The sequence below is a fragment of the Metopolophium dirhodum genome, chromosome 7 (genome assembly GCF_019925205.1).
Source record: "Metopolophium dirhodum isolate CAU chromosome 7, ASM1992520v1, whole genome shotgun sequence".
In the NCBI taxonomy this organism is placed as follows: Eukaryota; Metazoa; Arthropoda; class Insecta; order Hemiptera; family Aphididae; genus Metopolophium; species Metopolophium dirhodum.
Genome location: NC_083566.1, coordinates 36692341 through 36836519, shown reverse-complemented (window position 1 = coordinate 36836519; position 144179 = coordinate 36692341). Strand labels below are relative to the sequence as shown.

At 30.1% G+C, this 144179-nt stretch overlaps 5 protein-coding genes and 1 long non-coding RNA gene across 6 annotated transcripts; 3 read left to right on the top strand and 3 right to left on the bottom strand.

The window, feature by feature from the left end:
• The first annotated feature begins 31929 nt into the window (after nt 1-31929).
• Nucleotides 31930-35325, top strand: LOC132948809 (E3 ubiquitin-protein ligase RING2-like). The gene is made up of 4 exons (XM_061019459.1): nt 31930-32466; nt 32589-32809; nt 32899-33488; nt 34717-35325. Exons 2-4 carry the CDS (start codon nt 32613-32615, stop codon nt 34926-34928), a joined length of 999 nt encoding a protein of 332 aa, XP_060875442.1. The 5' UTR covers nt 31930-32466; nt 32589-32612; the 3' UTR covers nt 34929-35325.
• Nucleotides 35326-43736: 8411 nt separating this feature from the next.
• Nucleotides 43737-66660, bottom strand: LOC132948694 (UDP-glycosyltransferase UGT5-like). The gene is made up of 6 exons (XM_061019299.1): nt 66494-66660; nt 64829-65072; nt 59648-60240; nt 48644-48866; nt 48077-48296; nt 43737-44169 (listed from the first exon to the last, which is right to left on the bottom strand). Exons 1-6 carry the CDS (start codon nt 66530-66532, stop codon nt 43863-43865), a joined length of 1626 nt encoding a protein of 541 aa, XP_060875282.1. The 5' UTR covers nt 66533-66660; the 3' UTR covers nt 43737-43862.
• Nucleotides 66661-80480: 13820 nt separating this feature from the next.
• Nucleotides 80481-82791, bottom strand: LOC132948998 (cleavage stimulation factor subunit 1-like). Its single transcript, XM_061019734.1, has 9 exons — nt 82515-82791; nt 82242-82441; nt 82023-82177; nt 81441-81668; nt 81215-81375; nt 81009-81159; nt 80850-80943; nt 80660-80791; nt 80481-80596 (listed from the first exon to the last, which is right to left on the bottom strand). The coding sequence occupies exons 1-9, from the start codon at nt 82586-82588 to the stop codon at nt 80481-80483; spliced, it is 1311 nt and encodes a 436-aa protein (XP_060875717.1). The 5' UTR covers nt 82589-82791.
• A 1071-nt stretch (nt 82792-83862) lies between these two features.
• Nucleotides 83863-98076, top strand: LOC132949189 (zinc finger protein 436-like). Its single transcript, XM_061019956.1, has 7 exons — nt 83863-83966; nt 91368-91739; nt 91830-92029; nt 92891-93538; nt 95372-95507; nt 95617-95958; nt 97783-98076. The coding sequence occupies exons 2-7, from the start codon at nt 91476-91478 to the stop codon at nt 98074-98076; spliced, it is 1884 nt and encodes a 627-aa protein (XP_060875939.1). The 5' UTR covers nt 83863-83966; nt 91368-91475.
• A 4656-nt stretch (nt 98077-102732) lies between these two features.
• LOC132949394 (uncharacterized) lies at nt 102733-108935 on the bottom strand. The gene is made up of 3 exons (XR_009665103.1): nt 108643-108935; nt 102906-103020; nt 102733-102832 (listed from the first exon to the last, which is right to left on the bottom strand). It is a non-coding gene; the product is annotated as an uncharacterized LOC132949394 (long non-coding RNA).
• A 19576-nt stretch (nt 108936-128511) lies between these two features.
• LOC132949188 (E3 SUMO-protein ligase PIAS1-like) lies at nt 128512-129676 on the top strand. Its single transcript, XM_061019955.1, has 2 exons — nt 128512-128755; nt 128826-129676. The coding sequence occupies exons 1-2, from the start codon at nt 128512-128514 to the stop codon at nt 129674-129676; spliced, it is 1095 nt and encodes a 364-aa protein (XP_060875938.1).
• Nucleotides 129677-144179: the final 14503 nt, after the last annotated feature.

Here is a 144179-nt window from a genome sequence, read left to right as displayed (position 1 = left end):
TAGCGACGACGAACAAGACCGGCGGCGGCCGCGTCTCCGGCACTGGAATACGTTAGCGAATTATTATTATATTTTTACATAATTTGGTATTCTTTACATTTTTAGACAATGCATTGAGATTTATTTTTGCTTTTTATAGGCATATTTTTTTTTTAAGTCTATTTTTGCATATTTCATTGTACATAACGTTTTTAAAAATTACATTAAGTCCTTATACAGTTATACCATTTGATTATTTGAAAGTCTCCACGCACTGCCGTTGTGGCGGCGGATCGATTGAGTTTTAGAGTGTATACACACGTAGTCAGTACGACTTAGGAATCGTCCGTAACTTTTTTAACGACGTTTTTTTTTTTTAGACGCTATTTATTTTATTTATATTTTAATGTTTATTACTTAAGCCGCTAAAAAAAATTTAGTACATATTTTAAGGTTTTTAATTGCATTAATGCTTGCATATTTTTTCTTTTTAGGGCCTTTATTCCTCTGCCCTAATAATTATTATTTATTATTAAATAGCATTACGAGACGTGTACCTGTATTATATTTTCCAACGCAAAATACGAAATTAAGTATATTAGAACGCAAGTTTAAAACTACATGATATATTCGTATTACTATGTTTATTATAAATATTATTAACACTGTGTTTTTCAGCTATATATACTTTAATCCATTAAATTCTGTACTCAAGAAAACTTGACACGATCGTCAAGCAGTCAACGGTAGATTAAACACTGTGATTGTACGTATCAGAGCCACATACGATATACCTAAGTGAAAGAAAGACTATGTCAGCGCACTAAAGCACTAGGTACCTATTTTTTTTCTCTCTCTGGCCCACGTGGAGCATAGTGAATTAGCGTTCAGTGGATCTAGTGTTTTGTTGTTAACTTTTTTATATAAAAGAGTGAATAGTTAATTTATAAGTCCTATTGTCAAACTTAAATAGTTAGGATAATGTCTGGATCATAGGCTTTTATTTATATTTTAATTTGTGCGGTGAGCTATGATCATTTAAAATTATAATATTTTACATGGTTGTAATTTTTATAATTAACTAGATAACAAATGTATACGTAGGTCAGATATAGAAAACAAATAGTGCGGTCTGACATGCACTCTCTGATGATGATAAAAAAAAACTTGCTGAGTTGCGGTGGTAACATATTTTATGTAGATGTATGTCAGCTGATCGTAAATAATTTACTACATGACAATCAACCACAATATTTTTACTGAACGACGATTGGTCGCAAACACCAAGTGATCGTAAAATTATTGATCGTAAATTGCCGATCATATCTTATCTTATCTGAATTAGTCACTATCTGTCGTTGTTTGAATGATTAACAACTTACCAATAAATTACCATATAATAAAAAAAAATGCGATCAACTGTCATACGTTAAGTTATTTACAACAAAGTGGTGGGAGACCACTTTAAGTTTATGATAATATGTAGTAAATGTTGGGAATAAACTAGGTGACATCTACCGATCAACAAATACATTATAATAAATTATAATATTCATTAATTTATGTACTATACGCGGCATTGAATTTAGTTGAAAAAAATATATTCAATGTCCATATAGATGGGATATGTTATTACCTTCAATATTATTGTATCCTGTACCTATAGAAAAATAAAGTATTTTTTTTTTTAAATTTGGATATTGCCGAATTTGGATCCCTTGTCAAAATTGCTTTATTGATGATATACACAAGTCTTGAATTTCAACACTCTCATAGGGAATAATAGGTAAATTTGTATACATTTAAAATCAAAGAGTTTTATTTTAACCAAATTTCTGACAAAAAAAGGTCTTTCTGTTATATTCGGACCATAAAATAACTATAAGATTGCCTATTCGTATCAATAATATTATGCCAACTAGGCCTACATGCATTATATATTACACTATTCGATGCCTACATGGCTACTCGACACTCCACAGGGGGATAACTTAATAAAAAAAAACGCGCCACTATGGCAATATCTGATGTGACATTAAGTTTGACACAATGATTGGATTGACTTAATTGTAATTTAATGTGAGCTGAAGTAGTGAGGAAACTAGCAATGTCTTAAATAATATATTATAATAATATCACACCATTACGTCATATAATGCCGATTACAGAATCAAATGTTTATGATTTTTACTAGAAAACGAACACACACTTCTGAAATCAGAATACTGAATTGCATCACTTGATAATAACTGTATTACCTAAGACAGGTATATTCGTCGTGTATGATTTATGAAATATAGCAATAATTGCGATTTACGAATTCACATAGGATATTGTATTTAACGTGATATTCCATGTATAAAAGTATATCCGACCTGGAGTCCAGAGATGCGTGAATATAATAATACATAGAATTTTAAAGACTACTGGTTATAATACTTATAATATTATATATAATTTTGTTCTAATACTTGGGAAATATTACCATATTACCTATATAATTGTTTCTTAACACACTACCTACATATTTTCCTCTACCTGATGCATTTTAATCAAAAATAATGTCATGTCGAACTGTCAAAATATAAACAACTTTTTTCAGGGTTGAAATATATGTCGGAATGCTAAACCACTGTGCCTACACCCGAGTAGGCTGTTCAATTCCTGCTCGAATATTAATGCCCTAACATAAAAAATGCAGTTACACATTCATCTGTTTGATTTCATTTGTTATTTCAAAAGCTTAACGAGTCAAGCAGTAAGTCCATTGCAATCCGATTAGTTAATAGCAACAATGTGAATTTATGAAAATAATCGCACAAAAACAACAACATTATTAATCCGAGCTCAGCGCGTAGTCGCTCTCGCCCAATCTATCCGGATTGTCGTTTGAACATTTCCGACATCCTATCGCCGAATTTGGCCGATACAAGCAGTACGAATATAATATAATATAAGTATAATATTATATTATATAGGTACTCGTGTATAATAATATTTTGTCTCTGCAACAATCGGTGATCCGGAAGTAAACCACCCTTTCCCCCTCCAACCATCATCACCAGCATACGAACGTGGGTGGGGTGGGTGCGTTTGCGTGTGCGAGAGTGTGTGTGTACACCCGCTGCTCTTATTAAATTCCCCGTTACATTTTTGCGTTTACGGTCTTAGATTAAAAATCGTTTTCAGATGTTATGAAATTTCGCTCTCATATACCTACCTACCTCCACCACCGTCCCACCAGGCTACGGTATTGTTGTCTGCTGAATTCTATTCGTTTAATCGAAATTCCTTTCTTATTCCGGCTCCACGCGCACGCGGTATAATTATTATTAATAACGAAACTATTATTTCCGGATTTTGCGTCAGAATTTTACGGTCATACTGCGTACAGACTATAATAGGTGTGTAGTCGTATTCCTCTCTAGAGCTACAGTGGTGTACCTATCTGTTTATGACTTTAAATACACTATTGATTTAACATTTGACATACTATTGTGTAATAATTAAACACATCTAAATGATTACAGCACATGCATAATGTAGTATTATTATTGTATCAAATTATTAACAAAGGTTTTATTTTAATTTTTTTTAAAGAAAACGTGAAAGAGTTATTACGATGAACAATTGAATTATATTTTCGCACAGGGACGAGGGTATAATTTTAAAGCGCAGTAGCCAGTTACACGAGCATAAAATCGGTCTGTGGATATGACTATACTTGTATGATTTAATTATAATGTTATATACGTAGTTGGATGGTCGTAAACGTTATAGTTATTATTCCATCATCTGGCGAGAGTATAAAATAATATGTGCGTACCTATTGTACAAACAGTATAATATTATTGTAATAACGCAAACGCGGGTCTCGCGTGGTATTATAGGTAAATTTACGTCGTATTATTAAAAAACCTAGTTAGGAATTATAATAATAAAATATGCGTGAAGTATACAATAAGCACAGGTAATAAAATACAATCCACGGCCGTGGTTTTTTTTTTTATTATTCGAATAGCGGTAAAAATAAAATTAAAAAAATTAAAAATCCGATATACATGCGGCACGCGCACGCTGTTGGTGCTTAATATTAAAATATTATAGTACCTATTATTATTATTATTATTAAGAGTTTGCAGCGTTTGGTGTTGGGGTATAATATAATATAATATTACGGTATTGGTGTGAGGGCGTTTAACGCGTTTAAAGTATTTTATAAAGTCGCCGACTACTTTACATTATAGCCGCGTGCGGGCAACGCGATAAGGTCGTCCGGCTCTATATTATATATGTATATGTATATGTGTGTGCACGCACACTTAATAACAGTATAATATGTACTAACCTATACACACGCCGCGTTTGAATACGCGACCGAATGACACGATTTAAAAACGAGACACGACGATAATGATAAACCGAACGACGGAGAATATATTATATTATTGTGTTATTTTGCGAAATAAAACGCGTTTTTATACACACCTTTCCCGCGAGCTGGGGGGTTTTTCCGCCCCGAGAACATTATTGCATTTCTACCCTTCTTGTTCAAAGCCACCACCGTCTATACCCCGTACATCCGAAGCATGCAAATGCGGCCCTAGCTGCGATCGCCATCATCCCCACCCACCACCCTATAGCGCAACTTGCATCTAAATATAATATATACACCGTGTTTATATTACCCGATTTTCCAACTCTCGGCACGACCGCACGTAAAAACCTGCCTTCCTCGTCGAATATAACACTGTTTTTTTTTTTTTCGTTTCTTATTGGATTGTTTTAATATAATGACAACAATAACACAGAGGTGGTTTGACATTTTTCAGTTGGCGGTTCAACAATAGTTAATACCACCCACCCACCTACCAAAAACTAAAAAGTCATATTAGGTACAAGAACCTACCTAATTTTATAATTTTTTTGACAATTATTTATTTATTTTAAAACATGCTTAATAATTGTGATTATATGATAAAATTAAGTAGGTACCCAATTATAAATAACCAAGTGAACGAGTTGACATTACAAACCTAGATATAAAACAAAATTAGTTTTATCTATAGCGTGCTGTAACATCGGCGCAACTAGGGTCAATTTTTTGCTAGAATTTTATCAGTACCACCGACCCCCAACAGTTAGAGACAACTAATATACCGGCTTGCTACTAACAATACACAAATAAATTCATATAAGACTACGCAAAATGGGGGGACTTCGGACATGTGGGGTGATTCCGGACTACACAAAGTTTTTTTAGTTATCTTATAATTTTAGAATACACGTCCAATAAAAGTTTAAAACTAATACCCCACGTTAATTTAAAAATAAAACAGTTTTATTTATTTTAAAACTATTTAATTATTTTTTTTTTAATATTTAGACATATATTTTAAGGGATCTATACTTAGTGTGGAAAACATTTCATTTTGAGTTGGATCTGTTATGCTTTTTTCTATTATACCATAATATTGCGGTTTAATAAAAATGTTGAGTACTTACATTAATTATTATAATAGCCAACTCCGCTCGAGTAAAATTTGTCTATTTTTTTATCGTTTTCTGTTTGTCTTCAGTGGAAATATATGATAAATACAAACCTTTATAAACACAATTACAATTTACAATGATTACTTTCATCAAATAATTATCACAGCTAACAAGCAAACTAGATCCCTTAATTTAATTAACGTGTTGTACTATATTATGAACTGCCTTGATAAATAATATTATAATATAATTGCCACCTACCTATATCGATTTGAAAATCAAAATTACATCGAATTGCAATTGCAATTATTTTCCAATGTTCTTAAATTCTAAAGTTAGACATTTATGTTTTTTAGAACTAAAATTACCTCTCCACGTCAACATGATTTGATAGGTGCGTACTTAAAATTAACAATATTGTATTAAAATACCTCGTAAACATGCTTCTAAATATAGAAATAAACGAAATAATTGTGTAAAAAAAGTTTTGTAGATTTCACTATTTAATCTAAATCATGTATTCATGACACAATGTGCAGGTATCATCCCGTTGCGCTGAAATCGGAATAATGTTAAGAACATTCGTAGGTTTCATTCATAAAAATTATTTTTAAAGTATATAATATGATTTAATTTAAACTATTTGCTACTTACTAGCTGGCTACAAGATAATTATATACTAGCCACAATATAACACTACTACCTTAGTAACTATAAATTATTTAATGTAGGAGACAAACAATTGTTCGAAAACCGTCATTAAGTGTTTAGCTCTTGTCCTGTTCATAGTTTTCTGTTCGCCGTTCGTTTATCACGTCGTATAATATACTGCTGCAGATATGGACGCCACAGTAGGAACTGAACAATCCAAAAAGTTGTATGCCAATAACGAGGAACGATCCATAGTTGACGTCCTAGATTTGGCAGCGAACCTCAAGATCGTGGCCGCGGTCGGGTCACCGCTACTGCAGCACCACGGACACGCTGCAGAGAACAGTTGTAGTACCCGGTCTTTGCCGGAATTGAGTATTAACTCATCCGTATACCTGCAGGACGCGCTTGTGACCAGACCATCGTCGGAGGCACCTTTTCGCGTGACCTCCAGTACGGACGCACTCGGGGAAACCATAGTTGACGTCCTAGATTTGGCAGCGAACCTCGAGATCGTGGCCGCGGTCGGGTCACCGCTACTGCAGCACCACGGACACGCTGCAGAGAACAGTTGTAGTACCCGGTGTTCGCCGGAATTGAGTATTAACTCACCCGTATACCTCAGGACGTGCAGCTTGTGATTGGACCACCGTCGGAGGCGCCTTTTCGCGTGACATCCAATACGACCTCGTTGATTGACGCGCTGGATCTAGCCGTGGATCGCAGGGTCACGGCGGCTGTCCTGAAGGTATACGGGTGAGTTAATACTCAATTCCGGCGAAGACCGGGTACTACGACTGTTCTCTGCAGCGTGTCCGCGGTGCTGCAGTAGCGGTGACCCGACCGCGGCCACGATCTTGAGGTTTACTGCCAAATCTAGGACGTCAACTATTGGCCCGTTGGTGTACGCCGTTTTCCGCTGCACGCGTACTTCGTGTACCGTGCCACCAAAATTACCATAGTTATCTTGTTTTTGTAAATCAGCGTGTTTTATAATGTACCTCGGGGACAGTAGTGTAAACACCTCGTGTTCCTGTCCCGGCTGCAATCAGTGTTTCGATTTATTAGTGAAATCTCCGTTGTCAATACGCATTCGCGCGTATGCAATGTCAACTTGTCCCAATTGTACTTGTACAAAATTTGTATTAGATTTATTATATTTACGGACTCTGGTACGATAGCGCCGTGTAAAACGAAATGTGCAGTTCAACTATCCTACGAGTCGACCAATTATTTATGTTTATTCGACCGGACGGCGGGCGCTAGGTTTATATTATTATTACAATTCATTGGAAATTATGTATTATTATATGAGTCTGAAATAAAAAGTATTATTATATTATGAGACCGCTGTCTAAAAATTATGTATCATTATTTGAGACTTTTGTCTAAAAAAGTAAAAACTATGTATCATTGTATGAGACTGTTGTAAATATATATTTATCCATGTATTTATTATTGTTTTGTATATGATAACACGCTCAACGTTAAGTATTCACTGAATTTTGTGTAACTAGGTATATTATACTATTATAAAACGGTATTACCATTAATTTTTTATGATTTTTTTTTTTATTATTTAAGAAGATTTTTATTATTTGATTAACACTAAATTATACACAAAGAGTATTGAAGGAAATAATAAAAATTATCTACACCTTTAAGCTAAGCAATCTTCAATATTTTGATTACTAAACTCAATAATTCAAATAAAAAAAGTAAAATATCACAAGTTTTAGAGTTAAATAATGGACATTGAAAATTAAAATTCGTTTTAGAAAAAGACGAATTTTTCAAATTAAAAAAAACCTCACATTCGTCTACAATACACTTATACACAAAAGCAAATTGATCGAGCTTTGACACATCAGTTGTTGAATTCAGTGTAACTGACTACATTTCAGCCAATTTTACAATAGACTGCAGTAGTTCGGTAATAACGATATTATTATAATACAATTCAAGTATACAATTGATTGTGATTTTCTAATAAAAAAATAATGTCGCATATTGTCTCATACATTATGTGACTATATGTTTGTCATAAAGCTGTTTATAACTTCATAAGTTGATTGTTGTTAATGTATGCGATTGTATATTTGTATCTATTTGTTGCTAATAAATAATAATGAATTGGCCATTTTTATATTATCTATAACGGTTATGCCGGACACTGATTACCAAGACCAAGTAACCTACCTATTAAAATGACACCCACCAAACTTTTTGGTGGTTCAATGGATCACAAAATGCATGATCAAGCCCCCTCTGCAATAACATATCCACCCAACTACACTGAGCTACGCGATACCTGCAGCCGCAGGATAATCCCCATTGGCGTCTTAGATCCATGTAATAGTTATCGAACTACAGTAAAAAAAAAAATGCATATTTACCTCTGACGACAAAATCTTATGTATATAATCCAATATAAGCTACCATATATATCACCACAAGCTTAGCTTGAAGGTAATTTTTATTATTTCTTTAAATACTTATTGTAATTATATTGTGTTCATCAAATAATAAAAAAATCTTTCAATTCAAAAAATAAATAAATATAATCAGACTTAAAACTAAAGAAATGTTCCAATTGAATAAACAATATAGGTAAGTAATTTTAGTGCAATTTTGTGAGGTTATTCAATAGTCAAAATATTTGAAGTTGGCCTCACAAAGGAACTTTTACGTGTTTCCCGAATTATGTTACATTTAATAATTATAATATTTGAGAGAATATATCTGGTGTACGGTGTACCTAACTACAGTTGATAATTTATTGTATACTAGTATAGCTTTTAAATTATTTATATTTAAATGGTATTGCAGATGCAATATAATTATATACGGGGTGTAACAGGAAGACATGACAAAAAAATGCTGTTTAAATGTATGACAAAAATTGTGAACATTTTATGATTAAGAAATAGTTTAAGAAATATACTCATGTCAGAAAATTCCAAAAAATAATATTTTGAAAAAAGTTATTACATTCTAAATTAATTTACTCAAAAAAAAATATTGATATTTTAAAAATTCTAAAAAATAAACTACATGATTTAGATAAATGTTTTTACCAACAAAATCTGTCTTATAATCAGATTTACAAATTGGCTAATTCGAATTTTTTCGAAAAAATTTAAGTACAATTTTTTCTTATATTATACGTAGTGTAGCCTTTAAAAAAAATTAAAAATATTGATTAGAATAAAAGTTATTTCATCTGTCAGGTCTGTCTGTTACACCCTATGCTACGCCCTTTTTAACCCTATACGAGGATTATTGTAATACTTTAAATAGTACCTAGTAAGAAAACCATATTTTATAAAGTTATTTAAGTTGAATGCAATAAATATTAAACAATATTTGAACAAATGCAGAAAATGCGTTAAATTACCAACAATAACATAAACAAGGTTCTTGAATTGAAAAAAAATCAGTTTTTTATTTCCTATATACCTAAAAATATTGTGTGAAGAGAAAGCAATGCACCGAGTCTAGAGCATACAGCACGAAATTAATTTCACATTCTAATCCAAACCCTATAGTATAATATATTTAAAATATAATATATAGTATAATATATTTATTTATAGTATAATTGTTACCCATACTATATCTGTCTATACTCCATATACGCATTATTGACCGGGCTAAACACAACATCGTGAACATAATAGGCACCTATCTCAAAAATCTTCACTTGTACCTAAAACGATGTTATCAGGCACGTCTGATTTAATTTTAATTTTAAACCGTGTCGAGTTCCATGACGATAATAATATAATAATTATATTTATTATAATATTCAATAACATTTTGTACGGAGCCATGCACCTCTAGCCCGGACCAAGGTCTGCTGTGTCGCGGCGGTCCGCAATATTATATACATCGTTATATTGTTTCTCGACCGTTTGTCGTGCGTAAATGATTTATCGTCGAATCTCGAACGAAAAATCGTTTTGCCAAAGACTACCGGCAATTGTTTATATCGACACGCGCACAAATGTATTATTATGTTGTTGTAATAATTAATAATGTGCGGCGGCGGTGACGCGACGGTCTTTTGATTGGCGTTCGGAAAACAAAAGCAAAATGATTTACGATCGATCGGTTTTTCTCTGTCTCTGTCACTCTCACTCACCCACACGCTCGCACGCACACACATGCCTGCACACGTGTGTTGTGGAAATCGCTTTTATTCCGGAAAAAATAGCGCTCGATTTAAAATATAATAGTAATAATGGCCAGGAATAATAATTATACGTATCAATATATTATTATTATCGTACCATGGCTGCCCTTTATTTTTTGCGTTCAATTCTAAAACGGTTTTTCGACCGAAAAAATTACTAATATTATTGTTATGTCTGGCGGCCACTGAATATTGGATTACAATAATTTATTTATAATGCACGCTGTCTATACGCAAAACACAACTCCCTTTTTTTTTGTCGTACGTCGTGAACGAAATTGATAAGATATTTTTAATATTATAATGAGTTAACTTGGTTTGAACATAGTATTATAATATAATATGATACTATAATGATTTATATTTTATAGTAAGAATAGCTAATTCGAAATGTGTAAACTCGACGAGATATCGCGGCTTATTGTTATCACTCAATTTGAAGATTTTAAACAGTTGAATTTCACAGTGTGTATTAATATGAATATCAATTTATATCTTACTATTGATAATTATAAATAATTTGATGACAGATTAATGTCAACTGTAGATTATGTATATTATACTCCCTGTATCCCTAATAATATAATATGTGTGTAGTATACACCAATAATGGTCAATGCACTGTGTACGTATCTCAGTTACACATTTTCTAGATTTGTCGAAAATATACGAAAATGTAAAATTAACTGTATGAGGAGGAAGCTTTTAATAATTTAAAATTATAATTTGCAAAATAATTCAGAAACGCAATTTTCGAATTAATTGCCAAATAATTCAATTATCTTTAATATGTTATTGAATTATGGTACCTATTGGCTAAATTAAAGATTTTTCAGAATTGTTGAGCCTTACGAAACGTACATTCTTATACTTCATAAAATGTTTGATTTATTTGAATCCCCGTGGTATGAAAAGCATATAAATCATACTTTTCATATGATATGATATCACACAAAATAGTAAAATATACAGATCTGGGTGGAGGGATTGCCTCGTCGCTCCCTCAAATATGCCCTGCGAGTTATCAAATGTAAGGCAGATAATTATAATATAGGGAGGCATATATTATATTATAATATGTATAATCTCAGCGACTATCTTGCTCGCGGATAATGTTGATTACCTTCTACAAATATCATAACACTTATTATACTAATTATACATTTTATGAGGTCTAGCTGATAAATATATACAACCCACTCTATGACTGTATGTTATGTTATACACGGTAAAAATAATAAATTGCCATTAGTCAAACAAACAATTAATATAATGGGGGACGAGGTGGCCGAGCGGTCTAACGCGACGGATTCGGCACAGCCGGTCCGAGTTCGATTCTCGACCACCGGGTGGCATTTTTCTCCGTGCAAGTCACGGTGTCCGGAGAACAAGTGCCGCCATCCCCCACCCGGGCATGGCAGATACCTACGGGTGCCCAATCAAAAATTCTGCCAAACCCAACACACACGTGTTCCTCCCCCTACCGACTTAATAACCTACGGTAAAACTAAAAATAGCTAATGGCCTCAGCTGCCGCGGGCTCAAGATCAATTTAAAAAAAAAAAAAAAACTAATATAATATAATATATTATGTAGTTAATAGGTTATATATATAACGATAGGATTTGTAACGATCATTCACAACAACAAAAAAAATCGTAAAATACAGACAACCTGATATTATTATAACCTACGCAGCACAGGATATACGTTGTACGTACACAATCGTTACCCCAGTTTATTCATTTGACAATTGCACTGTCTAGTGTCTTCTATAACCCGATAATATAATAATATGGTAAGTATATAAAATAATACCAATATCTATAGTCTTATTATGACCACGCGCATACGCCTGTTCGTGTGGTGTCCTATTTGCGAAAACTTGACTGCGCCGGATTCCAGAGTAACCTTTTCGTGCGATTCGAAGTTGGAACTTTTATAAGTTTGTGCTGTATAACGTTCAGACATCATACGAAAACCTATCGACGGGTCTACCACACGTCTGCGCGTCGTTTTAGATTCCTAGCGGCGGTGCGACGGGGGAGCTATTGTTTTTTACGACGGCGTGTGTGCATCATCTTTACGAGTTTCACGCAGCGCCTCTTCCGCTGCTGTTTGACGAAATCGCACTATATTTATACCGTGAGCCGAATTTCCCCATGTAATTTATCTGCAGACTGTAGATTCCCCATGATTGTGTTAAACTACAAACAAAACGCGTGTACCTCTGCCTAAATAATATTTATTAACTATTTTTAGTAGATTTTTTTAATTTAAATTGTCGCACCAATTACCAAATAACATAATATTATTATATAAAAAATCTGTATTAGGTATTCGATCTGTTTAACTAAACCATAAAAATATAATTGCATCAAAGTATCATACGCTTAACAATCAATGGTTTATAGTTTTACGGGCTATTATAGTGTAAAGTATACTGTCCTAATGAATATATTATTAAAATTTTAACTATTATGTAAGAAATGCTTAAGATATTCAACGGACGCGTTAGCTGAATCAAAGGTCATCTATATCCTACTAAAATCTCACCTGCACACGTTCGTGTACTTGTTTCTTTGCACTAGTTAAACGTATAATAATAATATGTAGAGAGGTAATTTTTCCGTGGAGCAGTTTTCCATCGAATCATGAATAACACCGAAGGAATATTATAAGATTCAGCACCAATTATTGATTGAACGCGATGAACCGTAATTATTTATAATATAATACAATATATTAATATTATTTAATAATAATTGACAAATTTGTTGACACCCATCCTGACTTTTTATTAGTTTTTTATTCGTCTTATAGATGTACGAAGACCAAAATCACATTTGTGATTGTGTTGAGCATGTGTTGTGGTGTCTGCGTGTTGAATATAAAGAACTGGACAAGTTGTGCATTTTTTTGTATTTTCAACGAGTCTACCTATACAAACATATTATATTATTTTTTCTAAAATTTAAAAATAAAAGTTATTCCGTGAGAAGCCTATAAGCGTGAATGATTTGAGTAAACGGTCACGTATTCAATAAAGTCCCTTTTATGCTTTTAAAAATTCGGTATATTTCAATTCCATTAGGAATACATACTACGACGTGACGCATATAATATTATAAACCGACGACGACGTGCACAATAGCTGACGTAAGCATTTCATTCGCATTCATTTCGTAATATCTTGAAAACAATTTTCAAGATATTACCTATCGCCCACACTTATTTAATATAGGTAGCCAGGTTTATAATATTTAGTAAAGTAAACTGTGTATCATAGGTATAATGGTACATTTTATCGAGTTTTTGATAAAAATAAACACACATAACGAACTTATAAACTTTATATTATTATGTACAGTGCATTATATTTTAATGAAAAAAAAAAAGTAATAATTAAATATATTTAAGGGAGTTTGTGAGCAGCTTGTTTAGGCCATTTTCTAAAGACGTGTGTAATGAGTAACAGGTAATTTTATTAGTGTGTGTAATGTATGTAGAACGAGAAAGTAACTAATACGCAACAACTCACCCAGACGACTATTATTCTTCCCCGGGTAATAGTTTTTACTTATTGTTATTCAACTAAGTAATGTGATGAATAGATCTGTCATGATTTCCATTGTAAAACATCTACTCGAGATCGACATTGTCACTTTTTATTTTTTGTAATTTTGCATTATTTTTAGGTACCTACTTAAAATTTCTTATATTTTAAAAATCAAATTTTAATGATAAAGTTATTAAGTGGAAAAAAAATTCAATTTGATTTTCAAAAATTATATCCGTCCGGTTGACAAAAAAAAAAAAAATCATATTAATTGTACTCCGGTCAAAAGAAAAAAAACAGTTGTTTCCTATGTAATATTATATACTATGATCAAACTCATATAAATCAATAATACACAACCGTTACGCTTTACTTTGAATACATAAAATACAAATCTGAGTTTTTTGTAACGGACAATAATATTACATTATATTGATAATATTCGCGTTATGTAATTTCGCGTCGTCTTCGATACACCGATATACAAAGTCGTAAAAGTCGTTAAAAGAAAAAAAGAAAAAAGTAGTTCCACAAAGTCGTACAACATGTATTCATACACATCCTGAGAGTTTCGTAATGATTGCTTGATTTTTGTTTTAAACTGACAAGTTAACTGGATGAGACTGGAGAGTGCACGCAGAACCCAGAAACTTCTGAAACGTTCCTTTTGCCGAAGCAACTATAAAAGAAAAAAAAATGGGTAAAACATTTTTTTAAATTCAAATGCACATTTATTTGTTGGTTATTTGATTGAAATTTAATAATAATAACCAAAACCAAACTTTAATAAATATTTAATAACCGACGCCGGTTCGACCCCGTCCACGTTCGACATTTTTCTTCGGGCAGTCACGGTGTCCGGAGAGAGGCCGCCATCCCCACCAGGGCATGGCAGATACCTACGGGTGCCCGCTAGAAAATTCTACCAAACACAAAAAACGAGTTCCTCCAACCGTTCCCCACCGTACCAAAAAAAAAACCTACAGTACCTCCCACAGCTAATATCCTCGGTTGCCACTTGTCGGGCACCAATGAAAAAAAAATATATATATATATTTCTATAGTATAAACTTTCCAAAAAAATGTTAGGCTACAAATCTCCCGAAGACGTTCAGTTTTCGAATCTCATTATTTCTAGTTTTTCATATTTGTCTATGATTCTTTTGTCATGATGGAAAATATAGATAAAAATATCAACAATATTAAGTATACCTAATTTTTTTTCTGTTAATCTTTTGTTTTGTTGAATAAACAATTTTTTCAAAATCATTATTATTTTATTTCCTCTAAAACTATTAGGTTTATGGTGTACCCCTGTTTTCAGTGTCATTATGGTTCCTACATTTTCATTAGGTACCTACACCAATCATATAATATTCTCTAACAATTGACAGTTTTTGAGATATAACTGAGACACGCACAAAACACGTAAATACTATACATATTTTGCTTATTGAATTATATATTAAAAACTAATATGTATAATTGTGCCAAACCATTATGTCCAATCATGTTTCAATCTAATCCATTTAGTCCCTTATATTAGTTATTTTAGTCTAATGTATTTGGTATAAAATACTTATTTATCCAATACTTTTTAGTCCAATTTTAATTGTCTAATATTAGGTACCTACCTATTATCATACTAGAGTCTAGAAAGTGTTAAAATATATATTATATCTAGCAAAATTTCTTTTGAATAATTTTTAATATTAGGTATAATCTTACAATATAGTATAGTACATAACAGGTATAGTAATGCATATAGTATTTTAATCTATAACACTCTCTATTGTATTGTCTCAACGAGGTGTAAAAATGTTGTTCAATGAAATATATACAATTCTTGATTCTGTTTTAATTAATATAATTTTTCTAATTATATCAACACGTCACATGCAGTATTGGCGTTAACACTATACATATATGGCTTCAATAACTATTATGTCTGGAAACGGCAAACTTATACTATTATAATCAACGGAATTTGATATAAGATTCATTTATTGGAAAATAATCATACAAGGCAAAATTAAAGATGCAAAAACCTATCCATGAGTTAATAAGTAATATTGTGTTGATTTTAGAATTGTTTTTTAACAAACAAATCTACTTACACTCTCTAGACGATAAAGCCCAAAAAACTAAAGATTTAGACATAAGAGGCAGCACCTAACTTGGCTAAATATTGTCACAAGTCTGAGGTCGTAGACCCCTGGTTTCAAAATGTTACTTTTGGCTTCGGAGGCATAGGTTGCGAATTGTTCAATGATGGTTGTTAAAAGTTTCAAAACGGTTTCTAAATATTGGTAGTTGGCACATAATTGGAGTCTTATATATTCCGTATGTCAAAGTCGGGTGGAATAAACTTGAACCTAAGACATAACTATACGAGCGTTGAACTCCACATGTCTCATTACTCATTAAGATCAGACAGCATCATCGTATATTTAGTATTTACATCCTATTATTATGAATTTATGACTAATATATTATGGACACTAAAGTTCACTTCCCGTGCTAGCATAAAACCAATTAAAGAGCTTAAAATAAAAAACAAATGTCAATGATTTTTTCTCATATATAAATTATCTAATATATATACTGTATAGTGTATATACTATATACCAACACTGAATTGTCCGTGATTGGGCGAATAGCGTCTGTTTATAGTTACATGTTAGTTATAAATGAAAACGATGTCGAAAAGACATTTGAGTTATTGCAAAATGAATCATTGGACCTTATTGCTTCACGCGTCTGTTAAAATAGAAAAAATCGTGTTCACGAACAATATATAATTTGACGTGCAAATGAAAATTAATTACATCGACCGCCGCCAAGTGTATTTAATAACAAATACAACTGTGAAGGAGATAAACTCGTAAACTATAACATAATATATAAGAAATACCTATATAAGACAATAGTATAGGTGTCTATATAGTCATAGGTTAAATAACATTTTGTTCTTATCAATTTCAGTATATTTCACATATTATAAAGAATCAAAAAGAAAAATTTTGTTTCATTGATTGGCTAATGAATTTATAAATTTGCACACTTAGAAAAAATCGCTATTTTTATAACGAATAATGTCTCTCACTGGAGTAATTAGAAAAACAGAAAAAAATATCTAAAGATGAATGCATCGCTATACAGAGTAATATACAACCAACAGTAATAATGTGCTCAAAATAATTAGTCCAAATTAATTATTATAAGTGCTATCAGAATTTTTTCCCTTGATCGAGGCTTTTAAAAATCCAATTATCTATCATTCTCGGAAGCAAGCAACTTTAGTAAGCCGTTTATTTTAAGGACATAATTACAAGTGGACATATATTTTATTAATGAACATTCTTGTTTCTGAAATGTATATACTTGGAAACCATTTTATATTTTGACAATCTATCAGCAAAGAACATTTTAACCTGAGTATTTGTGACGTTGTTTCACCGTTCTATTTTCACAAAAAAAAATAATTAGTAAAAAGATTTGATATAAATAATTTATTAAATGTAAATGTTTACGATGATAAAATCAACAAATATCTATATTCAAATAGGAATGTTGTAGTATTTTCTTCCACTAGATCAACCATCAATTTGTCAGACCCGAATTTGTCGAAAACTGAAAAGACGTTTTAACATACGTCTATACAGAAAACGTCCGATGTGCTCAACCTTTACACATTTTCCATACGTTTTATGTTCTGAAATATCTTAGGTAGGTACACTCCTTACACCCGGCTCTGTCCACGTTTGACGGTCAATATTCTCTACCATCGCCGAAGGGCGTGCTTATTAATTTCACGTGCACTACGAGTACAAGCATTAGTCACGAGTAGGGTTGGGCGACGGGAGTGCCCCGGAGACAGGGTAAATATTTGCTCCGAACATCAATACCGTCTCGAAATATTAGACCCTATACCGATATAACTATTTATATATTATATTCGGATTTATGTCACTGACTCCACCACCATTTTACACATTCATATTATTATTTACCGCAGTACTGGCGACATTGCTGCGTAACCAGACGACCTCTGATGTGTTTGCATATAATCGCAAACACATTTCTACACCAATCAATTGTGCGTAAGTTTATACTGTATGTCTGTGTGGTGCATTCAGAAGATCACTCTTTACTTAAGCTTATATGATTCAAACATGTAATGTCTTCAATCTAAAACTACTACTTTATCTGAACGCTTCATATAATACTTCATTATGTTATATTCTTTTGACATTTTTTTTTCTACAATTTCTAATAGTCGTTCTCAACGATGTAGTAAATAACTAATATTTTGTAGAGCTACAAACTACAGTTGCACAACCGTTTTTAAGTTTAGACAATTTAATAAGTAGAGCGTAATACAAATTTTATCTTCCGGTCAAAAAAAAAATAAAACAATCTTTCCAATTTCGAATAGTCAATATAATTGATGTGTGTTCAGCGTTTTATATAATACGACTTTAATATTAACTAATGCTTCGTGTTGTGTACAATATAAAGAAGTTTTCGGTGTCATCGAAATACGATTATCCACACCCGGAGTGAAAAGCGTTCAGTTATACAATTATATTATGTGCAGTATTATATATAAACTCGAATTATTTCCTATATTATTATATACTACTTATAAATTGTAGATTGCCGCTTCAATTATATGCTTCTTGGTTGAAAAAAGAAAGTTTTACCCAGAAAATCGAGTTCTAAATCCAAACCACATTGCGCATGCACCAAAAAACTTTCCATTTTTTTACCCCCAGACATTAAGACGTATTGATGTCAAAACTAAATTAACTACAATATAGGTTTATTATGGCAAATAATGAAAATATTCCTTTTTCAAAGTTAAATGTATCAAAGATGTATTTATTGGTTACAAAATAATGTTTTGGTATATTTTTTCTGCGAACACTTTTTCTAGTAGTATAATACAGTTCTACTGGTTCTAGTAGTAGTAAGACCGAATGGTTCCAAAAATGTATTGTAACACCTTTGCAGATTGGACGTAATAATATTACCTAGAAGACTACTCTTTAATTTTACACTTTTCAATTTTCTCTGTATACATTTCCCTTGAATGTAGGAAATTGGAAATCCTACCGAAAATGACTGAAAAATGTTTGAGACAGTTATTTAAAAAATTTTTTTTACATATTGACTACGATATTTATAAGAACACAAAGAAAATCACTTCTTTTTTTAAATTTTGAACAAAATATATTCATTTTTGTTGAAACTATATGTACCTATAAATTGATGTTAGATTATTTCTGGTGTTTATTTTTTAGGTCTTTGAAACAGATGACTGAACAACTGAAACAAATAACAATAATATACCTACCCTATCACTGCGAGAGCAGACGCTGTTCTTCGGTCTGCAAATGACGCACCACCGAATAATATTTATAAATAATACTGTCATCTGAAAAATCGGTTTGTGAGTAGCTATATTACACAATATTACGTACTCGAAAAATCACTATTCCCTTATCCAAGATAAAAAAATAATGATATTCGCTAAATAATGTACCTAATCGTTTTTGTGTGACACATTTGTCATGACAACTTCACGAACACGCCTAGAACCGTACGAAACTTAACGAGACATTATTTTTACTTGTTTGCATAACTGTTGACGAGAATTTGGGTGCGAGCAGTCTCGATACGAATTTACACTATAATATGCTTATAATCGTATGGTAATATATTATAATATAGGTATATGTATATTTATCAAATGAGACTTGAGTAATTAATTGGTGAATAATTACTATTTTGGATTATGAACGAAATGGAGGGTAATATTCAAATACCTAAATACTGAATTATTTCTTCAGATCTCTTTCTAACGATTACGTCATCTTTTTGTTTATATAATTGTTTGGTTATGTACAGCCGCAAGTACTTTTCGGTCAACTCATTTAACTACCACTTACCGCTTAATAACATGTAAGTATTAACTAATCTATACTATAAGAATCTTGGTGCACTCAGTACGCACGTGGACCTATCTTCCCCTACACAATTAAATCTGTTTCATTTCAACTAAAAATCTACGTGCAAACTCTTGCAGCGTGTTGCCAATGTTAAAATCCGTTTATTGCCATGGTTTTTATTTAGTCTTAAGTATTGTTATGCATTTTTAACACTTTTCTTAAGTTTGGTTTCACGTCTGTCTGTGATCAAATCTTGCGCGCTCGATTTGAGGCACTTTTTGAAGATGAAAAATTCTGAAAATTGGTATAGACCTTGGTCTTGGATGACAATACAATAATCCGTTGTCATTTTGGGACATGGACCAAAAAAAAAAAAAAGGATTGTCCCCACGACGTCGCCGTAATATCTCTCGCAGATATTGAACTTTCTCTCTTCCCCAAAAAAAAACCGCAACCTCTTACGAAGCTTAACATATTTCTTAAACGTTTAATAAAAATATTTACTTTCAACTAAAAAGTAGAAAATAAAAAATAAAAAAAAAAATTTTAAAAACACACTTTTCCATAAAAACATTTAAAAAAAAATTTTAAAAATTGCACTAAAAAGACAAAAATAATTCTCTGTACTTAAAAATAATGAAAAATTTATTGATGAAAAATTTAAAAGTGTGTGGTGCATCATACAAAACATTAAAAGCCGAGCTAAGTCTCACATACACTTCTTTGTTCAATCCTGTTTATAAGATAGTGACTGGCAGTATATGTCAAGTATAAGAGCAAAATAATGAAAAATTTACTGATGAAAAATTTAAAAGCCAAGGAAAGTCTCACATACACTTCTTTGTTCAATCATGTTTATAAGATAGTGACTGGGAATATATGTCAAGTGTATGAGCACCACACACTTTTAAATTTTTCATCAATAAATTTTTCATTATTTTTAAGTACAGAGAATTATTTTTGTCTTTTTAGTGCAATTTTTAAAATTTTTTTTTAAATGTTTTTATGGAAAAGTGTGTTTTTAAAATTTTTTTTTTTTAAAAATGTATTCGTTTATCGCAAACATGTAGCACAACAACAATAAATAAATGAAAGAAAAATCAAAATTATTATTTAGAGACGGTATATTATATTATATAATACGACTGGGAACCTACTAGTACTTAATAAAAATCTTTAGTATATTTTTTTTAATGTTGCGAAAACTACTGGCAATGTAAGTTAGTTCAGTGTATGCTACGAACATAACTCTTTCTTTTTGTTCATTCCGGATTTTTCACCACCCATTGGGTACATATTTTTATGAATATCTTAAGTATAATATTATATATAATATTTATAATGCATTTCAATGAAAAAATTGTAGAACACGGCGTTATATATAGGCAATTTTAGTACACCATTGTCATGGGTCCATAATATTTTTCCGGAACCAATCTGACCACTATAAGTCTTATAATTTAAATTATAATAGGTATAATATTCTTAAATTATAATAAAAATCTCATTATCCATATACTTACAAAGATTGGTTATTGCTCAGAATCATTAACATTTTCGTATGCAATAATTTACTATTGGCTCACATTCTTAAGCTACGAAATTCTCTATGACCAATATCACATGTGATGGATATGTCTATATCCCTATACACCAGTTATGTAAAATAATATGTTACCACGTATTCATCTCACATGAAATGCAGTATCTACTGGGGTCACCATATGAGGTTAGACTACTAAAAAAGTTATTCGTGTGTGCTGCAACATATTCAGAAAAATAAGCGTCTCGTTAAAAAAGGTTAAAAGAGAAATTATACCAGAGCGATTTTAAGATTTCGAAGAATTAGTAGCAATGTATTCATACAAATGAGAATAATCAATTCGTTGTAAATGTGACCATAGGATTTTGTTTTATTAAAATTATGCCACAGATGTCATATTTCTACATTATATAATGATATTGCATTTTTTGGTCAAGACAATAAATTGAACAATACGATAAGTGAATGTTATTGAATCTTGAGAAAAAACCTCAGAAGACATGAATATTTTATTATCTTAAACTATTGAAAATATTGTATTCTTTGAAACATAGAAGTATTTAAGATTGGTTTTACATGATTAAATTAATTAAACTTATTATCATATTAACTTATACTTTATAGTAAATAAATCATTGTATGATATTACATCATCGGTTTTGAATTAATTACAAAATTACTTGTTTGTTGTAGTACTTGTAGTTCTTATACAGTTATACTTATCATGAGTAACCTAAATATATTATACTTAATAATAGTTAATAATAATATTTAAAATATAAAGTATTCACACAGACAATTATATACCAATTCCCGGTAAAAATTATAATAATGTATTACAAAAAGAGTTTGATGTTTGTATCAACGGTCTATATAATAAGTATACAAACAATTAACAAAATTTATAAAATTTATTTATTTATCAACAAAAACAGAACATCTCACAACTTATGGAGGGGCGGTCGCCCCTTCCCAACCTCTCAGGGACGCCCCTGATTTAGCACTTGGTATAAATCGTATATGGTTCAACTATACTCTCTAGACTTTCCTGATATACTCAAAGAACAATTTGAAATTTTCACAAAATCAGTCAAGTAGTTTTTGAGTATATAAGCTACAAACATGCAATATTCAAGTTTCATATTTGTGTAAGATATAATTGAAGTAATTACTTTATCCAAGGCCATACACGCGATGATTTGATGTATGCTTTGAGTTTTGACTTACAAAAATTAATTTAATTTACTGCATTACATAATATATAGTAAAATAAATTGCTATGATAGCAGTAATAATATAAAATAGGTAGGTTAGGCTATAGAGGCTGACAGACCGTCTTCGCTCAGTCATTTTTTGCAGGTAATGATTTATCATTGAATTCAAATTTAACACATCCATTAAAATTACCTACTCGACACCTACTGTACGGCAGAGTGGCCACAACTAGACCAACTAGATCCAAATTTCTACAGGGAATCACTCCCAACGTTGAGAATTAAAGCATTTTTATTGCTCCAAAAAGTGATGACACACTGTAAAAATACACACATTATTGTAAAATAATTACATTCATCGCTCAGCCCAGAACAGAATCTAAAATTACCTAAAAATGGATAATGGTTATGACGTTTAAGTATTTGTGTATAATAATCGGATGATAATATAAATTCGAATGATTTAAAAAATATATTTTTCTTGGAATATATAAAGTTAAATACTGCAAACCAATGGGTGACGCCATCTCGTGATAGTTTCTAGGCTATATTAACGTGCATAACCACGATGATAGAGGTCGGTGCGGACGATCTTAATAACGAGGAACGTGCTCAGATTAAAAAGTAAAAACCACTTTCCACAAACACGTAGGTATTTTGAATTGTTGACAATAATTAATATTAATTTTATGAATGTCTAATAATTATGTAAAAAAACTAAAAACTAAAATCAAACGCATTCTGTGCTCTGTAGGAAAATGGTCTTCACCCTTCAAGATCACAAAACCATGTTTTTTAGTTAAATTTCAATTCATACGTAATAATGAAATTTAATACAAAAAAATATCAAAAAAAGTTTTAAACGAGATTACTTTTTATGTTGCTAAAGATTAAAAATGCTAAATATATGTCTAGGCACATAAAATATCGTCCTTAAATTAGTTTTTGATCCCCGACGAATACCTAGTTGACAGTTGTTAAATTCAAATTCTGAGTTCTATGATTAACGTACAACGTACAGTTCATTATCAATTTTAAATATAAATTATAAGCACTTACAATATTTGAATTCAGAAAATAATCATACCTACTTAGTTTGATTTCGAATCCTGTTTTCCACCGGCTTCATTTTGCTACCGTCACATCATCATATAGGTGAACCTATATTTGCATGCAAATAATGATTTAATTTTGTTTGGTGACTTGAGTTCAGTCCATAAACAAACCATAATTAATTTAATTGTGAACGACACCCGTAAAAACCGTTTCGGTTACAATAGGTAAGCCCTATAAATACCATCGATTGTCATGACTTATTACATAGGTATTATATTAGGTATCAATGGTACATATACGGGATTGCCATTAATCGGTGTACCTACAATTTTATTGTAAAAACATATAAAAAAATACAGAATATAAATCTTTATCTTTGCAGGTAATATCTTAAGTCCAGTAAACCCACCATTAGAGTTTCACAAAATAACAAGATAATACTAATCAATAGTTCCTATATGTTATAGAGATGTATTATAGGTAATGCTCGGGAGTCCTTATTTCGAGATGATGACATTTCGTTTCGGTAATTTTTGTCTAACGAAGTATTTTCTTTCTGCTATAGTAAATAAATACAAAGTTTAAATTGTAAGCAATAAATAATAAATATAATAGGTAATAATAACAACATCAAAAACTATTGAAATCGGGCGTTTCTTTCAAGGTTGACGTAAAACAATAAAATGCAATATAATAATAATGTAATAATATTATGGATTGGACGTACAATATTCAGAGTTCTTGTAACACGAGGGCCACTAAATAACATTGATTCTTTAATTTTGTCTATTATTCATACAGTGATTGAAAAATTAAAAACACAATTTCATCCTCTTCCCTGAGGAATAAAAAAATAAAAAGGTTTACATGGAGGCGCAAACTGGTTGGCCATCTTCATAGAAGATCAACAAAAATAATTTATTAATTCATATTTAATCCAATGGGAAATTTCCTCTTTGCTGGAAAAAATCTTTCATTCCTCCAGTACATAAATCATGTGATGAACAATCGAATGTAAAAAATTATACGCCGATTTCTAAACTGTCAATTTGGCCAAAAAGTTTTGAAATCTAATTTATGGTGTGATAATATAAACGTTTCTCAACACGGTTTTATACATACATAAACATTCGATTCAAACAAAATTATTATTATATCATAATTATCTTGTAAAAGCTCTTGATCGAGGTTTTCAAGTGAACGCCATTTACACAAATTTTCAAAAGGCGTTTGATAAGGCGAATCATAAATTACTATATTATAAATTAAAAAATCCTGGTATCGATGGAAACTTTTTAAAATGGTTATTTTCTTAACTTTCTGATCGTACTCAAGCAGTTAAAATTTTGTTTCATATTTCTGACGAATATCCTGTCTTATCAGGTGTTCCTCAAGGTAGTAATTTAGGTTCTTTATTATTTTTAATATTTATTAATAATCTTCCACTAGTCCTTGATAGTTATATAAAAATTTAAAATTATATTATTTGCGGATGATGTGACGATTTTCTGTATAGTTAACTCTTTAAATGATTCTAAATCTCTGCAGTTAAATCTTAATAAATTTGATTTATGGTGTAAATTAAATTTATTACCGTTAAATATTGATAAATGTAATATTATATCATCTACACATAACAAAAATCCAATTTTTTTAACTATATATTGAACTTAGTCTCTTACTAGAATACATTTAATCAAAGATCTTAGTATATGATTGGAAAGTGATTTTTCTTTTAAACAAATCATGAAATGGTGATTAATAAATCGTTTAAGATGTTAGGCTTTATTTATAAAAATACCAAAGATTTTAGAAATTCGTTTTGTTTAAAAACCTTATATACATCTTTAGTTAGATCCAATTTTTTATGGCTCCGTAATTTTGTCCTGTAAGTACTTAACATACATAAATTATTTAGATAATGTTCAATATACATTTTTTAAATTAATTTCATATATGTAAAATATTCCATTATTTAGGGACTCTCTCCATCTAACTCAAGATTATATTGGGCATATTCCCCTTTCACTTAGACGCAAATTAACTTATATAATGTTTGTTTTGATCTGAAATTGTTTTTCGAATTCCGTATCAAATTACACGTAATTCAGATTTATTTTTAGTTCTTGATTATAAAACTAATAGTTGTACCTACTACCTACCAATTATTATCTATCTCTAGCATTAATTTTAGCTAATACAATTTGTATAAATTTGAACATATTTATTCTTTCTCGTAATAATTTTAAAACGAAATCAATGCTATTACTAAAAGATATTCACTAATCAGAAAAAATGTTTATATTTTCAAAAAGACAGATGCCCATTAATACATAACATAAATAAATAAATAAAAGAATAAATATTTTGGTCAAAAATTAATTTTGTTTTGCCATAGGTAATAAAGTTGTGTTTAATTGTTTAGAAAAAACAAGATATTGTTTTTTTTTTCGTGTTGAGAACTACCTATACTTGTATTTTTCTTTATTTTAACAGAATAATGTTTCAAACTGAACATGATCGTGTTAGTTATGAGTGTTAAACAATTAACAAACTGCCTACCACAGTTTTTGCAACCCACTTCAACGATTTGTCATAGTATTTGTCACATAATTATAATTTCTAAGCAAATATAATTTAATTATTCATTCATATAAAGTTTATAGTTTATACTATAAAAACATTAAAAAATTAGTTTTAATTTGTTAATATTATTAAAATTTTTCAAACGTGAAAAACTCTGAAACACTTTAATAGTTCTTAAATTAAAGTTATATACTATAGGTACCTACTAAATTTCTGAATAAAAAATATATAATCAACTATTATGAGTGTAGGTACGATCAATATTAAATTCGTTAAACCAGCATTTTTTGATATGCGGTTTAGGTACTTAGTATAAAGTATAAACTACAATAAAAAGCAATTTAAATACGACAGTGATGTTTTATATCTTGCGATTTTCAATAATTTTATAACGCAAACCGCTATTGGGTGAACAATATAATATATATAATTTGATTTAAATTATACTTAAAAATTCAAAATAATAATTAGCTCCAACTTTTTCGATTTTCATTAAATTTTAATATTTTTTTTAAACTGTTTAAAAAAATACAATCAACAAAATGGCTAACTTGGAAATTTAAAAAACTTATTTTTCTAAAATAATTTTTTAATAATTTTTGAATTTAAAAAAAAAAATCGAATCATAGCATAAGATTTCACATCAGAATTTTCATACTTATTACTGTAAAAAAAACGGCATTTAAATGTATTGATTTTCCATGGAGATATTAAGGGTGATATGGGACTTTTGGGATAGGTATACTGTATTACATAAAGCATTATTTTTATTTTAGATTCTGAGCGAAGCGATGAATGTATTGATTTTACAATGATGTGTGTTTTTTTTTATTTTTATTTTTTTATTTTTATTTTTGTGTCAGTCATTACCATTTAGGACAGTAAAAGTGCTTGGATTTTCTTCAACAGTAACTTTTCTGATAGGTAAGTGAATCTAGTTGGTACTTTGGGGGGTCAAAAATAAAAATTTCCCAGTAGTTTTCTCTTTTTGTCTTTTGAGCTGTTTACGGACATTGTCAGTTTTCAATTTTTTTAGTTTTTTTTTCTATAAATATCAATAAAATTTTATCTGTTGAGTAAAAAAATAAGACTAATGAAAATCTCATTTTGAGCATTTTACTAAAGATCACGCAAAGTTTGATATATTACTGCACTCACTCAAACTTATCATTGGCATAATGGTATCCTTATATTATATTTCATAACATTTTACTTTGGTGTACCAAAATCAATACCTAACATCTACTTATACACAATCCAAAACTTCTAAATTACAACAAAAATAAAAATTGTATCATGTAATGACTTCAAAATGTTCAAATTATGTAAATTGTTACAAAATGAATATATTTAGCCGGATTATTTTGAGATAAAATAATTTGTATTATTTATTTTAGATTTTGAGCGAAGCGATGAATGTATTAATTTTACAATGATGTGTGTTTTTTTTTATTTTTTTTTTTATTTTTCTGTCTTCACCTTTTAGGACAGTAAAAGTGCTTGGATTTTCTTCAACAGTAACTTTTCTGATAAGAAAGTTAATCTAGTTGGTATTTTTTGGGGTCAAAAGTAAAAATTTCTCAGTAGTTTTCAAAAGCGACGTGAAAAACAAAAGAAAAATTAAGGAAAAAACGGAAATTTTTACGCAAAATCTGTTTTCGAGAAAATCGATTTTGGTTTTTGGTGTAACTCTAAAACAAATGACCGTAGGGACTTAAATTTTGACTGAATGTTTATAATTGCATTTCCTATACACCATAACATTTTTTAAATATTTTGACCTATTTTGAGCTGTTTACGGACATTGTCAATTTTCATTTTTTTAGTTTTTTTTTCTATAAATATCAATAAAATTTTACCTGTTGAGTAAAAAAGCTTGAAAATTTAATAGAAGGCTCCTAGGTTATTGTTTCAAAGGCAGATGAAAAAAATTAAAAATCCTTAGTCACAGTTTTTCTTTATAAGCATTTAAAGTTCAAATTTTGACAAAATACGGAAATATCACAAAAATTAGCAAATTATTTTGAGTTGAGAATTCATAAAAATTTTTCTTTTTAAATCTAAGATTTGAAAATGTAATATAAGATTACTCATAAGTTTGTCTACCTTTATCAAAAAAAAAAGTCTACAATAAACTTAAATTAAATTTTTATGAGCGTCTGAAATTTATATTTTTACAACATTTGATATTCACTCGATTTCTCATGTAACAATTTTCTTATTTTATTGTAATTTAAACGAACTTAAGAAAAGTGTTAAAAAAAGAATGGCTGTAGATACTTGAAAATTTCACTGAATGTTTGTATTAGAATTTTCTATACACGATAAAATTTTCCAAATAATTTGACTCTTTTTGAGCGGTTTACGGACATTGTCAGTTTTCAATTTTTTTAGTTTTTTTTTTCCATAAATATCAATAAAATTTAATTTGTTGGGTAGCATAGCGTAAAAATTTAATATAAGGCTCCTGATATATCGTTCTATTAGCAATTGAAAAATATTAATAATACATTGGCACAATTTTTTTTTATAAGCATTTAAAGTTCAAATTTTGACAAAATTTATCAAATTTATAATTTAATAATTATTTTGTAGTTAAAAATTTATAAAATGTTCAACTCTTATAGCTAAGGATTAAAAATTTAAAACAAGATTCCACCTAAATAAGTAAATATTATATAAATTACTTTATTCACAATAATATCATCAAATATACTTGGTAATATCATAGGCTGACTGACTGTTTTCGCTCAGAATCGTTTTTCTTATACAATGATATTATATCATTGAATTCAAATTGTACACCATCCATTATAGTGACCCACTTGTAACCCACTGTACAGCAGAGCGACACCCACTTACCCACCTTTTTTAACACTGAAAATAATAAATTTAAAATTTGATTTAAATTTATTTGGATTTATTCAAAATAGCCAGTTTTTGAATCTGATTATAAAAACCATTTTGATACTAAAAACATTTATCTAAGTAAAGTAGTTTATTTATTAGAATTTTTAAAATATCAATATTTTTTTGATTAAATGAATTTTGAACGTAATAACTTTTTTCAAAATATTTTTTTTGGAAATCTGCTGACATGAGTATATTTCTCAAATTATTTACTAATCATATAATTTTAACAATTTTTGTCATGCGTTTAAGTAGCATAATTTTTTTTTCGTCATGTCTTTCTGTTACACCTTCTATACGACCTGATCAAAGTTATACAAAAGTCCAAAAGTGTCTATCATCTCCATTACCTATGATAATTCCCACTAAACTTATTTCCCCTGGATAAATCATTAGTATCATCAAAAAACTAATAATCGGTAAAACATCAGGATATGATCTCATTACCAACAAAGTTTTAAAAATACACCTCTAAGAAAGAAATACTATTATTATCATTTATTTTCATTTATATGCTGTGATATTATCATATTTTCCTTCTTTTAAATTTCTGTCATATATTTACCTAAAGTAGGTAAGCCCAAAACCTGGTTACTTCATATAGAGTATAGACCCATAATATTTTTGCCTATCATAGACAAACTTTTCGAAAAATGTCTCCTCAAAAATTCAGGCGTATCCTAACCGAGCACAGGTTCTTATAACTGATATGCAATTTGGGTTTCGATAAAAACATTCGACCATACAAATCCATTGTTAAACCGTTATGATTGCTTCTGCGATCGAAAATAAAAATAATACTGCATTGGTATATTTCAAACATTGCACAGGGAATTGACAAAGTATATGGCACAATGATCTGTTTTTTAAGTTAAAATAATTCATATCAGCACGATTATATCCAACTCACAAAGCATATTTAGAAAAACAAAAATTCAAGGTTGGACAGAAACAGATACCCCTTAAGGTAGTCCCTAATGAACCTTTCACCTGACTATTATACAACATGTTCATCATGCATAATATGGTACCTAAAACTAATAACACTACATTAGTTGCATTTTCTGACAATATAGCTGACTATCTTATAAACAGTATAAACCAATAATGACATTATAACTGCAGCTCACTGCACATACCACCAAGAATATTCAAATCTCATAGATTTCGGTCTAATAATTAGATAATTCAAATTAATGAAATTAAATCCTCTAAAGATACTTTTGCACATCGCCTTGGAAATTACCCTACCATTAAACTAATAAATAAAAACATATCAGTTCTGAACAAGACCAAGTACCATGGTATAATTTTAGAAATGCGCCTAACTTGGAAACCTCACCTTCAAAACAAAACTTGCTAATGGAAGACTCCACCTATATCTAATATATTCCGTCCACTCTTTAAGTCCAAATTAAATCTCAAAACAAAATTGTACAATACAATAATCTTTAGACCCGTCTAGTCTTATGGCATTCAGATTTGGGGGTCAGCTGAACATTCGTCCCATCCATTTTTTTATGGCTGATTTGAACTAGAAGTAAAACGGCTTGAAACTGGAAGACCAAGATCGTCAATTTATTAATTTTTTTTAAAAATACTATATGTACTATAGGTCATTTTATATTTTTTTAATATTATTAACTATTATAGAATATAGGTAGGTAATAGATATAATATTGGTAATAATTAATACGTAATAATATAAACGTTAAAATATTTAATTTTCAAAATTGTTTTGAATAACACAATGTAACGGTTTATTTTCATATACCTATTCATAACAATTTATAAACAAGAAAACAATGTAAACACGCTCACATTGCATCCTACTGTAGATAAAAAAAAAGTAACGTTACCCCACAGACATAATATACCTAAAATAGGTACAATATTTTTTATCTTTGCGTTACCCTGTCTTCAAAGGTATTTCGTCAATGTATAATATAATATTATTATGATTATTGTTACACAAATAACTGCGTACTTGTGACTATACGACATCGAGTCATTAATTAATATGCTAAAGATTATTTCATAATATTGCAATGCTATAGCTGGGGCCTGGAAACATAATAGCGAAGTACCTATTACCTATTACCTATATTCCTAAATATACAGCATTGGTATAGTACAAGTGTACAACATTATCATATTTATTGATAATTTTTACTTCAATATTCAAAATTATCAAAATATAATAGAACAATGCTTTATTTTTTTGGAGGCATACGTCCTATCTTCCCTTAGGCACACACCAAGTTACATCAATGTAACGTAGCTACTAGCTTGGTCACATTATCTTTTCTCCTCATTGAAAATAGTGGTCGCCGCCTATTAAACTATTGGGGGGCAGTATATTAACAAAACGTGTTCTGATGGAAACAATTTGTACCTCCCGATTCGGGATGTGTAAATATAGTTTTATATTGGTTATTATTTTACTCTTTATAAAAAATTAATTGTGATATCGAAACTTTACACGCTTTTATAGGTAACTGTATACGTTGATAAGTACAATTTCTACTAATATTATCGAATACAAGGTATATCTTAAACCGTGTTGGGAACAAGGTGTATTGAACAATTATTCACCTTGGTTGGGAACAAGAATCCTAACCTAACTGTATTATATTATGTTCAATGACGCTGCCCTATAATAATTGGATAATATAAATGAATATTATCAATCCTCACTGGTCAGCCCGAGCGGTCAGCACATTATTATTATTGTTATTGATATATTTTAGTTTCGTTTACTCCATGACCGCAGGCGATGGTTCAACGGGACGAGCGACGCCTTCCAACCAACACATCACCGTTCACGTCCTCCTTCCAAGGCCTATTCCGTCCGATACCTACGACGCGTTCAGATCGGCCGTTTCGACGACGTGTTCCGTTTCCGTTCGCCTCATTTCGCCGAACCGGCGTGGTTGCCCAACGGTCGCGGTTTCGATTCGTGATAAATCGTTGATACCAGCTGATAACAACAATGCCACGATGTTTTGTCATGGTTAAGCGCAGCGTCAAAGCACCTGTTACTACCTACCTGCCATTGCAATACCACGAGTTTCGACCACTACAGACCGTGAACTGTTGAATGTTTACACGTTTTGTTTCTTTCGGTCCGTTTACACTTCGTTTGCGTTTTGCCGTCGATCCCCGCGCTAAATCCACCGCTCGAGGATAGCCGAAAGCGTTGTCGTCGGTCGATATAATTAATTTGTTGAAGAGCCTCAGGGTCAGCACGCGTTTTCTTCAACGAGTTCAGGGCCACGTCGAATTCTCGTAGACGCGTACAATCATTGTTCAGCCACCGCCATTAAGTGAGTATTGAATTTATAATAATAATAAAAATATGTATACTGAATAGTGAATGACATATTTTATAATTGGCGTTGAGAATTTTTTCTCATTTAACTTATTTCATTTATTTTGCATGACGAAGACTGTAATTTAATCGTTTACCGACATGGCTTCAAAAAACTCGAGCAACAATGGTAATGATGAATGGACACTGTCGCTGTATGAATTGCAAAGGACTAGTCATGAAGTTATTACAGACGATACAGAAATTGCGGTATCCCAGGAGTCTGTTCACAAAGATCTGATGTGCCCGATCTGTTTGGATTTATTGAACAAAACAATGGCAACTAAATGTCTTCACAGGTAGGTGTCAATAGAGTTATATCATATTATATTTATTATAAATTGTAACAATATGAAGGTAGTAATAAAAATGAATCTGTTTTATTTAGATTCTGTTCTGAATGTATTGTGACTGCACTTCGTGCCGGTAATAAAAAATGCCCTACGTGTCGTAAAAGGTTAATATCCAAACGATGTCTGCGACCCGACCTTAATGTCGATTCGCTCATATCTAAACTGTTTCCAAATCGTGAAGAATTCAATGCACATCGAAATAAAATTATAGAGGACTTAAGTCAGAGTCAAAGTCAAGATAATATGGTAAAATCCATGAATGAAGGGTTAAAAATACAAAAACAAAAACGTTCGTACAACACTAAAAATAAACGAAATGCTGAGCAAACTCAAAGTAGCTCATCAAATACATCGGCACCATCAACTTCAAGTCAAGTGGATAATAATGTGACAGAATCAACAGTGCAGACAAATGGAACAAAAAAAAAGAAGATTACAGGACCTGCTTCGACAACTGTAACCTCCAATATCATTGAATACGATGGTGCGTTTAATGTTGCGCCAGCAAATGATATGGAACTGGTATTCAAACCTCATCCTAAGGAAACGCATAATAACTATCAACAAGATAAGGACTTAAACAAAACTGATCTGCGTTATATAAAAGCACCATCTGTTGCTACTGGTATGCCTCTCAAATTAAATAACATAAAATAAACAAAATATATTTTTGTACTACTTTTCAGTATTTCATATTTATAAGTTTTAGCCATACACTATACGTCTATACTCTGTCTTAGATAAGAGTAATATCTCAGATGGCGGCGATGATGGGTATGGCACTAGCTAACGCATACTGAGTTCCCCACTCTTGGTAGTGTAACTTTATTCAATAAGAACAAAGTAAAATGGATTTTTCTGGACATTAAGAAATTGTCACTCCTGTACATGTTGTCTCCGTCTTACACTCATACGACATACCAAATTTTACACTCAGCAGATCATGTTTAGCTCTGTTAGTTTAAAAATTAGAGTGAATTGACCTCTTATACAATTTAAAGGTAAGATTATTATCTAGAGCATCTCGTAGGTTTTTTGTTATATTTTTATTTTAAAGCAAGTTATCAGTATTTGAAGATGTACAAACAATTTTAAATTTTAAATTTTCAATTAGTCATAACTTGCTTTAAACTTAAAATATTATTAAAAGCCTTTTAGATATCTCTAGATAATAATCTTACCTTTAAATTTTATAAGAGGTCAATTCACTCTAATTTTTAAACTAACAGAGCTAAATGTGATCTTCTAACTTTCAAATTTGCTATGTTGTACATGTGTAAGACGGAGACAACATGTGCGGGTACAAGATCCTCTTAAATTGTCCATGTTGGTAAGACGGAGATTACACTTTCGGGTATAACTTTCTCTTAACATGGTAAAGCAATTTCTCAGCTGTGGCCTATCGTCAAAACTAAAAGTTGATGGAAACCGATTTAAACAGCGAGTGTGGTCTAACAAATTGAACAAAAATGGATTATCGCCTGAGGTTACTCTTGTTTAAAGTAAAGTTTATGATACCCTTGGAAAACAATAAATTAATGGATTAACAGTTTAAAATGTAAATGTTAGGAATCAATCATAAATTGAGCAATTTACCAACAATTTTAGTTTAAGCATTGATTATAAATACTATAGATTGTTCACTAGCCAGTTTTTTGGTGACATAAATTATTTACTCTAGTAGATGGCAAGACGTGACTACTAACGATTACAACATTATTTGACCTTACTAAACACATACCCGTGATTTGAACAATCTATAGTATTTATATTCAACGGCTTAGGTTAAATAATACAACATACCTAATTTCAAAATGTTTATAATTATAAGTGTTATTTTTTTTTTTTACTAGTTGCACACTTGAGCAGTTATTTAACCCTGCGGATAAATTTAGATCATGGTAAAAAACTTTCAAGCGGTCGTCAAAAAGTTCTAATCTATATTTCACAAGCTGCTGATCAATATGAACTACTTGATAACAATTTAACACTTAAAAATGTTCAAGAGAAATTTTGGAACGCCAAGAAAGAAAAACCGATGGAAATTTTTTACTCTTATGATTAAATTTTTATTTACATTAGTTGTAAATATATAATAGTTTTCTAAAAAAATTAAAATCTATTATATCTAGTGTATTTTTAAAAAGAATTTGTTGATTATGGTAAATTCTTTCACATTTACTATTATTAATTTTCAATTGAAAACTATTCCATTTTTATTTTTCAACTATTTAAAAAAATATATTTTTAATTTATTTTATGTAATCATGCAATTGTTTTTAAATGTTAATTGTTAACATTACAATAATCATACTATTTGCAACAGTATTTAGTTTTATTAGGTACAGGTATCAGGTTTTTTTCTTAAAATAAATCTGTAATTAACTTTTTTCTTAAGGTTTTATGCATTATTATTTTGTTAATACCAATAATTAATTTTAATAAGGTATATAATAATTAGTTGAAAGTACTTATCAATATGTACCTATTATGTTTACAATTAATTTTTGTTTGAAATAAAATTATTACATAATAGTTACCTTACTAGGCTAATTTAGTAGATTTGTTATATTTTATTTTGTTTTATATTAATTGAAAAATGTATTTCTAAAAGTAATTATTTTTGGTATTGTATGTTTTATAATAATCATTATTCTAAAAATACTTTTATACTTGAACATTACTTTAATAAAAATAATGCATTTTATTTTTATGATGATTAAATTTTATTTTATTTATCTTAAATTTTCTTGTTTACTAAACAAATAATTAGTCATGGGCGCAACTAGGGTACAATTTATGGGAGTGCTAAAACCTTAAGCACAATATGAAAACCCTACTACCTTATTTATGATAAGCAAAATTGTTGTATACTAAAATGTAATGTTTTTATGTAAGAGGATGTCAACGGCCACTCAGTGCACTATTTGTTTTCTCTCTCTTGTCCGCGCGCAACATAGACAAAATGCATTTAGGCAGAATAATTTTTTTATGTTATAAAGTAATCTTAGAGTAAAACCACCTATTACAAAAAAGATAGAATAATATTTTTCAGAAATATATTGATTTGTCTAAAAACAATTTAAACATCATTTAAATGCACAACATTTTTTTGTTTAGTTTGAAAGTCGAATACAAAATCAAATAACAATAAAATATAAAATGATACTCTGTCTATAATCTGAAGCCTAAAATTGATTTTTTTTGTAACACTTAACTACTAAGGTAAATGTGAATTTTCCAAAAAAAAATTTGGTCTAAGATTATTATTTAGTTTCTAGGGGATCTTGGAAGATTTTATTAATAATATTATTTTTAAGTAAGTTATGATCGTTTTAAAATGTACAAACATTTTACAGTTTCAAAAAGGTCATAACTTACTTCTTAATAAAAATATCAATAAAAGCCTCCTGATGCCTTAAATAATAATCATACCTTTAAATTTTATAACAGGTCAATTCATTCTAATTTTAGAATTTAAAGAGTAAATTGCATTATTGTGAATGAAAAATCTACCATGGTGTATGTTTGGTAGACAGAGACAGCTCATGGAGGTATGAGTATATTAAGTAAGGCTTAATTATTGAGCGTTGGTCGGGAATCTAGGAAATATTAAACCTACTGATTCTACTTATTTGTATACACAGTACAATTAATAATATAATGATAAACCAAATTTAATAAACTCATTTGATGTTTCCATTAACCATTACAAATTAAAATAACTTAGAAAAACAATATTTATTATTATGATAATTTATCATAAATTATTATTTATAAAATCAGAAGTTTTACTATTAGGTGCCAATATTGTAAGAAACCGGCACAAAAAATTTTGGAGTGCTATAAGCACTCCCAAGCTCCTCCTACTTGCGCCCATGTAAATAATATGTTACCTATAGATAATATTATCGTATCTATTAAATTTTCATTATCTTAAATATATTATTTATTAGTAAAATGAGTAACACAATTAAAGACATTAATATAATATTATAACATTACATTTATTAACAAATATTTAAATAAACAAAATCAGTTGAAAATAATGTTCATTATTATATTTAACTGTTTTACTAACATTAAGATTAGGTACCTACATGTTGATTGTCTTACACACTCAGCCTAAGTTCATAACAATACATTTAATCTTTGTACCGGGTTTTTACTGAAGTTTATTTATTTGACGAACAATTCAAATAAAATTCTAGCATTTTACTGCCTATCAAGATTAATATTTAATAACATTCTGTTATAGGACTAATATTGTTAACGAGGTTCTTGACGGATAAATTTGTCATGTTTTGTTATGCTGGTATTTATGTTTTTACCAAGTCTATCTTGGTTAGGCTCTTTTTAAAATACATTTCTATTGGCTTCTTCATGTTCAGTAAAAATTGTGTATAAATATGAGTTTAATATTGTACCAAGGCCTGGCATAGTACCAGTCCACAACCGGTCGTTTGTTAGGCAAACATGAAATTTGATTTTGTATAGTGCTATAGGTATCAATTATAAAATGTTATGTAGGTACATTGTGCCTATCTATTAATGTAAAAGAGAATCCCCCTTTTTGCAACTTTTCGTACTTATAGTACCTACCCATAGTTGGTCAATTATTACAAAATATTGGTAGTATAGATATAGTTTATAGGTACCCTAATGAGTTATAATTAGTAATAGCCAATAGGCAATAGGTATTATAATAATATGTTGATTATAATTTAAAATATATTATACCTATTTAATGGCTCATGCAGTATTTAAAACAGGTATAAAAAAGAAAACAATAGGTAGGTAACATTTTTGATTAAGATTTGACAAGTACCTATAAAATAATATGTAATTTTTTCACCTTTTCTAAAATCGGGATTGGTAAATTCGGTCCCAAATGACACTTACTCGCTAAATTGAGTCCCGGGAAAAAAAACAGGCAAACGTACATTGCTCCCGGTATTTTTCAGGTACAAATGTCTGTAGTAAATTGAGTTCAATAGATATTTAATAACCACTAACCTTGTATCTTGAACAGTTGCTATGCTATGGAGTATTTTTGCTGGTCTTTCACAGATAGTTATCTTCGGTTGCTTTCCGCTCTGCACTATCGGACACAATTTGTCGTTGTAATTATTGAATATCTATTTTATAGCTGTGATTCACATTTTTTCAGTTATGTCATTTTTTTCTCCTATTGTTTTCAAAAACGCTTCACACATTTTTACACTCCATTGCCACTTTGTTTTACCCAAAGACAACTCGCGTTTTAATTTTAAAAATTTATAAGTTTGGTAGATTATAACATCATTTTTTTTTTTGGCTAACACCAGTATGTATAATATTTGTTTCACTGTTGTACGCAAACGGCTTACTAAATTAATATTACCTATACCTACGTAAAGTCGTTGCATACGCGTAAAGGCATTGATATCGCTAAAATCATAACGATTATAGCGATAAACGTTCGGTTTATCCACCAATAAATGAACAACAGTATTTTTAAATTACACATAACAGGTAACGATGAATTCAAGGTCACTATGCGTGCAATTTACAATAGTATTTTTATTACTTGCTTAACGTAGGAGCAATTTACAAGCGCCCAAAAAAACAGGTAGGTACCTATAGTAGGTACGTTGAGTCCCGGGGAAGAAAAGGTAGTAGGTAAGTTGGGTCCCGCGAAAAGAAGATTGTAGGTACCGGTTACTAATTAAAAAAATAATACAATGAAGTTATTAGGTAAGTATATTATTTTATTTTATATAATAATATCATATTATTTTATATTATTATTATAATATATAATATTTTTCCATCGATAAAATAACGATACACTCTTAACAATTCCGACAGCACTCGCAGACAATAAAAGTCGATGACTTTGTAACATCGTACTTTTGGTTAAGCGTAATTAAGATACCTACCGATAAGTAGGGGCTTGTACGGTACCTACGTAAATATACGTATATGACGGTATCTTAATATTATATTCGCACGCGCATGGCTAAATATGTAAGTATGATCGCATTGAGACGCATTTTCGTTATGGGCTGCGCACGTACAATATTATTGCATGTTTTAGCATGGAAAGGAAGCCACAGCTGGCAGTGATTTTTGGATTTATTTAGCCAAGAAATTAATAATTTGTATGGTTTTGTTAGCAAATAAATCGAAGTGCTAAAATTCACTGCCAGTGGCGGCCATGACACCTGCGTATCACAAAGTTGCGATCATACCTATATATTTAGCCATGCGTACGCGTATATGTTTGTCATATTATCGTGTATCAGTTATCACCATTATAGACCTTATACAAAATATATATAGAGTATGAGGCATTAAGACTAGAATTAAAAAGACCCAACTCGTACAGCCGCAAGAATGATAAACGTACCGAAATGAGTCGCACGATTAAACGGCCACAGGCTGCGCTGCGTACGCTAGGGTTGCTACTTTCACCCGTGTAGTATACGAATTATTCATGTTTTTTGGACAATATATGCATTATTTTGAACCATGACCCTCTTTCGATGCTATAGTTTGTACGATTACGAATATACACATGATACATAATGTTCTTAACCTCAAAATACGTTTAACCGGCAGCGCTTTAGCGGCAAATTTGTCTCATCAAGAGGAAATATTGTAATAGGCGGGAGGGTGGGCAGTTGTCCGTCCTTGAACCGTGACACAAACACACGAATGTACGATATCTGGGCTATTTCACTTAATTTTTATTTTTTAGTAGCCGTACGCCTACAGTACGTCGAGAAGTGACTATCGTGTTTGCAGTAATAGTAACGTGTTTCTCTTAAATTTTAAAAATGGAAGTAATGATTGGCGAAAAAAACAAAACTGTAATTATAAAATATGGTTATAAGTTTAGGTTTCACAAAATGTTGAAAAATGACGTACAGAGATGGACCTGCTGTAAAAGTACATGTAAGTGTTTTTTTACGAGACATAATGATGTTGATTCTGTAATTTATAATGATCACCGGAGCCACAATAAACCTAGCGAACAAGACATTAACCGACAAAAATTAAGTAATATTCTTAAGAGAAAAGCAGTAGAAGAGATATCGGTATGGCCATCGGAACTTATTTGCAGAGAGTTAAAAAATTCTGATATAAATACTTTAACTTTAAATGACACTTCTTTAATAAAAAGAAATATAAGGAATGCGCGTTTATCCAATATACCAAAAAACATAACTGAAACGCATGCTGCTATAGATGAATTAACATTAGTTACTAGTACAAATGAATCATTTTTATTAGTTAACGATCAAAATTGTGGTATCATAGGGTTTTCAACTAAAAGTAACCTAGAAGTGTTGTGCGGAATCAATACAATATGTGTCAATAGCACTTTTAGATGCTGTCCAAATTTTTTTTACCAATTTTTTACCATTCATGGCCTTGTTGAAGAATCGTATATTCCACTTGTGTTTTTCTTATTACCTAATAATGAAACTGAAACATATTTACGGTTATTTGAATACACTGTAAATAGTTGTGCGCAATATCAACTAAAATTTTCTCCCGATGAAGTGTTTATAGATTTTGAGATTGCTATACACACGGCTGCAAAGCTTGTTTGGCCGAAAATTGAAATAAGAGGATGCCATGTCCATTTAGTTCAAAATTGGTGGGAAAAGATTCAAGCTCTTACCAACTCGTACCAAACTTTGAACCATGAAAAAAGTATTTTTTTTAAATATTTTTTTGGTTTGCCATTTTTAAGTCCCGAAGAAGTTAGCGAGTGTTTTGTAGAAGATTTAATGTCAATACAACCAAATGACAAGGAAATAGAACTATTTTGCGATTATGTACTAAACAATTACATATCAGATGATGCTCCATTCCCCCCGAATATTTGGTCGGGATTTTCTGCTACAACCCTGCGTACAGCCAATTGTTGTGAATCGTATCATTTGCGATTAAACCGACGATTTAACAGTCCACATCCTAATATTTTTAACTTTGTTGTTAAACTACTTGAAGTTCAGTCAGAGACACAAGTGAAATTAAGAAGCACAAATCAAAATAAGAAAAGCACATTCGATAAGGAACAAAACCTAAGGGAGCAAATGACCAAATACACAAGTAATGTTATAACCCGATTTGAATTCATTAAATCAATATCAATGATGTTTTTACCAAGTACATAATATATATAATAATATTAAAATTTTAATTTTATTATTTTTATTAATTTGTATTTGTAATAATATGTTTAAATAAATTATTATATAAATTTATATAAATGAAGTGTATAATAATATAATTCCCCTCATTACGCTCCTTTCAGCTGTTCTAAATAAACAGTTTGTTCCATAGTCCGATACTCTGCTTACTTTTCTTATCACATAATTAAATTGAATTAAAATATTTTTAATTGCCAATTATGTAAATGCAATTACTGTAGCTATAGGTCTTCAATTCATATTATTACTGTAATATTTTAGTTTATATCAAATAATTGTAATGTTTAATTTTGTATCTGTACAATTGTAATTGTCAAGCTATCATAGTTTCTACTAAAAAAAAAAAAAAAATAATAATATAATGTAATATATAATAAAAGTGAAATTTATTTTTTTAATTAATTTGTATTTGTAATATTTTTAATGAATATAATATATGAAGTTGGTATATAATAATATAATATAGTATAGATTATAGAACAATAATGAAATTTATTTTTTATTTTTTTAACTAATTTGTATTTGTAATATTTTTAATCAATATAAATGAAGTATATAATAATATAATATAATATATAATAATAATGAAATTTATTTTTATAGAGTACCTAAATAATATATATAATAATGATAATATAATTTTTTTTTTTATTTGTAGCCGGGATTTACAATCTTTTTTTTCGCGGGACCCCGGACCCAATTTACTTACTACCTTTTTTTCCCCGAGACTCAACTTATCGTTTTCAAAATGTAACCAAATTATCATGGACCCAATTTACCTAGCCCCATAACAATTTATAGACTACCGTAAGTTAAAATACATTACCTACCTACACTTTTAGAGGGGTCTATAATTGGTATAGACGGTATAGGTACTTTATAGTAGGTACCTACCAATTATTCAAGCCAGAGCAAGTTAATAATAATTTTTAATTGAGTTAAGTAAAAAGTTATATGGAAACATACAATTAACTTTTTTTTAAATATATAAATAGCCAGTAATATGGTTAAAAATAATAAAAAGGTGAGCAAGTGAGCGTCGCTCAACTGTACAGCAGGTTACAAGTGGGTCACCGAAATGGATGGTGTTAAATTTGAATTCAATGATATAATATAGTCGTATAAGAAAAACGACTCTGAGCGAAACTATCAGTTAGCCTATGACCTTACTAAATATATTTTATGATATTATTGTGAATAAAGTTTTTCCTTAAATTTTTATTTGTTTTTCCCGGCGCTTTTGAAAACGACTAGGAATTTTAAATGTTGACCCAATGCACCAACTAAATTCCTTTTCCCGTCGAACAAGATACTGAAGTTGAAAATCGAAGCATTATTTCGACTACCTACTTATCGTGTACACAGACCCACTAAAAAATAAAGCACACTTCATTGTAAAATCAATACATTCATCGCTCCGCTCAGAATCTAAAATTAAATGTTTATGCAATAATATGTAACATCAATAATAATTTTATTAGGTTCATCTATTATTTAATTGTTTATAAACTAACGTAACTTGGATTTGATTCAAAGTAACTCGTTATTAATTAAGTTTATATCAATAAAAATCAGTTAAGTTAAAAATTAAGTTAATGAATATTAAATTTTAAACAGTTAAGTTACAAGTGAAATTGAACTAACTTTAACTTTAACTTTTTAACTCTTTTATGCCCAGGACTCTTATTATTTTGATTAAGGGGACGTTACAGTGTCATTTGTTGTCTCCGTCTTACAAGTGCACTGAACGAAAAAATACTATACGAATCAACAAATATATTTTATTAATTATCAACCAATGATTTTTTATAATTTCAATCAAATTATTATTCATTCAATGATATTTTGATTAAATTAATTACAATTTTATGGAATCAAGTATTTTGAATTTATTAAATCAACAATGATTAGTTAATTCAATAAAACCTATATTGTTACTTATTTGTATAAATATAATAAAATAATTATTTGTCTTTATTAGTTCAAGTAAAATTGTATTTAATTAAATAATTTGAGTTTGTGAAATTAATAATAATTATTTTAAATTCAAGAAAATCATTTTATCGAGTTATAAGCCTATAAGCTTATAACGAAAATAGATTTTTAGAAAAAAACTCCAACCTATGGCGTAATACGCATGCGTAACATGGCAAATTTGACGCTCAGGAGACCACGTTTATCTCCGTTAGTTTAAAAATTAGATCGAACTGACGTATTATACAATTAAAAGGTAAGATTACTATCTTAACAATTACATGGGATTTTTATTATATTTTAATTTTAAAGCGAGTTATGAGTATTTGAAGATGTACAAACAGCTTACAATTTTAAAATACACATAACTCGCTTTAAAATTAAAATATAATAAAAAGCCTATGTCATATGGCATATGTGTTAAAAATTAAAAATTGAAAACGCATTTTATAAAAAAAAAAAAACAATTAAACGGATAATGCATTTATGCATTATTAACTTGTTGAGTTTGTTTTTACTTTTTGATACAAAATATTTTATGATAATTCTTCGTACATTGGACAAACGAGACGAAAAATATCACATTTAGGTAAACGTTTGAACGTCACACTGTCGAGGTTACAATAACCTGTATGATTTGATATGGGTACATCATTTATACTATATATTCAAATAATAAAACCTATATGATATAAACATTCGGAAAAAAAATTATGTTTTATTAAAAATTTGAACACAACGCGCAGCTGCCTATAAGGCCGGCAGCCACATAAATAATATATAGGTATACCTATAATATACAGAAGGTAATATTATTATCATTGTCTCTTCTTTTTGATGCTCGGCACTTTCGAAGCGGGGCGCTTAGAGCCGCCAAAGATTTTCTTCAGCAAGTACGCCAAACATTTGAAATTGAGATATGAAACCACAGCCAGCAAGGCCATTGCGGCGGCGATCACGTCCAACATGTAGTATTGAAACCAGTAGAGTTGGTTGGCGACTGTGCGCAGGTGCGGCGCTCCACCGTGTCGGACGACGAACTCGATCCAAAATATGGCTTTATCCATGACAGAGGTCGGGTTGTCCCGCATTATCGATGACGCCTTCGCGGCCGCCTCGCCGAACCTATATATGTAATTTTATGTATAATCGAATCGTCCGTCGCGTTGATGATAGTATAATAATAAAAGACATAATTATTGTACCCATGTGGCTATAATATGTCCGATAGGGATATGATAATATGTTGTATTATGTATTATGATTTAAGTCACAGATGTTGTATAGGGCCGTACTTGTTAGGTCTATAGCAGCAAACCTGGGCAAGTTAATGATAATTTTTAAATTGAGTTAAGTTAAGTTGATCGAAAACATTTTAATAAGTTTAAAGTTAATAATTATCCTAATTTTTTTTAACTCAGTTTAGTTAATAGTTGTAATATAGAAACTTACAATTAACTTATGTTAAGTTATTTTTTGTTTTAATATATTATACCTTGCCAGTTATATGGTTTAAAATAATAAAAAAGTATAAATAAATATAATAAAAATGTTTATGCAATATAGGTAGGTACGTATCATAAATAATAATTGTATTGTATTTATTATTTATTAATTAACGTAACTTGGATGTGTATAAAAGTAATTCAGTATTTGTTAAGTTTATATCAATAAAAATGTAAGTGAAAAAGTTAAAATTAAATTAAACTTTGAACTTAACTTTAGCTTTTTAACTCGTTTATGTTGAGGCTTGTATAGACGTAAACATATTCACGATTATTATAATTTTAAATTTATAATAACCGTAATTTATACAATATTCATTCCAGTGGCGTAACCAGGGGTCGATCTATCGCTGATCTCACCCCCTCTCAGTTTTCTAGGTAAATATTAAATTTGATACTGAGTACTACCTATACCTAACCTATAATAATTATGTACGTGAGTATGTAATAATATATTATAAATATATATAGATGTATTAGTTCCCCCACGCCCCACCACAAGTTTCAAGTTTCTATGATTTATATAATCTTAGAACAGCGTTAAAAAACTAGATAAATCGTGACTGTAGGTAGGAGGTAGGTACATATATATATGAACATACTAGTTTAACAAAATTTGAACTTCAAACACTCATGAAAAATATTCGTGTAATAATACTACAATCTTATTATTACAGTGACTCCTCTATAGACACCTTAAAACTGTGCATCAGAATCTTTAATTCTATTTGACGAGGTTTTCTGTAATATCTACACATTGTTTCTGTTGCCAATGAAACTTCACATCATGGAAGTTTCACTGTACAAACACTACAAATTATACCTATATGATATTCCAGACTTCACTTTAGTTTTAAATGTTGTGCCTTGTTTAGTCATTTATATTAGATTGTTTTTAATTAAATTATTTATTAAAATTATTTTTTATTATTATGAACACTAAATTGTGGTCACAATTTTAGATGGTTAAAATGGTGTTTATTCTTACTTCTTAGTTCTTCATTTGGCATTAATTTCGACTTAAAAAACGACAAGAGATAAAAATGGCAAAATGTCTTAAATTAAATTTGAGATTTAAATTTCTCGAAATAGTATATTAAATACAATTTATATAGAGTGCAGAATTTTAGGAATCTTAAAAAATGTCTAAATTCAAGTTTGTTTGTTGGAGAAATTGATGGCCAAAACAATTTATGGTGTACTTACTTTGATGACATTGATTATATAAAAACTATAATAAAAGCTTTTGAAATCAGTTTTGACATTTTTATTACTATTTTTAAATAAAAACTATATTATAAAGATATTATTATAGATGATAAACGTTCTATACAACCATACAAGTTAACCAAACATTTGATAAATTTAAGGCTTATGAAAAAATGAAAAAATAAAATAAATGTATTATTTTGTAGTTATTAATTTGGCAAATACGGTTTTGACTTTTGACTAATCTCGAAATTTTTCAAAATTAGATTTAACTTATTAATTTGTTTAATATATATTACTATTAATAAAGTGTTTTAATAATTGATCTATATAGAATACCAACAATATAAACTGTAATTTTTGTAGGAATTTGATATATTGGTAAGATTCCTTTCTGAACGTTTAAAATAAAATTATTAAACTGATAAAATTGATGATATCTTTTTTAATTAATTCAATAGTTTTATTTATTGACAGCAAGTTCAAAAAAAATAAATAAAATTTGTATAATTAATATTATATTGTTAACTGACCATATTTTTATAAATGTATTATTAATCAGAATCTATGAAGTACCTAGTTTTGTTGTTTTTACATAGTTCACAATTTAGTGTAGCCTCCACCCACCCCCATTGGGTACGCTACTGATTCTGTAATACGGTTTATTGGTTTTTGATGGATGATAATATGGTTTAAGGGTAAACGCTGATCTTTGGTATTTTATCATAACTCATTATAACGTGTTTCGGACCACTTTAGTCGCGGCCTAATATTTTACAACAGTATGCCCAAACTGGTTATTCGATCTTAGACATAATTGGATATTACTATATTAGTATCCGTGGGAACACTAACAGGTGGCCATAAGTCGGTCGTCGTGGATACCCGAGGAAATAAAACAAGGACAAAAGCATACACTTTATAATAGTTGTGAAAATTAAAGCCTAAAAATCCCAATAATAATGACGTATTATTTTATACCTACCTACTTCATATATTATTAATTGTATATTTCAATATTTGTATACTATAAAATATACGGAAACAACTTACTCTGTGTTTCTATCACAGTGAGGTTAGCTGACTTAGGCTCGAGAGATTTACCTTATTATGTCTCATCTATATGATCTAAACGTCCAATAACCGACTACTTCATAGGCGGTTATACGATGAAATGCGTATTTTAAATTCCAACTGTTCACTGGATCCCATGCAATTTGTAATTGTATATAGAAACCAATATAACTAGTAGCAAGAATAAACGTCACTGAGATTCAAAATATTCTATCGCACACACAACACACTGCAGATCATGATTTATTGATTTATGAGTCATGCCTGTTATAATTCGTCAGATATCTGAGAATGAGCATATTCCTATTGCGGGGTAGGTATTGAGCGGTTTGTCGCAGGTGCGTCCCATAACGGGTCTAATAATCTATATCTGTTATGGTTTACATATTTTAGTCAGTGGTTGGTGTATTAGACTCTAATAATTAAAGGGTATAACTACGGCGCTTACTGATTTAGTGTATGCACTATAAAATTACTAGTAATACGCAGGTATACGCGCGTTTACATTCAAAATTAATTAAAGACAATAGTAAACTTATATATTAATTAGTTTCAAAAAAAAAATATTTTTATCTTTGACCGGTTAGGTCGTTTGGTAGAAAATGATGATTTGTGATAATTAACCATCATATCAATATTAATAATTTTCCAATTACAATCACGGTTATGGAAACTATCAACATGTTATGGACTTATAGTTGGGGAATGTCGCAAGGTTCCACTCTAAACCCATTAAATTGAAAAAAAGTAAATAGAAGATTTAACAATGTTGTGTTATCACTTAGGTACCTATGGATATATCAGTTTAATTTATGATATTATATTTTAGATATTATACATTCTAAATAAAAAATATTTTTACTTTATTATCAATTGTTTTATAAAGTATAAAAATATGTAGAGATCGATTTTTTGTTATCCCATACACTGCAAACAGAACGGAGTTATGTAATAAAAACTTAAAATTAGGTTCAACTCCACCTGATGCACAAATGTAAATATGATTTAAATCTAGAGGGGCTAGATATTTTATCGATTAACACGCATAGGCATGGAAATACCTCATCATAATCTAAGTTTAGTTTAAACACGAATATTTTTTTTTTAGATCATGGCTAAGCTTCTAAAGCCTTCCCCCCCACCCATATATGGCTATGTTCTGAGTATACACTCTAAACAAAATACTCTACATCACTGCCTTTAGGTACCTAATATAAATAATAGTAATAAACGAGCATCCTCACCCAGGGTCTCCCAAGAGCTGTTGGAGTTTTGATCCGAAAGTCTCCGCAGTCAGTTCGAAGTAGGACACGTACAAAGCAAATCCTCTACTCTCGGCTTCAATGGAATTATGAGCCTGGTCACCAAATACCGGTATGGACAGCATTGGCATGCCGTGGTATATGGCCTCGATTAGGCTGAGTATGCCCCCGTGCGTGATGAACAGACGACAGTTTGGATGACCTGGTATATTAATGTTTCAATATTATATCTATACGTACCGATGGGTGTAGCAAGTTTTCACCAAAATAATAAGATATGTATAATTTGCGCTATCGGAAGTAAGTACATGTTCATGTACATGTAATTTTATTGAATTTAGGTTTTGATATTTGGTTGAAAATAAGATATTGAAAAATTTTTGATACAGCCTTGTAATACAATAATACCTAACCATACAAATAAATAACAATTCTAAAGTGAACTCTTAATTTATGTTCTGAAGAGTCCCATCTCCCACCCAACCACATAATTTTATGTTACCTACTCGGGAACTATAGATTAACGTTTTAAAGTTTTTGCAGGCATACCCAATATATCATTTTGTGGGAACCATTTCTTGACTATGACGTTTTTCGGCAGGTTAGGCAGCTGATCATCTTCCCATTTCCATAAAACCGTTTGTTTCAGCTTAGCCAGTTCTGACAAAAGGAGCGACACTGTTTCTCGAGGCATTTTCGATGACTTGACCACCGAACCCAAACTGAAGTAAATCACTCCATGTTCAGCTGAATCCAAAATGGTTTTTAGGTCCTGGAAAGTATAATTATGAAAAAATTTCAAAATACCTTTAATTGAGTATGTAGGGCATAAGCTATAATATATTATGAATTATTGGTTCAGTACTGCAGTCTAGTCTAGCTATTGAGCGCATGACATATTTATATTTTTACTATATCACAAAATATGTATATTTACAATTTATTTATTTTTCATTTTCTAATATTATTATCATTACTTATTGAAGTATTTGTTTTGTTTTAACATACAATTCAAACTATGAAAATAGGTAGGTATATTCAAATTATATTATTTAAATTCATATAAATTATTGTAGTACTTAATCGTTTACATAGGACTAACCATTTTTTGGCATAAGTGGGTGAATTTTCAATATAGATTAAGGGGTCCCCATTGTTCATAATTTTGCGTGTAAACAATAAGTGTTATTTGAATCATGTTATGAATTTTAATTATAATCCATTAACACATTAGGGTTAAATTCGCATAAGATAAAGTGTACTCAGATTTTTATTGTATAAATATTTATCTTGTATTTTCATTTAAAATAGGTACAAGGTACATTTCATGAAGAGAAATGACTGGAGTGAATAACAAATAGGGTTTCATATAGGACTCATTAAAACCAGAAAAAACCACTATTCACGTGTTCCCGTGTTCTTATAAAAAGGTAATATAAGATATAAGTCAGGTTCTTGTTTTCAAACCAGATCAGTTCCGTGACCCCATATCCCCGCCAACCACCACAATACAACAACAAAGTTTAAGATATCCCCTTGGTCACGTTGGCCAAAATTCGACGGCACTAAAATATATATTTTGCATCTGAAGAAAAGAAAATGTTGAAAAATTGTAAATCATAGATATAATACCTATTTTGTATCTTTGAAGAAATAAAAAAGTTGCTCTTTTCAAAATCCAAGTGCACTTAATATTTGCGTTTAATATACAGTGTGTCCCAAAAGTCCCGTATCACCCTTAATATCTCCATGTAAAATCACTATATTTAAACGCGGTTTTTTTTACAGTACTAAGTATGAAAATTCTGATTGAATGGCATAAAATTCATTTATTTTTTTCTTTAAATTCAAAAATTTTCAAAAAAATTTTTTACGCATTTAAGAATTTAAAATTTTTAAGATAGCCATTTTGTTGAGTATATTTTTTAAAACAGTTCAAAAAAAAAAAAAAAAATACTAAAATTAAATTAAAATTAACCAAGTTAGAGCAAGTTATGTTTTTGAATAATTGTAGTAAAAAAATAAATATTATTATTTCACATTTCAATAATGAATATCTAATTTCAGCACACGACAATACTTTTACATTCCTAATTAAAGTTTTGATTTGAATAGAAATAAAAATAGCCGTGTTATATCGTTTGCTGAACAGTGAAACTGGTTACCTATTTTTAAGTATTTTAATTATCATGAAGTGAACCTAAAGTTACGATATTGGACATAATCTTACATTTATAATTAATGCGATTTATAATAAAGATAGAGGTTGAGTAGAGTATGTTTATAAATAACTGTAATAATAGTTAGGTAGGTATGCTGTTTTTAATGGTAATCACTAATCTGTAAACATCTAATTATTAGTGGAGCTTTTAGGAAAGATTAAAATTAAAATTCAGATAATATTTTTCAACTTGATTGCTAATAGAAAAAAAGATTTTATTACATAAAAACGAAAATAATTCATTACATTTTTATTTTTATAAATGTTCAAAATGACCTCCATTATTTGCAACTCAGAGTTGAAGTTTTTCGACCCAAGCGTTCTGAACATTTCCTAGTGTCTCGGGTAAGATATTTTGAATATTTTGTTCAATTTTATGACGAAGATCAGGCAATGAACACGACGGATACACAAGATTTTTCAAATAACCCCATAAAAAAAAATCCATCGGTGTTAAATCGGGAGACCTAGGTGGCCAAAGCACTGGACCCCTTGTTCCCATCCATCTTCCCGGGAAGTGCGATGTCAATACAATGTCCCGGATAATTTTGGAGCTACAGCTACACTTCCAAGAATGTTTATGGTTGTCGCGGTCGTTATCGCAACGACCGCGGCGTCTCTATCGACGTCCGCGAGATCGCGACCGACAACCGGTCTGGCCGCCGCCTGTGGCACGGCCGCCGGCCCGGCCAGCGGCGGTGGCGACGGAAAACAGCTTAAGCCGAACCGTCGTCGACGAACCCACGCGCGATTATTAATTGTAACAAATTGTGATTCGAACTCTGAATAAAAGGTGCTTCACAGAAAAAGCGTGTGTCGTTATTGTGTTATTAAGTTTGCCCTAACTGTTCCAACACCTACATTGGCGCAGTCGAGTAAGGAGTAAGGTAAGTGCTAATTTTAATAAAAATAATTTTACGTAAATTAAAGTAAATTAGCACATATCGGGTTAAAAGAACCTACAATTTATAGGTGTCCTGATCATACCGGTTCCTAATATTTTTTATTCTGATTTTTTTTTTATTATAAATAAAATATTAAGGGCTTGTCCAATCTAAGGTGGTAAATTGTAGCAAAGTTTGCATAATTTAGCGTAATCCCTACAGTGCTAAACTTGGTTTAGGCTATTTATAGATTGGAAAGTACATATCTCTACCAGCGATAGCCCGAGTTACGTAATTTCGTATCCATTACGTAATTTCGTAATTTAATTTAGTATAGATAATAGCAATTAGATTTAATCTCCACAATGGGTGTTAAACGCATTAGTGAGTTAAATATTGTCGATATTAACAGGGAATTATTGAAACGTGGTATTGAGACCGGGGGGTCCAAGGCCGATAAACTCTTAGCATTAGAAGAGTATATTAGGGCTAAGGAAAATATGGATCCAGGATCAGTACGGTTTGGGGAAACTGACGAGACGTCAGCCCAGGTACCGGAAGGGAAAACATCGGAGGCTCTGAGTGGGGAGGATGAGGTCGACTCTGATAAGAATTTGATAAACCACTTCATGGAGCAGATGTTAGATAGACTGGAGGGGTTGGAAGCAACGGTCGACAAGCAGCAACTGACAATCGCTACTCTCAGCGAGAGCGTGGAACGCTTGGAGCGGGAGTTAGCCGAAGAAAAGCTTAGGTCGACCGAACGGGTGGAGCAAGCAAGTTGCTCATGCCGTGGAAATTCCCAACAACCATCAACCAGCGATATGTCCGGGGCAAATCAGATTTGCCCGGACAAAAGTCAAAATCTTCCGGTCAAAACTCAAAGTGTGAGTTTTGAGAGCCGATGGGCGAACATACGGAGCAGATTGACCGGGGAAAACCCGAGAAATCGGAGTGTTTCCGGAGTTTCCGGTAACCGGTCCGGAGTGTCCGGTGAAACGTCCGGAGTCTTCGGTAATCTGTCCGGAGTGTTCGGTGAAGGGTCCGGTAGAAGTCGTGAGGAAGCGTTACGGAGTAGTTTTTCCGGTGAAAAACGCGTGCATTTCCCGGATAGCCTGCTCATTCCTCAAAATGAGTTGAATATGGCCCGTGCGTCGATACCAGAGTTTGCCGGTAAGAGGGAGGAAGACCCGGTGCGGTTTTTTCTCCAGGCCGAGGCAATACTTGAAGAAACTGGTATCCACAAGGCTAGATGGGTGACCGTTTTGGCCCCTCAGCTTAAGGCACAGGCAGGAACATGGTGGGGAACCATGAGAGCGTTGGACTTACCATGGCAAGAGTTCAGGTCTGAACTATTGGAGAAGTTCAACGGGGACGAGTTGCAGTCGAGTCTGCAATCAGAATTGTTGAGCACCGCTCAGACCAAGACCGAAACACTGGGGGAGTACGTCCTACATAAGTACCAGTTGTATCGGAGGTTAAACCTTGGTCTGACAGAAGAAGCGGTGGTGATGACAGTGATTGGGCTCATGCGTGATGAATTTAGAATTCATGCACGTATACAGCGACTGAAATCGTTCAGCGAATTACGAGCGCTTGCCCATGTACTGGATGGTAGCAAGGCCGTAATGTCGGATAAGGCGGGAGTGAGCACCAGCGTACCACCAAAGTTAAAATGGTTGGATAAACGAAAAGCTGAGAGTGCTGAGAAATCCCAAGTGCCGAATCCGAAGCAACGACAATCTTCGGGAGCAGGGTGCAGGGTATGTGGTAGTCATGACCACTGGCAAGCTGCATGTCCAAAAAGAAAGTCGGAGTCGGGAAACGCCAAAACGACCGGCGGGACCGCCGGGTCCCGGCCGGCCAGGAAGTAACCGGCGGGAAAAGTACGAGTCGTCCGAAGAGAGGTAAGCAACGGAGTTCAAGTCGGGCAGTGAGTAACGTTCCGGTACAGGAACCACAAATTACAAGAACTGACCCGAAGAAACGGAACTTCGGAGCGTTACGGACCGGAGACTCGGGAAAGGACCCGAAGAAATCGGGTCAGAAGGGTTCTGAACCGGAGAAATTCGGTACGAACGGAATTCCTCCGGAGAAAAACTTTGGTCACCCGAAGATAACCTCCGGAGTGAAGAGTTGTCCGGTGAAAACCGTCGAGCCTCTAGGAAAACACCGGAGAAATCGCCGAATCCACCCGAGAAAACCCATTGAAAGCGACGTTCCGACAAAGGAACCACAGTTCGTGACAATGGACCGGGTAAATGGTTCGGTGATGGATACGGGTTCCGACCAGCTGGACAACAGGTCGGGAAAATCATTAAGGATCGAAAATGTTCCGGACAAAAGTGAAAATTTCACCGAGGTGAGTAATTTTTCCAATAAAAATGTCGCGGACAGTATTTCAGGTGATGCGGAACAAGATGAGTTAACAAAGCAGTTGTTAATTTGTCCGGTCACATCCGAAGATTTTTCCGAGGAGTTTATTCCTGATCCACGGGAAAAGTGCAAGAGGAGAGACTCGGATACGGACTCAAAGTTTGAGTTGAGAAAACGCTTTTCGGATCTGCGGACCGGAGTGTTAGAGTCTCCAGCCATTGCAACGGTGTCAACGGGGAAAACGAAAGTAACGGATGTTCCGTTACCGGCCATTGAACTAGAGTTTGCACTCGGGGCAGTAGTAGCGCTACTGGACTCCCAAGCGGCGAGGACATACGTCAAACCGTGGGTGGCAAAGAAGTTTGGCCGGAGTTTTACCGAAGAACTGGAGATTGTCCGGATGGCGGACGGTCGGACCCGAGAAATTACGGAGTTTTCCGAATTTCGGGCCCGGATAGTGGATCTGGAGGTAAGCTTTAGGGCCGCAGTGCTAGACAACCTAATTGGAGATGTCTTCCTGGGCCATGATTTCCTCGTGGAGCAACAAGTCGCTTGGGACTATAGCGGTTGCATAATCCACCTGGGGAAAGAAAGACGTGTTTCCGTGAGTTGGAGAAATCCAGTAACTCCGGTCACCGTAGGAGTGGACTTAACAACCGCAGGTTTACCCGAAGGAGAGTACGGTATGCGGGTCAAAGAAGTCCTATGCCAATATCCGGAGGTATTCTCCGGAGAGGTAGGCAGAACTCGGGTGATAGAGCACCAGATCCGTCTCAAGGATCCAAATCCGGTGGCTCTAAACGCTTACGGGTACTCCCGAGAGAAAAACGAGGTGATTGCCGAGATGGTGCGAGACATGGAGGAACAGGGTTTTGTCGAACCGAGCATATCTCCATGGGCTGCACCGGTGGTACTCGTGAAGAAAAAGGATGGTTCACGTAGATTTTGCGTTGACTATCGCCGTCTGAACATGCAGACGGAGTCGGACGCTCACCCGATGCCGGATCTCCATGACATGGTCCGAGGAATGGGTGGAGCGAAGATTTACAGCACCATGGATTTGAAATCAGGATACTGGCAGGTGGGTCTCTCACCAGAGACACGTCCACTCACGGCGTTTAGGACCCAAAGAGGATTATTCCAGTTCAGAGTAATGCCTTTTGGACTTAAAAACGCCCCCGCCACATTCTGCCGCTTGGTAAACGAAGTCTTCCGTGGGTTAGTTGGTAAATTTGTGTTGGTTTATTTAGATGATATCGTGGTATACTCCGAGGGTCCCGATCAACATCTAAACCACTTGCAGAGAGTCTTGGAGCGACTCCAGTCTTACGGTCTGACGTGCCAGCCGAAAAAATGTACATTCGGGGTGACACAGATCAAATTCCTAGGTCACGTCGTGGACGGTGAAGGAATAGACCGGGAGCCGGAAAAACTGACGGCGATTCAAGAATTACCGGTTCCAAAGAGGACTAAAGACGTGTTGCGGGTGTTAGGCGTTTGTGGTTGGTACAGTCAGTTCGTGCCGCACTACGCCGAGATCACAGCACCACTCACGAGTCTGTTGGCCAAAGGGACCAAATGGCGTTGGTCAGAAATTGAGCAAGAGGCGTTCCGGAAGTTGAAGGAGTCTTTGGTGTCCGCACCACGGCTCTGCCCTCCTCTTCCGGGTAAGCCATTCAACCTACAGACCGACGCGAGCGAAGTCGGAGTTGGTGCCGTGCTCTTCCAGCGGGGGGAGAGTGGTGACAGGAAAATCATTTCCTACGCCAGTAAAAAACTAAATCCAGCACAGGGAAGATACTCGGCAGTTGAACGTGAATGTCTAGCCATAGTTTGGGCGGTTGACAGGTTCAGGCCGTATCTTGAGTCTGGTAAGTTTACGTTATTTACAGATAACGCGGCACTCCGATGGTTACAGCAAGCTCGCTGTACCAACAGCAAACTAACGCGATGGGCGCTACAACTCGGGGCTTTCGATTTTGAAATCCGGCACGTGCCCGGAGTAGAAAATGAAGCAGCCGACGCGCTATCCCGTTGTCCGGTGGGACCGAACACAGTGGACGAAGAATCGTTGGAGAACAATATCCACGATCCCCCAGTGATTCGGCCCGGAGTGTCCGGAGAAACTTCCGGAGTCTTCGGTGATCTGTCCGGCATGTCCGGAGGATCCGGTGTGGGTGTCACCCAGTGTGGAGCGATCCAGCCGAAGAGGAGTGACGGAAACGTCACATTGCAAGCTGTCCGAGAGTGGCAACAAAACGACCCGAACATACGGGAGTTAGTTGCCAAACTCTCTGGAGACGGTGCAAGGTTCGGTCGGCTTCGGAAGTTGTACGTCATCCGGGACAAGGTGTTGCACCGCCACCCTCGATCCATCGCGCTTGGAGAAGAGGGGGTGGTCGTCCCGGTAGACAAGGCCCAGGTTTTGCTACAAAGGTTTCACGACCATGAGGCAGCGAATCACCCAGGGTGGAAAGAAACGTACCGAAGTATAAAGAGTCGTTTCTTTTGGGCCGGTATGCGTGAAGCAGTGCGTAATTACGTGCGGGCGTGTGACGTCTGTGCACGGGTAAAACCACTGAATCGCAAACCAGAAGATCAGATATGCACCAGAGTCCCACGGCAACCTTGGGAGGTGCTGAGTATCGATCTTATGGGTCCATACCCACGAACGCAGCGGGGTAAGACAACGATTTTGGTGGTAACTGATTGTTACAGTCGCTGGGTAGAGGCGTACCCCTTAGGAAAGGCGACGACCAAATCGATTGTAGATACATTCGAACGGGAGTTGTTCCCACGGTTCGGATACCCGAGGGCATTATTGTCAGATAATGGCCCGCAGTTCGTGTCCAAGGCAATGGGAGACGCACTCAAGAGGTGGGGAGTGGAAGGATGGACGACCCCAATATACCACCCACGTGCCAACCCGGTAGAAAGGCGAAATCAAGAGTTGAAGAAAGGGTTGCGGACCTTACTCGTTGATAAGCCTCATCATCTGTGGGATGTCTACCTGCCACACGTGTTGTTCTCTGTAAGGAACAGAGAAAACCGAAACACTGGACAGTCGCCGGCCAAAATGATGTTTGGTCGGGAGATCAAGGCCCCCGGAGACTGGCAGCTCGAGTTGGCTGAAGAGTCGCCGAACGACGGCAAAGGTGGTCCGGAGGTGTCCGGAGCAGATCGGAACCCTTCGGTAGAAATCGAAGATCCTCCGGTGGAACCGGATGATGCTCCGGTGGGAGAGAGGGGTTACCCGGTGGGGTCCAGCCCCAAAAGCCCCAGTACCCATATAGCCCCAGAATCCCCGGGAAAAGACAATCTGTCAGTAGGGGATTGGGTATATTACAAAGCGCATCCGCAATCAAGTGCGGAGAAGCGTTTTCACGCGGGGTTCGCCCCGAAATGGTTAGGTCCGGTTAAGTTGGGTAAACCACTAGGGACCGGAGTGTTCTTGACGGAGGGTAAACACCCTACTAAGTTACATGTCTCAGCGATGAAGCGAGCTGTAGGACCGTCAGAGAACACTAACTAATCATACTTTGTTTCAGATGGCAGAACGCGCCAATAACCCCCCACCGAACCGCAACAACCGGCCATCCCGCGGCATGATTGCCGCGCATGTGGAAAAGCTCCGGGCAATGGCCGCGCAGTTGTTGCGGGAAGCCAGGAGGCTGTCGGGCGATGGTCCGGAGGACACGGTGAGCGGTTGGTCGGCCGAACGCGCGGCTACCGCGTCGTTCGGCCGGATACGAGCAAGCCCGACTGCATGGGCCTTGTTCGAGCGGGGTTTCGCCGAGGGACGCCGGTCCACTCGAGCGAACACCCCACAGCCCGAAGCCGCCAGGCCTAGGGCAGGACCGCCCGGACGAGTGCCACCTCGCCGAACAGCGACGGCGTACCAGCGCCACGACGTCCGGGATGGGCGTGGCCGGTTCAGGCGGCCAGCGGTTCGGCCACAAGCCGACCAGACCGACGAGCGGCCCATGGTACAGCCGCAAGCCCAGCAGCCCGTGGTGCCCCCGCCAACAGAGCCGCCAGCAGAGCAGCAGCTGGCCCAGCAGCCAGACACCCCGGAACAGCAGCTGGCCGCGGTGGAGCGGTGGATCCAGGCCATGGAGGTGACGCCCGGGGACCCAGTCATCCTCCCCGTGGACTAGGTTGCTCGGTCGCGTCTCGCGGACTCGGGGGGGAGTATGTCGCGGTCGTTATCGCAACGACCGCGGCGTCTCTATCGACGTCCGCGAGATCGCGACCGACAACCGGTCTGGCCGCCGCCTGTGGCACGGCCGCCGGCCCGGCCAGCGGCGGTGGCGACGGAAAACAGCTTAAGCCGAACCGTCGTCGACGAACCCACGCGCGATTATTAATTGTAACAAATTGTGATTCGAACTCTGAATAAAAGGTGCTTCACAGAAAAAGCGTGTGTCGTTATTGTGTTATTAAGTTTGCCCTAACTGTTCCAACACCTACATGGTGTTATCTACGTTTGTAACACTTTGAGATCTACCTGATCTATTTCGTTCATTGACATTACCTAAGAGTTAAAATTAAGTTATTAAAAAAATTATGAAAATAATAAAATAATTCAATAATAGGTACACAGCTTAACACCCACTACCTAATATCTACGTGATATTTAGCTTATTGTAGGAAAAAATTAATTTCTTAGAAATATGTACTGTGGACACCACGTCACTTATAAGACTTATGGATATCAGGTTCAGTCGCCTATTAGACTAAATCGTCTGAAATGGTTCGAACGTATTCAAATACCAAAATTTGCAACTTTATTATAAATTTGAGAATAATGCAATTTTACCTGTTTCAAAAAATCGAGACATTAATCTGTTGATAACATTGAACGATGGTTTTTTACGATCAGGATACTCAATTCCATAACTATAAGCAGCTTGTCTATGACTTTCGTTGTTTCGGAAGTAACATTTCACCATATCGATGTACTCATGTACTGAGAATGTATGAGTCATTTTAAATATTGAATGAAATAAGTGAGAAATAAGAAATTATAGTTAAAGACACAGTACGTACTGTACGTATGACACTAATATCAGTAATAGTTATAAAGAAAGAACACAAGATAATAATTTTAATTATAATTTACCAAATTGCGATATGCGTATAGGTATTAGTACTATAAATCGCATTAATTATAAATGTAAGATTATGTCCAATATCGTAACTTTAGGTTCACTTCATGATAATTAAAATACTTAAAAATAGGTAACCAGTTTCACTGTTCAGCAAACGATATAACACGGCTATTTTTATTTCTATTCAAATCAAAACTTTAATTAGGAATGTAAAAGTATTGTCGTGTGCTGAAATTAGATATTCATTATTGAAATGTGAAATAATAATATTTATTTTTTTACTACAATTATTCAAAAACATAACTTGCTCTAACTTGGTTAATTTTAATTTAATTTTAGTATTTTTTTTTTTTTTTTTGAACTGTTTTAAAAAATATACTCAACAAAATGGCTATCTTAAAAATTTTAAATTCTTAAATGCGTAAAAAATTTTTTTGAAAATTTTTGAATTTAAAGAAAAAAATAAATGAATTTTATGCCATTCAATCAGAATTTTCATACTTAGTACTGTAAAAAAAACCGCGTTTAAATATAGTGATTTTACATGGAGATATTAAGGGTGATACGGGACTTTTGGGACATACTGTATACAGTGATGAAAGTTTATTTTCCACAAAGAATTCGAAATAGAGGAATATTACATTGATGTATGTAGCTAATATGATGTTCGTGTTTCATATTAAAAAAAAAATAAAACAAAATACACGTACTGCAGATATTAAAGATTTTTTCACACTGGGAAAAAAATGTTTATAGGGAGTTATAAAATCTATAAAGAAATACCTATAACCATCATGGTATCAAACACTTGGTGCATGGATGTTAAAATTTCATTTAGAAATTGGCAAAATTTATAGGTTATTTCCAAATTTCATGTAGGTAAGTATAGGTACTGTCGAAATCTTTGAACCTTATAATATAACCCCCAAATAAACATGTTTAATTTAATTTAGGTACGTACCGTTGGCAGCGGCCCGGCTGGTTTCATGTGCATACCGGCCACCTGCACGTAGCTCGGTACGTAAGGCGCGGCCGGCCCGATCATCGGGTGGCTGTTGACCAACGTAAGAGACACGTTCCGGAGCATCGTCTCGAGGTCGGGACGGCCTTCGTGGCCTGCGTACTTAAAGTGCTCGTCCATGATGGCCCGCTGCCAGGGCATATACAGCAGTCGGTTAACCCACGTGTTGAACAAGGTGGCCACGGCGTTCTGGGCGCGCTGCGCGAACGTCATCGGTGCCACGTAATTGGCCGCGAAGTCGGCCATGTAAGCGGACCCGTACGGGTTGCCGTGCCACTGCGACACCCTAGGGTTGGAGGCGAACGGCAGCAGCTGCACCACCGGCACTCCGTACTTGTGGCCGAGCGTCACGAAGCACTCGTGGAAGAAGTTCTCGACCACCACAACGTCGAACGTGGACTGGTCGCCGAGCACGAAGTCCCTTACCGACTTCTTGTCCACCGCGGTCTTGGTAATTATCGGGCCCAGCCACAGCGTGAACATGTACAGCGGAAGTCTGTTCATCAGTGAGTTCCTATCGAGGAAGTTCACGGCTGCAACATATAACAACATGAAGGTCCACGTCGGTTATAATTTATAATATAACAGTCATTCCAATCATATTATTGATAAATATTATAAATAACAACATTATATTAGAATATTAGATTATTAATAACGTAGGTACCTGTTATAACGTATTAATGTATTATTTTTATTGAAGTGTATACTTACATTCATAAATGTAAGTATAAAACAATCAAACCAAACTCTTAAAAATATTAGAAAATTAACTATACTTTAGTACTTAAGTTAAAAAATTAACTTTTTAACTAGTTAATAACACCTTTGAATTAAATGAACATCCGGTGGTTATTACTTATTATTTAAGTCTTTAAAATTATTTGTTTTTGAAAATCAACAAATTAAGAAAACCGATTTTCTAAAAAACTGGATTTGCGTTAAAATTCTTATTTTACCCAATTATTAAGAAAAGTTCTGGGAATCCCCATATTAATATTCAACTTTTGACCCTCCAAAGTACCAATCAGATTTACATTCATACCAGATAAGATGGTATTGAAGTATTTTTTCTGTTTCAGTAGGTTATGACTTATGAATAGGGATAGGATGTTGATAATTTTTGAATTTGTTTTTTCTTCATACAATGCTAACCTTACTAAGCTACAAATTACAATAGTTTGTTTCATGAGTCATTGATTTAGAATATAATATACATTTTATTTTGGGTTATATCATCTCAATTCGTAGTTTTTATACTAAAGGTAGGTATACGGTAAGGTTAGTAAGGTAAACGCTAGATGGCTCTTTCATATCCTGTCCGTGAACTTGATTGCCGTAATATTATGACTAATTTGACACGCTCCTGTACCGTAAATCGTAATACGCAGAATTATGTAAAATATCAATAAATCATAGCTGTTTAGAGGAGACCATATAAATTAGATACGGGCATAGGCGCAATTTGGGGGGGGGGGGCTTGGATGTGCTTAGCACCCTCAATTTTGAAATCAGCACCCCCAAATTTTTTCATGTTAATTTACATTTTAATAGTAAAATAAAATAAAATTGTAAAATAAAGTTTTTTATTATATTATTTCTTATTTATATTTATAAATAATATTATTATTTAAAAAACTAATCAAGTGATATTATGATGAAACGTTTGTGTATGTACAGTGTAGACGGGTAATACGTAAGACGTATAATAAAAACACGTAGTGAATATTTTAAATTTAGATTATTTGTAAATACCGTAGTAGCGGTGTCGATAACACCCGTTCGTACAGCAATTACGAATGCGATGAAAACACATCGCTGGACACATTTGCAGTGTGACAAAATATATTACTCAGAAAACTCTATGTTTCAATGGACAAACCCCAATCCACTATTGCCACTTTTATAATTTTAACATTGATAATGATAGTAAATAATTCTATTTATACTAGTGACCAATGTTTTAGAATTGCTATTTGCTTGTATTTATCGTCTACATAAGTGCACACTGCCACCCTGCATTCATTAACAATAATTAACCGCTCGAATAGACAACAGTGAACGTGTGAATTCGTAAGTTTATTTGAAAGAACCATTTGGATTATTTTGTTTTATAAGTAATTTAGTCATAAACTTTTACTCATAACAAAATGTTTTCAATAGGTATTTGAAAAGTATAAATATAACAAAAAACGATCAATTGTGAAGCTAATGGAGAAATATCTGCCACTACCAGTAAGTAAAAACCTATAAAATCTCTAAACTAAAATTAAAGTTTGCACTGTCATCTGTCTCAGTAGTATTAGCAAAATTATTTTACACTCTTACCATTGTTTTCATGTTCACACTTCCAATCAGTTCAGCTACTTGTGAAAGATCCTTTTTAGCCTTAAAAAAAACTTGGCTAGGGTATCAATGGGTCAACAGAGATTAATAGATTAGTCAATATTGTATATTGAAAAAGACTTGACCAATCAAATTGATGTAAATGAAGTATACATATTTATACATATTTAAATACATATTTTTGCTAAAACTGAAAGGAGAACGATATTAGAGTGAAGTGTAAAATTAAATAAAATTTAAAAAATAAATGTTTACATATTAAGTATTGTGCTTATTGATTAATTCTTAATTAAATAATATTATACTTTCCAAAGCATTATAGTCAATACTAAATATTTTAGGTAATTGTTGAATGGGTATTGTACAATTTCAGCCTCTGACTATCTATAACCATATGATAATTTGACAAAAAAAAAAAAATAAATAAATAGAGGGGCTTCAGCACCCCCAGTTTTTTCATTGAAATTGTGCCCCTGGATACGGGGAATGGTAAGCTCCTACAAACGTAGGTAATCTACATAGACATAGTGTTAACTCCTACAAACGATAGTAAAATAATAGTTTTTACAAAAAAGTCTATTTTAAAAAAGGTGAACAAGTGGATATCGCTTATACCGCTGTTGGGTCCTCCTAACATACTTATATACATCAAATGTAATAATTTTCTAAAAAAGAAATCAGAAGAAAAAATATGTCATTGTATTTTAGACATTTATAATAAAATATCTGTCTTGCAATACTTACTTTAACACATATTATACAAAAATCAATTCAGCTACCTATATTAATAAAAACTTAAATAATAATCGTATCAAATTAAATCATTAACCAAGTATTGTATTTAATCTATAATAATATATTTTTATATTTATTATTTTCAAGTTATTATTTTTAGCTTTTCTAGCTTGTGAATTCAAATACAATGTTGGAGTGTAGGGTATTACCCTATTTTTTTCAGGTAAAAATGTCCATGTAAAAGATTACAGTATATTTTATTTACAGGTAAAAAAGTTATTCTTGTGGGAGCTTACATTTGGTCCATATTACAGTAAAGGCCCAATGGGCCTAAATAAAGATATATTTTCTTAGTTCATTAGTCACTACTAATAGTACGATTTACCTACCTAGGTGACTATAGGTTAGGTTACTAATTAGTAATTAGGTACTATAAGAAGTATACATATACATATTTTACTGATCATACTTGCTATAGGTACATAAATATAGATAACTAGGTATCTAATTAAAAAAATGTCCAGGCATTTTTAAACTACTGAAAAGTAAATATTGTGATTATACTAGGTGCCTATTACATTTTTAACCTATTGGCTATTTAACATTGCTACTATTGTCTTTTTTTGTGTTTAACACCGTGATTATAATTAAGAACAATTAGCTATTGATTAATTTAACAAATAATAACTATTAGTGATGAATCATCATTTAATTTAGTGTTGGGTATGTGAAACTTTATTAGAAGTTAGTAAGTTAATATTCCACTTGCTAAAATAACATAAGATTTACTTGATAAAAAAAAATAAGATTTGAATTTCCAGTTGAAACAGTCAAATCTTATACATGAATTATGTTGAAAAATGATAGGTATATTAATTTTTAATAAAATACAAAGTATTAAACATTAATTAGATTATAAAAAAAAAACTCTGTTAGTAAAGATTTAATATGTATATTATTTTAAAACAAAAATGTTTTCACTTATTTAGAGGTAATAGGTAGTAGATTATTATTAAGTTCATTTTTTAGAGTTGATTTGATTGATGAGTTTGATTTTTGTGTGTGTTTTTAGGTCATCAAAACCCTATCTCTATAGTTATGACAAACGTCAAACACAAACAAAAAAAAAAATCAAAACATTCATTTTTCCAATCAGAATCTAAAAAACATAGAATGCAAATATATATTTACCTATACCTATATATTTATGTTAGGTAGGTACATAATATTATAATAGTACCTACGAATTTTGTATAAATTATAGTCACTTATCAAAATGTTTCTACTTGGAATATTATGTCATACATATACATAGTATTTTATAATTATGTATATATTTTAAAACGTCAGGCCATAGGGACGCACTAAGAAAGGATTTTCCAAAATTCCCATTTTAACAAGGATTTTGAGATTCACGGTAAAATTGACGTTTTTTCGTTGTTTATTTGTCATTACTCATTGGTTACAGATTATAACACCTAGTAATACAATAAATTATTATTCTATTTGTAGGTATATACCTAAATGATTGTCATACGTTATTTGAGCAAATTATGTAAAAGCGTGAATCAAATTGTCGCGTTTACGTGGACTCGATTAAAGATACTATACAGCGTAAAACCAAATATATGATGTATAGCTTATATCCTCAAAAACTACTCGATTGATTTTGGTGAAAATCTCAGAGATCGTTTTAGAGATATCAGTAAAGAATGGTTTAAAACACGTTAAAAAAAATACTATAAATGCTGGATCCAAGAGGCGACTTGAGGTTACCCACCTGACACTGACTCGCCCTTGAACTGAATAACACTTAAACTGAGATACACTAAATCCAAGATACACACCTATATATCGCTCAGGCGCTGTATTTTATATTCGTTCACCTTTTCCAGGACGAATTCTGGTTTTACAGATAGTGTATTGTAGGTACTTTACAATACCTTCTAGGTGACAAATACAATATACTTAAATATTTGCTAACTCGTATGGATTTATTATAGTTAAATAAGTACGTATAAAATATAAAAATATACATACGCCCTGCCACGTTTTCAGTGATTTCCACTTTGACGTGAGTGTAGTACGGCAACGCCGTCCCGCCGGAACCCAGCGCGAATGGTGAGACTAATGTCACATTGTGTCCCCTGGTCACTAACGTCTCCAGCAAGGGTTGGAACCCCATGAAATGGCTTTTGGTCTCGGTTGGTAGAAACACCAGAATGTTGTACGGACGTGTGTTATTCGGCAATCCACGGCAACAGCCCAGGGCCAACAATAACGTCTTGAAAGAAAACAAAGTTGTACATATCTAAGAAGTATAATATATCGTGTATACATTTTTATAGAACTCGCATGGCACAGTGGCAGTGAAATAAATAAGATTTTATTCACATTATTCTCACTCAACTCCCCCTCAACATTGTCTATAGTGATTTCTATGTGCAATATCAAAATATATGCTATATTTTGGAGATTTGATTATTGTAAATTATTACAGTGTTAGGTGGTGACATTTATTACTATTATTTTAATATTCTAAAACTTGAAAATATTATATTGTACTTTTCTGATTATTCAAAAATGTGTTGTAGCGGCATTTGTGGGTGTTTTCCAACAAATAAAATAAACTATTCACAGTTATTAAGAATTTTAACATTTTTAACTTTTAAAGAAAATTATGTACTCATATAAGTTTATGATCGCATGAACAATAAATGGCAATAAATTATTTTAGTTGTTTAAAAAAATAAGGGCTTTTTTATTTTTTTTATTTTACATTAATAGGTATATAGGTTTACTATCTGTACCTACTTTTCAGTATAATAAGTTTATGATTACGTGATGATAAAAAAAAATGTACATGCAAATTTGGAGTAAGAAGCCATGCATTAGTGACACTTGACTTTTTAAATATTATGATCACAAGATAAGTACATAAGAAAAATAATTTGACAAATTCAGTGAAACGCCAATTATAACTATAGTCTATACATATAGGTACACCATAGTCCATAATATACCTATACAATATTTATACCAATTATTGAATTAAAGTGCTGCAATATCTAATGTACCTATATTATGTTGAAAAAACATATTGGTATACACAATATTCACTAAAAAAGAAGCTTTGACTATATTTAAAAATATAATAATATACATTTAGCCCCCATTCATTTATAAACATGACCTTAACATTTTAAATTCAACTTTTCACGAGCCTTAAAAAAATCATAATAATTGCAAACATAACTCTCATTTATATTAAAACTTAATTATATAGTATGTACCTATAAAAAATTTAAATATGAACAAAAATTTAAATTAAACATGTGCGAGTAGGTATACCAAATATGCGGATTATTTATAATAATATTCATAAAGAAAGTTAATTTAATCATATACGATTTTCTTCCTCAATATTTTTTGATATATAAATAAAAATCGTGCTGAAATAATGTGTGAATTATGCACTCCCGGTCCTAATTTTGTGTGCCATTCGCGACCTTTAGAGTACAAACACTCTAAACCAAAATGAACAAATAAAAAAGTGTGACCGCACATTTTTTTTCGTCTTATGTATGTATATGTAGGTTGACTCGTATAATCTTATCTGATAATTTCATAACGACGTGCCGTACATATTATAATATACTCGTACTTGTAGTCACGTCTAAAATATATAATATAGTATATACTCACGACCAGCTGTAAACGATAATCCATTTTTGTTGTTCGCATTTACATCGGTCGGTAAACGAAAGGATCAACGAAAAATATATTTCACGGAGGAGAACGCGGCTTGTATATTTCACGGCGTTAAACTGACTGACGAGTCGCATATGTGTACATATACCTAACCTATACCTGATAACTTATGAGTGTCGGCGGCGTTTTGATCAGGTCGAAGGTCTAAAATATTGTTGTTTGTTATATAAGTAGGCGTAACATTATGCTGTAAATAAGATCGACAGAACAGTAACTGCTTATCGACTTATTAAGTATCGATTGTTTGACACAGAAATATCGACTTGTTCGTTATCGATGAAAACTAACGAAATTTTTCAAAACAGTCGCCACTATGAATTGAAAAATCAAGAAGATGAATCTACAAATTTGAGTATATAGAAAAAAAAGAATTCAGTTAATTTACAAAATTCAAAAATAAGTTGAGATAAAAATTTAAAATTTAATTTAATAAAATATCTTTGAATAATAACAAAATAGCAACTTAACTGTAAGATATAATATATGTTTCAATAATAAATGTCATGAATTTATTATTGAAGAATATGATTATTTTATCAGTAAACAACCATTTCAAAAATGTACTAAGGGACAAAGTTGAACTCATTAATAGAATAATAATAAACTGTAAATATAAAAATGGTGGGTAAGTGGATGTCGCTCTGCTGTACAGTAGGTTACAAGTGGGTCACTGTAATGGATGGTGTTAAATTTTAATTCAATGATATAATATAATTGTATAAGAAAAACGATTCTGAGCGAAAACAGTCAGTCAGCCTATGATATTACCAAGTATTATTTGATGATATTACTGTGAATAAAGTAATTTATATATTTACTTATTTACGTGGAACCTTGTTTTCAATTTTCAATCCTTAGCTATAAAAGTTGAACATTTTATAAATTTTTAACTATAAAATAATTAATATATTATAAATTTGATAAATTTTGTCAACATTTTAACTTTAAATGCTTATAAAAAAAAAATTGTGTCAATGTATTTTTAATATTTTTCAATTGCTATTAGAACGATATATCAGGAGCCTTGCATTAAATTTTCACGCTTTTTTACACAACAAATAAAATTTTATTGATATTTATAGAAAAAAAAACTAAAAAAATTTAAAACTGACAATGTCCGTAAACAGCTCAAAAAGAGTCAAATTATTTGGAAAATTTTATCGTGTATAGAAAATGCTAATACAAACATTCAGTGAAATTTTCAAGTATCTACAGTCATACATTTTATAATTACTACAAATCGAAAGAAACACATTACAAAGAAAATCGTTACATGAGATATCGAGTGAATATCAAATGTTGTAAAAATATGAATTTCAAACGCTCATAAAAATTTAATTTGACCTTCTTGTAGACATTTTTTTTTTTGATAAAGGTAGACAAACTTATGGAGAATCTTGTATTACATTTTCAAATCTTAGATTTAAAAAGAAAAATTTTTATCAACTCTCAACTCAAAATAATTTGCTAATTTTCGTGATTTTTCCGTATTTTGTCAAAATTTGAACTTTAAATGCTTATAAAGAAAAACTGTGACTAAGGATTTTTAATTTTTTTTCATCTGCCTTTGAAACAATAACCTAGGAGCCTTCTGTTAAATTTTCAAGCTTTTTTACACAACAGATAAAATTTTATTGATATATATAGAAAAAAAAACTAAAAAAATGGAAACTGAAAATGTCCGTAAACAGCTCAAAATAAGTCAAAATATTTGGAAAATGTTATGGTGTATAGAAAATGCTAATATAAACATTCAGTCAAAATGTCATGTCCTTACGGTCATTTGTTTTAGAGTTACACCAAAAACCAAAATCGATTTTCTCGAAAACAGATTTTGCGTAAAAATTCCCGTTTTTCCTTAATTTTTCTTTTGTTTTTCACGTCGCTTTTGAAAGCTACTGGGAAATTTTTACTTTTGAACCCCCAAAGTACCAACTAGATTCACTTTCCTATCAGAAAAGTTACTGTTGAAGAAAATCCAAGCACTTTTACTGTCCTAAAAGGTGAAGACAGAAAAATAAAAATAAAAAAATAAAAAAAAAACACACATCAATGTAAAATTAATACATTCATCGCTTCGCTCAGAATCTAAAATAAATAATACAAATTACTTTATCTCAAAATAATCCGGCTAAATATATTCATTTTGTAACAATTTACATCATTTGAACATTTGAAGGCATTACAGGATACAATTTTTATTTTTGTTGTAATTTAGAAGTTTTGGATTGTGTATAAGTAAATGTTAGGCATTGATTTTGGTACACCAAAGTAAAATGTTATGAAATATAATTTAAGGATACCATTATACCAATGATAAGTTTAAGTGAGTGCAGTAATATATCAAACTTTGCGTGATCTTTAGTAAAATACTCAAAATGAGATTTTCATTAGTCTTATTTTTTTATAAAACAGATATTGAATTAAATTAGAAATTTATAAATAAATGTGGTCTCCACCGCAGAATAACTATAATTGTTGTTGATATTTAAAATAAGCTGTATTATTATTATTATATTTATTTTATTATAATTTTATAAAGAGATTTATCGGTAATTGCCGCTGCACTACTCCGTCGCTCCATAATACCGTTATGATAATATGTGATAACGGGATATGAGCCAGTGACCTATATCCATCGCCGACCGGTACGCTCACTAACACACGCACAAACACATATTTTTTCAAATGATATCATTATTTGCTTTTGTGGTATATTTTAAAATATATTGTAATTATGCTTCTAATATATTATCGCAGTTACTATAGTTAGTATCGTTCGAATCGCCAAATCGCAAGTGAGCATTCATTTCTATAGTGCTTTCAATAATAGGTATGCACTTGTAAATTATTATTTTTTAGTAAATTCTATTTGTAATGTGGATTATTACCATATCGTGGACACGAAACGCCATTTTTATTATTATTAAATAATTGTACGCGAATCGCCAATTTAATTGTTTTTTATTATTTAGGTAGGTATACGGTATACCGTGTACACAAAGTCATAAATATAATGACGGGAGTATGCGCGTAGGTATTGCAACGGTTTGCTTTAATTTTTCTATTATTTTTACTGTGTGTGCGCTAATCGTTACATCTTACTTACATCGTTGTTATCCATGTTTTTATGTTGTATTTTATAGTGTCTATTGTGTAGACGTGTGTCCAATTATATTCATCTTAGGCAGATAGGCTCTTAGAGTCTCAGCACAGATAATAGCTTGCGCGCCGTCTCTGTAAGTTTTTATATTTGTATCTTTAGGTAGGTATATATATATTATAATTATTATTTGTTATTGTTGGGCTAGAAGGCCGTAGAAATCATCAATCGCTGTAATTATTATCCATTACATTTGTTGGGTCAAGAGAGCTGATATTTATATAATTATATTATATTATAGGGAATATTTGTAGGTATAGAAATTAACTCGTGAACACGGCAATACGGTTGGACATGACCGCGGATATATGTTGTTGGCCTCGAAGGCAGACGGCTGCAGTTCAAACGTTTATTTAGTAAAAACAAAATATTGGTTATGAGCGATGAGCTATGAAGTATCACCCAGCTATAAGACGTTACTTAAATATGTCACATGTGTACCTGCTACAACAAAAACATAACAACTTGTATAAGCAAGTACCTATAACGACTAATCAGAATGTCGCCCAGAGGCCACAGCTATGGTTAATACCTAGATAATAGAATTAATCCATAAATAAATAAAGTCTGTGTACCTATGTGTGTTGTATTTATTACAATATAGTAATAAATTAATAAATAACATTCACTAATAAATATAATAATACTTAAGTATTAATAAAAATAAAAATAAACTGTGGCCCTTCTGACATATTAGTATTCCGTTATGTTATAATTTAAATACTATTCTATGGTATATTGGTATGTAATACATTCTTACATAAATAACTATTTTTACATGTAAGACTACAGTACCTAGATGCCTAATACAGAATACTTATTATGAGTATTTATAACGTAACATATTATATTTTGTTTACTACCCGTTTTGTTTAGGTACCTAAAAGGTAGGTATAGACCAATTTTTCTTTTCCATAATATTATGTTATTTTGTGCGATGACAATAATAAATTATACCTTTTTTTATAGTCCTTAAAGTATTATTTGATACTTTAGTATTATTGTGCGATAATACAACTATTATACAACTATTAACTATATTACAAGTACAACATCGTATCATCTTTAAAACAAATCACATAATGTTAGAATCACCCAGCTTTAATACAGAAAATATATATATAACGTAAATATGTAATAAACTTAATAAGCGTGTATTAATATAAGAATATTAGAATAAGAATTATAATTATAAAATAATAGTGTGATAGTATAGGATATTATAAATAATGTAGGAACTATAGATCTAGTGGCTTCTGATAAATTACGATATAATCATTATTATTATAATATGTGTATATTATATAGACTATTCGAGATTACGCCTGTTGCATTATTATATTTGCCTCATTCATAACGAAGACTTCAAAATCCACTTTAACGAAATTACAAATTAAAATGACCATTCCGTTCACCATTATAAGTATAACTGTTAATATTATTTCGGTAGTGAAAATGTTGACGTATTATTAGTTTATTTATTAACATTACTACAGCATTGAAAAACATCGTAATCCATATTACATTATATTTTTCTAGTCCTTTTCCATAATATTATGTTATTTTGTGCGATGACAATAATAAATTATACGTAGTTCTTAAAGTATTATTTCGAATATCCAAAGCATTACCTAGGTACCAATAATATCAATATACCTATCATTATATAAAATAAATGATAAAATCTATATTTTACTACATTAGATACGTATATTATTGTAGGTACAATATTGTAACATTGTGACTTCAAGAGGCACTAAGTACTTCAAAATCAGATCTATAATAATATGCGTTCGTATACCATCCGTTGTATATACGGTCAGTAGCGTAGCCAAGATTTTTTCAGGGGGGGGGGGCTGATCAACTTTTACACTTTTACACATTAAATACGTTCTAGCACAGATAGATAGCTGTAAAGTGTTAATACTTATAGTAAATTTTTTAATTTTCTTAACATTTTGGGGGGGGGGGCTGCAGCCCCCTTAGCCCCCCTGGCTACACCACTGTACACGGTGGCCATACCCATTGATAATTATAATATATACATAAATGTATATATTATTTAATCTATGGTCATACCCGCCCGGTAGTTGCTCGGTGACGTTTAGATATTGGCCACGGACGTATATAATATAATATATACGTATATACCTACGTCCGTGTTATAGGCTATAAGTGCATAACATTACGAGTTACGACTTATATACCTATATGAAACGGACGTTTAGACGTTGTTGCTTGTTGATTCATCCACAACATTTTAGGTAGATACAATTTAGGAAAAATTGTGACGATTTCTAATTTTTTCATATAATACCTACGGCATGTAGAAGTTTTGGACATTTCACGATTATTTTTTTTTAACATTGAAACCTTTTAAAATGTGTGTACAACCGTAAAATATAATAAAAATATTTATTCATCAATCACGTTATGGGAATAAATCGAGCGATCTATGATCGATCGATACCCACAATATAATAATATAATAAATTATAATACTGTTGGTTTATCCTAAATTCCTAAATCAACCCTCCATACAAAACGAAATTATGTTTATGAGTAAAGAGTAGGTAGGTTAACCTACTTACAATCTACATAATAATATGTCATAATATGTATAGACTGTAGACTGTAGAGTAATACAAAATTACTTATTAATACTTGGGCCAATAGCCTCTATGGTGTATTGAACTAATTTTGAAAATTATATCATGTCTAGAAAACGCTAGGTAATATAAATATCTGATTAATATTTCAAGTATATATGACTCATGGTTATACACTTTTGAATTACAACAAAATAACAAAATACAATTTTTCAAAAACTAGTGTTGCGTAAATAATTCCGTTTTCCATAATTTTATTTTCGTTTTCTCCGACTATTTTGAAAAGTACCTATTGGGATATTTTTACGTGAAACATCTAATTCGGCGGGTGAGCCACTCACTCGTAACTGCTACTCTCTACCACACCACTACTCCAGTGTTGTAAAGAATTATAAAATGTTACATTTTTATAGCTAAGGATTGTAAATTTAAGACAAGGGTTCTCATAAATAGTAGTTCATACTGCAACCAACAACTCTAACAAATATATAAACACAGTTATTTTTATAAACATATTTTGAAGTTCAATCTTGGACGAAAATACATATTACAACCAAGAATAACAGTCTTAGTTATTTTTTTGTAATTTAAAAATATTGTTCATGAGTATGAGAAACTTTTAGAGTAGGTATATGACATTTTTCAAATGTCATTTTTTGGCGAAAATGAATTTAACTATTGTTGTACCATTGTAATGTCCATGAATTTGACCCACCCACTTTCTATGATAAGACCCAAACCAATACCAAAAGTTAGCAAATAGTTAGCAAATAATAGCAAATTTACTATAGAAGTTAGCAAATCATTATTGAGGCAGTTATATAAGCATTATTTATTTGGGTGGGCCAAGTTCAGGTAACCCACCCACTTTGTCCGATCGTCTCCAAACAAACGCCGGTAGTTAGCAAACAGTTAGCAAATAATAGCAAATCAATTTTTGAAGTTGGCAAATCAAAATTCTATTTTTGGCCGATTTTAGAAAAAAAAATTCCAGCCCACCCACTTTGTCCGACCGTCTCCAAACAAACGCCGGTAGTTAGCAAATAGTTAGCGAAATAATAGCAAATTATTAATTATTATTTTTGCATTACTCTTTTATATTATTTTTAGATTATGAATAACGATAATATCCATAATAAAACTCATATACTCATATACGATATTAGTTATTACTTATTAGGTGTAATTTTTAGTGTTTTATAAAATAGATACGTGTATGAGTATGAGTATGAGTAAACGTGTTGTGTTATTTTACCACCTCAATCCAAACTAGTGGTGAAGTGCTGAAGTCCCCAACAAATATTATTTGTGTTCCATAATCCTGTATAATATTAATATCTTAGTCCGTTAATAGATTTACATTTAGTTAACAAATATTATTTGTGTTCCATAATCCTGTATAATATTAATATCTTAGTCCGTTAATAGATTTACATTTATCGTGTTCATCTTATTAGCAGTAACCACGATATGTGATGATACCAGAAGACATTAATCGTGTGAAAAAAACACAGACTACAGAGTGTGATGCATACACGATGATTGAACACTGGTTGATCATGATCCGGTCGTAGTGTTAGTTTGGATTGAGGTGGTAAAATAACACAACACGTTTATTTGCTTTATGTCACTAATTAGTATATAATATTATTACAGCCAAATAATACACGGGCGTGAAGTTCGTGAAAGTGAAGTAGGTATTAACTATACTATTTATAACATGGTCAAATCCCATATAATGTAGATATGAAAATATTTTTGTAACCCCCCACCCATAAAAAAGGCTTATGTACGCTACTCAAGCAGATTGAGAATATTTTAGAAGTTGTCATATCATTTGGAGACGATCGGACAAAGTGGGTGGGCTGGAATTTTTTTTTTCTAAAACGGCCAAAAATAGAATTTTGATTTGCCAACTTCAAAAATTGCTATTATTTGCTAACTGTTTGCTAACTACCGGCGTTTGTTTGGAGGCGATCCGACAAAGTGGGTGCCGGGTGGGTTACCTGAACTTGGCCCACCCAAATAAATAATGCTTATAACTGCCTCAATAATGATTTGCTAACTTCTATAGTAAATTTGCTATTATTTGCTAACTATTTGCTAACTTTTGGTATTGGTTTGGGTCTTATCATAGAAAGTGGGTGGGTAAAATTCATGGACATACCATTGTATACGTATAACATATAGGTAATACTATAATATTACTAATTATATATTTTGATAATATTATTGTGATTAAAGTAATTTATTTAACAATTATTAGGCATTAGCTGTGCTGACTGACAGACAGTTTTCGTTCATAATTGTTTTTTCGAATACAATGATTTTATATCGTATATCGTTACATTTTTACGCAAATCCAGTTTTTGACTAAATTGATTTTGTTTTTTTTGCGCGTTATCTACTCAAAAAATAAATAACCGTAGATAGGTAGGACGTAGGTACTTAAAAATTGTCACCAAATGTTTATATTATCATTTTCTGTATCTACACGATAAAGTTTTAATATTTTAATTTTCTTTTTCAGCTACCTATTTATATTTTATATGCATGAGATATTTTTAATTTACTGTCGATCAATAATTTTATGAAATCAAAATTCGAGCAAGTAATTTTTGAGTTATATATAGCTTTGTGTACTATGAATAATATATATGTCCATGGTAATAGGTTAAGTCAGGGGCAGATCTGAAGTTTGTTTGAGAATCCAAGTTCAGTTTAAATACTCTGAACATACATTGATTAACAATTATTGTAATTAACATAATTAATTAAATAATCTTAGTTAGGTACAGTTTATAAATCTGTCTTTTCTGAGTAGGTACACACAAATATCGGGTTTTAAATCCAAAATTATAAAACTAAGTTTGGCATAAATGATAAATGCAGTTCAGCTTCCAAACATTTTTTGGATTTTTTTTTCTTAAAATGCGTGTTTTGCATGCTTAATTTGATGGTACTTTCAAATAAAAACGCTCAAACTCAATTTGTAAGTTATGGTCAAAAAATTGTTTTTTTTTTAAATTTTTAAAATTAGTTAAGGGGATTTGATACCTACCGTGATGTTCTGTTTTTGTCTAACACATGCGCAACATAGGATTTTAGACGGGTTCTTTGCCAAACATACCAATTGATCTAATCAAGCGATAAGAATTCTGAAAACAGATTTGAATTATATAACTAATAAAAAGTTAACAAAAAGTCTGTATTAACTTTTAACCTAACTGAGTTAACCTATAGTTAAACTAACTTTTAACTTTTTGTTATTAATGTATATTAACTTAATTGAGTTAAAAAAAAATCAATAACTTGCCTTGCATTTAAGTACCTACATTTATACATTATATAAATATTTAATTAATAATTATATAGGTACTAATATACTATATTTTTTTTAATTATCAGTGTTTCAAATATTACTACCTATCTATTAATTTGCGACAAGTGGATCACTTGTCTCTTAAGCAAATAACCATTGAAATCAAAATAATCATTGAGTATTTATATTATTTTATTATCTTATAATATTTATATTGATGTATTCATGTACCTTTAAGTTATTTATTTTTTCAAATATGATTTGAAAATGTTTAACTTAAAATTTATAAATTATTATTCTGAATTTTGAGAAAATATATAAATACAAAAATATTAAAAAAGAAAAAAAAACACAAATATTATTTTTAAATACCTGTTTACTATGAAACTATATAACTATATAATTAAGTATTAATGAAATATTGCATATCTACATTGTTGAACAAAAATTAAATATATAATTTAAATACTGTAAGTACAAAATTGTTTCCAACAAAATCTATAAATGAGTTAGCCTAACATAAATAAAAATATACAATATTTTTAATTGATTTATAAACTAAACTATGAATTATAAGTTATAACTAATGATTTTGAGATTGTTTTTTGAGCTCAAAATTGAAATTAACCAGTAATTATTAACTAATTCATATACAATATAAAATAAAATTATGTAAGATCATTAAAAAAGGATAATTACTTCAAACTTTTGACAAAATTGGCTGCATTGTCAGTGACTATTAATGTTGTTTTATTCTGAATTTTAAATTCGTTAAGTACTTTGTCCATAGATTCAGCCATATTGTCATATGTGTGTCTTCTTATCATTCGTCTACATGTAAGTCATTTCAAACATTTTTCCAATGTTTGAGGATTGATCCAATGGATAGTAAATCCTAGGTATGATCTAAAATAATAAAAGATTATAACTTAACATATATTATATGAAATAGAAATATTTAACAGATACAAAATGTCCAAAATATTTACTTGTGGAATATGCTCCAGCAGTCTGCTGCTGTAATACATACATATTTAATTGTATATCTAATTCACTGACCATTTTATTGTATCCATATTCAACATCACGCATTAAGTTTCTCTGTTATTCAGGCAGTATTTTACAAATAATGCTGGATGCTCAATGAATGTAAAAGGTTTGTATCAAGTATAAATTTTAAATTAGCCTTATTAAACTCAGTATGATTTAACTATTTTGTTGGTTAAACTTTACCAACTTCACTTAATTTCAATTGTTTATGAGATATTGATGTAGAATCTGTTGGTCTCTTTTTCACACAATTGTTAAATTCTGTCAAATCATTTGGATGCTTAATCTGAAAAAAATGATAAATATATTATATAATAATTAATATTATGCACGAGAATATACCTAGACTCTAGAGAATATTCTAAAACTTGTTAATTTTTATATAAAACACAACAACAATCAATACAAATTATTTAAAAATATTAGCATTACAATATAGTAATTAATCTTCTATAACATTTTGACAAATTGTTTAAGATCCATAGATTCATAAATCATAAACTTAAGTTATTACTGCACAATGTATGAACTAATAAAAATATGAACATCTATGAATATGTTTTGAAATAGTTTTAAAATTATCTTATAAAATGAAGGTAGGCACTTAACTATTTATATTATAGTTTATACATATTTAAGAAATCAGGCATTACCATCATCTTAAAATATAATCCACGCATAAATTAGTAATTACAAATACAAATGCATATTTTGATATGTGATCCAAGATTTGAATTTTATGATTTAGAAGTAGAAATTTGTTTTTCTTTTGAACCACACAAAATACATATAAAGATCAAATTATTTTGATTTAAATTTAAATTGCTTGAATTTAGTTGTTCGAAGTAAGGAGTTATTGTTGGCCAATTTGGTAGATCATTTGAGCGGTTTACTTCTTGATGCTCCAGATTTGTACTAAAAACTAAGAACAATATGTAGGTATTACAATTTTGAAAAAAATGTGAGATATTATTTGGTTCTGATGTGTGAACACAATATATGAGGGGTATAAATCCAAAATACTATTGCCATTAAACTAATAGAAATGATATTTTTTACGGGTTTATAGATACCTACCTAAAAATAAATATTATTTAAAAAAAATTTGCTATAAGTTATAACTCATTTAACATTACATTTATTGAGCTTCAGTTAACTGACATTGATTATAGAAAATGAGATGCAGAAAATCACTTCTCCTTAAAAATCAGTAATTTGGCAATATTTCATTTTGGTTTTCCACCCCTCATATAAATTACCAACTTAATAAATAATGAGTACCATTTTTTAAATATATAATTATGCATAAATGCATAATATAATATGGTGTCCACAATGATTACCGATCCCCAATAACTGATAACAGTTCAGTACTACATACATCTACAATTAACTATATCTTTACATGTTTATGAATACAATTACTAGGATTAATATAAAAACATTACTTAATTGGATAATTATCATTCATGCTTATGGCCAATAAGTTACAATACAAATTCACAATAAATAATTAGTTATTAACAACTGATCATGGAAACTAAGTACTGACTGGCAAGAATAAATAAGTAGTGAACATAAATAATAGAAAAAAACTAAAAACTGCAGCAGTGTAATGACTAATAAGCAACTGAGTGTATCAGCTAGGAATGAAAACTGTATGAACTAATAATGTATAAATGTATAATAGACCAGTATAATTAAGTAGGTATTTTTATAATAAAATTATTATATTATAAAATAAATTAATAAATAATTAGTAATAACTAATGAGTACCTAATAAATGGGTATTATAAATCAAAGCTTTGAGAGCTCGTATCTATTGATGTCTTTATTTATGGACAATTAGTGTTAGGTACATAATTACCCCTATATTATTATTAATTATTTCCTAATTAATACGAGATATTACTGATATTAGTTTTTAAAATTTTATACAAAGTTCTTTGTAAATATATCATTTTTTTTCTGATATTTTCTATATTCTACAAACTTATAAATTATATAAATAATATTTTTCTGAAAAATTTCTGAAACTTCAAAATTAACTGGATTGGGAAAATTAAAAATAATATAAGTTGATTTTAAGTTAATGTGGATACAAATTAGTTAAATTAAAGTTATGTTAATTAAAACAGCAAAATTACAAGTTAAGTTAAAAAGTTAAAATTAACTTAACTTTTAACCTATTAACTCGTTAATGGCCAGCCTTGGATTATACCAACGTCAGTAAAACTTTTTAAATCTTAAATTCTTAGCTGATCAAAGTAGTGATTCTAATGTTATTCTTTTAAAAACAATATTAAATAATAGTTTAGTTGATTCCTATTTGTTAAGTCTTATTAAACTCAAAATTAACTCTCATAATAGATCCCTGTTTATTTTATATTCCACATGCTTCCCTTAAATACATGTTATTCTCCCCTATATAACCACTCTATTATTTATTTATTTATTTATTTAACGGATGTTAGTCCAATTTACATAATACAGTGTATAAATTAGATAAAAAAAAATTATTAATATTAAAGATAAATATATGCAAGATAACATATTAAATTAATTATACAATAAAGAGAAATAAAGATAAAAGATAAAATATAAAATTTTATAATAATAAGTATTAAGATATTAAGTGATAGAGAAAAAAAAATCTTATTATTTACTGAATTATTTACTATTATTCATCATTTCATCATTTTTCATTGTAATTTCTATTTTGTAATAACTGAACACTTTTCTGTATTTGTATTTGGACTTAATTAACATGTCCATGACCAAAATGAATAAATAAATAATTAGGAGCACGTTATACTAACATTTGTTGTCTATGTCTTACTAGTGCGTAACATAGCAAATTTTGCGTCCAGCCGATCACGTTTAGCTCTGTTAGTTTAAAAATTAGAATGAATTGACCTCTTATAAAATTTAAAGGAAAGATATCTAAGGCATCTCATAGCCTTTTTGTTATATTTTAATTTAAAGCGAGTTATGAGTATTTAAAAATTGTTTGTATATCTTAAAATACTCATAACTCGCTTAAAATTGAAATATAACAAAAAGCCTATAAAATGCCCTAGATAATAATATTACCTTTACATTTTATAAGAGGTAATTCATTCTAATTTTTAAACTAACAGAGCTAAACGTGATCTACTGAGCATAAAATTTGATATGTTACACACTTGTAAGAAGGAGACAACAAATGTCGGTGTAACGCCCTCTTAAATAATAGATATTTAGAGTTAAATGTTGATGAAATCAGGTATTTAAACAAATAATAATGGTTTTAGTTATTTTTTGGTAATTTAAAAATATTATTTGATAGTACTTGAACCTCTTAAAGTATATTAAATGAAATGTTTTTGGTGAAATTAATTCAACCTTACTGTTTTACTGATAGTAAAATAAATAACTTAAATAGCAATAATATCATAAAATATACTTTTAGTAATATAGGCTAACAGCTCATCTATGCTTGTTTTTCGTATACAAATATACAATTATTTTATATCATTGAAATTAAATCCAGCATATCAATTACAATGACCCACACGGCACCTAATGTACAACAAAGCGGTACCCACTTGCCTAACCTTTAAAAAAAATTTAATTTTCAATTATTACGACAAAAAATTCCATAAACATTATTATTTGAAATTTAGTGAATATTATTTAATTAAAAAAATGAATACAATACTTATATATTTTATATGAAGTTTATTCAAGATTAAATAAATAAATATTTTGTAAATAAAAATAAAAAAATATTCAATTTATGCTCCAGTCAAGTGTCTTATATACCAAAGACGGGCTCTAAAGTCATCCGAACAAGTCAAAAATGCTGCTGAATTTGGAGAATGCACTATTGAACGAATAGGTCCATTATGGCCTACAAAATAATTCACAATGAAAACATTTTAAAAAAATAAATGCATTTGACAAAATTAATTACCTAGTGATAAAAGTTTCTGCCGAGAAGCATTCCGTGCATTCCATGTACACAACGATGTAGTGACTTCATCTGGAAACATGACATACTCCTCAGTATGATTAAACAATGCTTGAGTATGGTGTTCTTGTTTTCCTATTAAGAAACATTGATTATTTATACAATCGTAATGAAAAAAAAAACACTAGTTTACCAATGGTTCCAGCTCCAGTATATGCAATCAGGCATCTACTAGTAGACAACTCCCAAAGTTTCACTAAAGAATCTTTGCCTGATGATAAGATGTACTACAATTGATAATATAAAATATTTAACATAGTGCTTATAAAAATAAAACTATACAAATTGTCACCTTTCCATTTCTCGAAAATGTCACAGAACACACTTGACTACCATTGTGTGCTCTTTCAAATGTGTTGACACATTTATTAGACACGCCGTCCCACAATTTAATTGAACCATCTCGACTAGAGGACACAAAGTATTTTGCACCTGGTTCAAACCTAATACATTATAATAATTGAATAGGCATTATAAATTAAATAATTTTTCTAATACTTTATTGATGTAACAGGACCAGTATGTTGTTGGCTAGGAACTGAACTAACATAACATTGAACTGTATTTATGTCATAAAGTCTTATGATTGGGCAATTGGTGCCTACTATCATATAGTCTCCAAGGGGATGAAAACTTATACATCTTATTGGTACCACATCCTGTAATGTTAAGTTGTATGAGGTTAAATAAATTGTGAAACATACAATTTAACTAAATATCGTACGGTTATTGTCTTGTATGCTTTCTTTACAGTTATTTTTGAATAATCAAAAAATTTAACATGACAATCTTTAGAACCTGAAGCCAAAATTGGTTTGTTAGGGTGAAACTCCAAGCAAGTCACTCCTTCCAAATGATCATACAACGTCCGAATTACTGGATGTCCTTGTGCTTCATTCTCACTGCTACCAATCTCATGTGCTTTAGCCAACATTCTTTCAACATCCAAAATCTATAAATATTATTTTAATAAGTCACTAATTTTTTTTTTTTAATTGATCGTCAAGCCCGTAACTATGGTCATTTGCTGTTTTTGTTTTTGTTTTGTAGGGGAGGAAATTGTAGGTTTAGAAAACACGTGTGTTTTTGGTTTGGCAGGTTTTTTTTTATTTTTATTTGGCCCCCCTAGGTATCTGCCATACCCGGATGGAGGATAGTGGCACTTCTCTCCGGACATTTGTGACTTGCCCGAAGAAAAATGCTGAGGTTTTGAATCGGCGTTGGTGCGCGTTGCAATCGACGCCTTAGTCCGCTCAGCCTCTCTGTCCCGCTAGTCATAAAATTGTATGTTGAAAAATATAATTACTTTGATTGATGCATCACTGCTTCCTGTTGCAATTAACTGTCCGTCCGGACTAAAAGCACCAGCGTTACAGGCACCTTTGTGGGATGTTACATATACAGTTTCATAAAGCGATGGTTCAGGAGCAGTACAAATAACATCAGTATCAAATTCCAAATCTAATCAAATCACGTAAAGAATTTAATACACAAGTGTATATAATACATAAATCGTTAAGCATACCAATCCCCGGTCCGATTAACATTTGTTGGATTGGATTTGAGTTTATTGCTTGTTCAGATTCTTTTTGTCGATCGGTTTCATGTTGTAAGCCTTTTATCACTACACTCCTAAGTCGATCCGATGGAGAACAAGGTGGATCAGCATTCACTTTGACAGCTAAGCTTGAAGCGATTGATGTATGCCCATCATAAAAAAGTTGACTAAACCAAATCGAAATGAGTGTAAATGCAAATGCAATGGGCTAGTGGATTACAAAAACGATTTATACTTTACCTTATTATGAGTCTGTATAAATGATCACTATTCTTAATACACATTTCCGGTTTTTCATTATTTATTTCACTCATATTAAATGTCTATTGAACTCAATCTCGTACAACAATTATTAATAGGCAGTAGGTACCTTACTCTAGAAAATAAAATTGTTATTCATGTTTTCTTTGAGATCATACTATAATGTAGTGTATTAATAATATATTAAAACAAGTTAGCGACTTGTACGATTCTTGCTTAATTTTTGTTTATAATGTTCACCCAAAACGGCGGAACGCCAACGGTTCTTATTTTCATAAGTTTGAAATATGATAACACTATCAGTTTTGTACAGTACCACATTGTACCACATCGCTCAAAACTGAAAACATAGTAATTACCATGGCTAAACATAATATTTAGCCATGGTAATTACATAGCATACGTCCCTAATCAATGGTATTACCATGGAACAGTCGGGTATTACTCATGACTAAATAAATTTATGTAGTAGGTATTACTATTAGATATTATTATGATTTATACAACAATACAATACGTTTACAGTATTCATTATATTATACTAATTATACTACTGCCGGGTTCACAATGTAGGGCTAGTATGACTCGATTTTTTTCGTATGGGTACTATGCATGTATATGTGCAACTTGATAAGAACATTTGGCGCCGTTATATAGTATAAATTAAGTTGTAACATAGTCCGTGATTATTTCTCGTTGTGCACATAGATAATATAAGATATTATAAACATATTACCTACGACGTGGCCGGGTTGCATGAAAAATGTATTCATTTAATGGTTCAATAAAATGTAATGGCCCTAATACGGGCCACTAAATCACGTTGAAGGTATCATTAGCTCACTATTGATTCCTTAAACGTTTAGTAATTGTTCAGGCAACCCGGCAGTGTAGTTAATTATTATAGGTATAACAATACCATATGCATTCGGTACAGTCGTATAGACGTATAATAGACGTCAGACGTACAGTAGCAAATATCATAGTGAGAGTTAATAACAATGTTTTTGGTCGCGAGGAATGGCGTCACTGCTTGCGTTGGGTACCTACTCCAATGACCTGTAATATTATATTATATTATACCAGTGATATTATACTCTACTATTCTAGGAAAGATCACCCCACTCCCCCAGGAACCCTCCCCGATGTTCCCTTTATTAGTATAAGGACTATATAGGTTAGGTCAGGTAACTTAGCCTTATATTCGTCCGTATTAAGTGACACACTCGAAATTGCGAAAACAATAATACATATTATTACGATCGTTTTACACAATGAGTTGCCGCTCTTGGCTTAAATGAGGCACGATGTTATACTTTGGTTCCGCCTAGAGCAGAATGACTCGAGATTTCGTGTAGCGCAGTACAATTCAGTTTGAGCGAATCTCCTCGATTCAAAGTACGTATATCCCGGCACTATTCGTTAAACAAGGTAAGAACGTCAAACGATTACAAAAATACTCAAACACTGATTTTGGTCGGAAACACTTTTGATTGATGTAAAAATCAGACGTAACATAAGACACAATTCAGTGATGTAGTCGTAATTTTTTTACCGAGTATACGCTTTAATGTGCTTGATAAGTAAACGTGGGGGGCTTCGTCCCCCACACCCCCCATATATACTACGTTATTATTAGTTTTATATTTATAATTACATACACTTTATTACTACCTTACCACATTTGAGCCTCTATAGTTTACAATCATACTCCTAAAATATATATTATTATACATTTAAATTTTTTACGATTAGCGATTACCTATGTTAATTTCTTAACCCCCCTCTCACCACTTCTTTTTAAGTTAAAAAACCTAAATATTTATTAATATTTATAGTCTTAAAAGTATACTCGGTAGTATATAAATTAGGTATCACAACTTTAAATAATTAAAAATAAATGAAAACATTATTTTTTGTAGATCAATTTATGTTATATTTATGTAATTGTGTGACACAGTGTACACGAAATAATATTTATTGACAACATTATTTTCAGTAATGCATGTGGCCGTGCATCTCGGCGTCGGAGATCGTTATCGATAAGCTTATAATTTTAAATGTATAGTATATATGTATATATAATAAATATAGATCCATGAAATTAAGTTAAAAATAGACGTGTAAAATGTAAAAATAATAACCGTTCCTAATGAACGTGATAGCAAGGAAATATTATGTTTGGTATTATTGGTTATTCGTTAATACTGTTTATATTATAGATTTATAGCTACATAGTATACCCGTATGGCCGTATACCTGCGTATCACAAATTATATTATAAGTATACGTGCTTCAACCAAAAACTGGAGAAGTCGTTTTATACGCCGCATACCCACGTATACGCCCCACTACACCACTGGACACATGGCCAGTGTATAGTCGCTAATTATTCGTGTAGGAACGTCGCACCCTTACTCAGCCATGTTTGGCATTATTGGTTATTCGTTAATACTGTTTGTATTATAGATTTATAGCTATATAGTATACCCGATGGCCGTATGTCTGCGTACCTATCACAAATTATATTATAAGTATACGTGCTTCAACCAAAAACTGGAGAAGTCGTTTTATACGCCGCATACCCACGTATACGCCCCACTACACCACTGGACACATGGCCAGTGTATAGTCGCTAATTATTCGTGTAGGAACGTCGCACCCTTACTCAGCAGCTATTCAGCTGTATGCCTGTATCTAAAGAGTTTAATAAGTTTCAGTCTGCCGACCGATTTTCGTCACTCGTCTGTGTAGCACGTCTCCCACCAACGGCTCGGTGTTCACGTGATTCTCGACGCACCAATTCCCGATCCCTTTTGTGGCGGAGTTCACGACAACGGCGGCAGGGCGCCGATGGCAGGGACGGGGGGAGGGGTTAAAGGGTCGTAAGCTTTACTCGTTGAACCAAATTTTCAGTCAGCAATTGGTCAAATATAAAAAAAATATAAATAAAATATTTACTTTTTTTCATTCGATGTGCAATAAGTAGGTAATAACGAATCGCGGACATTCCCCCCTCGACTGTTTTCGGTGTAGTAGGACATTTCCCCCCATTTTTTTTGAAAGTTTACTACTATAATATAATATTATTATTTAATATGAAATTAATTTGTGCCTATTGTATAATATTTTCAAATATATTCATTAATATAATAAAATATAAATTATAGATTTATATTTTTGATCAACTGAACTACTTGAATCAAATTCACAGGCAATTATTAAATTGTTAAATATTCAAACTGGTGCAGTTTTAACAGAAAAAAAAACAAAATAAATATGACCATAGGCTAAAAAATATAAGTTAAGAAATAACAACAACAAAAGAATCGGAATTCAAATATTTTTTACAAAATGTATCATTTTTATGTCGGAATTTTTAACTATTTTTATTAATTATTAATTATATTTTACTTTATACCTACTTATTTTTTTTCTTAATTTTTATTGTTTCAAGTAAGTAGTTCAGTTGATCAAACAATATATACATTTATAATCTATTATGTTTATGAAAATAAAAATAATTTTATATAATATTAAATATTTTATTTAAAAAAAAATTTCATACCTATTAAATAATAAATAATATTATATCATTAAATTCAATATTATTAGTCAATAATTAACTTTAAAAAAATATGAGGGGAAAACGTCTGCATCAAAAATATATCGGGTGGAAAATTTCCATTTACCGGTAATAACATAAAAAAGTTTTTGGTGAAATTAGAACTTACTAATATTAGAACAATTTTAATTTAGCTCCCAAGTTAATTTTTCAAACATTTTTTTATTCAAAATTAGTGATGATCAAAATTGGTCTTGTTCTTGCAGTCTTGCAAATTTTTTTTTTCCCCGAAAACACATTTGCGCTTCTAGATTTCATTAACTAATAATTTATAACGAAAATAATAAGAAATTATTAGTATTGTTATTAAATTGCATCTGCAAACACTTCATTTATGGCAGAACTTGGAAAATGGCTCCCCAGTTTTGATCCAGAAAATCAACATTTTCGATGTATTGCACATATTTTAAACTTGGGAGTGCAAGATTTAATGAAGAATTTAACATAACAAACTGATATTGAGTTCGATAGTGAAAATGATTAGATAGCGAAAATGAAATGGAAGTGGATCAGGAGAACCATGACTATATCATTATAAACTCAAGTACCCCCTTAATGAAACTGAGTTCTGTTTTCAGTAAAATAAGAAGAAGTGAAAAGCTGAAAAATAAGTTTTGTTCAGTATGTGATACAGTAGGGGTACCAACAACTATAAATCCTATACTGGACTGCCCAACAAGGTGGAATTCTACTCATGATATGCTTGGGGTGGCTTTAAAATTAAAAAATAGAATTAATACATTATGTAGTATTTTACCAGAGTTAAAGGATTTACAAATTGTTGATACTGAATGCCGAATGGTATATATTAGAAAAAGTATTAAAAGTTTTAATTAATTTTAAAATTTTCACAACAAGACTTGGTGGTGATAAATATGTTACTCTTCCCCAAGTTATTGTTTCGTTTAACCTGTTACTTGATAAGGTAGAAAGTACTATAAGACAGTTAGATCAGAAAATCCAATGGACTGTAGAAGATGAGCAACTAATTTTGGGTTTTCATGCTGCACATGATCCAATTTTAAAACATTACAAGAAAACGAAATGGATATACTGTGTACCATTGATTCTGGATCCTAGACATAAAGCAGAAACTTTTGATTTAAAATTTTGGAGGGTAGAGATTAAAAAGATGAGCCTGCAGAAATTTGAAGTGATTATCATAGATAAATCATACTATGACCAAGAGCCAGTGTTAGAGTTACCAGTACAAGAAAGTCATGACATTGATAGTGATGAAGATATCATAGATTTTAACACGTTAAATTCAACACCAGTTACTTATACAAATTCCCAAAATTGTATGCAAGAATTAGATACATACTTAAGTCAGCCGAAGAGTGCAAGCAGTGAAGATGTACTACAGTGGTAGAAGCTAAACCAAGTTCACTTCCCTGTGTTAGCTAAGATGGCAAAAGATTTTTTATCAATTTCAGCCACCTCTGTTCTTGCAGAGAGACTTTTTTCTAAAGCGTCTTTAGTCATTCGGAAGCACCGAAACCGGCTAAACAATGAGTCCGCCAAATAGCTTCTTTGCATCAACTCTTGGTCAAAAAAACTTTAATACATTTATCTATTATTATTAAATTTACATTACATTATTAAATGCATTATTCTTTATATTACCTATTTATAAATTAACCATAAATGATTCAGTTGTTTCTTTTTTTTTTCCTTTAATACGATTTCAAAACTAAATAATAAAACAAAACTTAAATTTAAAAGATGTTGTCTACCAAAAATATTGAATGCTGAGAATTAAAAGATTGTATGTCACAATTTTAAAATTATTAAAATTTTAGTTAAACATCATTATTAATATTATAACTTACCTCATTTTGTAACACATTTTAATTATTGTGGGTTGTACATGATCGTTTTATTTATTGATGTAGGTATACACTTTATGTTAAATTCAATGTTACTACTTAGCTTAGTTGTCATTAAGATAATTAAAAACTTTTTGTAAAAATAAAATGTACCAAATAAGATTTACAGAAATGGTCTATTGCCAATAAAATATATTAAAAGAAACTTAAACATTTATTACTACTGCACTGGCTACTGGTGAATAAAAGAAGAATAAAAGTTTAACTATAAATAATAAATATTATCATAATAACAAATATTATTATTAAGCAATTTAATATTTGGAACAAACCATACAGCTTTTTTTAATATTATTATTTGTTAAAGTGAACATTTAAAAAACAACAATTTAATTTTTATAAACATTTTATTTGACAATAATTAGTAATTAGTAATAACCTATTGATATTTATTATAAATGTAATAGGAACTTACAAAGTTAATTATGCTGGTAAATTGATTCATCAAATACAAATACACGTGAAATAATATAAGCATAATTTAAAATGCAAAGTTTTAAACGAGTATAATAAAAATTAAATTGTTCGACTTGTTTTATGTTAATGTTTGATTTATCAATATACTATATAATATATTGGACTTAAGTTTCATCTTAGAGATCATAGTAAAAAACCTACACACAGCTATAACAGGTATTTAGTTTTTTTTTAAATATATTTTGTGAGAATAGCAAGAGTCTTGCAAGAGTCTTGTGCAAGACCAAGACCAAGACCAATATTAAGGTGTATACCCAAGACCAAGACCAAGACTGAGTCTGTAAGATCAAGATCAAGACCAAGATTTTGAAGGTCTTGGTCTTGGTCTCGTTTTGATCATCACTATTCAAAATATATGTTCAAGTTTTAAGAGGATGTCAGCGCACTACCTATTTGTTTTCTATCTCTGGTACACGCACAGCATAGACAAAACGCATTTACACAGAATCATTTTTTCTATATTTTTAAGTAATCTTAGAGTAAAATCACCAATTACAAAAAAAACAGAGAATAATATTTTTGAGGGTATGACATATCGATTTGTCTTAAAATTGTCTCAAAACAATTTAAACATCATTTAAATTTACAACAATTTTTTGTTTATTTTGAAAGTCGAATACGAAGTCAAACAACAATAAAATATAAAATACATATGTCATTCCCTCAAAAATATTATTCTCTATCTTTTTTTATAATGGATGGTTTTGCTCTAAAATTACATAAAAACATAGAGAAAATGATTCTGCGTAAATGCGTTTTGTCTATGTTGCGCGTGGGTTAGAGAGAGAAAACAAATAATGCGCTGAAATCCTCTTAATGGCCTTTTTTTTTAGCTTTTAACGCCCCATTTGGATTAGTTAGAATACTAGTAGGAGTAACTAAGTTCAAGTACTTACGTAATTTTATAATCATTTGGGAAAAAATAATATTCATATTTCTATATTTATTTATTTAAAATAATATTAATTAAATATTAGTTAAACGATGTCACCATACTACCACAGATTATACTTCTATATATACGTATAAAGAAATGGACTGTTACGGAGAGAGAGTTCCAGGTGAGAGGACGTTGTTAAAAAAAGATAGCATACAATTTATTAGCTACCATTCGGAATTTATACAATTATACCAATTAATAGTAAGATAGATAGAGACAATAATTCAACAACAAAGGTAACAACATTTTTAGAAAAAGGTAGCATACGCCTCAGGTCCCCTTATATTACACAGCTGGTATTGGCTATCTCTTTCTAACAACCTTGGCACTAGACAACCTGTATAGTTGGGTATGGGACACACAGTCCACATATTAATAAGTCTATGAATGTCATTCGTTTTTTTCTACTCCATGAACGGTGACTTCCGGGTTCCATGCGGTCAGCCATGAGTCATGACCATGAACTATGAAGGTCACTGCCACCGCCCACCGACCACCACATCGGATTCATTGTCAAAGAGGGTTGGTAGGGATACCGTAGGAATGAAGAATCCCAACGAATGTTTATTGTATTCGTATAATAGTAAATAGAATCCACGGACAAATATAATGGACTGGGATCGAAACGTTTTCAGACTTTCACTTTTCAGTAAACCTCAAATGATGTATGAGAAACGTGTACTGGGATTCTTGTTTCGAACTATTCGTATATCAACTCCATTTGCGATTTTTTAATTTACATTTTTTACTTCCCATTACACGCAAGCACGAATAATTTTATTGGTGAAGAGATATTAAATGTTATTTTGAGAACCATTCTTTTTACAACCCTCACAACTGGTGATGATATTCCATTAGATCTTAGTCCATGATGGCGTTATATCATTGTAAAGTGTAAATAAGTGTTTAATGTTTCTATAGAAAAAAATCGAATACGAATAAGGAAACTCGAAGAATGGTTTCGCGATGAGTGAGTACATTAAATAAAAATTGTTACATTTGACTAGGTTAGGTACAAAATCGTCGATAGATCGAACATGACCGTGGATGCGACAGGCCCAGGACGTAATCGCCGCATCGAGTAGATGCTTGTGGTTTCTCCATTTTTTTTTTTGTCATCGTCGATCAGCGTAAATAATAATTTATTATAAGTTATAACATTAGTATAACATTTATAAGTTAGGTATAACAATATAATTCACAGTCCAAAGGACACTAGTACGCCTGCATAGATCAATGGGAGGGGGTGGGACTTTGGCCCGCTCTTTATTTGAAATGTCATATACAATATTTTATTTATTTATAGTGTCGTTGTACGCGGGGGTTTTTAACGATTATGGATCGATGACATAGAATTTCGTTAAAACGAAAAAAGAAGTGTTTCTTTTTTTTAACAGGCAATTTTTTTATAACAATTTCAAATTTAGATTACTGATTAAACTACTTAAGTGTATGAAAAGGTAGTTATAAGAAAAAATTATTTAACTCATTTAAATTAAACCTATAGGTACCAATTATTTCAATTAAAATGAATGCACATTTTACTAAACTTTAGAGGACCATAGTTGATAAACTAGGGAACCAAAATTCATGATTTGACCATCAAATTTTTTTAGAAAAAAAAGGTATCAAGGTAATTAACAAAGTAATATGATTATATTATAATATTTTGTGGGCATGCGTGCGCATGGATGTGTGTGTGTAAGTAAAAATTATAAAAATATTAAAAACATTGTTTTTATACAAAATGTTATCTACAGGCCCATGGAATGAGGGTATGACTTTCCTCTCCTCTCCCCTTCCCATGTATACTCCACTGGGTTGATTCTTATTAACTGTAAGGTTCACGGAAAATCGTTCTTGATCGATCACATTCAAACTACAGATATGTTTTTTTTTAGATATACTAGCTCTTAGCCACCACACTGTTTAACCAAGTACACGGACTTGGTGAAAGAAAATTTTTCATTTATTCCTGTAGTCAAATACTAGATTAGATTCTACATAGAATGGAGAATATTTCTTGTCTGGACAATGTTGTTGAATTTATTCTCAGAACCGAGAATTTCAGTCCTGACGATATTGATGACGCTTTATTGTTTGACAATTGTACGGGACAAACCATTGGGTCCAAAAAATTCACCAACAGTGATACATACAAAAATGAATTCAATAATATGACTAAAGCGGTCAAGGAATCTGTGCCATATGAAGATGTGTTACTATACTCAGCTGACAGATTATCAGTACCTTCCTTCAGTAGTAATTATAAGGTACCTATATCAATGTATCATAGTGGTTTAAAAATCCAACACTAATCACATTGTGACTACCATATTTTAAATTTGCATCTAAATTTATAGAAAATGGACCAAGGACAGCAAATCAACCAAGAGCCTTTTGACCCTACCGATTTATTTGAGTTTAGTGATGAAGAATTCCGACAAATGATTAATTTACGAGATTCTTTTGAAGTTCAAGAAGAAGTTGTTACTGAAGAATGCCCCGAGCAAGGTATATACATTCAAAGTTTGGACATGAACTACTCTACTGATTTTGACACGTGAGTTATTATTCAAATTTAAAATGAGTATGCTCTGTTTGAGCTTAAGCAATGACTAGCCTGCTGCTGATGACTGATTGTCGATTGACTAGTTTTTGACCAGTAGTTATATGTGAGATAGGTAACCTATTTCCCTATGACGAGTGTTAGTACGTCATATAAATTTACTGGCTTTATAAGGATATGACTACATATGCAGACAATTTATAAAATTATTTCAGAAAAAGTAACTTTATCACACCCTTTCTCATTTTACACCACTAACTTTAATTTTTAAACTGTATAAATATTATCAATTGTATTGACACCCTTAGTATTTAAGCCCCTGACATTTTGATAGTAGACATCAAATTGAACAGGGGGTAGTTTATTAGATTTTGAATTAATAATAACGGGAATGCTTTTTACATATTTGATAAATATATAAATATTTTTTTGATCTTGTTCCCCATTTTTCCTACCTTGAAGAAGTTCGTTTTGTAGCTAGATCATATAGTTGGTTCGATCTGAAGAAAAACGTAAGCTATTCCAAGACTGGTGTGACTTTATTTACCTCAATAAGATTCCAAAACTTTTAGTACGGTCATCCTTGGACCTTGATCAAACATTTTATAATTGAGTCCTTTTTTACAATATTGTTCCACCGCACAGTGTTAATTCTTTATTAGGAGGTTAAGTTGATTATTATTTTATAAGTTATAACTATAGCTGCCAATGTAAACTGTAGCCTTATTGTTTGATTAAATGTTTATGAGTCATTTTTGTCTGAATTCTGTGGTTTCAAAACAATTATATTATAATGTTGAACTGAACCCATATAATCAAGGAACATATTTTATTTAAATATTTATTTTGTTTTAGCATATTAGAAACAGAAGTTGAATATATGTCATCAACTGTTGATGTTGACATACCAATACCTGAAGGAGAAGGAGCTTCATATGATCTTTCTAGATTTAACCAAAAATCACATGTTATAAACCATATGCTTACCAATAATACTGATCATTCATTCTGTTGTGTATTATGCAGTAATCGTTATCACCAAAAATGTGATTCAACCAAACACATGAAAATACAAATAGATCCTAATAATGTATCAGATAGTTCACAGTTCACAGTTCCAATACATAGTCTGAGTGTTACAAATGGTAAAGGTTCTGAAAATAAAGGTGACATATATCAGGAACCAAATACTAAAAAAGGCAATGGCCGTAGAAAAAGTCGCAACAAAATAAAAGATCCTTTAATGGCTTTAAAACTTTACTCAAAACCACATACATGTAACCCATGTGGAGTGTCATTTACATATAAAAATGTACTACTTAAGCATGCTCGTCTTCGTCACAATCATGATGGTGTAAATATTGCTTGTACACAAAATTCAAATTCAGATACTTATGAACTTACAATATTGGCCAATTCTAAATTCAATAACGTCTCTTCTTACTTTTGTGATTCATGCGAAGCAGTTTATAACAGATTTGATTTTTTTAAGCGTCATCAAAGGTAAACAATTCAGTTATTAATATTTTTAATTTTAAATTAAACTAAAAAGTAAATAAAACGTGAAATATATTTTTTGTTATTTATGTTTGGTGATATTTTATATTTAATACCTTACAAAAGTATTTTCATAAATATTAGATAATAATATTATTATAGAATATAATATTATACCTATAGACATCTTAGAGAAAATGTAATAACTTAAATAATAATTTAAAAAAGGTGGATAAGTGGATGTCGCTCTGCTGTACAGTAGGTTACAAGTGGGTCACTGTAATGGATGGTGTTAAATTTGAATTCAATGATATAATATCATTGTATAAGAAAAACGATTCTGAGCGAAAACGGTCAGTCAGCCTATGATATTACCAAGTATATTTGATGATATTATTGTGAATAAAGTAATTTATATATAACCTATTTACGTGGAGCCTTGTTTTAAATTTTCAATCCTTAGCCATAAAAGTTAAACATTTTATACATTTTTAACTACAAAATAATTAATAAATTATAAATTTGATAAATGTTGTCAAAATTTGAACTTTAAATGTTCATAAAAAAAATTGTGATTATGTATTTTTAATATTTTTCAATTGCTATTAGAACGATATATCAGGAGCATTATATTAAATTTTCACGCTTTTTTACCTAACAAATAAAATTTAATTAATATTTATAGAAAAAAAACTAAAAAAATTGAAAACTGACAATGTCTGTAAACAGCTCAAAAAGAGTCAAAATATTTTGTAAATTTTATGGTATATAGAAAATGCTAATACAAACATTCAGTGAAATTTTCAAGTATATACAGACATTCGTTTTTTAATTACAATAAAATAAGAAAATTGTTACATGAGAAATCGAGTGAATATCAAATGTTGTAAAAATATAAATTTCAGACGCTCATAAAAATTAAATTTAAGTTTCTTGAAGACATTTTTTTTTTTTGATAAAGGTAGACAAACTTATGAGTAATCTTATATTACATTTTCAAATCTTAGATTTAAAAAGAAAAGTTTTTATGAATTCTCAACTCAAAATAATTTGCTAATTTTCGTGATTTTTCCGTATTTTTTAAAAATTTAACTTTAAATGCTTATAAAGAAAACTGTGACTAAGGATTTTTAATTTTTTTCATCTGCCTTTGAAACAATAACCTAGAAGCCTTCTATTAAATTTTCAAGCTTTTTTACCCAACAGATAAAATTTTATTGATATTTATATAAAAAAAAACTGAAAAAAATGGAAACTGAAAATGTCCGTAAACAGCTTAAAATAAGTCAAAATATTTTCAAAATGTTATGGTGTTTAGAAAATGCTAATATAAACATTCAGTCAAAATTTCATGTCCCTAGGTCATTTGTTTTCGAGTCACACCAAAAACCAAAATCGATTTTCTCAAAAACAGATTTTGCGTAAGAATTCCCATTTTTTCTTAATTTTTCTTTTGTTTTTCACGTCGCTTGTGAAAACTACTGGGAAATTTTTACTTTTGACCCCCTAAAGTACCAACTAGATTCACTTTCCTATCATAAAAAATACGATTGAAGAAAATCCATGCACTTTTTCTGTCCTAAAAGTTGATGACAGACACAAAAATAAAAAAAATTAAAAAATTAAAAATTAAAAAAAAAAAACACACATCATTGTAAAATCAATACATTCATCGCTTCACTCAGAATCTAAAAAACCATTTATACACGTCTTAAATAATGAATATGTAATATTATACATATTATGATTTTTATAACTCTCAATTTCAATTAATATGGGAGAAATATATTTACTTAATGTACAATTTGAATAGTTGGTTTTAATTTTGTTTATATTTAGGTGGCATATAAATATAGAACTTGGAAACATTGAAGAAGAAACAAATAAGTGTATTGATAGTGGGTTGTTATTAAATTCTCTGCCAGAGTTAGAAATGCACACCAAGCAACATTTGACTGTTACAAGTTTTCCAAAAGTATGTATTTTATCACCTATTTATTATTTTAACAATTAAATGTAATTTATAAAAATACTTAGAAGGTACATGGATAATAATTAAACATCTTAATCTATTAATTGTTTAGAAATCAAAATGTTCAGTTTGTGATCGAAAATTTGGAGTTACAGATGAGGTGTCTGATCTTGACAGGTCTCAATTACATAGTGATTCATTAACTGAATATATATGTAGACTTTGTAGAAACCTAAGCAATGACGATAAAGTTCTTCAAAAAGATTTAATAATTCATGACACCTCTAATGATAATGTAAATAAAAATGATAAAGAAGTAACTTGTGACATATTAGATGAAGAAGTAGCTGATAAACAAGCACTTATTAATCACAAAGCCAGTCATGTGAATACTATTAGTGTTTCACAAAATTCCTCAACTATAAAAATGTTTCCTTGTGATAGTTGTGACAAAGTGAGTATTCAATAATTGTCTCTTCTCTCTTGAATTATATATTTATATTAATTATACTTCAGAGCCAGACCGTGGTAATTTACTCAGGTTGGAGCACTGGACAATATTTTCTATTTATTTGTAGATTCAAATTAGTGATAAATGTGTAGTGCTTGTAGTATTATTAGCATTTAGCATTATAAAATACATAAAAAATTGTACAATTATGTTATTTGATTTAAATAAATAAACTGAAGACAAAAAGTAGGGGAAGTGGGTACCGCTCTACTGTCCAATAGATGTCTAGGGGTATTGCTGTTATGGATGTGTTAAATATAAATTCAATTGTATAAAACCATTGTATACGAAAATCAATTCTGAGCGAAGCTGCCCTGTTCCATTACTAAACATATTTTATGATATTATTGCTTTCAAAGTAATTTGTTTTACCGTTAGCCGGGGCGGACTGGGGCAAATATTCGGCCTGGGAAATTTATATTTTTACTGACACTTGCCATTTTGTCATCACAAAATGTAAAAACTTAAATATGGCACCAAAGTTTTAATAAATGAGTTGCATCCTCACTCATTTTCAATTTTCTCAGGAAACAACTTAAGATTCAATTTATTTAGTTGTTTATCTTAAGTACAGAGTATAATGTATTACTTATTTTATATTACTGTATAAAACTGTAATTAACAATCATAATATTACTGAAATTATTTATGTGATTTATTTATGGAAAACTCCTTATTTGTCTTTTAAAAAATGTAATATGTACCTAAAACAATAAGAATTATTTGTAATCTAAGATAACCCTGGGCCCCCACACGAGTTTTTCTCAGTGAGGCCCAGTAATTTTTCGATATTAATTTAAATAAAAAATAAAAATAAATAACTGAGTCACAATGAATAAAAAATATAGGTCGATCTATAAACTTCTCTATAACTTGATTTTTCTTAGAGTTTCCTTAACACATTATGAGTTTGAAATGTTGAATGACCTTGGTTGGTCAATTTATTAAATTGTGTGTACCTTTGTCTTATTTTTTTTCATTATATCTTGTTATGATAATTTAAAGGCCTTCCATTCATAAACCCTTAAATTAATATAATATTTTGAAATTGTACTAAATTAATTGGTACCTACATACAACCTGTAGACTGTATTTTATTGTAGTGAAAAGCCAATACCTAATTGTATTTTTCTAATGTAGGTAATTTATTTAATAATATTTATACAGTCGTTTTTTTTTAATACTTTGATCTTTGCAAAATAAAGTGTATTAAATAAATAAATTAATATGTGGTATAAAGTGAAATAGTATATATAAAATTTTTACTTTTATTTAGGTGTTCAAAAATAAATCATTTCAAAAAATACACTCAAGTTTACACACACTAGAACAGCTTTTTAATTGAAATTATTGTAACAAATCGTTTGCTGATTGCAGTACACTTAAAAAACATGAATGTATTCACACTGGCAAAAGGCCATATGCTTGTTCTGCCTGTACAAAAGCATTCAATCAAAGAGTAATTAATTAAAATACTGTAATATTTATTATTTTTATAACACATGATACATTTTAGGCTGCATTGTGTAAACACATAAGATTACTTTATGCTAGAATTAGGATAAGGAGTGATAATCTAAAAGTTTATAAATGTAAAATATGTGCTTTTTTTTTGTCAATCATCGACAAAGTTTCATTTACATTTATTACATAGTGATGAAAAAATAGTAAAATATAGAGTACATAATTTCTGTTTATTTTTTTTAAATGTTTACTTTAGATATTACTTAACATTGTATTAAACCAGGATATAATTCTTTGTTTTAGGTCGGAACTTGCAAAGATCAGCGTCACAGCAAGTTAGGTAATCAAAAAATTACATGTTGCTTAGTACCAAATGCCATAGCTGGACAGTTTGATACAGAACAAGTGTCACCTGGATCAAAATACACAGATCTCAAGTCAGAACTTATACCAAAAATGCAATGCTTTGTACTTAAGGACGGAGAGTGCGCCAGAACCTGTTCAACTGCTCTTTATTATTATTCAAGATCTTATTCAAACGTTATGAATTCATCGTTATCAGAGGATATAAATTCTAATAGATATTTAAATATTTGATCTAATTGTAATGAAAAGTAGTTATAAATAATAAATAATAATTATAAAATCTTAGATCTGTAAAAGTATATATCAATAATTAGAATATTATTATTTTCATTGTATTATACTGATTTGTCTTAAAACTAAATAATATAATTTCAAAATAGATGTAGGTAGTGAGTTAGTAATTTTGAGAGGTAAAATTGATAATTCCTAACACTTTTCTTAAGAATAATCGGGAAAAAGAAAAAAAATTAAAGAAAAACTGGAATTTTTACACTAAACCAGTTTTCAACCAAATGTATATTGTTTTTTTTTTGTTTAGGTAACTCAAAAACAAATAACCGTAGATACTTGAAATGTTCACTAAATTTTTTTATACTTAGTCAACTATTTTAGAAATAATATTATGACATTTTTGATTGTATGTTGTTTTTTCTTCTTTACCTATATGTTTTATATTTTCGCTTGGTCAAAAAGTTGGAAAATTGAATACAAGTTGCTCATAAGTTGTTCGTATTATTAAAAAATAACAAAAATTCATTATCACAATAATTTTTTTATTATTTTAAAGTAAAATGTTGATGAAATTCATAAAAGTCAAGAATAGCATAATTATCTTGTGTTAGAAATTCATAAAAAAAATTTCCTTTTTATATCTACGATATATTCCTCATAAGCTTTTCTACCTATAACAAAAAAAAGTTTACCGAAAAAACACATTAATTTTTTATAAACATTGGAAATTCAATTTTTTTGTAATTGGATATTAATAACTTTATCTTAAATTAACTATTTCTCCTAAATCGATTTTGGATATTTTATTGTAATTAATAAACGAATAGGCAATCGTAGATACTTAACATTTTCATAAATTGCTTATATAATATATCACTTAACTAATGTGAACATTTACCTGTGAAAAATGTTTCCCCAGTTACCTTTCACAGTTATGACGAAAAAAATCTCACGATAAAAAAAAAATTAATTTTGGATTAATTAATGCAAATGACTTTTTTTATTTTTATCAAATTTTCTTTTAAATTTCTCAGAACAACAATCTTATAATCTATATGCTAGAACTTTTATAGTACCTATTCCATTTAGATAATGCTAATATGAAAATTCAGTCATAATTTCATGTATCAACGGTCATTTGTTTTAAAGTTACACCAATAACCCAATATTTTGTCAAAAACCGATTTTGGGTAAAAATTCCCGTTATTGTAAAAACAATATCAATTTCTTTTGAACCCCAAGTCTCAACTAGATTTATTTTCCTACTAGAAAAGATGCTGTTGAAGAAAACTGAAGCATTTTACTATCCCAAAAGGTGATTGCGGACAAAAATTATAAAAAAATTTGATTTTTAGGGAATTTTTGAGTGAAAAATATTGTTAACATTTTTGTGAAGTTCAACAAGTTGACTGCCCTACCAATTTCACTGATCTTGCCACAAACGCATTGAGTATCATATGTGCACTCAGTAGTTTTTGAAATCGGGCTGAGTATCATATATGATGCTCAGTCTTATGGAAAACAACCAAAAAAATTCTAACTTAAAATTGGATGAAGATAATTTATTTGATGAATTCAGCCATGTAGAACAAATTTTTAAATCGCGAATTTATGAATGACAAAAAAATTCAGCTAAAGTAGAAGTTAAGTGGTGTGAAATATTTGAATACACTAAAGCTATTATTAGCACATTGATACAACTAACATATCAAAAATTGTAGAATATTCTTTGGCAATGCCGGGTACAAATGCTGCAGTAGAACGGATTTTTTCAACCATTAATGTGTTGTGGACAGATGAAAAAAATCGTTTTTTGGTTGAAATTATCAAATCAATTATAATTGTAAAAACACATTTTAAAAACTTATCTTGTAATGAGTTTTATAATATTCTATTTAAAGAAACTAAGTTACTCAATGAAATCAGTTCAGCACAAAAGTACACAAAAACATCAAAAGAGGAAATTTACCTACCATCGACATCAAAATAATTTTTTTTTTGATTTTTGTGTACATATATTAATATTTTATTTGTATTTAAAAACTATTATACAGCATACATTTAATTTTTTTTTATATTAATATATTTAGTTAAGTAACTTAAGTGTCCCATATTTTTATTTTATTTTTATGGTCACCCTAGCCTAAACACAACTCCTAAAAAATGACACATTTGCTGGGGTCTTAAGTATATTTAGTCTCCAAATATCTTTAAGTATACGGTATATTGACATAAAATAAAGTGTGTCCCCCCCCCATAAAAATTGCCCAAGTTACACTCATGCTTCTATACATAATATGGTTTGCAGTTTGTACCATCAGATTCAACGCCAAAAAGGTGGGCAAGAAGGTATCGCTCTGCTGTACAGTAGGTTACAAGAGGTTTCACTGTAATGGATGGTATTAAATTTGAATTCAATGATATATCATTTAGAAAATGTTAGTATGAACATTCAGTCAAAATGTCATGTATCTACTGTTATTTGTTTTAAAGTTCCTACACCAAACAAATTTTCGGGTGTGACATCCTTTAAGTAGATTAAGAGCATCATTGATACTAATTATAGGTACTATTAATTAACTTGAAAATAAAAGTTATATAAGCTAGTTCACATCTGGAAGATAAGGATAAAATGTCTACTGACCTATAAATATTAGGGGGTTGGGCAAAATATATATGAAAACTTATAACTAAAATAAGGCGTATACAGTACCTGCGTAAAGATAGGATTGAACAAGCTGGGAGAACGATCTATTAAAAGGAAAAAAAAAACATGAAAATGAGAAAAAGATTAAATCCTTTATGCACTCGGTTTGGGGAAAAGAAAATAGAACTTCAAGAAAAAAATTTATATAAGCTATACCTAAAAAATATTAAGATTCAGAGTAATAATTTTATTATTAATTTACAAAGTAACCGCATATTTTGTGCAAATACTATTCCTGTAAACACTCTGGCGAGCGATAATACAAATCAGAATACATCGGGAAGTTATCAGCTATCAGGTTAGGTTAGGTATCAGCCAGTTAGTTCTGTAGTATCAAGTCAATCGCCTTCAAATCGACAAACAAATGTGGTGACACAAGATGCAATAGGGTTTGGTATGAATGCATCAAATCGTGGTAACAAAAATGGTCTCATCCGTTTTCAATCCCATTTCGAGTTCGAAAAACTAACATTTTATAAAGTTCTTCATGAAGTCATCAAGCCAACTCTACTAAGTAATTTACCAAAATATATTTTATGATAATTTCTAAGTTAATTATATTTATAATGTCTATTTTATTTCAGCTATGAGTGGAGAGCCATTTGAATTTCGTCTGTTACTCAAACATATTGTTCTTGTTGACTTGTGTCTTGCCACTTCGTCCAGATTCGAATTGAGAAAATAGAAGATGATGGCACACTATTAATAACAAATTATTTGCCCCGGGACTTGACATTAAATTTTGTTTTCCACCTTGTGTACTTCCATCTTATAATTCATTGCCACCACCAAATGAAGCTACACAGCCTATTGATTGCACCAATTTATGGGCTTTGGACCCATCAGTTTTAAACATGTTCTTTATAAAAAGAACTTATGAATTTGGATGAAGAGAAATGCATTATCAATGAGGTGGAATAAGAAGTTGGACCAAACATTTATATTATATTATTATTGTTATTATTTAAATTTTTTTCCTTGTCATTATATACAGGCTGTATCTTATGTCATTGTAGAAAGTAGGTGAGGTTTTCTTTAACTATTATGGAATTTTATATAAAAAAAAAAGATATATTTCTTTATTTTTAACTGGGAATCTTTTATTACAATTTAAAAATATAAATCACATAGTTGTATCAACAGCAACATCAATTTTGTTTATCAATGGGTTCTGGTAAAACTTTTGTTTCTGAAAATGTTAATAGTCAAATTATCATTTATCGATTTGGTAGTTTATTAACTACAATTCTCTGAAGTTTACTAAATTCATTAATAGTTTTAATTTAAATAATTGGTATAAATTAAATTTACTAGAGCTAAATAATGATTTTTATATTTTATTTCAACGCATTTTCATAACTCTTTATACACTTAAATCGGTAATCATATTAATTCAGATATATTTTTGTCATTGGTAGTCAAACCATTATTCATAATAAATTAAAGCTCAGGATCGCTTTATTGACCATGTTCAAATACCCCAACAAAGAGCATATTAGAGTTAAGAAGATACTTAGATAAAACATGACTCATAAGTAGCTTATATTTGTGATTATATATAATTAAGCACACACATTGTTCAATTATGTAACATACTATAGGTACTGAACTGTCCATTGACAACGTTAGTATCAGTCTGTAAGTGAATATATAATATAATAACTCCTTGGGACCTTACGTCCTATCTTAATAATTGCCGGGGAAGAAAACTGTCTGTAAACTCATTTTATGGCGGGGGAGAAATGTCCACCATCACTAACATACACAGATATATCTACCTACTAACATTAAATTATAAAAATATTCCATATTTGTCAAAGCATTTTACAAATAAATATACTCTTTAAAGGTAAGTTAGGTACATATTTATTAAATTTAAAAAATGTATATATATATATATATATATATATCAAAGTATTACTTTTTTTTTGAAAGATAATCTAAAATTTGTCGAGCTTCATTTGATTTTTTCTTCATCTCATTAAAACTGCACAAATTTCTGTAGCAACTTTGGCATATCTTACGTGATCCTCCGTCATTGCGTTTAAACTAAGGAAAATTCAAAATATCAATTTAATTGCAATATTTTTTATTTTTTTTGTCATATTGTATGAGTATGTACATTAAGTTGGAGTAAATCGCTAATGTGTTCTTGCATTGTCTTTCCTTCATGAATATTGTTGAATATGTCAATGAATCTTTCTTGTGTGTCTTTTTCTGGAAGGCTGAGGCATAATCTGCACATATTAAAAGGATCAATGTTATCAAAAAAGACCTTTCTGTGCAGTTGACTCATGATAAGGAATAGTTTTTTGAGCAAGTCTACTAGAAAATAAAAATATAAATACAACTATAAATATTAAAGTTATATAATTTTTATATTTTAATTTTAAATCAAGTTATTATTATTTTAAAATGCAAAAATAATTTACAATTTTAAAATACTCATAACTTGCTCTAAAATAAAATCTAAAAAAAACTTATGTCTTGATGTTCACTAGATAATAATCTTACCCTTAAAATTCACTTTAAATTTTAATAATCTAACAGATATAAACGTGATCTGCTGAGTATTAGTGATGGCGTGAAATTTCTAGCAGTAGCAATAATTTTTTCACAGTGACTCCGAAGTAGCAGTCACAGTCCAGAGTGGCAGTGTATTATAACTGTTATATGACATGAAGTTTCACAATGACATACCTTAAGACACGATTAATGATACTATCTATAGCCGTGCTGTAAAGTTAGGTTAGTCTATATCACTGTCATAATACTATCACTACAACAATACTCTACAGTGTTACCAAAACATTAATAATTTTATACTATGTAAAGTAAATTTATTTTGTTCACTCATTCATTTTCTAAGTCCAAAATATCGCTTACCAAATTATTCTAAGTCCGAAATTATATTTAATAAATTGTAAGCTATTACAACGAGAACCAAGCACCCAAACAAATATTATAACATACCTTATAGTTTCAAAATTATTATGTACTGTTATATAATATGTATACACTTATTATATTATTGTATACGATTTGCCAATTTCATATCCTGGAGCGATGTGGTAGTGTCATAGATTAATATAGAGGCAGCGTTCTGTTGTAATGTTGAAATGAAAAAAGAAACAGTTTTGCAGTGTGGCTCGTTGAAAAATTAAAAAATATTGTACCATACATTTATTTTTTGTAGCGTTGTCATGAATGGCCCATCAATACTCTAGTTCTCCCGGAGTAATATAAACGTTGTTATCATGTTTTTGATATTTGAACAGTGCCACCTAGCGGTTATAGATCATAAATATTGGACTCACCTGACCGCTAGTTTGGCATCAGCCTGGTAATAAAGTTTGAATAGGTAACGCCGCCTCTATATTACTCTATAGGTGGTGTGCATGACCAATTTGTACGATTTATGTCTAACATAGCACGTGCATAATCTTGGATCGGATTTAATTCTATGACCAGGGATATTGAAAATTGCCAATGCCCCGAGGCCTGAGTGCTGAAATGCAGTGTAAGTACTTAAAGTACTATAACGCTAATTAAAAAAAGGTGGGTAAGTGGATGTCGCTCTGCTGTACAGTAGGTTACAAGTGGGTCACTGTAATGGATGGTGTTAAATTTGAATTCAGTGATATAATAATGATATAATATCATTGTAGAATAAGAAAAACGATTCTGAGCGAAAACAGTCAGTCAGCCTATGATATTACCAAGTATATTTGATGATATTATTGTGAATAAAGTAATTTATCGCAGCGTAATGTGTGAGTGGCCACGTTGGCAGATGATGACGTGCTTTTTAACAATATTTTCGAGCGCAGCGCAGCAAGTGAATGGCAACGCGGGCATCACTGTAGGTAAATAACTAAATCAGTTTTGGGACGGTAAAGAGGGTGGTAAAGAGCATTTATTTCATTTTAGATTCTGAGCGAAGCGATGAATGTATTGATTTAATAATGATGTGTGTTTTTTTCTTATTTTTTTTTGTCTGTCATCACCTTTTAGGACAGTAAAAAATGCTTGGATTTTCTTCAACAGCAACTTTTCTGACAGGAAAGTGAATCCAGTTGGTACTTTTGGGGTCAAAAGTAAACATCTGAGTAGCAACTCTAAAACAAATGATTGTAGGTACATGAAATTTTGACTGAACGTTTATATTAGCATTTTCTATACACGTTAACATTCTAAATATTTTGACTTATTTTGAGCTGTTTATGGACATTTTCAGTTTAAAAAAGATACTGTTGAAGAAAATCCAAGCATTTTTACTGTCCTAAAAGGTGATAACAGACACAAAAAAAAAAGATGGATAAGTGGATGTCGCTCTGCTGTACAGTAGGTTACAAGTGGGTCACTGTAATGGATGGTGTTAAATTTGAATTCAATGATAAAATATCATTGTATAAGAAAAACGATTCTGAGCGAAAACGGTCAGTCAGCCTATGATGTTACCAAGTATATTCGATGATATTATTGTAAATAAAGTAATTTATATATAACCTATTTACGTGGAGCCTTGTTTTAAATTTTCAATCCTTAGCCATAAAAGTTAAACATTTTATACATTTTTAACTACAAAATAATTAAAAAATATAAATTTGATAAATGTTGTCAAAATTTGAACTTTAAATGCTTATAAAAAAAAATTGTGCCTATGTATTTTTAATATTTTTTAACTGCTATTAGAACGATATATCAGGAGCCTTATATTCAATTTTCACGCTTTTTTACCCAATAAATAAAAATTTATTGATATTTATAGAAAAAAAACTAAAAATATTGAAAACTGACAATGTCTGTAAACAGCTCAAAAAGAGTCAAAATATTTTGTAAATTTTATGGTATATAGAAAATGCTAATACAAACATTCAGTGAAATTTTCAAGTATATACAGACATTCGTTTTTTAATTACAATAAAATAAGAAAATTGTTACATGAGAAATCGAGTGAATATCAAATGTTGTAAAAATATAAATTTCAGACGCTCATAAAAATTAAATTTAAGTTTCTTGAAGACATTTTTTTTTTGATAAAGGCAGACAAACTTATGATAATCTTATATTACATTTTCAAATCTTAGATTTAAAAAGAAAAGTTTTTATGAATTCTCAACTCAAAACAATTTGCTAATTTTCGTGATTTTTCGGTATTTTTTAAAAATTTAACTTTAAATGCTTATAAAGAAAAACTGTGACTAAGGATTTTTAATTTTTTTCATCTGCCTTTGAAACAATAACCTAGGAGCCTTCTATTAAATGTTCAAGCTTTTTTACCCAACAGATTTAATTTTATTGATATTTATAGAAAAATGTATAGAATAAAAAACTAAAAAAAATGGAAACTAAAAATGTCCGTAAACAGCTCAAAATAAGTCATAATATTTTCAAAATGTTATGGTGTATAGGAAATGCAATTATAAACATTCAGTCAAAATTTCATGTCCCTACAGTCATTTGTTTTAGAGTTACACCAAAAACCAAAATCGATTTTCTCAAAAACAGATTTTGCGTAAAAATTCCCGTAATTCCTTAATTTGTCTTTTATTTTCACGTCGCTTTTGAAAACTACTGGGAAATTTTTACTTTTGACCCCCCAAAGTACCAACTAGAATCACTTTCTTATCAGAAAAGTTACTGTTGAAGAAAATCCATGCACTTTTACTGTCCTAAAAGGTGATGACAGACACAAAAATAAAAAAAAAGAAAAAAAAGAAAAATAATACACATCATTGTAAAATTAATACATTCATCGCTTCGCTCAGAATCTAATAATAAAAAATAAAACAAAAAACACACATCATTTTAAAATCAATACAAATTAATTTAGATTCTGAGCGAAGCGATGAATGTATTGATTTTACAATAATGTGTTTTTTTTTTCTTTTTTATTTTTTTAATTTTTTAATTTTTAATGTTTTATTTTTGTGTCTGTCATCAGTAACTTCGAAACTATGTCCAACCGACAAATTCTGATTGCACCATTGTTCTCAAATGGTTAATATAAGTTCAAAAAAAAAAAAAGGTGGACAAGTACGGATACTGCTCTGCTGTACATTAGTTATCGTGTATGTCATTGTAATATGTGATTGTGTATATGATTATTGATAATAATGATGTGTTATATTTGCGAATTCGATGTAAATCATTGGATACAAAATACGATTCTGATCGGTGACGGAGGCACTCCGCCCCTCCCCCCCCCCCCCAGCCCAAAAAAATATGGTTACTTAACGCAAGATTTAATTGATTTGTTATTAGTAAAACATTTTGTTGGGAATCTTTTATTAAAATTTCTTATCTTAGCTATGAAAAGAAAAAATTTTTATGTATTTCTAACTGAAAAATTTGCAAAATTTGCAAAATTTGAAAAAATTATCATGGCTTTAAATAGTTTGAAAAGCGTCGAAATAATTTGAAAACTGTACAGTGTATGAAAAATACTGATATGAATAAATTGTAAACATTTAATGAGTCTACGGTTATTCGTTTTGAAAATACAACAAGATATAACTGCTGAATATAAAATGTAATAAAAATTAAAAGTTCAAAAGCTCATAAAAAGTAAAGTCCCGTTTAAGTACACTTTTGTTTGTTTGTTATAGATAGGAAAACTTAGGCAAAACTTCTATTAAAATTTTTAATCTCAGGTATGAAAAGAAAAACTTCTATGAGTTTCTAACTAAATAATAATTTACAATATTTAAAAATTTCTCATGGCTATTTAATAGCTGAAAAGGTTTCAAAATTGTTTGAAAATATTACGATGTATAGATAATAATACATCTATTAATAAAACTAAAAATTGTGTATTAAAACAAATGACAACATATATGTATTTATATGTTATATTATCTAACATCATGTTGGTGCACGGCCTCGTTTCCATGTTTCCATATTTAAATTTGAGAAAAAAATGTATTCAAACAACGTCTACTGTATTAGGTATGTAGATTAGAGAATTAATGAAGGATTTAATACTTCAATTTAAATACAAATTTTTAGAGGGGCTATGCCCCTCCAAGTCCTCTTCAAATTGCGCCTATGACCTCGCTGGTTAACTGGTTGTAATACAAAGGTTAGGACGCAAAAAAAATTGGCTCCTAATAAATATTTTGTTAGAAAAAAATTCAAACCACCCCTCCTCACCAACCAAAGTTCCTGAGCACGCGTCTGAGCTGAATTATATAAATAGCGTTATCGAAAAACTACTATAACGATTATAAATTACAACAAAATAACAAAAATCGTTATTTTTATTTTTATTCGTTTCTATTGTGATAAACAAAGCGTTAAAAATTAAAATCCCATTTTTGTTGTTTTTTGTAATTTGTTGGTGGACTTTCCGGTGGCATTAAATAAATATTGAGAAAATTAAAAAATGACCTCTCTAAAGTACCATCTTGGTCCAATTTGATAAAAGATAAGATACGATATTATGTTACAATCGAAGCACTCCTCCTGGTAGAAATTTTGTATACAGGGTAAAAAAAAAAATAAATACCATTGTAGATCCACTAGATCCCTCACTCCACTCAGAATCTAAAATATACATATTGAAATGTTACCTTTTATATATTATATAAATAAAAACAAAATATGTTGTTACAAAAAATCACTTTTGTGTTGATAAAAATATATATGACATTAATTTTTGCCAAAAAGTAAGTAATTTGTAAGTAAGCAAGTAATTATTTATTCATTTTTAAAGTAGGTGTTATAAGTTTTTTTCAAATAATATTCGGCAAACGATACTTTTATTGGACAAATATAAGCATACAACCATGCCAGTAGGTAGAAGAAAAAAATGTATTTATTAAAAATAATTAAATATATTCCAAGTTTAAGTTTACCTTAATATGTGCTCTCAAGTTTGAATGCGATGTACGTGGAGTGGAGATGTCTTATGTTTAGGTTTACATAATAAATATTTAAATTCAATATTTTTATCCTCAATATTTCCTCGTTCAAAAAACTGTTGTAAATGTGGCCATTTTAAATTATAATTACTATCGTCAACAGCCGAATCAGCATCGATAGAAACACTCATTTCTATTTTATAATGAACAATTTGCACAACAACACCGAGAGTTCGAGACGCGTTCTGAAAAAACTCTTTAAAATAAGAAAACAATAACAGGCAACGTGCACGAACCACGGTCGTAACCAGTGTAAATGTGTAATACTCGTCCGTTATCAGTCGTCATGTGCATGTGTGCGCGATTCTAGAATAACCGCACGTCGCGACTGTAGATATTACTGATATTGTGATATTATAATATTAATATATACTAGTATAGTAATTAAATCTTAAATATTGGTAGTACTGTAATAGTTTAATAGTAATATAGATTAACGGATAAACATAAACCACCGATAACACTACCACGAAAATTCGGCATCGTGTCTAGTGTCTACACTAATTGGTTAAGCCACCCGTATAAATACTATTTATATCTAGTAGATATCAACATTCTACAGACTACGCGGAAAAGCCGTGGCCCCTGTGCCTGCATTATTATAAATACTATTAATTAATAATATATATGAGCCAATAATCTATATATAGGCATAATAGCCATAATGTCATGATTAAGGAACAGCTTTTGGAATTTTGGAATGTAAAAAAAAAAAATAATAATAACTAGTTAGTTTTTTTTCCAACGAGTTAGATTAGACTATTTTACACATTAAATTTAACTAGTTAAGTTACAAAGTTAATATGAATTAAAACTAACTAGTTAGTGCCCTAGTGCCAGCTTTGATTTTTGGCATTGTACCCATTATATTTGTATTATATACATATATATTATATATTAAATTTGTAAAATTCAAATACTTAATTTAGATTTTTAATAGTAAAAAAACTAAAAAAAGAAACTGTGAAAAAATATTTTTAAACATACCTCGGTTTGAATATACATACTTCTGAGTATTGTTAAAAATGTAAAATGTTAGTATAGTGTAGTACTCACCAAAAAATATTAGTGGCCCAACTAGTAGAGTACCTGTGATTAGCACCTAGTACTTGGGACCCAACTAGGATGTGTCATCATTTAGGTTATCACACTGCAGTACTAGGTAATGGCAATCGACTTTGTACTATTTAAAGTTTGTTTGTATACTGACATACCGCGGACCAGTTCCAGATCTTGACCTCTTAGGGCCACGGTGCAAAAAAAATGTAGTGGCCCCTAATTTAAAAATGTTATAAAAAAACGCTACAACTATGATAACTCAACAAAAAAAAAAAAGTTAAAAGTATAATAAAATGAATAGAATATTGTTATTTAGAGAATAAAGCCAGTCTCCAATATAATAGTAAAAAGTAAAATGTTAAAAATTCTATTTTAAGACATTTTTTTCCCTCGATTTTGCATTGTCAATATTGTGTAGTATCTTCTCTATATTTAGAGTTTTAGTTCATTTATTTTCTATATTTAAAATTGATATACTAGATAAAATTTCTTGTTCACATGTGTTTCTTAGGTAATTCTTTATAAGTTTAAGTTTGGAAAATGATCGTTCTGCTCCTGCCCCAGCGATCGGCATCATCAGAAAAATTATACAAGCACTTAAAACGTCCGGAAAACTACTCGGTAAATTATTACTTATAATAAAATTAGCCAAAAGTTGTATTGTTTTTAATATTTAATCTTTTATGGTAGGTACTCGATATCCACAATATCACCGACTCTATGAAATATTTAAGGGCCCCGGTGAAATGCACCGCTTGCACCGGTAGTTTATCCGGCACTGCCGCGGACACTTTGTACGGCGAAAAAAAAACTAGGAAATATATTTTAAACGATAAGATTAGATTGTTAAATTCTTAAGATGAACCATGCTCGATCACAATCAAATTTGAAAGTACACTATATGCATATATTCACTATTACTTAGTCATTAGACACAAATCGTTATCAATCCAAAATGTTTTAAAATGTGTCTGTATCCGTCACAAAAATAAAACAATAACTAATTAACAATTACTTGCAGGGTTTGCAAACGTTATAATAACGTTATGATTAGAACGTTTTATTTGACAAAAAATGATTTAAATTTGTAAACGTTATTATAATGGAAATCGATTATCAAAAATAATAAACTACTGCAAAACAAAACATAGGTAATGATTATGAAATATATCATAAAGCAAAAAATAATTTAAACGAAATATTTTAAAATCTATTTATTTAAAAGGTCTATTCATTTCGTAGAAATATCAAACATTTATTTCATGCAAACAATCTAAGAATTTATTATATTATATTATTACGTATTAGGGCCATTAAGTCCCGCATTAGTTATTATTTTTAAATTGAATAGGTATTAATACTATTTTAAATAACGATAAACGCAAAACCCGGATAACGTTTTAATTCTGTAAGTCCTGAATTTACTTAAAATAATTTATATGTTAAAGATATGTTAAAGATGTTAAAGTTCGCGAAAGAAAATAATCAAAATTGTTATTGTATCCAAACCACTCTTGAAGGTAATTTAGCTCATGTGCAATGAAAAATACCACCTTAAAATTACAAGACGTACAATAAATATTAGTGGTAGGTGTGTAGCGCACTAGCACGAAATAGCCAAAATGTGGACGAATTTTGTTAGGCACGTCATAGAAGAGAAAGGAATTTTCCAAAATATCGATTTCATTACTGACGAACTATTAGATGATGAAGGACGCCATGTATTAAAAATAGAAACAGGCGATATAAATCAGATTCCGATTAGGATTTTTTTTTTTATTAAATAAATTGTTTTTAAATACATAATAACTTTGATTATACATATAAACATTAAACATAATACATTAAATCATGTAAGTAAAAATTAATGTTTTGGAATAATTAAATACAATACATATAAATATATATATTTACCAGCTGTATCCAGTGGTTAAAGTGGAAAATAATTGCAGGGGGGACTGAAGCTAATGCAAAAAAAAGGCGTCCCCTTAACCAATTTTGTAGCCAAGGGTAAGGCGCATCTCCCCCCTGATTTTTTAAAATTATACTTTTAATCTATGTTATTGTTGACCTAATTTTTAAAATTAATCACGTACATATTATATAGTATGTATATTTGTATACACCTATTATTATGTATAATGTACATACTCAGTGATTATAACTCTAAAATATTAATTACCTATATTCCGGCCAAGGAGAGAATGGCTGGAGAATAAGGAAAAATCAAAATAGTTTTTTTTTTATAATATAGATTTTCCAACTAATTTATAATTAAATACCATTTTTTAAACTTTTTTATTTAATTTTTGAATATTATGTGCAAAACAACAATAGTCTCAACTTTTAAATACAAATTTAGAAATATATAAGTATAACATTCCTTATAGAAAAAAAAAATCAAATTTAATCTTATTAAATACACCTTAACACCTAATTTTTGATTTATGATGATAAAATATTATATGATATAATGTGTAATTTTAAAATATACTTAACAATATTATAAAAATAATAAAATTATATGAATAACAAAAACAAAAATCAGTTTTAACATCAAATTCAGTCTCAACTTTTAAATAAACATTTAAATTGATCCTTGGTAATATATAATGTAGTATTATTGCCTTATTAATGGTTTTCATTAAAATAAACCTTTGTTTTGGTAATAAATATAAGATCATAACATAATATAATGTGTTTATTCAATTACAAAAAAAAAATGGCTTCATTAATTGATATGTTTAGAACTGATGATTACTTTTGTTTAATTTCATTTTCATTTTTCCAAGCATGACCAAATGGATTTATATGTTTTATCATTAACATTTAATCTTTTAGGGCAATTTTCTTAGCACTTCTTTTTCCAGATACTAGCCAAGTATTTATGTATGGCAATGGTTTAAAATTATTGACTGGTGGACCTGTGCAATTTATAAAAGCCAATGACGATATGTGGTCACTTGTCAGTAAACTTCTTTTGGAGGAAACAATTTCATTCATTGAACTGAATGATCGTTCACATTCTGCCGAAGAAGTGGCCAAAGTTTTAACTGCGTTCATAAGTGGTTTAATGTTATCATTTAATGAAGAAGGAAAATCTTTATATTCACAAAAGCCTCGTACACTAGCTTGTTCATCTATTTTAAAAATTTTTGATAAACGTCGTATGCTTGTATCACCATATTGAATGTCACAACTATCAGGCCAATTATTTGGAGAAATCATATCTAAATCCGCTAACAAATTATTAAATATTTCTCTTGATGGATCATTACTCTCTACAGATGACACTTTAGTTGATTGTGTTGTTGATTGTGATAGTATTATTTTTAAAAGTTATGTTCACGCGTTCAATGCCGTGCCGTTAGTCCGTATCACCACAACGAATTTCTGCCCGGTCGTCTATGCGTCGACTATATTTGCTTATAATTTATAAATAATATTTTAATGGAAACCTTCTAGATTTGATTAAATTTATTAAACGATAATATTCAGTGTATTATTACTGATAAAATCTGCTCAGTCCCTTTATTCCGGGAAAAATTGAAATAATAGATGTATTTTTAGACCAAACACAGAACCAAATACACCATTCAATTAGTAATGTTATCACAAATGGGCCCAGAAGAAAAAATCAAAATAATCAAACGAATATATTTTTACTCTATGTATATTGTATAATGTAATGAATAATCATCATTCATTACCACTTTTTGCGTTACCTAACTATAGGTAGGTTATATAGTAAGTATAGTATATATATAGTATACATAAATACTCAGTTTTAAAATTTTTTTTATACTTTTAAATTTTAATGTAGGTATTAACATTCAGTTTTTATGATTAAATGAATATTTTAACCACGGAAATTAAACTAAAGGGGACGCAAAACTAAAGCTAAGCAAAGACGGGGAACGCCGTCCCCCTCCATCCCCCCCCACTTTAACCACTGGCTGTATCACCAGACTTCGTCCAAGAAAAAATTAACACACCTAATATGTGGTGATATGTATATCGGCGTATCTCGATTATAGATAAAGTGAAAAAACAATATATTTTAATTAAACTTACAGGCTATGATAAAATAGAATAACAATATAAAATATCTAGACTGACAAATCATCTCCGCTCAGAATCGTTTTTTGTATACAATGATATGATATCTTTGAATTCAATTTTAATACAATCCATTATACAGTCATCCACTAGTAACCTACTGTACAGCATAGCGACATCCACTTACCCTCTTTTTTTTAAAATATTTTGATTTTTAAATGTTTAATATATTTTGTTCTTGGTATTGTATCTACATTTTTATCATGTTAAGTATATGTTGTAAAATTCTTATGGTTTATATTTTTAATGGCAAAGAAACCCAAAAAAAGGTGGGTAAGTGGATGTCGCTCTGCTGTATAGTAGGTTACAAGTGGGTCACTGTAATGGATGGTGTTAAATTTGAATTCCATGATATAATATCATTGTATAAGAAAAACGATTCTGAGCGAAAACGGTCAGTCGGCCTATGATATTAACAATTATATTTGATGATATTATTATGAATAAAGTAATTTATATATAACCTATTTACGTGGAGCCTTGTTTTAAATTTTCAATCCTTAGCCATAAAAGTTAAACATTTTATACATTTTTCACTACAAAATAATTAATAAATTATAAATTTGATAAATGTTGTCAAAATTTGAACTTTAAATGCTTATAAAAAAAAATTGTGACTATGTATTTTTAATATTTTTCAGCTGCTATTGTAACGATATCAGGAGCCTTGCATTACATTTTTACGCTTTTTACACAACAAATAAAATTTTATTGATATTTATAGAAAAAAAAAACTAAAAAAATTGAAGTTATTTTTCCGTATTTTGTCAAAATTTGAACTTTAAATGCTTATAAATAAAAACTGTGACTAAGGATTTTTAATTTTTTTCATCTGCCTTTGAAACAATAACCTAGGAGCCTTCTATTAAATTTTCAAGCTTTTTTACTCAACAGATAACATTTTATTGATATTTATGGAAAAAAAAACTAAAAAAATTGAAAACTGACAATGTCCGTAAACTATTCAAAAAGAGTCAAAATATTTTCAAAATTTTATGGTGTATAGAAAATGCTAATATAAACATTTAGTCAAAATGTCATGTCCCTACGGTAATTTGTTTTAGAGTTACACCAAAAACCAAAATCGATTTTCTCAAAAACAGATTTTGCGTAAAAATTCCCGTTTTTCCTTAATTTTTCTTTTGTTTTTCACGTCGCTTTTGAAAACTACTGGAAATTTTTACTTTTGACCCCCTAAAGTACCAACTAGAATCACTTTCCTATCAGAAAAGTTACTGTTGAAGAAAATACAAGCACTATTACTGTCCTAAAAGGTGAAGACAGACACAAAAATAAAAAAAAAAAACACACATCATTGTAAAATCAATACATTCATCGCTTCGCTCAGAATCTAAAATTATATAACGAATAAAGAAATTTGCAAAAGTTGCAGTAAAAAAAAACAGAACCACAACTTAAAAAAAATTAAAAATTTAGCTTGATTTTAGATGATTTATTTGACATTGCTCAAGTTGATGCTTTTAATATTATAAAAACAAAAGAAGATAGAGAATTTCTAATATCACAGAGGCAAAAAGAAAATGTAATACAAGCAAATCAAATTAAATTTTTATGAGCGTTTGAAATTCATATTTTTACAACATTTGATATTCACTCGATATCTCATGTAACGATTTTCTTATTTTGTTGTAATTAAAAAAACGTATGACTGTAGATACTTGAAAATTTCACTCAATATTTGTATTAGCATTTTCTATACAAAATTTTATTTGTTGGATAATAATTACATAATAAAACCATTACAGTGACCTACTTGTAACCTACTGTACAGCAGAGTGACATCCACTTACCCATCTTTTTTTAAACATATATTTTAGACACATTTGTGGAAATGAGTACGTCATCAACCGATGAGTCTACTATAGAAGATGAAGAGTTTGACGAGCCCGGTCATCTACAAAGTGCTTTAAACAACCAATTAGAGGAAATATGAATTTTATCACTTCAAAACTAGCAGCTGCATTACATAACTGTAAGCTTAGTGACAGAGATGCCGTTCACATTTTAATTTCAACAGCAGAAGCATTAAGTGAGGACGTTCATAAATTAATTATAAATAGAAAATCAATTCGAAATACACGTTTACGTTTTCGAAAAGAGTGCGCAGAGAATATACGTATAGAGAATATAAACTGTCGACCGATGATGCAGTTATTTTTCACTGGGATGGAAAGCTATTACCTCCATTAACTGGGAAAAAAATGTTGATAGACTTCCCATCGTAGCTTACTTTAATGATTGTGATCAATTACTTGGTGTCCCTGCTATTGATACTGGGACAGAAATTGACCAGGCGGATGCAATTTTTCATATGCGTATCACAGAAAATGTTCAAGCTTTTTGTAGTGATACAACGGCATCAAACACTGGGCGAAATAAAGGTGTTTGGACACTATTAGAAAATTACTTAGAGTGTAATATTTTATATTTACCATGTCGTCATCATTACTATGAGATAGTTTTAAAAAGCGTTTTTGATACTAATTTATGTATGCCATCTGGTCTAGATGTACCAATATTTAAAAGGTTCCAACAATATTGGGAAAACCTAAATACTGAAGAATTTGAACCTGGCACTATGAATGAATTTATACAAAAAAAATGTGAGTGATGTGCGTTCTGATGTAATTATTTTGTAGTTACATAAGTGCACACTGCCACCCTGCATTCATTAACAATTAACCGCTCGAATAGACAACAGTGAACGTGTGAATTCGTAAGTTTATTTGAAAGAACCATTTGGATTATTTTGTTTTATAAGTAATTTAGTCATAAGCTTTTACTCATAACAAAATGTTTTCAATATTTGAAAAGTATAAATATAACAAAAAAAAACGACCAATTGTGAAGCTAATGGAGAAATATCTACCACTACCAGTAAGTAAAAACCTATAAAATCTCTAAACTAAAATTAAAGTTTGCACTGTCATCTGTCTCAGTGGTATTAGCAAAATTATTTTACACTCTTACCATTGTTTTCATGTTCATACTTCCAATCAGTTCAGCTACTTGTGAAAGATCCTTTTCAGCCTTAAAAAAAACTTGGCTAGGGTATCAATGGGTCAACAGAGATTAGTAGATTTGTCAATATTGTATATTGAAAAAGACTTGAATAATCAAATTGATGTAAATGAAATATACATATTTATACATATTTATATACATATTTTTGCTAAATTTGAAAGGAGAATGATATTAGAGTGAAGTGTAAAATTAAATAAAATTTAAAAAATAAATGTTTACATATTAGGTATTGTGCTTATTGATTAATTCTTAATTAAATAATATTATACTTTCCAAAGCATTATAGTCAATACTAAATATTTTAGGTAATTGTTGAATGGGTATTGTACAATTTCAGCCTCTGACTATCTATAACCATATGATAATTTGACAAAAAAAATAGAGGGGCTTCAGCACCCCCAGTTTTTCCATTGAAATTGCGCCCCTGGCTGTCGTCAGTCTATTCCCGGACCTAGCTCGTCTGTCGACGACTTTTAACCACTCTTCTGCGTCAGTCACCATAGCAGCGTCTGTCTTGGCTGCCTGCAGTTGGGACTGGCCTCCAGATGCCCTTGGATTCCTAGTTCTCCTGCGGGCATGTGCCGCCCTAGTTTCGACGACCGTGGCGTTACCCCAATAGCTCGGAATCAGATAACTCATATCAATGGAGGCATCGGCCGTGGAAACGTTCTGGCTGGCAGCTTCAGTGAGAGGTGGTGAACCAAAGTCTGGTAGGTTCAGTACATCGCCCTCTTTGGTGAGAAGGGAATTTAACATATGGAACGTCTGAACCATTACGTCTAGAAGGTTCCCTAGTCCGTCAGTTTGTCTAGTCCTCCTCAGATTCCGCCTTTCCGATGTATTTAATTATGTATAATTCCCAGTAGTTCTCAAAAGTGCCAGGAAAAACAAACAAAAAATTAAGAAAAACCTATAATTTTTACGCAAAATCGGTTTACCACAAAATCGATTTTAGTTTATAGTGTAATTTTAAAATATGGGACTGTAGATGCATGAAATTTTCAATGGATGTTTATATTATTGATTATTCATATTCACGATAAAATTTTCAAAATATTTTGACTTTTTTTGAGCTGTTTACGGACATTTTCTATTTTTAATTTTAGATTATGAGCGGAGCGATAAATATATTGATTTAACATGTTTTTTTTTATTATTTGTGTCTATTTACACGGCAAGTAGTCGAAATAATGCTTTGATTTTCAACTTCAGTATCTTGTTAGACGGAAAAGCGAATCTAGTTGGTGCACTGGGAGGTCAAAATTTGAAATTCCCAGTAATTTTTAAAAGCGGCGAGATAAACAAAAAAAAATTAAGGAAACACGGGAAATATCACGCAAAACCGATTTTGGTTTTTGATGTATCTCTAAAACAAATTACCGTAGATACATACATTTTTGACTGGATGTTTATATTAGCATTTTCTAAGCACCATAACATTTTCAAAATATTTTTATGTGTTTTGAACTGTATACGGGCATTTACAGTTTCCAATTTATTTAGTTTTTTTCTATGAACGTCAATAAAATTATATTTGTTGGGTAAAATAGCTTGAAAATTTAATACAAGGCTCTTAATATTTTGTTACAATTAAATTTTAAAAATTTTAAAAATCCATAGTCACAATTTTTTTATGAGCATTTAAAGTTCATATGTTGACAAAACACTTAATAATCACGAAAATGAAAATGCAAGGCTGGGCAAGTTAATGATTTTTTTTAACTCAGTTAAGTTAAGTTAATATGCACTAATAAAAATAAGTTAAAAGTTAAAAGTTAATTTAATTTTAGGTTAACTCAGTTAAGTTAAAAGTGAATACACATTTTTTTAAAGCTTTTTATTAAGTTAAAAAAAAGTTAATATTTTTTTACGCATATTTTATTTTCTTACAAATTCTGAAACCCAAAACTAATTTTTGGACTGTAACTAGAAAAAATGTTTATACTCTATACAGTATATTATTGAACTTCATTGAAGTTTTCATTTCTAAAAAAAGAACAGTAGTTACCTTACCTATATATAATAAGTAGTAAATAAATACCTAAAAATAATGAATTAATATTATTTAATCAAGCCTTGAAAACAGATACTATTTGTGTGTGTGGGTTTGAAATGGAATATAACTGTGTTTAATAAATAATCACTAAATATTTTATTAAATAGATAGGTACTAGGTATTACCCACTTAGTAAAATACTAAAATATAACATATAATTTAAAGAAAAAGATAATAAATAAGTTGAAATAGTTGGATAATTATGTAATATTTTATTATTTCAGCATACACATTTTAGTCATATAGATATAGTTATTATATTTTATATTGTATATTATATTTTAATAAATTATAAACGTGCATACTGCATACTGTTTGTGTCGTTCGTGTATAACCAAAAGTTCACAACTGAACACTGATAAAATTTCAGGACCACATCACACAAAATCATAATATCGATAATTTGTTTTTGTTTATTTTTAGGCTTGTTGGATTTATATTTTTTTCCCGAAATGGCGACTTCGGTTATCGATAACAATAATATACCCATAAGGGTATAGCCATAAATCATAATGCCATAGAGTCATAATGGGACTATATTATTATGTCAATATTTTTATTGTTACTTGATATAATTAATTAATTAAATAATAATATAAAACCTTACAGGGTGTTTCTTTAGATTACAGAGTGATTGGAAAAATATAAAATTTTTAAAAATTAACTTAACTTATTCTGTAAAATGAAAATCAACTCGTTGATTTCACGTTAATTAAAAAATAAATTTAATAAGTTAATAGTTAAGTTAATGAATATCCAAAAGTAACTAGTTATGTTAAAAATTTAAGATAAAATTAATTTTTTAACTTAACTTTAACTTTTTAACTCGTTAATGCCCAGGCTTGCGAAAATGTGCAAATTATTTTGAGTTAGAAATTCATAAAAAATTTTCTCGATTAATCAAAGATTTGAAAATTCAATAGAAGATTTCTTATAAGTTTGTCTACCATTATGAACAATAAAATCTCTACCGGAAAGTCAAATTTAATTTTTATGAGCGTTGAAAGTTCATATTTTTACAACATTGGATAAATGTTGTAAATATTTGTAAATATTCGAGTGAATACTCGATTTATCATGAAGCAATTTTGTTATTTTGTTGTTTAAATTCTTATTTTCTATACACCATTGGATTTTACAACTATGTAAGTTTATTTAATTTTTTGTGTCTGTGTACACGTGAATAACATCATAACGTATATTAAAAACTTTTTGACATATCGAAAATATTTTCATGGACAGTAGTTGAAAAAAAAAATAAAAAATCAAAAATTTCACATGTCTAATATTTGGTATTTACGAATTTTGTCAAATTTTGAACTTCAAATGCATAATATAACAAATTAATGTAACCTTACATTAATTTTTTTTTAAATATAAGTAGAAATAATTGTGAAGAATCTTATATTAAAATTTCCAACCTTAGATATAAAAATAAATTTTTTTTTATGAATTGCTATCTATAAAATAATTTTCTAATGTTCAAAAATTGTACGAAGATTTTTACCAAGATTCTAACTTATACGCTCATTAAAAATTGCACGCGTTTTTAAATACTATTTATAATGGTTCAAACATTTAATTTAAATAAAAGTATATAAATACTAAATAGCATACACTTATTTTTAAACTATAGACAAATGAAATAACTGCGTGGGACCATCTGCTCCGACTATTAATTGTTGTACGACCCCAGAAAATACATTAAATACTACAAATATTCTGGTCACACCAAAAAAAAAACCGATAAATGTCTCAAGAAATTTAGAAAAATCTTTTTCATGCCCCGCACAAAACGAAATCAGCGTAAACGATAAGTAATTATATTATACATAGGGTTTTAAGATTTCATGAAATTTATTTTCTTGAAATATTTAATTTTGATGAAAAATAAAAATAAAATGCTTATTATACTTAAAAGTTTATAGCCGTCAACTTCTAAGTGAATATTTTTAAAAGTTGATTTGTTGTATGAAACAAAAAAAAAATATGTAACATATTTACATACAATTTATAAGTTGTTTAACAAATCTATAATAGTTATAACAAACTGTATGATCTAAGTATTAAATAATGAGTCCAGAGCACCTTCACATCACTCAGCCACATATACACACATATTATACGACTTTTATACACTTTATAATAAATAATTACTGAAAATACACTACTATTTCATTCATTGTTGGAATTGACTTCAACTTTATTTCAAATCATTATCTTTTGGATCGCTGATATACAACAATATTTTAAAACTCACGTAAAAAAAATGTTTTTATTCTCAAAATAATGTCAGGAATATTTTTCAACACTATAAAATATAGTATATACAAATATGAAATAATAAACCAACAAAAATAATATGTTTTTCTTTAATTCTAAGTGTGTAATCAATTTATTGTTTCTAATCATCTATAACCGAACACGTTTAAAAAAATATTTTTCATAGTTTCATTGAAATATTTCAAGAACAGTGAAATTTTCAATTTTGAAATATTTCAAATGTAGAACCCTAATTATACATCATTGTCAGTAATTAAATCATAAACCGTAATTGACTTTTACATTTTAATTTTAATTAGTATAGTCATACCTATGTAAGTATTATATTATGATCTACTTGATAAATGCCATACGCGAAGTACCTTCCTACCTATTTAATATTATATATAGCATAGTGAAACATTTTTGAATTTCTTCATAACTTTTATTCTAAAATAATCAAATTATAAAAGAAAAGAACTCTTTTTGTGCACATTTTAAAATTTAAATGTTGGGGTGCACAAATCCCCTGTGCACTGACCTAGTTGTGCCAAAGCGGGGACTTTAAAAGTTATGAAGTTATAAATCGATGAATGCAATAATATACATTTATGATTTACTAAGCATAATGTAGAAATAAATTAAAATACGAAAATTAGTATTTACGATAAGGGGACTGCTCGACTGCATTCGCCAAGTACCATTAACGATATATTATGTACCTCCCCAGGGTTAGTTTACTTTTGTAAATAAAAATATGTTTTATATTAAAATTAACTTTCGTGCGCAAGTTTGCAACCCTTATAACTCTATTAACGTTCACAAAAATTGACACACAATTGCTGTTGTAATATACTTATTATAATAGATTGTACTAGTATATATTTACAATTTTAAAAGATGCTTAGCGCCCCCCCCCCCCCCAAAAAAAAACTAATGATTTCACTACTATAATTTAAAAGCATCATAAGAATATCAAGTATATACCTGAGCTACAACAGCCCCCACACATTTCAAACACTAATTACGCCTATATTCCTACGTAGCCACGTAAGTAATAAAATACATTTAAGATTTAGAGAAAAAATAGTATTATAGTAAACATTCAGTATAATATTCGAGTATGATAATATTTTCATATATTTTACATTTTTACGAATGTAAACGTAGATAATAGGTAAACTACCTATTTCATTTTTTGAGGATACAATAACGATTACAATATTGACGCCCAAAATAAATTAATATAAAATTCTAGGCCAGTCGTAGTGGAGGGCTATACCTGTTTGGTATTAATTTTTAGTATCGTGTGTAGGCCACAACAATATTATACGGACAACTCCGAGCGGGATGGCTGGTAGTAATTAATATATTAATATTCATCTATGTCTGTTATTTATTTGATTTTTATAAAATTGGGTGAATGAAATACGACGAAACCATGAACCAATCTTAGTTTATGTGCGAAACGTTATCGTCATAGGACATTGCTGGGCAGAGGGTGGTTTCATGGTTTTATTCAAAACTTTATATTATTGCCTTATAATGATAGATAATACATAATATATTGTCCTATAAACCTATTATTTATTATCTAATACCTCATTTAACCTGCGCTTCTGATAACATATCGAAGTGAGTCGCGTAATTAATCGGCCACAGGCTGCGCGGGTTGCTACTTTAACCCACGTAATATAGGAATTATTCATGTTTTTTGAGTTTTTTTGGAAAATGTAAGCATTATTTTGAATCATGACCATCCGCAGAAATTAAAGCTTGTCCGATTACACATTTATTCATGTGCATAAGTGTATATTTCATAAACATGTTATTCTTAAGAAACAAGTTTGAGTGTAGCGATACATATATGCAGTGGTGTAATTGAGGGGGCAAGGGGGGGCACTTGCCCCCCAGAAATGTTTGTGGAGGCAAAAAGTATCATTTTGCCCCTCAAAATAATCCACATTTAAAAAGTATTCTTAACAAGGCTGTTAACATAATATTAAAATATTTTTTTCCTCAAATTACTTTAAAAAAGTTTATATTTATTTTAGGTTTCCCTTGTTGAATGATATTATATTGACGTATTGTCAGTGTTATTGTTATCGCAATAATCGCATTATTCGTGAATATTATTATCTGTTATTCGTGAACTCGTTATTATCTTGAAATCGCGATTATGAGTACAAGAACAGCCGAACGGGAGGTTCATTTTTTTGCCCCTCCCTAGATTTTTATCCAGTTACGCCACTGCATATATGTATATCGGTATAGAATGATCGTTCAAGAAAACACATGTGTGTGGTGTATTGAATATTCGAATAGTATGTGGCTCATACTTGCTGTGAACAAAGATATATAGGTATAAAATACCTAACTAGATATAGTGTTATCGGTTTGTATATTTTAATTATTTACACAAAAAATAAATATAATATTTATGAAATATGCACATATATGCATTTGTATGAATGAGTAATCGTACATGCTATAAAATCTAAAGAGGATCATGATAATGATCAATAAGTCCAAAATAATGCATATATTTTTCAAAAAACGCAAAGAACACGAATAATTTCTATACTATACGGGTTAAAGTAGCAACCCTAGCGTATGCGGCGCAGTTTGTGGCCGTTTAGTCGTGCGACTCATTCCGGTACGTTGTTTCATGCGGGCGGCCATACGAGTTTGGTAGTGTTGGTACGACTTGGACGTGATAAACAAACAACCGGTCCCCGTCATAATTTTATACACGGACAATTGGTTCCCAAACAATTTATATCTTGAGATACTGAACATTTTAAATTTTTGGTTCACAGCATTAAAATTTGCAATTCATTAATATTACATTTACATATAAGTTATAACTAAGAATGGATTTTATAAAGCAACAATTACAGAATTCGAAAAACTATGACGGAGGCCAGTTGTCCGCACTCCGTATACGGCGTCTTTTCGTATATTGTCTTAGATCCATAATATAATGCAATGTAATATGAAGTTATCATGGCGTCTTCCGAGATTACAGGGATACGTTTTTTCCCGAAAGAACCTACAAAGGCCAAATACTACCAATGACCTATAACTACGTGATCATATTACGTACCCACAGGTGGTCGGTGATTATCATGTGTAGATACCAATATAAGCGACTAAAAGTAGTCCTGCGCTGGGCTTTATTTGTCTCATATAAATATATAATATTCATATCGTTGGCGTGCCTCTATTAAATTATTTCTGGCTTTTGGTCACTATTTTTTTTTCTCAAATCGTGCTTTTGGTTGATGATTTTTCTATTATTATCTGATTATCTAATTACTATCACGAAGCAAACCATTTTTACGTTCGCTTCGGCGTTTAGCAGTATTTAATCACTCACGTAGTTTTCAACAGGTGTAAAGCAACAAGGATTTATGGTACATATCTATTTGGAGCGTTGGGTTAAGATTCCAACGACAATCACGGCTGTGTAGTTTGTTTACATTATTATTGACGAATAATTTGATTTAAAGACGGTATACGAAATACAAATACAGGTACCTATAGTGTATTTTTTATTTTAAATATTTCAATATGATTCTTAAAATCAGGGCATTAATGAGATTTAACACCCATGCTTGGTTTTCAATTTTTTTATATTAAAATATTGTTGAAGGTACTAAAAATATTAGTTAATAAAATACTAGTTTTTAAAATATTGCCATCAATTATTAAATTATTGTAATTATTGTAAAATTATTGTAATTCACCATTCTGTGGATTTTGTATATTTTTTAATGCATTTTTCTTTGACAGTTTCCTTATTTGTATAATCTTTTATAATTAATAAAGTATAGGTAAGTTGTAATAATTAATAATACATTTGATGTATTAAAATGTTTTGACTGATCACTTATATTGGTATGAGATCACCGTCCTGTAGTATATCGCATGCTACACGAATGCCTTATGGCACTGTTACTTGGTATATTATGGTAACAATAAAAATACACAGTGACGGAATACCAAACGAGAGTATAGGAGAGGATTTTGATGTTAGACAAGACACTTAGTTATACCAAGTACAATTTAAGGTATATTGAAATAAAAAATGATTGATATAATAATATTTAATTTACTTTACAGATGACTTGATAGCAATACACGGAGCAAACGATGAAACGAGATTAGTTTGGCATACCTATATCTTGTAAGCAAAACAATTATTATAATAAATTTTATTAATCAATCAAAATAGTTATACCTAAATATCATGGGGCTCTAGTGATATTACACAATGAATGAAACATGACACACTTGCAGTCTGGGATATATGTGCAAACGTGAAGTCTGGGATTTATGTGCAAACGTACATTTATATTAAAAAAATAAAATATAAATACGGTAATGGTGTTTCACCAATTTGTCAGAAATTTAAATTATCAGAGTGATAATTACCTACCTAATTCTACATTTGGGACTTCAATAATATTTTTTTCCACTAAATGTTCAGTATTGCAATTGGAAATTTCACACCATTACAACACTATAAATAATTATTCGCTCAGATTATTTACAAAATAGTATTTAATGTGTAAATGTTTATTTAATATTTTTTTTTTGTAACTTAAACAATTTCAATTGATTTTACAGGCTTACCTGAAGTTTGCAATTGCAGTACTGTACACTGAGTGGGAAAAAATATTATTGAAGTCCCAAATGTAGAATTAGGTAATTATTCACTTCGATATGTGAAATTGTTTCATACCATTACAACACAATAATTAATTTTAGCAAATAAAAATTAAAATGAATAGCTTCGAGTACAAATAGTTTATTCCTAACTTTAGAAAAACCTATGATATATCTTATTATGTAGTGATATCTAACTCTCCAAATACCTATTATACTTTTTAATTTACAAATCTTATGCCAGGTTGCATGAAAAATTAATTAATTTAATGAACCAATCATGTTTAATAGGGACTATTAACTCATTTATTCAATACATGTTTAGTGATTATTCATGCAACCCAGAAATAATATATGTAACTGTCACTTTAAAACATTTTTTAAAATTTAAAATAATATATTGGTATAGAAATGAGATTTGTATAACCTTAAATAAAATAAGCAATAACTATAACAAGTAACAAATAAAATAAGAAAAATTAGAGGTTTATACAAAAACCTAGCTAATATTTTGGATTATACAAAATGTAGAACTGTATTTCAAGCGCTTGTAAACATGTTGAATCTATTATTAACTATGATATTAATTTGTGGGAATGGTTATTTTCATCAATAGACCCATTAAAAAATACACAGTTAATTATTAAAAATGGACCAAAATGTACTACACGGATCATCTATAAATTATAACATAATGAATTAAATGTAAATAATTATTTTACAAAGCCTCTGTTCTTTATATTTTCAAAATAAAATTAATTTAAAATATACACAAATATAATACCTATTAGGTAGGTGCCTTCAAATGATCCTTTTTAATTGAAAATATTTAATCTCATTACGGACATATTTTTTTGTGCACAACAATGAAACCTTTAAAATCATAAATATTTAAGTCAGTAAAGAACAACTCCATTAATACAATTCATTTGCATTATTAAATGTAATGAAGATGACAAAAAAAAATTTAATATTATTACCAACATGGTATTTTTCTCGAAATATTATTGTCTAATAACAGATTTTTAATGTCCAATCTATTTTATTTTTGGAACTTAGAGAAAAATAAACTTCAAATTAAATAGGACAGTCATTAGAAGGGGGATCAATTATGGAATACCTACCAGTTAAACAAAATATAATTTCTTTTTTATTCTCTGTATATATGTTCAATTTGTGATTTTATTTCAATATCAGAAAACTAAACTTATTTTAAATTTACAGTTAATATTTTACAATAAAATATACATAAAAAAATATTAAAATGTAATAACAAAAGCTGTTATGCAAAATAAAAATGTTAAGATAATATAATGGTGAATGGACTGTAATAATAATACAGTAATATTAATATAATATATTATGTAAGTATTGTATATTTTAAGTAATTTTATTAAAATAATAATAATTTATTTGATTGTATAAAACGGTCGGAAACCCAATTCTAGTACAGATAGTTTATAAATTAGAACGATATTACAGAAGATATAATCTTATATGTAATGTTTACAATAAGCATCTTAAATTATATAATAATACAATTATTAGGCATACCCAGTATTACATTTATGTGAGCATATTTTAATATATCCTTTGAAAATGGGGAAAAAAATCAACTCTCATCGAGAGTTTATTACACAGCTATAGGAATAGGGGAGTTTTTTTTAATAGTTGGTGCTCTGTACTGGTTAGGTTAGGTATATACAACATAAATGTAGAACGGTTGTAAAATGTTGGACTTCAATTTAAGATGACGTCACACCCACATGTGTTGTCTCCATCTTACACATGTACGATATAGACAAAACACGTTTACACAGTCTGAATAGAACTTGTTGAATTTTGGTTCTAGAGTATCAATACCTATTATAAAATTGAATTGTGACAATATTTCTGAGAGCAAGTCGTTGCGTTTTTCCATTATACCCAATATAAAGTTCATTATATCATTAAGAAATATCAAAAATTTCAACATTTTTAAAATACCTTTAACTTTTCAAAATTTAAATTTTTTTTAAAAAACGCAACTGTCACAATTAAATTTTATAATAGGTATTTATACACTAGAACCAAAGTGGGTGTGACATCCTTTAATAGATCAGGAGCATCATTGATACTATTATATATAATTATCCTCTTAAAATAGCTACAAACTAATATTGTCTATTATCAATAGATATAGATAGCCAGTAACGGCTAGGAATGTCTTATTTTATTAAAATAATAATAAAAAAAAAATTTATACTATTAATTAACTTGAAAATAAAAGTTGTATCATTTAGTTCATGTCTGAAAGATAAGGATAGAATGTCTACTGACCAATACCTATTTAGGAGTAGGGCAAAATGTATATGAAAACATAACTAAAATAACGTATACAATACCAGTGTAAAGCTAGCATTGAACAAACCCGGGAGAGCAATCTATAAAAAGGAAAAAACTATGAAAATGAAAAAAGATTAAGTCTTTAGCTATAGCTAAAAAACATTAAGATTCAGAGATAATAATTTTACTTTTTAAAATTTTTTTGTTTAAAGTTTCCCCAAATTCAAAGTAACCGCATTTGTGCAAATACTATTCCTGTAAACACTATGGCGAGCGATAATACAAATCAGAATGCATCGGGAAGTTATCAGCCAGTTAGTTCTGTAGTATCAAGTCAATCGCCTTCAAATCGACAAACAAATGTGGTGACACAAGATGCAACAGGATTTGGTATGAATGCATCAAATCGTGGTAACAAAAATGGTCTCATCCATTTTCAATCCCATTTCGAGTTCGAAAAATTAACATTTTATAAAGTTCTTCATGAAGTCATCAAGCCAACTCTACTAAGTAATTTATCAAAATATATTTTATGATAATTTCTAAGTTAATTATATTTATAATGTCTATTTTATTTCAGCTATGAGTGGAGAGCCATTTGAATTTCGTCTGTTACTCAAACATATTGTTCTTGTTGACTTGTGTCTTGCCACTTCAGATAAACAAAATTACTTTCAGTTCCAGATTCGAATTGGGAAAATAGAAGATGATGGCACACTATTAATAACGGATTATTTGCCCCCGGGACTTGACATTAAATTTGGTTTTTCACCTTGTGTACTTCCATCTTATAATTCATTGCCACCACCAAATGAAGCTACACAGCCTATTGATTGCACCAATTTATTGGCTTTGGACCCATCAGTTTTAAATATGTTCTTTATAAAATGGACTCCTGATCAAAATAATTACGCCCTAACAATGTGTCTAGTAAAACGATTAACTGTGGATATGTTGATAAGAAGACTTCAAGAGAAAGGAGGTAAGAGTTCAGAAGAGACTCAAGAAGATATAATTAGAATGTTAGCAGATCCAGATTTGGTCACATGTAAATCAGGTTATAGTTTTTCCTTGTTGTGTCCATTAGGTAAAAAAAGAATGGAGATACCGGCAAAATCTATCCATTGTACTCATCTACAATGTTTTGATGCTAAGATATTTCTTTTAATGAATGAAAAGAAACAAACATGGAAGTGTCCAATATGTGATATATCTTGCTTGTACGATGAAATACAAATACAATTATTTTTTTTGGCTATTGTCACAAGTCCAGAACTAGATGGTGACTGTACAGATATAGAGTTTATAACGGATGGTTCATGGATTGTAAATGAAAATAATGAGACCAAAATCATGAATATTACTCCTAATACCGAAAAAGAACTTATGAATTTGGATGAAGAAAAATGCATTATCAATGAGGTGGAATAAGAAGTTGGACCAAAAATGTATTTTATATTATTATTATTATTTAAATTTTTTTCTTGTTATTATATACAGGGTGTATCTTATGTCATTTTAGAATGTAGGTGAGGTTTTTTTTAACTATTATGGAATTTTATATAAAAAAAAAAGATATATTTCTTTATTTTTAACTGGGAATCTTCTATTACAATTTCAAAATATGAATCACATAGTTGTATCAACAGCAACATCAATTTTATTTATCAATGGGTTCTGGTAAAACTTTTGTTTCTGAAAATGTTAATAGTCAAATTATCATTTATCAATTTGGTAGTTTATTAACTACGATTCTCTGAAGTTTACTAAATTCATTAATAGTTTTAATTTAAATAATTTATTTATTGGTATAAATTAAATTTAGTAGAGCTAAATAATGATTTTTATATTATATTTCAACGCATTTTCATAAGTCTTTATACACTTAAATTGGTAATCATATTAATTCAGATATATTTTTGTCATTGGTAGTCAAACCATTATTCATAATATATTAAAGCTCAGGATCGCTTTATTGACCATGTTCAAATACCCCAACAAAGAGCATATTAGAGTTAAGAAGATACTTAGATAAAACATGACTCATAAGTAGCTTATATTGGTGATTATATATAATTAAGCACACACATTGTGCAATTATGTAACGTGCTATAGGTACTGAACTGTCCATCGACAACGTTAATATCAGTCTGTAAGTGTATATATAATATAATACGCATATATTTTTTTTTTTAAATAAACTAGGTATATTTTAATCTGCATTTAATAAGTTATACTAATGTTTATTCCTTAATGTAAGCACAATTTTGTAGATTGGTTTATATACATTTACTCAAACATACATATAATATATAAAACTGACCATTAATGATATGATATTATATTTTTTTTTTTTTTATTTAATTTAAGGCTTCAAATACAAAGGTTTATTAGTGATTAGTCTACTATGGTTTACATGACTGGTGGTAACATTTAGTTATAGGAAATTTGGTTTTTTTACATTAATAATTTATAAATATAATTTAGATGTTAAATGTTATAATGTGGCTTCATTGATCCATTGTCTTATATGTTCATTGTGAATTAGATTTTATAATAGTTAGTATAGGCACTTTACATTTAATAATAGTAACGTTCAACTGTATTTTGATAAACATAAGTGCTGTAATAATATATTTATGTACCTATATCTTAGGAATACAAACATACATACATACATATTATCATATTAAATATACGAGTATAATATATATTAAATGAATTATTTATTTTTAAAACAGAAAAATGCTTAATGCATGTATAATAAAATACTATATTATATAATAAAAATATTTTATTTTTTAACAAAACAACAGTAATTGAAATGTATTCACGTTCAATAGCTTAGTAGGTGGATTGCTTACCTACCACCTAATTAGCTGTAGCACGCATTGTCCGTGATCTGACACTCAAACACAGTTTTCTAATTTACATACAAAAATGCACAGGGCATAACAAAACAAATATAAATTATCTTTTTTTACAATATCTGTCTGAAGAAATGCTAAGGCAGGAATCATTTTTACAGCCTCTCTAAATTGTTTGTCTTGTATATATCTAACGGCTAAGCCCAACTCCTGAACTTTTTACCAGATATATTGGTTTAAAAGATAAAAACACAATTGAACCGATACTTCATTATTAAATACTTGCTTGATTACCAGTATCATGGAATGTTTGAAATAGATTGAAATTATTGAAAGTGATTAAAATTTATCTTTTATAACAGTCAATAACTCAATAATATGAGATCTTTATTTTTACGCTGAAGCAAAGCACACACTATATTATAATGCCCCATAATATAACACAGTATAACACCCTATACTTTAATGTATTAATATAAATTTATTCAACAAACCGGTAGGCTGTATACTGTATAGTACCTACAAGTCAAATCTTTATTACATATTTATTGCGTATTTAGGTATATTAGACATTGGCTCATTTTATAAAATTAAATTGTTCATTAAAAATAAATGTATATTGTACGTGAAATAATGAACTTTTGAAGAAATTAATAAATAATAATGATTTAGAAACCGGAAAACTAAACGTTCTATGGATAATAGCTCCCTGGACCTTACGTCCAATAATAATAATTGCCGGGGAAGAAACGTCTGTAAACTCATTTTTTGACGAGGACGAAATGTCCACGATTCATTACTAACATACACAGACATACCTACCTATTAACATTAAATTATAAAAACATATAATAATTGTCGAAGCATTTTACAAATAGGTATGAAAAAAAAAACTTCTATGAATTTCTAACTAAATAATAATTGACAATATTTAAAAAAATTCTCATGGATATTAATAGCTGAAAAAGCTTCATAATTGTTTGAAAATATTACTATGTACGGATAATGATCATTTTAACATTTAGCAAAAATTTCAAGTATCTAGGTTCATTAATTTTTAAGCTACAATAAATTACCAAAATAGGTTGATGAAAATTCTTTAATTTACCTATGAAAATCCAACAGGTATCGTAAAAATTTAAATTCAAACACTCATAAAAAATTAATATTGCTTTTCGGTAAACTTTTTTTTTTGATCATGCTTATGGTAAATTTGAGAGAAGTCTTCTTTCAAAATTTACAATGTTAGCTTTGAAAAGTAAATCATTTATGAATTTTTAATTAAAAAATGTTTAATATATTGTTGAATTTTGTCAAAATTTTAACTTCATTTGCATATAAAAAAATCTTGAATAAAATATGTATTTTTTGAACTCATATTTTATGAAACTTATAAGGAATATTGTATTACATTTTCAAACTTTTTTACTATCTGAAAAAGTTTTTATCGAGAATAGTTTAAAAAAAAATTACAAACATTTTTCAAGGTTATAACTAGCTCAAAAAGAGTAAAAATATTATAAAAATATTACGACTTATGTGAAATGCTAATATAAATATTTGGTGAACATTCCAATATCCAATGGTCTACGGTTATAAATTTTTGAGTTACAATAAAAAAATAAAATCGATTTCCTCAAAAATTGGTTTTGCGTAAAAATTATCACTTTTCTTTCACTTTTGTTTTGTTTTTCTCGACGCTTTCTAAAACTACTTGGAATTTTCAATTTTGACCTCCAACTAGGTCCACTTTTTTATCAGAAAAGATGATGATCTCAAAAATCGAAGCATGCTTAATATCCATGTTCCTAACAGACAGAAAAAAAACATACATCATTGTTAAACCAATACATTCTTTGTTTAAACTCCGCTCAGAATCTAAAAATCGAAAATTTTGCATTGGGCGGTAAAGTACAATTTAGTCAAATCGTAGACGTCTGGACCCAGGAGTAAATATAATTGGTTCTTTTAAGAACCATAACCATTATCTATAATCTATAAATTGTAGATTATCTATAAACCTTGGTCACAGCCATTGTCAGAGCAGTATTGTCATTTCTGACAACATAAAATATGTTTATTTGTTTATTCATACAATATATTATTAAAACACAAAATTAAAAATGTATATTTTTAAAAAAAAAATCATAATTACCATAATAGTTAATTAATAATAAATCATATATTCAAAAAATCCAGATTGAATAATACTATGAAGAAGAATATAAAGTTGGACACTGAAATCTCATGTGAACCTGTTGTCTTTTAAAATATTTAAAAAATTAGAAAATGTGAAACTCAGTGATACTAATTTAAAGTTAGAAGCTTATGGAGGGTTTAAACTCAAGCCAATTGGAAAAGTAGTATTAGATTGTTCAGTAAAGAATCAAAATAGTACTAAATAGTAACCTTTTTAGTTATAAATCTTGATGTACAGCTATTGTGAAGATTAAGAGGTTGTATTGTGTTTGGATTAATAGAGAGAAAACAACAAACGTGAAAAATAATTGGTATACAAACAAACAATGTTAATAAAGATAAAAAGATTTGTTTATAATTAACAATAAAGAAATATTTTAGGGTATGAGAATGTTTCAAGGAGAGTATAAGATCAAAATAATGAGGAATTCTGAGGGTGTTGTTAAACCACCCAGGGGAGTTACTCTGGCTGTTTTGGAAAAATTAAAAAAGAGCTAGATAGCCTTCTGAAAAGTGGTATCATAAACACAGTTGAAGAGCCTAAACAGTGTTCGAAAACATTGCTATAGTTCATAAAGCAGATGGAAGCTTAAAATTATGCTAGACCTTCAGGAATTAAATAAAGTGATTGTTAGAAAGTATATTTTAATCCCTACATTGGATGATATAACTATATAAGGTCTAGGTTGGTCAAAAAAAAATATTTTAGTGTGTTTGATATAAAGATAATATCCCAGTACGGTATACATGTGCTCCGTATTATTATATGTTGAGTGTTGACATTAATAGTGATTTATTATTGTTCGGGTACGTAGGTCAACAAGTTCAAATTGTCACAAAATATGTTCCAAAATGTTTTTAAATTGTTTGCAAAACTTCACGTTATAAGTTGTTTGCTTGGATCTTAAGGGGGTCGAAGCCGGTCCATTTTTTGGCACAAAAACATGTCTTACAGGAAAAACTCCCACGCCCCGTAGTCAGATTTCGTTAATTTTTTTTAATTTAAAAGTAGAGAACATTTTGTAGGTTGGATCAAAGCCCGATTTTAAAAATTATAATTATAGAAGCTGGAATTTGCATTTGAACAATGCACAATATTTGTTCTTTTTCAAACGTATTTTTCTACTATTATTTAAAGTAAAATAAGAATTCGAGCTTGGATCCAACCTGCAGAAACTTCTCATCTTTCAGATAAAAAAAAAATGACCAAAATCCGAAATATCAACGAGGCGTGAAATTTTTTCCTGTAAAAGCATTTTTGTTCATCAAAATAGTGCACGATAATCATCGAAGTCAATCACTGACTAGTGCATGCGCGTGTGTTAATACTTAATATCATTATCTGGGCGTGTAATTATAGCTCACTCACACTAATACCGATTTACATACTCACGCACATGCACGTTCTGCGCAAGCCTGATACAACATGTGAATTAATTCCCTAAATTTTACTCCTTAATAAATGACAAGCACCGACACCCATTTATAGCTCAATGACGATGAGTTACCTTTTTTGTTAGGTCAAATCTGATATTATAATATGCTGAACACTTCTGTAGTATAAAACGGACGGTTGTAAATTGCGCTAACGGTGAACAGGTAGTAAAAAAGTATAGTAAATTACGCCCGGAATATTTTGATTTATACTTTGAGACTAGTAATATGTACTCATACTGCATTTAGTATTTATGTACATAAAATGGTTGAACTTAAATTAAATATTTACATACACAATAAATAGTATATAAGTATTAGTAATTAAAAAAGTATTTTAAAAACAACAACTCAACCGATCCAAGTTGGTCTGTTATGAAAACCAGTAGCAAAAGAAATTATATCAACTCTTCTTTTTCTAAACAACCCACCTCACCAAATACCCAAAGAACAAGAAGAAAAAGTAAAAAAAAATTCTCTCTTCATAAAATCGTTTTGAAGTTAAGATGAAAATCAGGTCACAAATTCCTCCACTTTCCTTACAGAACAGATTGACATTGATACTGACAAAACAAACCACCTCCTACAATTTTCGTAAAAGGCGTTGAGAATTTTCCCGAACTGTGCTCTAGAGTCTAGAGTCTAGACTAATTGAAATAATTGGCGTAGACAACATTATTTGTAAATCTTCCACCGACAAATCAAAAATACAATCCTCAAACTTGGAATCATTCAAAACTCTAATTCATTTTCTCAAGGACAAGAACGTTGAATACCATACTTATCAACTCAGAGAGGATAAAACTTTGGGTGTTTCAATTTATAGAGGACTAAAACTTCGGAAAAAACCAACTTCTAAAAGTAATCTTGTAACCAGTGGTGTATTGGTCCGGGTACGTGGGTATACGCCGTATACCCATCAGAAGATTTTCGATTTTCAGCGTATACCCAATGTAAAATCTTATTTTACGGGTATACGCTTCCGAAATAACCAGAAAACCAAATAAGATTTAAAATTTATTTAATAGTTCATATAGGAAAAAAACGTTATTCGTATTAATGAATTATTTATCAATTGAAGTAGGTATTGAATATAAGTTACATAACAATATGCGTTGTGTTTAATGTATTTTAAGACTTTAAGTTCAATTTAGTAAACCCAATATTGAATACAAAAAATCTTTGTGGAAAATTCTATAGATTGTACCTATAATAATAATGTTATTATTATTTTAATTTTTTTGACATTCGAGTTGATTTTGTTTTATTTTCTATTGTTACATTATACAAAAATTAATAAAATAATGTTAAAAACTATATACTAATTGAACTGCAATAACGTTATATAATATATACGATGATATAATTTAATCGTTTAGGTTACATACATATTTTATTGGTGCGTATACCCATAAATATATTTACCAATACACCACTGCTTGTAACTGATAATACTGGATATAAGTCGTCAAATGTACATCCACCAAATGACGCTTCATATAACAAACATCCACTTCCAGATAAAGTTATAACCTCTTGGCAGAAAATATGCTAATTTAACCCCGAAAAGGGCTCAAACCGGGATTTTGAGATTCGCGATAGAATTTTTGTTTATTGCAATATTATTGTGCTCATGTAAATTGTTGTCATCAGTTACAAAATATAAAATAATATTAATATTATTTTTTTGTTATTGATAATACTAATTTACAAACGAAACTTTCCAGAAACTTTGTTTTAATTTGATAACACACATGGAGCTCATATACATTTGCAGTGTCATGGTACCTCATCGTGCTGTGCATGGGGAGGGAGACGGTTCGTGCTTTTTTTTTATTTATTGTCGTAATTCATGGACGGCACTGTCTCACGTGTGCCTCAATTACGGGCAAGTGTCGTACAGCACGTTTGTGAAAATTGGCAATGGTTTGAACTATACAGCACGATGCCATGTTGTAATATTTACAGAAATATTACCGAATGTCAGACTTACATGTCCCTTAATTCCACATTTGCCACCCCTTGTGCCACCACGCTGCTTCTGACATATACCCGTACCATTTAGTGATGCACATTGACGGTACTACAGTGAAACTTCCATATAACGAAGTCGAATAAGCAGCAAAAAAAATTCGTTATATAGAGGAATTCGTTAAATAAAATTACGTATTAATTCAACTTTTTTTTTATTATGTATATTGTATGCATGTAAAAACAACATCAAACATCATATTACAGTTTAATTTAATTTTTAATCTTAAATATAATTTAAAAGAAATAATCAGTAAGTTTTGTTTGCTTATTATTTTTGAAAATTGTCCTTCTTTCGTAAAAAGTTTCTATATCGTCAAGTTTTACATCATATTACAGTTTAATTTAATTTTTAACCTTAAATATAATTTAAAAGAAATAATCAGTAAGTTTTGTTTGCTTATTATTTTTGAAAATTGTCCTTCTTTCGTAAAAAGTTTCTATATCGTCAAGTTCTAAACGAAAGAATGTATACTCGTTTGCACCGATATTGGAACTGAAGTGTTCTACAGTAAAATTAATCAGTTTGCCTACCTTCGGTGTCTTATCTTTATCGGGTACATTATTCATGTATTATTTTAGAACTATGACTTAAACTATCAATTTGATAGTTAACTGGTTTTTATCGAATAATTATTTCGTTATATAGAAACATCAGATTCGTTATTTGGAGATAAATTTACGTGTAATTAACAATGAAGGTCATAAAGTCATAAGTTCTTAAAAATATTTCGTTAAACAGAAAATGTCGTTAAATGGAAGTTTGTTATATGGAAGTTTCACTGTATAATTTTACAGCCGGACAAGTACATAGAAGAAAGGTCAATATTTCACATTAAGTGTACTGGTCCTATGATGAACGCACATTTTACACCACTTATTCCTCAATATTTCCTTTTGTTTCATCAAATGTCGACAAAGTCACCCTTTCCTTTGGTTGTCTCGGAAACATCAGAATGTCATTCTCTTCATAAAAGCTCGGTCAAACAGAAAGCGGTCTGCCATGGTGTACGGGTACCTGTCCGTCCATTGAAGATTCCTCCCTGTGATGCATCTTTCTGTTCATCTCAAGAATGGCTAAACAGTTTACATTACAACTGATAATGCCTCACAGAAAGTTCAGAACTCATCTAAAATTACTATCTTAGGATTTTTTGAGCTTTGTAAAAATGATTATTTAGCAAGACGGTTTTTGTACATTGAAGTTCCAGCTTACTTTATTTGGAAAAATATCTTAAAATCTTATTAAGGTATTTTTCCTTATTTTTTTAAGATGATCTTAAAATGGTGTCAGGAGTGGTTCATCCAAATATTATCAATATGCCTGCTGAGTTATGGAATTATTGGAAGATGACGCTTACTGAGCCTGAACTCTAGAAGAAGCTACCTTTTGTGATTCCCCATAAAAATTACCTCAACTATTTGCTGATTTGTCAATGTTTTGCCAAGTAACAGACCCTTCAAAATTTTGTGAAAAGCATAAGGGCAGTATGTCAGAATATATAAAAAGACAACTGGTATAATATGATTGTTGAGAAATCGATATTGATTCCATAATGAATGTTGTTTACAATAAATGTTTGGTATAGCTAGAACAGCTTCACTCCAACAGTTTGGACTTCCTTCGCGATCTCATGATATGACTGAATAATTATAATTAGAGCTGGGATTTTAATGCCCTAAAAAATTTCAAAAAATGCAAAAATGACTTAAAAAACTCAAAAAATGCACTAAAAAATGCATTTAAATTATATTTGGTATAGCTTAAAAATTAGAAAAAAAATTTTAAATTATACTACAGTTTTTTTTTTTTTTTTTTTTGTTTATTGTACATTGTTACTTGTTTAGTTTTTTTATGCTTCTGTTTTCTTAATCATTCATTCTAAAATAATAATTTTAGAAAAAATTTTAATATTCTAACTTGTTTTTGCTAGTTGTTATTAATACTAACCTGAACAAAATCGCTATTGCACTGTATAGTGATTTGCTGTCTTATATTTTCAAATAAAAATGATCGTTGTTGGTCGGATAATAATATACTTTTGTAAGTAGAAAAACTTCTTTCGACTTCGACTGATGATACTGGAGCATATTTAAAGTGTGAAATATCGTCCGTCATTATATCTTTTGGTATATTGTTTTGATCAGGTTTTTCACCATTTATAATTTTTGAAATATTTTGTAGTATTTTCAACCCTTTATTTTTATTTAAAACATTTTCCATTTTTTTTATTTATTGCAGTACCACTTTCATTTGGTGCTTTATTTATTAAAACTCTTCTAATATTCTTAAAGATTCTGATAAACTCTGTTCACGAGTTTCTAATTTGGTAATTGATTCAGGCAATGTATCAAAATGCCCTTTTATATAAATTAAATTTCTGTGTAAGCTAGAACCTTTAATTACTGTTTTTACTTTTTTAATAGAAATAGCGTCTTCACTGACAGTGCATTGGCAACTTGTTGGATAAATTCAAAATGTTCGCAGTAATAAATTGAAGCATTTAACCACGTTCCCCAACGAGTTATAACTGGTTAGGTTATATCCTAACCTAATCGAAAGTTTCTTGTGAATTGCAACAATCTTCGTTCATTTTATGTAGAAATTGTGAAAAATGCTCTAAAAAACAAGAAAATGCACTAAAAACATCAAAAAATGTCCTAAAAATGCATTTAAGGTTAATTTTGTCAAAAAATGCAAGGTAAAAAATACTTCAAAACAATCAGTATCACCCAACACAAATCGTATACGTTTCAACGTTTCAAAACATCAGAAAAAAATATGCCTTTGCATTAAATCCCAGCCCTAATTATAATATTTAATATTTTAATTATATAATAAATGCATTATTTTGTCCAAAAATTAATTTAAATTTGTCATACTGTGTAAAACGTGATTACGACGGATCGGAGTCAAACTTAATAATGATTATCAGAAATTATTGTCATTCGAGTCCAACGAGGCTTGACGTCAACTGGTTTTAGTTGCAAATATTATAAACTCTTTTTTTGACTATACATACAAGAGTGCAAATTACATACACTATTTTTGACTTCTCACTAAATTACATATTATTATCTTTATTTTGGCACAAATGACAAACTGTAAATAAAATGTAAAAGTTGCTCTCAACCATAACATTTAATAATTAAATTGTATGCAGCTTATAATTATACTAGTTGATTCCGTAAAAAATACAACTCTTGAAAACATTGTGATTGTTCAACTCCTTTTGGGTGTTAGTTACAGTAAGTGCACCTCAGCCACCTTAGTAAGTAATGTGTGAAAATTCGATGTGATGCATGTTTGTACCTACCTGATCTGCTCGATTAACCAATGGCAACCAATATAAAAAAAATACTAATTTCTACTAATTGTTTCTCATATAACTAATAGCAACCATTGTCCATTTACAAACAAAAAATTTCATCAAAATCGATACAGCTGTTTAGGAATAAAGGACATACAGACAGACGTTCATTTTTATATATATTATATTTATTCTTTTATTTTATGCATTTTTATTATTTTCATTTGTTTACATATTTATTTTACTTATTTGACGGGCTGGTATTGTAATCGTTTATAATGTATATAATATGTGAGGGCAACTGATGAAATTTTTGCTAGGTAGTTTGGTATAGGTATAGTTGGTACTTTGGAGGTCAAAAGTAAAATATTCCCTTTCAAAAAAAAAAAATATAGGCATAAGAAAAGTTTGGATTTTATTAGTTTTTTTTAACTATTGTCGATACAAAATTTTTCTTAAAAACTTAAAAATGAAATACAATGTTATTATACGATTTAGCATAAGCCATAAAACACCTTTTTCATGTTGACCAAATTTGTCGGCGTATCAAAGGATATAGAAATACAAAAGAAAACCTACACGACTGAGCATAAAAAACTGTGATGTTGCCATTTTTAATTTTGAACTATATTATATTAAAAAATATCAATTGTACACATTATGTTTATTTAAACCTGAGAATATTATTGCTAAACATTGATTATTGGTACACCTCCATTTCAAATGATTACCTATCTTTTTTTGTTCTAGGCTCCGGCGATTGTAAACTGCGCCCGAGTTCTTATCGTGAGTAAAAAGGTGATATATAAACTGCGCTCGAGTTTTATCAAATGTAAAAAGGTGTAAACTGCGCCCGGCTAAACTTTTAAAAATTGAATAGCTATATTTTTGCCAAATTAAACAAAATTACAGAATTACTTATCTAAAATTATCTGCTGATGCTTGAGCGCCCATATTTCAGGTGAATACTGAGCTTCTTCACTTATATATACATCTACCAAATAATTTGCAAATCGTGTCACTCTTTCGTCGTCAGGCTTTGATTCCATTAAATCACTTACAAAATACTCAGATACACTTCCTGGGCTTAGAAATGATAAACCATAGCATTTAACTAAACACCTTCTAATATCGCTGTTTTTATCTTTATAGTCATTACTCAAATCATTTTGTTGGATATATCTATTCCACGACTGTATTAAATGAAATCGACATCCATGTATCGTTATCTGAGGCTAAACAGTTTTAAATGCAAAATTAATAGCTTTCTCGAAATCTATTACAACAATAGCGTTACAAAATATTTTACTAGGTTTGGTACATATATCTTCAGTTGCCTTGCGTTTCACAATACCAGTCACGAATTGTTTTTGGAGGTTTTGATCACTTAAAGAATTATGGCTATGGTTTAAATTTTGTTCAGTGATTAATTCGTCATCACCTACCGTCTTTAAAAATGCTGTGCAAGTTTTAACTGTACATCGCCACTTATCCTCACCTTACTCAGAGGCCGATTAGTTTTCCGAAAATTAAATTTTTCAATTATTTTCAAGCTTTTTTCTAATTGGTAAACATTTTGTGAATATTTACTATTACTTTCAGTTAAAAAAAGGTGGATAAGTGGATGTCGCTCTGCTGTACGGTAGGTTACAAGTGGGTCACTGTAATGGATGGTGTTAAATTTGAATTCAATGATATAATATCATTGTATAAGAAAAACGATTCTGAGCGAAAACGGTCAGTCAGCCCATGATTTTACCAAGTATATTTGATGATATTATTGTGAATAAAGTAATTTATATATAACCTATTTACGTGGAGCCTTGTTTTAAATTTTCAATCCTTAGCCATAAAAGTTAAAAATTTATAAATTTTTAACTACAAAATAATTAATAAATTATAAATTTGATAAATGTTGTCAAAATTTGAACTTTAAATGCTTATAAAAAAAAATTCTGCCTATGTATTTTTAATATTTTTTAACTGCTATTAGAACGATATATCAGGAGCCTTATATTCAATTTTCACGCTTTTTTACCCAATAAATAAAAATTTATTGATATTTATAGAAAAAAAACTAAAAATATTGAAAACTGACAATGTCCGTAAACAGCTCAAAAAAAGTCAAAATATTTTCAACATTTTATGGTGTATAGAAAATGCTAATATAAACATTCAGTGAAATTTTCAAGTATCTACAGTCATTCGTTTTTTAATTACAATAAAATAAGAAAATTGTTACATGAGAAATCGAGTAAATATCAAATGTTGTAAAAATATAAATTTCAGACGCTCATAAAAATTTAATTTAAGTTTCTTGTAGACATTTTTTTTTGATAAAGGTAGACAAACTTATGAGTAATCTTATATTACATTTTCAAATTTTAGATTTAAAAAGAAAAATTTTTATGAATTCTCAACTCAAAATAATTTGCTATTTTTCGTGATTTTTCCGTATTTTGTCAAAATTTGAACTTTAAATGCTTATAATTAAAAACTGTGACTAAGGATTTTTAATTTTTTTCATCTGCCTTTGAAACAATAACCTAGGAGCCTTCTATTAAATTTTCAAGCTTTTTTACTCAACAGATAAAATTTCCCTACGGTCATTTGTTTTAGAGTTACACCAAAAACCAAAATCGATTTTCTCGAAAACAGATTTTGCGTAAAAATTCCGGTTTTTCCTTAATTTTTCTTTTGTTTTTCACGTCGCTTGTGAAAACTACTGGGAAATTTTTAAAGTACCAACTAGATTCACTTTCCTATCAGAAAAGTTACTATTGAAGAAAATCCAAGCACTTTTACTGTCCTAAAAGGTGATGACAGACACAAAAATAAAAAAAAAAATAAAAAAAAAAACACACATCATTGTAGAATCAATACATTCATCGCTTCGCTCAGAATCTAATATCAATAGGTATGTTATTTAACAACTTGTTTATCTAATAGGTATATTATTATCACAACAAAACACTTTGTAGAACTCCGTGAAAAAATGGTTAAGTAAAAAAATAAAACAGTAGTTTATAAGATCTTTAAGCACTATAAAGAAGTGAAATCATTAATAAATACTAACTAAATTTAATTAAAGTATAGGTAGGCACACAGGTACACTTATTTTGTTTTAATATTTGATTTGCTTGGCGAGAAATTATATACCTACTTATACGTATAATTTGACACGAAATAACGTGAACAAAATTAATAAAAGGCATTAGAACTTCATTATGGGTATAATTATTAATGGACATTTCTACATATTTTGTCAAAATAAATTCTCGCCAAGGAAATAAATAATGTATATCATTATGATAAAGACGCTACTGTACTAAGTTATAGCTATGCAACTAAATTGTGCACACCGGGTAGTGGCTTATATTATGATGGCAGAATAATACTATTATAATATTAGTGCTGTAATCTGTTTAAACGTTACTATCGTACCCAATTTCCGGCACTCCTGCACTCCCAATTCAAATGGTTCTGTATTCAGGGAGCTCTTCTGAAAATTTCGAATCTCGTCCATCAGCTATTTCGTGTTGAATAGACAGTAAATTCCAATGGCACGAAGAATAAGCCCAATAATTATAATATGCATATTCGTGTTGCTTAAAAACGTTGTATGTTCAGTTAATTAATGATTCTACGAGAAAAACCTAATAACAATTAATGAGCAATAGAAATGGTTCAGACATATTTATTTTAACTGTTAAATTATGAATATACGTTGTTATGTTTACTTATTCAAGCCAGAAAACGTTAACGATTTTAAATAGGTACCTATCTATAAACCAATGATACTGTTTTTTTCATGTCTGTCATCAACATTTTAAGTAGTATGTATAATTGATGCACGAATTTTCGACATCAGAATCTTTTCTGATAAAAAATTTAATTTAGTTAGTGCTATTATTTAGTTTAGTTATTTAATCTATTCAAGCCAAGGAAAACCATCAAACAATGTAGATTAAAATCCTCTGTTTTGTTTATCAAAAACAGTTTTTGGATATGTCTAAAATTAATTATTAAGCAATGAATTATAACTAGGTTATTACTGAATATGTTAATTATAAGTTATAACTCATAACATTA

What these genes read in the sequence shown, in the direction of transcription:
- LOC132948809 (XM_061019459.1), top strand. Translation starts at nt 32,613, where the DNA reads ATGGCTTCAAAAAACTCGAGCAACAATGGTAATGATGAATGGACACTG. An exon ending in GCAACTAAATGTCTTCACAG is followed by an intron (nt 32,810 to 32,898) that starts GTAGGTGTCAAT and finishes TGTTTTATTTAG; the next exon opens with ATTCTGTTCTGAATGTATTG. An exon ending in AGCACCATCTGTTGCTACTG is followed by an intron (nt 33,489 to 34,716) that starts GTATGCCTCTCA and finishes TTTTTTTACTAG; the next exon opens with TTGCACACTTGAGCAGTTAT.
- LOC132948998 (XM_061019734.1), bottom strand. Translation starts at nt 82,588, where the DNA reads ATGAGTGAAATAAATAATGAAAAACCGGAAATGTGTATTAAGAATAGT. An exon ending in GTTAATCGGACCGGGGATTG is followed by an intron (nt 82,178 to 82,241) that starts GTATGCTTAACG and finishes TGATTTGATTAG; the next exon opens with ATTTGGAATTTGATACTGAT. An exon ending in GGTCCTGTTACATCAATAAA is followed by an intron (nt 81,160 to 81,214) that starts GTATTAGAAAAA and finishes ATAATGTATTAG; the next exon opens with GTTTGAACCAGGTGCAAAAT.
- LOC132949188 (XM_061019955.1), top strand. Translation starts at nt 128,512, where the DNA reads ATGGCGAGCGATAATACAAATCAGAATGCATCGGGAAGTTATCAGCCA. An exon ending in CATCAAGCCAACTCTACTAA is followed by an intron (nt 128,756 to 128,825) that starts GTAATTTATCAA and finishes ATTTTATTTCAG; the next exon opens with CTATGAGTGGAGAGCCATTT.
- LOC132949189 (XM_061019956.1), top strand. Translation starts at nt 91,476, where the DNA reads ATGGAGAATATTTCTTGTCTGGACAATGTTGTTGAATTTATTCTCAGA. An exon ending in TACTCTACTGATTTTGACAC is followed by an intron (nt 92,030 to 92,890) that starts GTGAGTTATTAT and finishes ATTTTGTTTTAG; the next exon opens with CATATTAGAAACAGAAGTTG. An exon ending in CTTGTGATAGTTGTGACAAA is followed by an intron (nt 95,959 to 97,782) that starts GTGAGTATTCAA and finishes TCTTTGTTTTAG; the next exon opens with GTCGGAACTTGCAAAGATCA.
- LOC132948694 (XM_061019299.1), bottom strand. Translation starts at nt 66,532, where the DNA reads ATGCGAACAACAAAAATGGATTATCGTTTACAGCTGGTC. An exon ending in CAGCCGGGCCGCTGCCAACG is followed by an intron (nt 48,867 to 59,647) that starts GTACGTACCTAA and finishes TATACTTTCCAG; the next exon opens with GACCTAAAAACCATTTTGGA. An exon ending in CCCACAAAATGATATATTGG is followed by an intron (nt 48,297 to 48,643) that starts GTATGCCTGCAA and finishes TTAATATACCAG; the next exon opens with GTCATCCAAACTGTCGTCTG.